We start from the raw sequence: 131,675 nt of genomic DNA, 5'->3' as shown, positions 1-131,675 counted from the left end.
ACCATCTCCCAGCTATCCAGTTCTCTTTTTTGAAGTAATAGTATTAGCAGTTTCTTGCTTGTCAGAAGATTGTGTTTTATTTTTGTTAACCATTCTGAGAATCTTTGTTTTTGATAGGTGAATTTAATCCATTCAACTTTATTATAATTAGTCATAGACTTAGACTCGTTTCACCCATCTTTTTTTTTCTTTATCATATCCAACTTTCTATTGACTAGAGTAATTTTTTAAAAATTTTTTAACACGGGCCCCTCTCGGGGCGAACCCATTCCAGGGCGCCCTGCCCTTCACAAAGAAAAGAGAACTCTCCCCGGGGCTCCCGCCGGCTTCTCCGGGATCGGTTGCGTTACCGCACTATCTAGACTAATTTTTAATAAAATGTTTTGCTGCTCATTTGAAAGCTGTTCATTCTATGTTGATTATTCTAATGGTTGCTTCTTAATTATTAAGACCCAGATTTGTTTTTTCTCTGTCAAATCCTTAAGCATTTCAAAATTGATATTATCCTCATAACAAGGTAAATTCCTTAGTCTTAATTCCTCTAGTTACCACCGTCATGATGATATAATCTACAATTTTCTTTCTGGTTTATTATTGTATTAGTCAAGGTTCTCCAGAAAAACAGAACCAATAGGTTGTAGGGTGTGTGTGTGTGTGGGTATAAAATAAGGAATTGGCTCAAATGATTATGGAGGTTGGTGAGTCCAAAATCTGCAGTGTGAGGTGGTAGGCTGGAGACCCAGGAGATTCAATAGTGTACTTTCAGTCCAAAGGCAAGTCAATGGTGCTAATGAAGTCTGAAGGCAGTCTGTTGGAGAATTTCCTCTTATTTGGGGAAGAATCAGTCTTTTTGTTCTATTCAGGCCTTCAACTGATTGGATGAAGCCTACCCCCATTATGAAGAGCAATCCGCTTTACCCAAAGTTCACAGATTTAAATGTTAATCTCATCCAAAAACACACTCCAAGTTGACACATAAAATTCATCATCACAATTATGAATATGTTTTTTGTTTGTTTTGACTCTTGCTTTTTTAGACAAAAGTGAACTTAATTATCTTAGAATTTTTTCTTTATTTGTGTCTGATCTTTTAAGTTCTTATTTTTAGTTATTGTACTTTTCAACTTGAGAGTATCCAAGTGAGTCTTTATTGTATAGTTTCTAGTTCTCTGCTTGTCACTTGATTTCTTGGACATACTAATCACAGTTATTTTTAAGTCTGTGTTTGATAATTCCACTATCTGTATCCTCTCTGGATATATATCTATTTGATACTTTTTTCCTTATGGTCCCTTAAATCTTGTCCTTGTCAATGCCTGTTTGTTTTTTTATTGGTTGGTTCATTTTTGAGTGTCAAGCGTTGAGTATAAGGAATTGTGGAGATGATAAAAATACAAAAGGATGGGGTTTGGTGAGCTTCTGGGTTAGTGAATACATGAAGATTTGTGTAGAGTGACATGCCTGGAGAGCGCATGGAAGCTCCAAGCCCTTTGCCCCTGTCCTATGCATCTCTTCCATCTGGCTGTTCCTCAGTTATATCCTTTTATAATAAATTGGTAATCTAGGAACAAAACTAATTATAGAGATAATTTGAGGTTTTAGATGATGTTATCTTCCTTCAGAGAGACATAACTTTTGTTTATGGTAGGCAGTTAGTGTAAGGAAAAATCATCTTTAAAAAAATGTTCCCCTGGTTTCATTGAAGTGTGATTGACAAATACAATTGTAATATATTTAAAGTGTACAAAGTGATGGTTTGATATACATATACATTGTGAAATGATCCCACAGTCAAGTTAATTAACACTTCTATCACCTCACAGTTGCCTTTTTTTGTGTGTATGAGAAGAAGATCTACTGTCTTAGCAAATTTCGAGTATACAATATATTATTATTAACTATGGTCATCATGCTGTACATCATTAGATCCTCAGAACTTATTCGTCTTATAACTGAAAGTTTGTATCATTTGACCAACCTCCTCCTGTTTCCCCTACACCCAAGACCCTGACAACCACCTTTCTACTCTCCGTTAATATGAGTTTGGCTTTTGTTTTAGATTCCACATATAACTGATACCGTACAGTATTTGTCTTTCTCTGTCTGGCATATTTCACTTAGCATAATGCCCTCAGGGTCAAACCATGTTATCACAAATAGTAGAATTTTCTTCTTTTTTATGGCTAAACATTATACCAGTAAAGAAAACGTGATTTATTTAGATATAAAAAATCACATTTTCTTTATCCATTATCTGTCAGTCGACACTTAGTTTATTTCTTGGCTATTGTGAATAATTCTGCAATGTACATGAGAGTACAGATATCTCTTCAAGATAGTGATTTTGTTTCTTTTGGATAAATACCCAGAAGTGGGATTGATCGATCACATGGTTGTTCTATTTTTAAATTTTTTGAGGAAACTCCATACTGTTTTCCATAATGTCTGTACAGATTTACATTCTCACTGTCAGTGTACAAGCATTTCCTTTGCTCCACATCTTCACCAATACTTGTTATTTCTTCTTTTTGATAAGACATCCTAAGAGGTGTGAGGTGCTAACTCATTGTGGTTTTGATTTGCATTTCCCTAATAGTTAGTGATGTTGAACATCTTTTAATATACACCTTAGTCATTTGTAGGTTTTCTTTGGAAAAATGTCTAGTCAGATCCTTTGCCTATTTTAAAAATTGGGTTATTTGTCTTTTGGGATTTTGTTTATTTGTTTTTTGCTATGGAGTTGTATAAATTCCTTATGTATTTTGGATATTACCTCCTTATCAGATATGTGGATATGTGGTTTGCAAGTATTTTCTCTCCCATTCTGTACATTGCCTTTCTTTCTTTCTTTCTTTCTTTCTTTCTTTCTTTCTTTCTTTCTTTCTTTCTTTCTTTCTTTCTTTCTTTCTTTCTTCCTTCCTTCCTTCCTTCCTTCCTTCCTTCCTTCCTTCCTTCCTTCCTTCCTTCCTTCCTTCCTTTCTTTTCTCTCTCTCTCTCTCTGTCTCTCTCTTTCTCTCTCTTTCTTTCTTTTCTCTCTCTCTCTGTCTCTCTCTCTCTGTCTCTCTCTCTGTCTCTCTCTGTCTCTCTCTCTCTCTCTCTCTCTCTTTCTTTCTTTTCTCTCTCTCTCTGTCTCTCTCTCTCTCTCTCTGTCTCTGTCTCTCTCTCTGTCTCCCTCTCTCTCTCTCTCTGTCTCTGTCTCTCTCCCTCTCCCTCTCTCTCTCTCTCTTTCAGGAGGGCGCAGCTCACAGTGACCCTTGCGGGGATTGAACCTTGGTATTATCAGCACCATGTTCTAACCAACTGAGCTAACTGACCACCCAGAGTACATTGCCTTTTAATTTTGTTGCTTATTTCCTTTGCTGTGCAGGAACTTTTTAGTTTGATGCAGTCCCACGTGTTTGTTTTTGCTTTTGTTGCCTGTGCTTTTGGTGTCAAATCCAAAAAATTATTTCCAAAGCTAATGCCAAGCCAATGTTTTCTTCTAGGAGTTTTACAGTTTCAGGCCTTACATTTAAGTCTTTAATCCATTTTTTTCCCTGGTATAGAGCTGTCCTTCATTCTGAAGTCCTTAATCCATTTTGAGTTGATTTTTGTGTATAGTGTATAACATAGGAGTCCAATTTTTTTTTTAATTTTATTTTTTTTATTGGGGAAGGGGAACAGGAGTTTATTGGGGAACAGTGTGTACTTCCAGGACTCTTTCCAAGTCAAGTTGTTGTCCTTTCAATCTTAATTGTGGAGGGTGCTGTTCAGCTTCAAGTTGTCCTTTCAGTCTTATTTGTGGAGGGCGCAGCTCAGCTCCAGGTCCAGTTGCCGTTGCTAGTTGCAGGGGGCGCAGCCCACCATCCCTTGTGGGAGTCAAACCGGCAACCTTGTGGTTGAGAGGATGTGCTCCAACCACCTGAGTCATCTGGGAGCTCAGCAGCAGCTCAGTTCCAGGTGCCGTGTTCAATCTTAGTTGCAGGGGGCGGAGCCCACCATCCCTTGTGGGACTCGAGGAATTGAACTGGCAACCTTGTGGTTGAGAGCCCACTGGCCCATGTGGATATCCTGTTTTCTCAACACTATTTATTGAAGAGAATTTTCCCATTGAGTATTCCTGTTACCTTCCTTGAAAATGAGTTGGCTATGTATGCGTGCGTTTATGATTCTGGACTCTATTCTGTTCCACTGATCTCTGTGTCCATTTTTATGCCAATACCACACTGTTTTTATTATTAGAGCTTTGAAATATAGATTGAAATCAGAAAGTGTGATGCCTCCAACTTTGCTCTTCTTGCTCAAGATTGCTTTAGCTGTTTGGGTTTTTTGTGCTTCCATGTGAATTTTAGGATTTTTTTTTTCTATTTCTGTTTAAAAGTGCCACTGGAATTTTGATAGAACTTGCATTGAATCTGTAGATAGCTTTGGGTAATACGGACATTTTAACAATATTAATTCTTCCAGTCCATAAACACAGAATATCTTTCCATTTACTGGTGTCTTCCTCAATTTCTTTCATCAATGTTTTAGAGTTTTCAGTGCACAAATCTTTTACTTACTTGATTAAATTTATTCCAAAGTATTGTATTATTTTTCATGCTGTTGTAAAAGGCATTATTTGGCTAATTTCTTTTTTCAGAGCCCATCTGGTGGTCCTGGTAGATCTGTCTCTTACTTCAACAGCGTTTGGACAGGAAAGACCAGGGGACTCCCCATTTTCCAACCTCCTCTCCAGTTGCAACCTCCAGGACCATTTTATCAGCTTTTGCCTGCCTCTGGGACCAGACAACACCATGTTTTATGGTTAGCTCCATCCATGAGCTCCCAGATTCGTCAGAATTATTCCACCAAGATGGAGGCCACTGCCAACTGCCTGGTCTACTTGCATCTGCCAGCTTCCAATGCCTACTTCCCTGTTGGCTTCTATTTCCATGGCATCATGGAGGGTGTGGGCCACTTCTGTGAGTTGACCAAAGAGAAATGAAAGGGCTCTGAGTATCTCTCTTTTTTAAAAAATTTTTATTGGGGAATATTGGAGAACAGTGTGTTTTTCCAGGATCCATTAGCTCCATGTCAAGTCGTTGTTTTCAATCTAGTTGTGAAGGGCGCAGCTCACTGGCCCATATGGGAATCAAACCGGCGACCTTGGTGTTATGAGCACTGAGCTCTAACCACTGAGTAACCAGCCGCCCTTTGAGTATCTCTTAAAGATGCAAAACCTGCCCAGCTGCCGCACCCTCCAGGACTTGGAGAAGCTGTCCCAAGATGAATGGGGTAAAATCCATCATGCCAGGGAAGCTGCCATGGCTCTGCAGGAAAATCTGAACCAGCCCTTTTGGATCTGCATGTCCTGGATTCTGCCCCCACAGACCCCCATCTCTGTGACTTGCTGGAAAGCCACTTTCTAGATGAGGAGGTGAAACCCATCAAGAAGATGGCAGCCACCTGACTAAACTCCTCAGGCTGGCCTACCCGCAGTCTGCACTGTGAGAGTATGTCTCACTCTCAAGCATGACTAGAAGCCTCCAGAGCCCAGCAGCCTTTGAGGAGCTCCTCTGCACATCCCCCCACCCCACCCCCTGTGTCAGGGTTTCTGCCTGAGCCTCTTCCTGCAACCACTAGGCAGCTTTTGAACCACTCTGGAGTCCTCTCCCAAGCCGTGAACAGAAACAATAAAGCCTTTTGCAGAAAAAAAGAAAAACTTTTTTGGGTAGTTTGTGATTAATGTATAGGAACTGGTTTTTGAGTGTTGATTTTGTATCCTACTACTTTACTGGATTTGTTTATCAATTCTCACAGTTTTTTTGTGGAATCTTTAGGGTTTTCTATATATAAAATCATGTCATCTGAAAACAGACAATTTTAAGGGTAGGGGAAGATCATCATAATCTAGTGATCTCAGGGCCATTTTACTTTCTTAAAAATTATTGAAAATTCCAAACAGGTATTGTTTACGTGGGTTATATCTATCAATATTTTTCATATTGTAAGATTAAAACAGATACTTTAAAAATATTTATGAATACATTTTAAAGTAACACTAATAAACCTACTGCTACATGTCAATGTAAATAATATTTTTATAAAAAATAATTATGTTTTTAAAATTTGTGAGAACAGTGGGATTGTTTAACATTTATGCAAATTTCTATAATGTCTGGCTTAAAATATATTCTTATATCTGCTTCTGCATTCAACATCCTGCCTATGTTGTTTTTTGGTTGAAGTCTATGAAGAACCTCCAGGCTCACACAGACATGTAGTTGGAAAAGGGAAGAGTAGGTTAATAGTCTCTTCAGATATTTGCGAATACTTTTTTTGATACTACACTAAACTAGACAAGTGGTAGTTTCTTAAAGATCGATTGCATTGTAGAATCTGAAACCAATTCAATGACCTTTCCATATGCTGTTAAGTTAAAATCTATTGGTGTATTTTGCACTTTGAGTGGATCTCTTACTTATGCATGTATTTTTAACATCATGCATTGGTCATTTGGAAAATGCTCATTCATTGAATTATGCAGATCTTCTAAATGTTAACACTTCATTACACAATACCAAAAAAAAATGATTTTTGGTAATATCACCACTGACCTCATTGGAAACGTGTTAAAAGAGTGGAAAGGTGTCAATCTCAATTTTCAAATTTTTTAGCAACAAATACTGTCAATTACTGTCCTTGAAATGACAGGATTACTTTGTTCATTTTGGAGAAAATGACTGCCAAATAGCCATAGCTGGATAACCATAGCTTGTATCTGTTGTTCTTTCAAGTAAAAATGGTGTATCATGAAAGAAGAGGCTAGTTCAGCTCACAACTCAAACCATTGCATAGGTGCTTTTCCTCAGGACCACCACTGTACTTCCATAAGCAGCAGAAGTGCTTTAGGTATACTTCATATTTCATCACACAAAACATTATAAAGACGTGTACGCAAGAGTTCAAAATTAATAAAATTTATGATTTTTAAAACTTTTTTTGTGTGTAATCAAGGACAGTCTTAAGTGAAACTGGCTTTTCTCCTTTTCCTTTTTTTTTTTTTTTAAAACTTGGGGTGTGTACTGGTGAAGAAAACAATGATTACTAACATGGTTTGATGCCACTGCCTTGATTCCATTTGCTTGATTCCATTTCCACAGCTGAATCTTCCATTTGCTTTTACATCATCAGTACAGATATTAAAATGCTAGAAAATCCCACAAGTTGTATCTCAGTATTATCATAAAGATAGTTTTGACCTCTCTGATCCCCTAAAAAAACCTCAGGGGTCTGAAGACTATGCTTTGAGAACCACTGCCTTAATCCAACCAGGGTTTGAGTTGATTTGATTGGACTGAAATCTTTGTGAAGCTTCATTTATTTCATGTTTGCCCTTATTCCTAAAATACAGTCCCTTGGGGGTCCTCACTTAATGCCTGGGCTGTTTTTCAGTGGGCCTTCTCCTTGGTGGGCCTTGAACTCCAATTTTTGTTTCCACAGTCCTAGCAGACTTCTGAAAGCTATGCTGAACTTCCCTTCCTCCCATTTGCCAATTCTTTTGAATTGGCAAATGCCATGGTGATGCAAACAACAAAATATTAGGCTCACTTCTCTGGGCTTCTCTTCATTCTGGGATCTTGACATCTGTGGCATATTTATCATAAAAAAAAATGGCTGCAGTTCTTCATCTACAACTTTTGCAATGTGATTGTGCTGTTCCTCCCAACAGAAGTACAGTCTACTTCCCCATCCCTTGACTCTTGGGTGGTCTTATAGTTTGCTTTGGCCAATAGAAAATAGCAGAAGCACTTCTGGAACCAAGGCCTCAGGAGGCCTGCATGGTTCAATTCTGTCTCAGACCCTTGCCTTGGGAATTGCCATGAGAACAAACACAAGCTACTCTGCTGGAATATGCAAGACCACATGAAGCAGAGAGGGGTTGTTTCATCTGGGCCCATCTTAGATCAGCCAGCCATGAGCCAAACCACCTGCTGACTGCAGACCCATCCGTTGAGCCTGGCTTGGATCAGCAAAACTGTCCAGCTGACCCATGGCCTCATGAATCATAATAAAATGCTTCTTGGCGGACAACCAAGATGGCGCAGTAGGTAAACGCTGTGTTTACCTTCTCTCACAACCACACCAAAATGACAGCTAATCTGCAAAACAACCATTACTGAGAATCACCTAAAATCAAGCTTCACTGAGGCCTTTCAACTAAGGACGCATAGAAGAAGCCACCTCCAGACTGGCAGGAGGGGCAGAGCCGTGGAACGGGCTGGTCTTGCACCCGCATGTGAGGGGTATATCGGCCATGGGGATCCCCCTATCCCCCAGAGGAGCAAGAGATTGCAGCTCCACCCAGCCCTGGGTTTCAGTGCAGGGAAGAGAAGTCCCCATAATTTATGGTTGTGAAATCCAGCAGAGGGGCGGACGGGTGGCTCAGTTGGTTAGAGTGCGAGCTCTGGGCAACGGGGCTGTCGGTTCGATTCCCACATGAGCCAGCGAGCTGCGCCCTCCGCCACTAGAATGAAGACAATGAGCTGCCGCTCAGCTCCCAGGTGGCCAGATGGCTCAGTTGGTTGGAGCGCGGGCTCTGAAACACAAGGTTGCCGTTTGGACTCCTCGACTCCCACAAGGGATGGTGGGCTGCGCCCCCTGCAACTAACAACGGCAACTGGACCTGGAGCTGAGCTGCACCCTCCACAACTAAGATCGAAAGGACAACAACTTGACTTGGAAAAGTCCTGGAAGTACACACTATTCCCCAATAAAGTCCTGTTCCCCTTCTCCGATTAAAAAATAAAAACAAAGACCAAAAAAACAAAACAAAACAGCAGAGATGTGACTGAGACTGAGTGTGGCTGCACTCACAGGCACTCCTCTTAAAGAGACTGCACTCGGACTTTCCCACCAATGAAATCACATGCTCTGAGCTCCAGCTGGGACAGTAGCTGGAAAGATGGCAGGGACATATGGTCGGGAATTGGGTTGTCTGGCTTTGGATGAGGGCTGGAGAGGAGGCTTTCTCCTGGATGAGTGTCATGCAGAGTGTCACGTGGGGTCTCAGCTCCCACTCCCCACATAAGAATGCAGGATATGGTGAGGCCAAAAAGGAACACCCACAGAGCCATAGATAGGGGAGTCATACCAACACATTCTCGCTGGCGGCCGGGCAAGACAAAGTAGGATCCACACGATCTAGGATCCGTCATCCGTTTTTCTGCCTGCCAACCAACCAACCAACCAACCAACCAACTGCAGTCACGGCAGTTATATCAGTGGCCAATTGGCCAACCAGTTACAGCCGACAGCCAATGAGTCACAGCTGACGAGCATCCAATCACAGTTGACGGTCATTTACTACCTGAGCCAGCACCTTTCCATGTGAGGCCGAGAGCCTGGAAACTGCACTCCTGGCTCTGTCCCCACAACGGGGAAATTCTTCGTTGAACCCTCCCCCTTCCCTGTGTGCGGACACAATCCGCTGCCATATCTGCGTCTCCGCCATTTGTTCACCCTGCCCTGGCAATTCAAGACCCGGCCCCACCCAACTTTCAGGCACAGGCAGGCTGCTTTCAGTGGTTTTTTCATGCAAACTACCTGCTTTGGCTCAAGTTGCAGACTTCCCTAGGGTCTCTCAAAGGTTTGTGGAACCAGACTAGCAGCATCTGGCTTGAGTGTGTCCTGTACCTCTGGCTGAGCAGCCCTAAGCCGGCACTAGTGGCAGCCAGCCTTGGTCCATGGCTTGGTCTCTCAAGGTGCCTCCAAGCACAGCATGGACAGCAGCCATCTGCTGATTTCTCTGTGGCTCCTGCTGGGTGGCCCCGGGTGGAGCACAGGCTATGGCTGAACTTGACCTACAGCAGATCCCGTCCAAGGTGATACTGGGGCTGACGCCTCCAGTGGCCAGCTTCAAAATGAGTTGGAGTATCACCCAGCCACCTCCAAGTACGACACACCTAAGGGGCAGATTGGGCCGGCACCAGAGCCCTGCTGAGGCAGATCCTGCTCTGTAGGATCAGACCCTGCACAACAACTCATCCACGGTAGTCAAGGCCAGTCCTCACAACCAGTGAGCCCAAGGGTCAGACCCTCCCATTTATGTGCAATTATCAGCCAAAGCTCAACTATGAGAGGAGGGCACAAACAACCAACACAAGGGACATACCTGGAGTGCGTGGCTCAGGTGACCAGAAAGACTGTGCCACTGAACCCCACAGCACACCTACTACATAAGGCCACTCTACTAAGACCAGAAAACATAGCAGCCCTACCTAGTACATAGAAACAAACACAGGGAGGCAACCAAAATGGGGACACAAAGAAACATGTCCCAAATAAAAAAACAGAACAAAGTTTCAGAAAAAGAACTAAGCAAAATGGAGATAAGAAATCTATCAGACGCAGAGTTCCAAACACTGGTTATGAAAATGTTCAATGATCTCAGGGAGAACTTCAACAGAGAGACAGGAAGCATGAAAATGGAGATGGAAACTATGAAAAAGAACCAGTCAGAAATAAAGGATACAATAACGGAAATGAAGAATATATTCCAGAGAGTCAACAGTAGATTAGATGAAGCAGAGGATCCAACCAGTGATGTAGAAGATAAGGTAGCAGAAAACACCCAACCAGAACAGCAAAAAGAAAAAAGAATCCAAAAAATTGAGGAGAATTTAAGGGGCTTCTGGGACAATATCAAGCATACCAATATTCACATTGTAGGGGTACCAGAAGGAGAAGAGAGAGAGCAAGGAATTGAAAATTTATTTGAAGACATAATGACAGAAAACTTCCCTGACCTGGTGAAGAAAATAGACATATAAACCCAGATAGCACAAGGAGTCCCAAACAAGATAAACCCAAGAGGCCAACACCAAGACACATCACAATTAAAATGCCAAAGATTAAATACAAAGAGAGAATCTTAAAAGCAGCAAGAGAGAAGTAGTTAGCTACCTACAAGGGAGCCCCCATAAGACTGTCAGCTGATTTCTCAACAGAAACGTTGCAGGCAAGAAGGGAGTGGCAGGAAATATTCCAAATGATGAAAAACAACGACGTACAATCAAGATCGCTCTACCCAGCAAGGCTGCCATTTAGAATTGAAGGACAGATAAGGAGCTTCCCAGACAAGGAAAAGCTGAAGGAGTTCATCACCACCAAACCAGTACTACAAGGAATCTTAGAGGGACTTCTTTAAGATGGGAGGGGGGTTAAGGAGGGGTGAAAGGGGAAGGGATTAAGAAGTACAAGTTGGTTGTCATACAGTAGTCATGGGGATGTAGGTTATAGCATAAGGAACATAGTCAACAATATTGTAATAACTCGGTATGGTGCCAGATAGGTACTAGATCTGTCAGGGTGATAGATGGGAATGGGGTTGTGGACTGGGGGAAAAAGGTGAAGGCATTAAGAAATACAAATTGGTAGTTAATACAGTATGGGGAATATAATCAACAATGTTGTAAAGATCATGTAAGGTGCCAGACGGGCACTGGACTTATTGGGGGATCACGTCATAGACTGTAGATGCCTGATCAATGTGCTATACACCTGAAGCTGAAGTAGAATAATATTGAATGTCAACTATATCGAAATATATAGCTATATATAGTCACAGGATGTGGAGTACAACATAGGGAAGATAGTCAATGGTATTGTAACAGCTATATAAGATGTCAGAGGGGTAGTAGCTTGGGGGGTGGGTTGTCACTTAATGAGGGGTTTAAATGTCTAACTATTACATTGCTTTGAACACCTGAAACTAATAAAAAAAATTTTTTTTAAAGAACGTAAAAAAAATGCTTCTTGTTTTAAGCAGTTAAGTTTTGGGGTGATTTTGAAACTTGACACTAACCAAGTTTGTTTAAAGTATAATGCAGAAAACAGCAGGAAGCTGTTCCCGGGTCCCTCCACAGCTCTGGCCATAAGTGGCTATATCGGCTAAAACCAGTCTAACCAACCTGAATCTGTGCAGTTAGCAATTAGATATTCCCTATAGAGCCTCCAGAGCTCAGCCATACAGAAATTCACACTACAGCGGAACCAAGATGCAAAGACTTGGTCATTGCAGACCCATTTTTGAAGCGAGAGGTGCCTGAAACGGTTGCCCAGCTGAAAAGAAAACCAAACACTGTTAGGAATGCATGACTCCAACCAATCAAAATCAGAACTTATAAATATGTATAACCTCTTCTACCCTCACCTCTTAAAACTCATCTCAAGCCTTAGCTTGGGGGGCAGGGGAAGAGGAGACAGATCTGAGCTTTGTCTCCTGTCTCCTTGTCTGGCTGCCTTACAGTTAAATCCTTTTCTCTGCAAAAGACCATTGCATCGGAACTTGGTCTTTCTGTTGCATAGAGCGCAATGTGCCCACTTGCTTAGCTTGGTTACAATTTGTTAGTATATAATAGCTAACAGCAAAAGCCTGTTGATAACTGCTTTGGTTACTCTTTGATACCTTCAGATGCTTATTCATATTTTGACCAGCAATTCTCTTTGTTACTTACTGGCAGGAGGATTGGTTTGAAACAAGCTAGTCTGACATTACTAGAAGCGAAACATCCTTAATGACTTCCTGTTTTTCCTCATATTTTCATGAATCCTCTTTTATCTTTTTGAGGGTATTTAATATGACTATGTTGATTTTAACTCCTTTGTCCACCAATCTGCCATGTCTGTTATAGACCACTCAATTTGTTTAATTTATTCTTGTAATAATTTCTTTCCTAAGTTGTCTAGACTGTCCCTCCTGGAGCTCATATTCCCCTGGGGATATTTTATACCTTGGTTGGTGGACTCATGAGGAATGGCTAGTATTCAGCTTCTAGCATGTGACCCTCTTGATGAATCAGGCTTATGTCTGGAGGAATATATGAGATGTACAGCAGAGGTTTTTCCAATGTTAAAATCACCCAAGGTAGTACAACTCCCTTTTGGGGCACTTCCTTCCTCACTTAGAATCATTTTGCCTTTCAGGTTTTGAGGTGATAGAGTACTAGAATCCAGCCAGTCTGCCTGTACTTGTTGAAAGCTGACATCCAACCTGTTGACATTCAGTTGGCTGTTGATTTCTGCCCTTAAGTAGTAACAAGGACAAACAATGAACTGCCCAAGGTAATGCTGAGGGAGAGCCACTTGCAGACCTAAAAACTCTCCCGTACCCTATCTCCTATCCACAATTCACGATTCTCTGTCACTCTGTTCTCCTTCTACCACCCTCCTCCCATAATCCAAACACATACCAGGACTCCATCATCCATTTTCCAGGAATTTCTCTATGTTTCTGTGTTAAGTTGACAGGTCCACTACCCTCTCCCCTACATCTGACTCTGGGCTTGGGTTGATGCTGGGAGCCAGCAGGCTTTGATACTTATATCTTATCAGGAATATCTTCATTATTATTTTGTTTTTAAGATTTTTATTAAAATATAGCTAACACACAGTATTATATTAGTTTGAGATATACACCATAGTTCAACATTTAAATACCTAAAGAAGTGGTCAACATGATAAGTCCAACAACCATCTGACACCATAGCATGCTACCACAATATTATTGACTATATTCCCTATGCCTGTATGTTATATCCCATGACTTGTTTTATACCTGCAAATTTGGATCTCTTACTCCCCGTCACTCCCCCCGCTTTAAAATTTTTCAATTACAGTTGACATTCAATATTATTTTACATTAATTTCAGGTGTACAGCATAGTGGTTAGACATTTATGCAATTTAAGAAGTGATCCCCGAAGTGGCCAGTTGCTCAGTTGGTTAGAGCACGGTACTGTTAATAACAAGGTTGCTGGTTCAATCCTCACATGGGCCACTGTGAGCTGCTCCCGCCACAACTAGATTGAAACAACTACTTGACTTGGTGGGTCCTGGAAAAGCACACTTAAAATAAATAAAAGTTAAAAAAAAAGGTGATCCCCCTGACTAGCCTAGTACCCACCTGGCACTATATAGAGTTATTACCATATTATTGACTATATTCCCTGTGATTTACCTCCCCATGACTATTTTGTAGCTACCAATTTGTACTTTTTTAAAAAAAATTTTATTGGGAGATATTGGGGAACAGTATATTTCTCCAGGGCCCATCAGCTCCAAGTCGTTGTCCTTCAATCTAGTTGTGGAGGGCGCAGCTCAAATTCAAGTCCAGTTGCTGTTTTCAGTCTTAGTTGCACGGGTCGCAGTCCACCAACCCATGTGGGAATTGAACCGCGCTCGCGCTCTAACCAACTGAGCCATCCGGCTGACCTCAATTTTACTTCTTAATCTCTTCACCTTTTCACCCTGCTCCCCAACCCCTCTCCCATCTATCACCCAGATAAATCTAGTACCATACGTAGTTATTACAATATTATTGACTATATTCCTTATGCTATACCCCACATCCCCATAACTACTTTGTAACAACCAATTTATATTTCTTAATCCCTTTCCCTTTTTCACCCACCCCTTCAACTGCCCTTCCATCTGGCAACCATCAAAATGTTCTCTATATCTATGACTTCGTTTCTGTCTTTTTTTTTTTTAATTTTTGTTTTTTAGACTCCACAAATAAGCAAAATCACATTGCATCTGTCTTTCTCTGTCTGACATACTCCACTCAGCACAATACCTTCCAGATCCATCCATGTTGCCATAGATGGCAAGAACCCATTCCTTTCCATGGCTGAGCAATATTCCATTTTATTATGTACTACCTACTCTTTATCCATTCATCCATCGATGGACACCCAAGCTGCCTCCACATCTTGGCCATTGTAAACAACGAACATATGAATACACATGTCCCCTTGAAGTAGCGTTTTGTGTTTCTTCAGATAAATATCCAGAAGTGGGCTTACTGGGTCCTTCATTGTTTCTTACTATAATCTTTTCTTTTTTAAGTCTATTTTGTCTGGTATAAATATTGCTACCCTAGTTTGGTGTGTTTTTTTGTTGTTGTTGGTGTTGTTGTTCATTTCCATTTTCATGAAATATCTTTTTCCATCTTTTTAGTTTTAGTCTGTGTGTGTCTTTCAATCTGAAGTGAGTCTCTTATAGGCAGCATATGTAAGGGTTTTGTTCTTTTTATCCATTCAGTCACCTTGTCTTTTGATTGGAACATTTAATCCATTTACATTGAAAGTAATTGTTGATAGATATGTAGTTATTGCCATTTTATTATTCATATATATATGAATCTATATATATGAGTCTATATATATGAATCTGTGTGTGTAAAAAAATTTTTTTTCTTGTCAAAGAAGTCCCTCAACTTTCCTTGTAATACTGGTTTGGTGGTGATGAGCTCCTTTAGCTTTTTCTTGTCCAGGAAGGTCTTTATTTGTCCTTCAATTTTAAATGATATCCTTGTTTGGAAGAGTAATTGTGGTTGTAGGTTTTTGCTTTTCATCACTTTGAATGTTTCATGCCAGTCCCTTCTGGCCTGCAAAGTTTCTGTTGAAAAATCAGCTGACAATCTTATGGGAGCTCCCTTGTAAGTAACTAGCTGCCTTTCTGTTTTTGCTTTTAGGATTCTCTCTTTGTCTTTAACCTTTGCCATTTTAATTATAATGTGTCTTGGTTTGGGCCTGTTAGGGTTCATCCTGTTTGGAACTCTCTGTACTACCTGAGCTTGTGTGTCTATCTCCTTCACCGGGTTAGGAAAATTTTCAGTCATTATTTCTCCATATAGGTTCTCAATCCCTTACTTTTTCTCTTCTCCTTCTGGTTGCCCTATGATGTGAATATTGTTACTCTTGATGTTGTCCCAGAGGTCTCTTAAACTAACCTCATTTGTTCCGATTGGGTGTTTACTGCTTGTGTTCCAAACCTCTCATTCGAGCCTCTGTTTCATCTAATCTGCTGGTGATTCCGTCTAGTGTATTCTTCATTTCAGTTATTGTGTTCTTCACATCTGACTGGTTATTTTTTATGGTTTCTATGTCCTTTTTTATGCTTGCTACCCCTTTGTTGAAGTTCTCATTAAGTTCCTTGAGCATCTCTATATCCATTGCTTTGAACTCTGTATCTGATAGGTTGCTTGCCTCCATTTCGTTTAGTTCTTTTTCTGAAGTTTTCGCTTGTTCTTTCATTTGGAATATATTTCTTTGTTTTTTCATTTTGACCACCTCTCTGTGTTTGTTTCTATGTGTTAGGTAGATCTGCTATGTCTCCCAGTCTTGGTTAAGTGGCCTTATGCAGTAGGTGCCCTTTGTGTCCCAGTGGCACAGTCTCCCTGGTCACCTGTGCCAAGTGTCCCTTGTGTATGTTGTGTATGACCTCCTATTACTGTTGAGCCTTGATTGCTATTGGCACATCAGTCGGTGGGATTGACCCTCAGGCTGACTGGCTGTGAGGTTTGGCCACATCCACAGCTTATGGGCTGTTGTGGGGTGGGGGGTCTTGCCCCGCAGAGTGAGATTTGCCCTAGCAGACTCTGGGGGCTGCTGAGACTGCCCTTTGGGTGTGCTACTTGTGGGCTAATTGGGTGGTACTCTGCTGTGCTCTGAAGCCAACCTCCAAGTATGTTGGTTATGGGGCCTCTTGGGAGTCGTTCCAGTGCAGGCCCATGTCTCCCACTGCCTATGACAACACAGGGACTACCGGGTAAAAGCTACAAAGCAATTCGTCTTTGGTCACTCCTGTGTTAAGTGTGGAGGTGCATGGGAGAGGCCATGCTGTGAACAGAGGGTGGCTGCCACCAGTACCAAGCCTGGGGCAGCTTCACAAAAAGCCAGACACCCCAGGTCCTGCTGCCACATGCCAGGTCCTGTAAGGTTCAGCCACAGATAAAGCCTTCTGTGGTACACGAGTTGGATGAGGTGGGGTCTCAGGGAGTCACCATGGTGGGACAAGTTGTGTTCACCAGTTTAATGTAGATTCTGGTTTGGTGTCAGTGCTGAGCCTAGAGCTACTCAGCAAAAGTCTCAGAGGCCAGCCACCACCCACATGGGACCTGCAGACTCCCAAGAGTTGTCAAAGACAGAGTGCAATATGGGTGGGGCTGGCTGCAGGCTGAGAAAGTGTCTCCAGCGTTGGGTGAGGTGGGGGTCCAAGGCAGTCATGTGGGTGGAGGGAGTGGAGCTCACCACACCAGTGCAGATTCAGACTTGGCCATGGGTGTGGAGGGAGAGCTTAACATAGGAAAGATGGTGTCAGCCTGCCAGCTGCATGGGAGAATAACCTCACACAGGGAAAATGGTGACTGCCCCTCCAGTCCTCGCCCTACAGCCATACAACTTAGCTTCTCCCCATAAGTCTCTGATGTCCCCCGAGTCACTGTCCCTCCACCCACGCCCAGAGTGAGTGCCTGTGAGCAAGTGAGTCTGTGGACGAATCCTTAAAAAGGAATTGTGGGTTTCCTACAGGCTTCTGTCCCGCCCAGATGGTCAAAATCCCCATTGTTTTTCACAGCCAGATGTTGTGGGGGGCTCCTCTTCCTGGCTCTGGTACTCCGGGCTGGGAAGCCTGGTGTGGGGCTGGGGACCCTCGCTTCTCTGGGGGAACCTCTGTGGCAGAGATATCCCATCCAATTCTCTGCTGCCACACAGAGGTATGGGGCTGGCCCGTTGCATGTTTCTGCCCCTCCTAATAGTCTGGACGTGGCTTATTCTTGATATCTTTAGTTATAAAGTTTCTGTTCAGATAGACTTAAGATGTTCCCCAGGTTGATTGTTCTATAATTTAGTTGTAATTTTAATGTGATTGCAGGAGGAGGCAAGCACAGCATTTATCTATTCTGCCATCTTGGATCCTCTCTTATTATGTGTTTGTTTGTTTTTTTAAAGATTTTATTGGGGAGGGGAAACAGGACTTTATTGGGGAACAGTGTGTACTTCCAGGCCTTTTTTCCAAGTCAAGTTGTTGTCCTTTCAATGTTAGTTGTGGAAGGTGCCATTCAGCTTCAAGTTGTTGTCCTTTCAGTCTTAGTTGTGAAGGGTGCAGCTCAGTTCCAGGTCCAGTTGCCATTGCTAGTTTCAGGGGGCACAACCAACCATCCCTTGCAGGAGTCGAACCGGCAACCTTGTGGTTGAGAGGACGCATTCCAACCAACTGGGCCATCCGGGAGCTCAGCGGCAGCTCAGCTCAAGGTGCCATGTTCAATTTTAGTTGCAGGGGGCGCTGCCCACCATCCCTTGCTGGAGTTGAGGAATCAAACTGGCAACCCTGTGGTTGAGAGCTCACTGGCCCATGTGGGAATCGAACCGGCAGCTTTCGGAGTTAGGAGCATGGAGCTCTAACCGCCTGAGCCACTGGGCCGGCCCTCTTATTATGTTTTAATGTGGTCAAAGCTAATGTGATTTTCTTTGATGATTTCTTCAGTTGTTTTTAAGATTGGAAAGTACTTCCTTACCGAAAGATAAATTTAGTGGTTTTATTTTTTTGATAGCACTCTTTATCTGATATATTCTGTTGCGGGTGTGCAACATAGATCTAAAATGACTTTTTCTAAATACCTAAACAATTATCTTACACCATTTATCAATTAATCTACCTTCCCCCATTGACTTGGGATGTCTTCTTTATTATAGTTAAAATCACATATGCGAGGATCTGTTTCTAGTACGTCTTGTTCCTTTTAATGCCTGGCTATGCTCTACACCACACAATCACATAATCTGAGAATTGTTAATATTTGGGAGTGGAAACTCTCTGTTTTTTTATGTCAAGTTTCTTACTCTGATGCTTATTTTTTTCCCTCCAGATTATCTTTAAAAAATTTTGTCCAATTTTCAAGAAATCCTATTGAGATTTTGATTGGAATTGCTTTAAAACTCCAAATGAATTTGGAAAGGATTGACATTTTGACAGTATCAAAATCATAGTTTCTTTTTCAGGCATGTAGCATGATTTACATTTATTCACATTAGTTTTTATTATCCCTTAGTAAAGTCTGCCTTGCTTTTTTTTGGATGTCATCTTCTCATTTCCTTTCCTATTTCTCTATTTCTTGGGAAATAGAGAGTGAGAAAACTAGCACTTGAGTCCCTACTATGACCTGACCATAAGATGCTTTTACAATTTTTTTCCTTTTCTTCTTCTTCTTCTCCTCCTCCTCCTTCTCTTACTTCTTCTTCTCCTTCTCCCCCTTCTTCTTTTTCTTCTTCTTCTTCTTTTTAAATAATGTTTTCTCATTTCATTCTCATAGCTATGCTGAAGTGGGTTATACAATCCATATTTTATTTGAGGGAACTGAAATGGGAGAAGACTGGGAAATAACTTAGCATGAACTGTGGCTGAGAAGAGATCCAAGATGCTACCTAAGTAAATATTGCAGATGCTGAAGCCCTGTTAAGCTCTGTTTCTGTGCTGCTTTCAGGGCTCTTGTCAGGTGTCTCTGTCCTTACAAATGTGGCTGAGCAAGCTTCTCCATACTTTCTAGCTCTGGTTGACCTCTGAGACCTTCTAGTCAGCTAGTAGCATCAGCAGTTGGCTGAGGTAAGATTTCTGACTCATTGTTCTCTCTCTAGTAGGAACTCTTAGTACTTCACATTATTCTGTCCAGTCTCTGTCCCTTCCATCTGTTGTTCCTCTATAGCAAACTAATTCTTAGCAAGCAGCTCTTTGAGTGTTTTACTTCTCTCAGGTCAAAGTCTTTAATTCTGTAATATATGTTTATGCAATAATAGAAAAAAAATCAAGAAATAAAATGTTTGGATGATGTGACTGATTGCTTATCTACTAACTTACAAAACATTTGTTCTGTACCAAACACTAGCTGGGTAGAGTGGTAAAGGGGCCGTAGTCCATATTTGGGGAATTTATGTAGTTGGGGCGGCTGACAAATAAACAGACAATTTCAACTCAATGGGAAAAATTGTATCTATGTCTTCTAAGATATATACGTATACATCTATGTATACAAAAAAGAATAAAAACAGAAATGCTCGATTTTAAGTGGCAATCTTCTGCTGGCTTTTAAAACTTCATTTTTGTCTTTTCCAAGTTTATGCTAATGATAACGTATAGCTTGAACAGTAGAAATAATTTAAAAGTTAAACATATATGGGGCTCCCACTGGACAAATGTGTGACAATTTGAGCATTAATATAGATAATAGTAGGCACAGATTATCATACATCAAATACAATGATACGAATCTTTTTAAAGTGGGGAGGGTAAGGGGGACAAGCTCTTTACAGAATACAAACTCATAAATACAGAAGGAATAATAGAATGAGAAAATCCTCATTTGCAACCACCATGTTAATAAATGATTCAGGCAAGAATTATCGATGGATGCTAAAACCATTGGGTGAAAGATTGTTGGAACAGGATATTTCCACAGTATCAAAGTATGGTCCCATAGATTGCTAAGTACAAAGAGGTACCTTTATACTATTGAAATCAAGTGGATACCATTTTAATTAAATGACCAAATTATTAAATGACATGCCTCCTGATGTGGTACACTGAGAAGGACACACCATCATCTATACAGTACTATTGCCACAATTGTTTAACGTGATCCCTATTGCAAAAAGTATCTAACAAGTCCATATTGAAGGACATTCTGCAAAACAACTGAGCTAGACTCTTGAAAGATATGAAAGTCATGAAATATTTTTTTCTCTTCTTTTTCTTTTTTACATGTGAAACTGCTTTCTCTTTATTTAGGGCTTAGGAAGAAAATCAACTTTAATCACATATTACCTTTGTTAAAAAATCTAGTTTTACATAGATAGAACCAAATGATCAGAGAAATAATTTCTTCTGTAAAAACTGGCTAAATTTTATTTAAAAAATCTAGCGTACGATGTAATTCAAATTATATAAAGACTGCTAGGGATCATAATATTTCAAATGTATGACAGTTGTAACTCCATTCTAACAGATGTGAAAGTATTTCATCCCATGTTGCTTCGGTCCAAAGAGTAGAGCTGAATTAGTAAATGTAAACTAAGTACCTAATCTTATGCCAACACTAATTTAGATTGTTGGCAGTAGAAATATCCACGATGAATAGCACTACTGTAACAAAGTATAATAAAACAATACTTTTCATGAACACATCACAGTATCAGATAAATTTATAAGAGAAAAATATAAAGGAACAAAAAAAGATGAAGCAGCTACCACAAACAAAAAATAGTGTCTCCTCCATAACTGTATTTGAAGGGGTGAAAATATGATATCAGAGATTTGATAATGCCAATACGAAAGGAAACTGAATATCGTGTTTATTTCTTATTTTATACAACTCTTACTCTTTATAAAACTGGTTATAGTCATACCCATAAAAGTGTAACCCATGGCATCTGAAAGCAAACATTCTTTGAAATTATTTAAAGCGGCCTTTTAAACAGTTATAATACAAAAATCTGTGCTCTATGAGCAGTCCTCCACAGTGCATTATAACAATAAGGCTTGCTTTTAGTACAAAGACTAAGTAAGTGGGAGTCATGAACCACTGGATTTAACAAACATCATTTTATAGTTGCTTTTGGCATCTTTTGTGTGTGTGTGTGTGTGTGTGTGTGAGGGGGATCTACCACTTCATCAGGGTGCTCAGTAGCTTGGAGTTCTTCAGCAGATTCTTCTTTCGCTGTCTGTAACTCACTTTCAGAGTCATCTGGACTTTCAAGATCAAGTGAATCTTTTTCTTCTTCTTCTCCTTCTCCTCCTCCTCCTCCTCCTCTTCTTCCTCCTCCTCCTCCTCCTCTTCCTCCTTCTCCTTCTCCCAGCACATCACCTTCTCCATCATGATCTTCTACCTCATTGAAGCCAGGTCTATAATGTCATGAATATCTTCCTGACAATTTACTACCCATACTTTGCTGATATTGAGACTCTAGTTCTTCATTAATTTTCTTGTCTTCTTCCCCTAAATCCACTGCCTCCCAATTGCTAGATCCAAGATTGTTATCTAGGAAGCTGAACACTTCACCCCTGTGTGGATGAGACCCCTTGGCAGCACTCATCCTCTCAGGGACCCCTATCAGAAATACTAAACCACTCCCCATTCTCCTCATCCTGCAATTGGCCACACCAGCCCAAGCAGCGCCACTCCAGAATGCCTCATGAAAGATCTTAAAATGGGATTATAAGAGAGTAAAGAATTATGATAACTTTATGCAATGTATAATCCTTGATTGGATTCTAGATTTTAAAAAAGCTCTAAAAGACATCTTTTGAAAAATTGGAGACATTTAAATATGAACTGTATATATATATATATTTTAAATCCATTATTATTTCAACATGAGTTGACTCCTACTAATCTGTGAGCACCTTGAAGTAGGAACTGTTTTATTTTTTTATTTTTTAAAGATTTTATTGGGGAAAGGGAATAGGACTTTATTGGGGAAGAGTGTGTTCAGGACTTTTTTCCAAGTCAAGTTGTTGTCCTTTCAGTCTTAGTTGTGGAGGGCGCAGCTCAGCTCCAGGTCCAGTTGCCATTGCTAGTTGCAGGGGGCGCAGCCCACCATTCCTTGCGGGAGTCGAACCGGCAACCTTGTGGTTGAGAGCCCACTGGCCCACGTGGGAATCAAACCGGCACCTTTGGGCGTTAGGATCATGGAGCTGCAACTGCCTGAGCCACCCTGTATATTAACAAATACATTTCTTGAGTGTGAGAATTATATTGTCATGTAGAAGAATATCCTTGTTTTTAGGGCAATACAGGCCAAAATACATAGGGGTGAAGTTTCACATCCGCAACTAACTTTCAAATGGTTCAACAACAAATAATGTGTATTTATGCGTATACAGGGATATTAGGAAAACATATCAAAATATTAACATTCCAGAGGTGAAGAGTATTCTTGCAACATTTTTATATGTTTGAAAATTTCCAAAATAAAATGATTGGAAAGTTAACTTAATCTGGGTGTTGGTTACAGAGGCATTAATATACACGTTAAAAAAATCATTTTGCTGTACGCTTAAGATTTGTGCGTTTTTTATATTTTACTCTAAATGTAAGTTAGAGAAAAAGTTACATGGCTGTCTATTAGATAAAGTAGGAACTCTTTGGTCTGGTTTGGTTTTAGAGAAACTCATTCGCCTGGTCCTCTGATCTACCGCCCTACCGCCGTGAAAATGCAGTGCCTAATACACTGTAGGCTCTGGCTCAGAAGATACATGTTGAATTGTGAAGTTCAGCCACAAATTGTCCCATTTTATCTCACCTTCATCTCTTCCCTTCCCTGACCACCTACCCAGTCTAAAAGATCTTCGCTCTCAACTTTGGAGCACTTAAAATGTTTTCAGCAATTCTTTTGCGGTTCTGTGAAAGTGATTAATCTAAATTTTCTGAACGCTCATCTAAATCTTGCATTGAATCCCGACAACGAACCTATGAGTCTGGTAAGAAACGGGAGCTCATGGAGATTACCCAAGGTCACACTCTTATAATGCAGTGGGTCTGGGATTAGAATTTAAGGTTTACTCCGGGCCAGGTGCTTTAAACGTTTATTTTGTTTTACCTCTGTCCCAAACAGTCTAACCACAGGTTAAATGTTCAAATTGTGCTTATTGAGAACTACATTAATTTCTTACAGAAAATACTGTGTTCTCTTACTAGACCTTTCCCAGACTGTAAAAACTCGGGGACAGTGATTGGTAGGGAGAAGCAGTCACTAAAAATTTTTTGAAGATGGGAAACACACGAGTCCAGACCCTAAGGGGCGCTGTCTTCGCCCCAGGAGCAGTGTGATCCGCTCGGTAAGTCTAAATTCTTAGGGGGTGGACTCGGCTCTCGGAGACGCGGAAACTCAGGCGGAGGCCCCGCCCAACCCACTGCGCATGCGCCCTCCGGCCCCGCCCAATCCTATTGCGGCCCCCGCTTCTGTTCAGGTAGGGGGAGGCGTCTCCTGAGAGTGGGACTGGGGGCGGATTCTCAGATCCTGGGGCTCCTTTGCTGGATCCCCAATAAAGGTTGCCCCAACTTTCGATACAACCCGGATCTATTCCTGCGGCTGCCCCTTCCGGGGTGGGGGAGCAATTCTTGGGTCTGGGGGCTGCCGAGGCACTGCCAGTGACCAGCACACACGCCTGCTCCTTTATGTCGCATTAGTTGTGTGTCTCCGCACTTCTTCAGCTCCTGCACCCGGGCCAGGATTCATTCCCAGCGCGGACTCTGGTGTCCTGGGTAGCTCGAGGACACGGAGCTGGGCAGATGCCGACAGCCCGCCGCCTCTCTCCTTCCTACCCATTCTTGCCGCCTGCCTCCACCCTGTCGGGCTGAGCCACTCAGCGCCTGAAGCGGTGCCTCCGGGAGACTACGTGTGGTCGATCTTCTGCTCGGCTTGCGCCTGTCTTCTGCTCCAGTTGCTTTCCCAGCCGAGCGGAAAAGCCGGGGGGCATGCTGCCCGGACCCTGGGAAGCTGGGCGGTTCGGCACTGCCCCCTGAAGTCTATGGGTGCGTTTTCCCGCTCACAGGCAGTCTATTCCCCCGCCCTGCAGCCCCCAGCCAGCCAGACGGAAGCCCGCACTAATATCGCAGAGTAAAGGGACCAGAGGCAGCTCAGTGACCCTACTACAATACAACCCCAGCCCCCTAGTAGGGTTTTAGATGTTACACTGAATTGGGAAGTTCCTGCTGGCTTACAACTCGGCAGTTATCAATAAAAAGTTACAGGAAGTTACAGGGCTTGAGGTCAGCTCTAGAAGACTTGGAAGTGGGGTTGTTGGGAGTATGTGTCCGACTGAATGTATGTGTTTAGAAACTAACCCAGCACTTGGTGCAGTGCCTGGTAACCAGTAAAACCCTCAATAAACCTTTGTTGAATAAATGAGAAGGTAGTGACGGAGGGAACAGGGATAGAAAGGTCTACTGTACCCATCCCACCCCTGCGTCCCCTGGGCTCAAGCAGACAAAAGTAATTAGGTTGAGCTTTTAATCACAGCTGATTTCACAGGTGAACAAGGAAGAGCAGGGAAAGGCAGAAATCGTGGGGACACAGGGTGCTGGCCTGGCTCACAGGCACTGCCTACCTCTGGGACCCCCTCTGAGCCCCCACAGCTTGGCTGTCAATAATTTGTTTTCTTGTCTTCCTCAGGACACTAGGTTCAGGAACCTCCCCAGGCTTAATGATTGTCCAGAAGGGGGCTATAAAGGGAGCCTGGGAGGCTGGGTGGAGGAGGGAGCAGAAAAAGCCTAACTCAGCAGATCTGGGCACTGAGATCTGACCACAAGCAGGAGCTGTGGTCAGAGGCTCCGTGTCCTAGCCAGTAGGGCCTGCTGGCTCCCACCATGGCAGCCCGAGGCTACGGCTATTATCGCATTGTGATCTTCTCGGCCATGTTCGGAGGCTACAGCCTGTACTACTTCAACCGCAAGACCTTCTCCTTTGTCATGCCCTCGCTGGTGGAGGAGGTCCCTCTGGACAAGGATGACTTGGGTGAGCCCGGGAGAGCAGGGTGGGGGCACAGGACCAGCGGGACGAGTGTTTGTGACAGCGTGCTGTGCACCGGCATGTATTGTGTGTGGAATGTTTGCACAGCAAAGGCTAGGGCACAGTTTCCATGTCCCAGATGAAGAGGCCCTGAGATCCGTGTACGGATGTGGGTGAAGGATCCTGAGTATGATCCACGTGTGTCAGGAGGACTGCTTATCTGATGTGTCTGTGATCCACATGTGCCCCCAGCACACTGTTTATGCTGAGTATGTTTAGAGTTCTGAATACACACATCTGTGTGGGTGCATGCTGGCCACTAACACTGTGAGCATCGGGAGCTGAGGAGTTGGCACAATGATTTCATGTGGCCCAGCAGGTTACCTTTCAGGAGGAGTAGGGTCCCTGCCTCCAATTCTAAGCCCTTTGCCCCATGTTCAAAGGTGGGGCAACAGAACTGCCAGAGGCCCTGGGTTGGCATCCATGGTGAGGGAGGAATCAGGCATATGCAAATCCCAGGGAGGGGAGCTGCCCTGTCCTGCCTCCTTCCTGCCCCCTGACAGCTGTAGGTGGAACTCTCCAAGAGGCTGAAAAGTCATGGGTCAGCCGGGGGCTAATGCTGATGGTGAGGCAAGAAGAGCAGCAGGGCTCCGTGAACAAGTGTCTGGATTCCAGCACAGTCTCCTCCTATTCCTGTTGGAAGTTGTCTCACCTTGTTGGGCACCTCTACCCACCTGACACCATGCTTCCTTAACCCCTTCTGTGCTTTTGCTCTGGCCTCTAACCCCCCAGGTGTCCTCTTCCCTGCTCCTTTTCCCTGCAGGGCTCATCACCAGCAGCCAGTCAGCAGCCTATGCCATCAGCAAGTTTGTGAGTGGGGTGCTGTCTGACCAGATGAGCGCTCGCTGGCTCTTCTCTTCTGGGCTGCTCCTGGTTGGCCTGGTCAACATAGTCTTTTCCTGGAGCTTCACAGTGCCTGTCTTCACTGCTCTCTGGTTCCTGAATGGCCTTGCACAGGGTCTGGGATGGCCCCCATGTGGGAAGGTCCTGCGGAAGGTGAGTGTCTACTCCCAAGAAACCTGTTTAGTTTCGCCTAGAGCAGGGGTGTCCAAACATTTTTCAACGTTTTTCACCAAGGGCCATATGTGGTAAAATACACCGACAGCCGGGCCACTCACTCGAGGTGAAGTACGTATTGCCTCACCTGGTTTATTTAAGTAAACTAAATATATTTTTGGAATTTGCTGCGGGCCAATTAACAATGGATCATGGGCCGCAGTTGGCCCGCGGGCCGCAGTTTGGACACCCCTGGCCTACAGGATACCTGAAGAGCATGTGGGAGCAGTGGCACCTCCACCCCCACCCAGAGCAGGTTCCTCAGGAGTTCCAGTCCAGCTCCTATTGCTTGTCAAGATATTTTAGGAGCCTGAACATGGTGAGATCAGGTGGCAAATGAGGGAAATGGCCCTGCCAAGTAGAAGCACCCTCTCCTTCCCCTGTAATGTGAGCTTCTGGGTCTGCCCCACTTGATCTCTCCTTCAACATGGACTGTAGGCTGGGCACCTACTCTGTCCCCCTCTGCCCCACAGTGGTTTGAGCCATCTCAGTTTGGCACTTGGTGGGCCATCCTGTCAACCAGCATGAACCTGGCTGGAGGGCTGGGCCCTATCCTGGCAACCATCCTCGCACAGAGTTATAGCTGGCGCAGCACGCTGGCCCTGTCTGGGGCACTATGTGTGGTTGTCTCCTTCCTCTGTCTGCTGCTCATCCACAATGAACCTGCTGATGTTGGACTCCGGAACCTGGACCCCACCCCCTCCAGGGGCAAGAAGGGTGAGCACCCACCCAAGCTGACCACTTGGCAGCTTTCATCATTCATTTGGCAGAGTTTAAGGACTGATGTATGCCTGGCCCTGTGCTAGCCAATGGATGTAGGGGGATGGATGGTAACGAAGAGTGGGTGGGAAGTAGGTAAAACTGCATCCCAAGAGGCAGTTAAGTACCAGACAAATGGCAGAGCCAACAAATGCCATGATTCATATTATATCCTAGTCTTTCCTCACAACAGAGCCAGACTTCCCTGTCCTGGACAGCATTAAGCTTAAGTGGCTTGGGTGCCTTCCTCCATCTGCACTGGTCCTCAGTGTCTTTCATTTCTTGAGTCTTGCAGTGGAGGGGAGAGGGCAGAGCAGTGGGTGAGCGGGTATTTTCCTGCTGATCCCTGGCTATGTGATGGACTCTGCTCCTGTGGCTGGTTAATGAGTGGTGGGGCCCAGTGGCGCAAGGGCAGCAGAAGCAGAGCCTGAGGCACGGCCTCCTCTTACCCTAGGCTCCCTGGAGGAGGAGAGTACCTTACAGGAGCTGCTGCTGTCCCCCTACCTGTGGGTACTCTCCACTGGCTACCTTGTGGTGTTTGGAGTAAAGACCTGCTGTACTGACTGGGGCCAGTTCTTCCTTATCCAGGAGAAAGGACAGTCAGCCCTCGTGGGTAAGATGAGTGTTGGGATAGTGGTGGGCATAGGGAGCAGGAACCAACACAGCGGATAGGAAATTCAGGCTCGGCTTCTCTTTATCCCCTTTTGTCCCTAAGGCTGGGCACTACTCAGGCAGCTATGGCCAGTCACCCTTGGGGACCCTTTACCTCTCTGGGTTTAAGCCAATCTGGGATAACCCCACTGTGTAACACCCTTCCTTTCCCTCTTCCCACCACAACTCCCACTGCAGGTAGCTCCTACATGAGTGCCCTGGAGGTTGGGGGCCTTGTAGGCAGTATCGCAGCTGGCTACCTGTCAGACCGGGCCATGGCAAAGGTGAGTGGGCAGAGGGGACAGGACGGAGGAGGATCTCTTTAAATCTTCCCAGCATGACCAGAGAGGTGGGAGTCCTAGGGCACAGGCAGGTTGGCATATGCTTGTTTAGGCTGGGTAAGGTGGGAATGAGTCCAGGCTACTCTTCTTTGCTAGGGATATAGAGATAAGGCTCTTGGGGAAAAGGTTTTAATTGATGTCAAGGAGAGCCAGAACTTCTCTCAGCCTAGCAGTGGGCTTCTTCACAGCCTCAGGGAAACGGGGGCTAGGAAGGGACTGAGTGCAGCTTGCCAGCACATGTCTCAAGCCTGCCCCAAGTGGAGGAAGGGATATTGTGGAGTTTGGCCTCAGAACGTAATGAGCAGGTCCCAGGGCCTCCCAGAGCTTCCCCGGGCCAAGAACTGGTGGGATTGCCAAAGACCTGTCGACAGAGGCCTGCTGTGTCAGAGTCCATGGGTGGGGGTTCTCTGCTGCTCTTAGGGCCTGACGTTGCTGGGACTATCTCCACAGGCAGGGCTGTCCATCTATGGGAACCCTCGCCACGGCCTGTTGCTGTTCATGATGGCTGGTATGACAGTGTCAATGTACCTCTTCCGAGTAACTGTGACCAGTGACTCCCCCAAGGTAAATAAGGAGGGCCCGGCCTAGGGAAGGCATAAGGATGAGAAAGCAAGGGTCACTGACTCAGTCTCCTCCCTGGTTCCAGTCTGGCCCAGAACTTTCTTTGCCTCTCAGATTTCAGTTGTTTGTAACCTCAGTTACTCTTTTGTACTTTGGTGACCCTCAACTTTGGGCCTGGTTTTCTTCTCTTCCCTATGGTCCTTTAGGATTTTACTTTCTGGACTCCAGCTCTTCACCCTCTCGCTGAGCTCACAGGCTTTAAGGAACATGAGGTGCCTTATCTTTATCTCTGGTTTCTCTCACCTTTGTCCTACCCACTCTGCCTTGGCCCTTTCTAATTGAGCTTGCATACATTCTGAGAAGAGACAGCATCTAACTTGGAGGGATAGTTTCTGTACCGTCTTCACCTACCCACACAGGCACCTGGGTTGGCTCAGTGTGGCACCCACTCCTCCAGCTATGCACTATGAATTGTATTGGGAAGTGGGGTGAGGGAGGTCACTGTCTCCTTACCAGTATTGGTTCCTGGGGACCAAGCATTCCTCTTTCTGGCAGGTTTAGGTAGGTAGGCTTTCTCAGACTCTAAATACTATCGTGCACTGCTCTTGCAGCTCTGGATCCTGTTGTTGGGAGCTGTGTTTGGTTTCTCCTGTTATGGTCCCATTGCCTTGTTCGGAGTTATAGCCAACGAGAGTGCCCCTCCCAACTTGTGTGGCACTTCCCATGCCATTGTGGGACTCATGGCCAATGGTAAGTGGTACCCTCTAGAGTCTCTACCTAGCCTCCGCATAGAACAGGTAGAGGCTGGGGAAGGCCCCACTGGCTCTAGCTTCACAAATGACTTGGGCTCTTCCCCTTCTCCCTGGCAGTGGGCGGCTTTCTGGCTGGGTTGCCCTTCAGCACCATCGCGAAGCACTACAGCTGGAGCACAGCCTTCTGGGTGGCTGAAGTGATCTGTGCAGCCAGTACAGCTGCCTTCTTCCTCCTACGAAACATCCGCACCAAGATGGGCCGAGTGCCCAAGAAGGCTGAGTGAAGAAAAGTGCAGGTTCCAGAGCATCTTCTCTCACCTGTGACCTTTCACCTGCATGGGGTGGGAAGACGGAGGGGGCTAAGCTGGCTAGCACTGAACCTGTGACTTCCCTTTTCTGTTCCTTTTCCCTAGCCCAGGTGGTGCAGAATTTATTAGTGGCTAATGAGGTCCCAGCTCCCCATTCTATGCTCTATTTAAAAGACAATCTTTGTCCTTAGACTCCATTAGCTCCTATTTTCTGCCTACACGCAGGAAACCCCTGCAGTCAAGGAGTCTCCTATACCCTTCTTCTCTCCTGGGCCCTGCCCTACCCCCTTCCACACCTCCCCACCTGACATGAGGCTCCTCCTGCAGCTGCAGGGCACCAATGGCTCCGGCCTTCTGTCCTAAGGCCTTTCCGCAGGGGGAAACTGCTACTGCCAATAACTCAGGCTCCAAGTGTAGAGAGGAACACTCTTATCATAATAACCCTGGGTACAATAGGGGGGTATGGGTGGGAGGGTGGGAAGACTTGTTATAGAAGATTAAAACTAGATTTGATACTCAAATCTGTCAGTGAGTCATTTTTTTCGAAAGGGGTAGTATCAGGCGGAAACAGCTTTCTTTGGAAAATACTTTCTCTGTGCCCGCTTTCCACCCCCAAAGGGAGAGACTTCATTTCCCTGGAACGCGAAGCTGATGTGGACTCCTTTAAGTTCACTGTCTCCTCTGCCTTCAACTTAACACTGTATAATTCAAAGATGAATTCCTGGAGAGGGGCCAGGAATGGTTACCAAAGGATAGAGAATGCAGCAAATAATGTCATCCTGTGTTTGCAGTTGCATCCTGTGTTTCAATTTTGCAAAGCACTTTCATAATTTCAGTGATGAAGTTTTTGGATTTTAGGCAGATGAAGTAACTTGATGGAGTGAGGCAGTATAACAGTGGCTAAAAATGTAGTCAAAAAGCCTGGGTTCAAACTCAGACCGTGATTAGCTTTGAGATTTGGAGGCACAGAATTACCTTGCTAAATCTCATCTGTAACAGAATGTACCCCCTGAGGTTTGGATGAGGATTGAGATAAAGCAGTAAAGCCTGGCTGTAAACACTTGATAAATGGTCCATTGTCATCGTCACCACCACTACCACCCTAGGAAATCAGTAGCAATTCTGAACTAGACTCAAGGCTCCTGATTCAAGGTCCCATGTTCATTTCACGAATACATTTGTTCTCTACCAGAATATCTCATCTTCCCAGAATTCCCTTATCATTCCTATCTCCACTCCTGGGCCTTTCCCCTAAAACCACCAATTAGGACAGCAAACACTGAGATCAAAGGAATGTTTATTACAGCACATTTATGGGCCTACCTCCTCCATAAATAAAACTACTGAGTTGGGAAGTAGGACCATGATAGATACAGGAGGGAAGAAAGCATGGTCTTAAGGCTTGGGGATCAGTACACGTCATCAGGCTCAACATCCTCCCATTCTCAAGTGCACTAACAAGGCTTCTGGGCTCTCCACTGGAGTGGAAACAGCAGGACCTCTGCTGCAGGATCTCTCAGAATTTGTGGGGAGGGGTGTCCATTGCAGGCTCAGCCTATGACCCAGGTCCAAAAGTCCCAGCCTTCTCCGCCACCTCCAGGGCTAACTTCAGGTTCTGGTCAAACAGCTCACACCTGTGCCAGGTCCAGGAGGCACAAATAAGGACAAAGTGAGGCTCTCTCCCCACTTTGGGTACAGAGGCAGAGCCTGCTTGAAGGATATAAACACCAAGAAGTCTCTGGTTTCTTAAAATAAGAAGTAAAAGGCTACTCACTTTTACTTAAAAATAACTCTATTACACTTCAAAATGACTTTGGGGAAGAGCACACAGGGAGGGGCAAGGAGGCTTTGATCTGGGGAGTGAGACCACCTACCTACCTGATGGGCATTTCCAGGGAGTAGAATGGATTCTTGAGGGCAAAGTCTGAATAAATCTCATAAATCTTTCGGAGAAGAGAATCTATTCCAGCTTGCCTAGGGTCTGCCAGCACCACAAACTTGATCCCTGGAGAGGGGCCAGGAATGGTTACCAAAGGGTAGAGAATGCAGCAAATAACGCCATCCCGCGTTTGTACCGCACTTTCAGTTTTGCAAAGCACTTTCATAATCCCATTATTATTTTGTCCTTATTGCTCCACAAAGCAGGAAAGGCAAGATTTTACATCTATAGGTGAGACCAGAGAATTGAAGTGACTTTATCACATCACCCAGCTGATTGAGACCAGGCTTTGAGTTCTAGCTCTGTCACTTCTGGTTTTGGTGTCCCTCAGCAGAAAGTGCCAGGGAGGGGACAAACTCCGGCAATTTTCAATTATCTGTATTAAAGGAGTGAAGAGATGACACTCGTGATTCAAAGGTCATTTCCATTTAGCATTCAAATTTCATTTTGGAACAACACACCTTCCAAAATGTGTGCAACATGAGACAACACTAAGGTGAGTTGTATTTGCGCACAGGATAACTAGGGCTGAGCATACTGGGTGATGTGGATAAAATCAGCGTCAGGTTAAATATTGGCTTTGGATTCACAAAACAAATAGGTATGTCTGTGCAATTGTCCCAGGAAAAGCTACCCCCACCCCTCACTGCTTACCAAAGCTGTCTTTGGTTAATCAATCCCTTCCCCCAACCTGCCCCACTGCATCCCTTTGGCCTATCTGGAGACTCATACCTGTCAGTGTCTGGAAGCAGTGTAGTTTGAATGTGTCTGTCTCCAGCATCTCAATGCCTGAGCTGCCCTGTTCAGGAGACAGCTGGGAGCCGATTGCGAACAGCCTATTTGCAAAGGAGGCAAAGCTGGGAATGCACCCCTCTGCTGTAAGGACGGAGTGCTTCCCACACTTTTCCACTGAAGTGGTCCTATCTGCTGAGTTGACATTATGGCCTGAGTCAGTCAGAAGAGACCGTGGGAACTGCCTAGAAGCAGTATCAAAATTTCTTTAAAATTCATTTGAATTCGGCATGGATTTTACAGCAGGTCCTCGATTAACATCGTCTTATTTTAACATTGATGAGCTGCCATAGGAACTCTTGTTCATATCAGTTAGCCTATGGTAAAATTGGTTGTTACACAGCTGACACTTGAACATGGGTTGGAACTGCACAGGTCCACTTATATGAAATTTTTTTCCAATAAATATACAGTCAGCCCTCTCTATCCCTGGGTTTTGCATCCGAAGATTCAACCAACCCTGGATCAAATACAGTATTTTTGACCCTCGACTGCGGCTTGGTAGATATGGAGGGCCGAATGTATGCATTGTTCTACGTCATTTTATAAAAGGGACTTGAGCATCCACAGGTGTTGGTATCTGCAGGGATCCTGGAATCAATTCCCTGCAGATACCAAGGGATGACTAGTTGTTTTGGGAGAGTCAAAAGTTACGTGTGGGAGTCACATCCCTAGTCCATCTTGTAAGTACCAACTGTACTTCCTTTCATTTTGTCGCAGAACCTATGGAGGAGGTTAAGTGAGGACTTACTGTACATCCACACTTTGATATAAAACATTTTACATTGAAGACGTTAGGTAAAATTAACACTGGGAATATGTGCCATGGTTCCTTACCTTGAGGCTATGCATACCCAGCACATCTTATTCCACAGCTCAAAGCAGAAAAAAATGTTAAAAGTTCATTTAGTTCAATTACATTACTATAAAGATGAAGAAACTAAGGATAAGAGACGAGAAGCTGACTTAAGCAAGATCACACCACTACCAGTATTACCTAAAACCTATTCATACTGAATGAGTTTTTTCTTTTCTTAACACAAAAACTGACGATTTGAAAGGAGGCAGAGAAAGGTAAGCATTGACGCTCAGGAGACTGCCCCCAGAACCACACTCACCCGGCCAGCTTAAGAGCCAAGTGCAGGAATACAGGCAGCGTTGGGGAACTTACGAGTGGAACATAGAGGCCAGCATGAGCTTCTCATTGGAGGTAAGGCGGGGTCGGCCGAACCGAATGGACACCGGGTAGTTAGAAGGGTTGGCCAGGTACTCCAGCACCTCTTTCCCATCAGCCGTGTATTTGCCGTTCACGTCCATGCCATTGATGGCCAGCACTGCGTGCCCCACTGAAGAGGTGAGGCAAGGGTCAACGAAGTCCCCATCCAGCGGATTCCTCTGCCGAAACTAGGGACCTGGCCCCGCTCCCTCGCCCCCCTCCCACGAGAAACCAGCCTACTTCCGCAGTACCGGGCCCGCCCCCCCGGGCCCGAGCCTAGCCCACCCCGGATTCCGTCGCGTTGGCCGAAGGCAACCAGCACACGTTCGTCATGTAGCTTGAGCAGCAGATCAAGCGGGTAACTGAAAGTTTTTTCAGCCTCGGCCCGTGGCGCGTAGCTGTCCAGTTGGTAAATCAGGCCGCCTGCTTTGTTCACCACATACACACTGAAAATCGCCATTGCTGCTGTCCCGGCTCTGACTCTGGAAGTCGGCCCGGCCCCGCGCCGGAAGTGCAGTCATAGGATCTGCCCCTCGCCCCCCACCTTCCCCACGCAGCCCCGGTCCGCTGCGGGCTGCGGCGCTTGCGCAGTTGAGGCAATACGCATTGGTGTAACGGCGAAAGTCAGTTGCCGAGGCCTGATAAGTCGTTTTCCGTCTCTTTCTCGGTCCCTAATGCCAGAGAATAGCAACGTGTGAGGGCTTCACAACTAGCGGCAAAGCCCAACAAAGCGGAGACAGTGTTCAGGATGTGCGGCTGGAGAACCGGAACACCCAAGTCCTCCCCACGGCTTACAGCATCAGCGAGAGGGTGGAGCTCAGAACGTCCTTCGCGGGGCTCCGCCCCTTGCCCCGGAAGCACTCGCCCCGGGTGGAAGTTTCTGAGCCTGTTCGTAAGCGGTGCTTCCTTTTTGTCCGACATCTTAGCGAAGCGGCAGTCGTAGCGTCTGCTGTCCGCACTTTGCCATGGTGAGTGAGCTCTGGTGTGAAACCTGCGGTTCTGAGATCCAGGCGGTGCTAGAGTGTAGTTGAGGCTTCATTGGAAGGGGAGCTCCCAGAACTGCCAGGCTGCAACTCAAGGCGGGCCGCGGTATCGCTTTACCCATGTGGTCCGCTAGAGAAGTTTGGGAGGAGTGAGGGGCGCAATGGGGGGCATGGGGTTGCCAAAGGAGCTAGCGGCATTCCCACTTTTCTTCAACAGCCGCCCAAAGACGACAAGAAGAAGAAAGATGCTGGAAAGTCGGCCAAGAAAGACAAAGACCCAGTGAACAAATCTGGAGGCAAGGCCAAAAAGAAGGTAGGCACGAGCCCTTTTAAGAGCGGGTGGAAACGGGGCTCCCGGCGCAGATTGTTATAGTAGTAAGTGACGTATATAGCTTCTAACGTCGCGTCTGGAGTCAGGTTATTAAAGCGTGTTAGGGTTACCACTTTTCTCACTTTTTCTCATTTGAAGAATGGGATGTTACGTGCTACTTGGAAATATGGAACAAGAGTATTTGTTCCTGATGCTTAATACACAACATTTTAATTAATCTCGTGGGTTCGGCCCATATCCAAAAGTCTCAAAGATTTTTTTTTCAAGTTATTTGAAGCTTAATTTGCAGAGTTTCTGCAGATTCTGAATTTCATAGGTTTCTGCAAGCCAAGGAACAGCCAACCTCTCGGTATTGCCCTACAAACACGGGAGAGATTTCTCTGACACAGGTTGTTTGGGAGGGAAAGAGTGATTCTTCCAGGAGGACTGACTTTTTCCATTTTCTTTTTGTGAGTAGAAGTGGTCCAAAGGCAAAGTTCGGGACAAGCTCAATAACCTAGTCTTGTTTGACAAAGCGACATATGACAAACTCTGTAAGGAAGTTCCCAACTATAAGCTTATAACCCCAGCTGTTGTCTCTGAGAGACTGAAGATCCGCGGTTCCTTGGCCAGGGCAGCCCTTCAGGAGCTCCTTAGTAAAGGTGAGAGCGCTGTATTGTACTGGTACGGTTTTGCACATTAAATTGGCTTGACCATGTTAGCGATCTTCAATGTTTTCATTGGAATTTTAAAAAGTAGTTTTAGTTTGTCCAGTGGTTGTTAGTAATAAAATTCTAATGTCATCCTTAGGGTAGACCCTGAAGCAGCCATTTTGTGCTATGGGCCCCTATGGTAGTAATGTCTAATACAGACAGTAGTGGTTTTTAAGTTCAAGTAAGGGTGACCATCCCAAGAGCAGGTTAATGGGCCCCTCGTTTAGAAAGAAATGGAGCCATGTCTGTTATAAACTCTCATGCCCAAATTCAGCATTTGTTTTGGGAATGGATATAAAACTCAGAAAAACTTGTTTTCTTTTTTATTTTACAATACTCTATTTGATTAAAAAAATTGCCTTTGTGTACACAACTTACTCTTTTTCTTTAGGACTTATTAAATTAGTTTCAAAGCACCGAGCTCAAGTAATTTACACCAGAAACACCAAGGGTGGGGATGCCCCAGCTGCTGGTGAAGATGCATGAAAAACAGGTGAGAACCCAGGGGCTCATGGTGTAGGAAGTATGGATGGGTCCCCTTTACAAAGCTTTATACTGATTGTTTTTAATTTTTTTTTTTTTACAGGTTCCACCAACTGTATGTTTTGAAAAATAAATCTTTATTAAATCAAATCAAATAAGTGGGTATATGTCTGTTTCTTTAAAAAGGCAGTTTACAAATAGGTATGGGTTTGTTGACTCGCGGTGGTGGAAAAGTATCAGGAAACCATTAGCTTTTTTTCTTTATGTGACTGCTGTTTGTTCCTTGCTGCAGCTTCAGTTTTGAATTGATGCCTGAAGAGAAATGAAGGATTAACAGGATGAAGGGCGAGATCTCCAAAGGGGTGGCGTTGGGGACCTGGCACTTGGGCGGCCCATACCTGGATTGCCAGCGGCGTCCATTATTCCAGACACGGCCAAAAGAGGGCAGCCAGCCTGCACTGGTGCTGGAGCTATGATCAAAGTTGGCCCCAACTCTGTCTGGAGGGAGTTTCTTCAATTTCTGTTTTTCCTCTACAATGATAAGTAAATGGTTTCATTTGAGTAGGACGATTTAAAGAACCCACTGCCATTCTTGGAATTAGTTTACTTACTTTCTTTAAGAAATTCTTCATAGGAAGGTCCTATTTGTTGATTCCCAGAGCTGTATTCCTCATCTTGAACCATCCAGGGAGGTGTGGCACCTGGAAACGGAAGACCCATTAAGCAGAAATTAAGGCACTTTAAAAAACTTGAGAACTGGAAATGTTTAAAAGTCCAGGAATTCTGGGTCATGGGAAGTTGAGGGACCGAGGCTAATTTAAAGCAACATACCTTACTTATAGTATGCTGATAATTAATAGAGGCATAATTGACATAAACTGTACACATTTAAACTTCACAATTTGAAATGTTTTTAAGTGAAATCACAATCAAAATACTGAATATTACCCTATGTATCCTTGTGCTCTTTTAAAATACTTTATTCCTGTACCTCCTTCTACCCCTTTCCCAGCGCCAGGCAACTACTGTTTTCTGTTGCTATAGTTTGCATTTTCTATTTTATATAAATGTGCTTCTAGCTTTTAGCATAGTTATTTTGAGATTTATCTGTGTTGCATGTATCAGTAGTTCCTTCTTTGTTCAGCACTATCCCATTGTTAATTTGTTGAGGCACATTTGGATTATTTTCAATAGTTTTGGGCTACTACAAATAAACATGCTATGAAATTTTCTATATAAGCCTTTGTGAAGATAAACGATTCTTTTGGAATGGCTGGATCATAATGTATGATTAACATTTTAAGAAACCGCTGAATTATTTTCCAAAAGTGGTTATGTCATTTTACATTGCCACCAGCAGTGAATGAGTTTTTCCACATACATAGCCATTCTGATGAGCATCTTTTTATATGTTTTTACTGGGTTTTCAGAGTTTTTCATATAGTCAGGATACAAGTCCTTTCTCAGACAGTGCTTTTTTTCCATTCCCACCCCCCCCCCCATCCTTTGGCAACCATTAGCTTGGTTTTTATATCCATGGTCTGTGTCTATGCATTTTTTTAATTGGTTTCAGGTGTACAAAGCAACATACTAGACATTTACACCACTCTCAAAGTGCAAATCCCCCTCCCCTTCACTTGTTTTTTTAGATTCCACATATAAGTGAGATGGACTTCACTTAGCATAATACCCTCTAGGTCCATGTCACAAATGGCAAGATGTCATTCCTTTTTTTCAATTGCTGAATATTCCATTGTGTGCACGCATGCGTGCCACATCCTTACACATTTATTGGCTGATGAACATCTAGGTTACAGTTAGTGCTTTATCTAGTCAACTTTACTTTAAAAAAGAACTGCCTCTTACAGTTTGAGAAACACTGCCCTGGGCCTTACCTGAGTGGATGTTACCAACTCCTGCTGTATCCTGTTAGAAATAGGGAAAAAAAATCCTAAGTAAGAAAGCCAAGAGATGATAGAGAAAGGGCAAACTTACAGGAGGTGGATGGAACCACTTGGTTGATGTTAAATCTTTTTTTTTCTTTTTTAAGTGTGTTTTCACAGGACCCATCAGCTCCAAGTCAAGTACCCTGTTTCCCTGAAAATAAGACCTAGCCCCACAATCAGCTCTAATAAAATAAGAGGCAGTCTTGTATAGGACCGGGTCTTGTATTAATTTTTGCTCCAAAAGACGCATTAGAGCTGATTGTCCGGCTAGGTCTTATATTCGGGGAAACAGTAGTAGTTTCAATCTAGCGGAGGGTGCAGCTCACAGTGGCCCATGCAGGGATCGAACCAGCAACCTTGTTAAGAGCACTGCCCTCTAACTGAGCTAACAGACCACCCTGATGTTAAATCTTAAGAGCACAGTAAATCATTGCAAATTTGATTTGCACATGGTCTTCATAGTAGAGATGAGCCTACTAGGTGCCAGGTAAACAAAACCCTTTCCTCACAGCATACATATCACGGGGAGAGAATTAAGTACAAATTATTAGGTTGGTGCAAAAGTGACTGCAGTTATTGCAATTATTTTCAACTTTTTAAACCGCAATTACTTCACCAACCTAATAAATCCATAGCTTTTTACATGGTACTACATCCATTTATAACACAAATGACCTTAGATGAGCCTTCCATGAAAATGACATTTCAGCTGAAGGAAGGTAAGCATTAACTAGGTGATGAAGGAAGGAAAGCACTATTAAGGCAATGGCAACTACATGTGAAGGGAGAAGCACAGTACGGCTGGAGTATAGAATATAAGAGAGCAGGTGATGCAGTTGTGTTTGGGACAGGATTGCAGCGGGGAGTCGGAATTTTTCTAAGGTAGAATAGAGGCTAACTGTATTCAGGAGGTAAAGTAAACCTAGACTTACTGATAGGATGTGGGAGATGCAGAGTGTATGTACCTGCATCTACAATTGCTGGAAATACATGGGGGGGGGTTCCGGTACCTGTGAGTTATCTATAAATGTATTGAGCTGGAACTGGGGGTTCTGCAGAGGACAAAACTGAGGAGTTGGCACTCCTAAGTGGCAGTGGGGGCAACAGGTGTTGATGGAGGGTGAGGAAAGAGGTCTGTGAACACTATATGGAACAGTGCAGCAAGAGAGAAAAGTCTGCAGACAACAGGAATGGTCAGAATAGATAGAAAACCTAGGAGAAATGGGTGTCCTGGGAACTGAGGGGGCACTGGCTCTTTCCTGGCTTAGCCACTGTACCTGATGGCCAGTGAATGTCAGAGGTTGTCCTGTGTCCATCCAATCAAGCTCTGTGGCAGATGGCAGGTCCAAGTATGAGGGCTGCCGTGAAGTGGAGGCTATTTGGCTAAAAAAGACAAACGAGCTAGCCGGGCAGACAAGACAAGGTCCTTCAGCCATGAGGATTTGTTCCATCTCCCAGCCAAGATGTTACAGAGGCTCTAACGTGTCAAACTCGAAGGAGGGATTCCCTAACAATCTTACCTGTTTGTCCCTTTCCAGCTTCCAGGTGCTGAAGATCCCTCTTCTGGGTCTGGCACTGCCTGAGGCTGAGTTTGATTCAGGAAAAATAAATGTCTAGGATGCTTAAGGGTTGGCCTAGGCCATTCTCCCATCCTCCAGAAGGAAACAAATTGGCATATAGAGGGTACTGCCCATCTTGCAAACTCTTACATCCCTCCCAGACCTGCCTTTATCTCCACTGACAAGGCCTGCCCCCTGGCGGACAGGTAAGGGAATTCAAGCAGAGTAGATGAAGCATGGAGTCTTATGAGTTCTCTCTGAGCTGGTAGGTGAAATGCTGGACCTGGGAGAACCAGGGATTAGTGGATTTGGATACTGCTCTGGCTCCTCCGAGGGAAACCAACCTCTAAGACAGACCGAACCACCTCCTGCCGGCTGTGCTCCACCTCACGGATCTGAGCTGCCATCTGTGGGGGAGAGGCTGCTTAGATAGGTACAAGATTATGGGAGATGGATCCTTTAGAGGCCTTTCCTTTAACTTACCTCTTTGATCACTTCATCCTCTTTTTCCTCATAGGAATCCAAGCCTTTCACCATGGATTTCTTGAATCTAAAAAAAAATGGGCAAGTCAGCTCAGAACCCCAGGCCCTGCCAGTTACGAAAAGATAATTTTTTCTTTAAATGTTGAGTAATTTTAAACTCAGAAACAAAATAGTACAGTGAACCTGTGTACCTCTCATCTAGATTCACTGTTAACATTTTGCCATCTGGCTTCACTTTTTTATAACATTTTGCCAAAGTGGCTTCATGTCTCTCATACATACATTTCCCTTTTGCCAAAATAAAATTGGTTTGAGACACCATGAAACTTAACTGTAAATATTTCAGCATGCATCTCCTGAGGACAGGAACAGTCTGAAACCATGAAACCATTACCACATTTAAGACAGTTAGTCTCTGATGTTCAAATTATCCTGTATGTGGCTAGTGAGAATCCTTTCAAACCAGCTCCTTTGTCCTCTGGACCATTCCATCAATATGAGCATTTCCAGCACAAGACATTCCAGGCTCACCATGTACTTTCCCCTGCTCCAAACCTGAAATCAATCATTTCTCCAATGAGATCTGCTTCCTTTTAGTAGAAAGTAATACGTACTTAGAAACAAAGAGCTGAGTGTTAGTAAAGTTCTCATTGCTCCACAGGTGTCATGCTTCTAGCTCTTTCAGAAGACAGCTTTGATTTTCTTAAAATTCATACTGATACCTCCCCGATTAAATCCCTCCATTTCTTACTGTTATCTTCCTTCTGCCATACTGAAAACCCTGCCTCCCAATAACAGCAATATAGCTGACCACTGAACAGCATGGGAGTTAGGGGCACTGACATACACAGTTGGAAATCCATGTATCATCGGCCCTCAGCACACAGATTCCCAAACCGGAGTTGACCCTAAAACAGGTTTGAACTGCGTGGGTCAATTGAAAATAAATCTGTATAGGTGGACCCATGCAGTTCAAACCTGTTGTTCAAGGGTCAACTACTTAACAGTTGTTTAATCCTACAACACACACAAAAGGGTATCAGGACACCATTAAACTACTAAGCAAAGCTCAAGATTTCTTCGCAGTTCTTTAGTCCTTAGAAAATATTCTCAGGATGTACAGTTAGAATTTTGTGTTCAAAAGTTACTTGTATTCTTATTCTTTTGTTTTTGATTGTTATCAATTTGATAACAAGAAAATTCATCTTTGCAATCAATTTAAGGATTTGTTTTCTGACCCAATTTTAATATGTGTAACATTTACCATGTTTCCCCAAAATAAGTCCTAGCCAGACAATCAGCTCTAATGCGTCATTTGGAGCAAGAATTAATATAAGACCCAGTATTATATCATATCATATGATATTATATTATAATCCCAGTCTTATATTAAAATAAGACCGGGTCTCATATTAATTTTTGCTCCAAAGATGGACTATAGCTGATGGTCCGGCTAGGTCTTATTTTCGGGGAAACACGCTAAGTAGGAGAACAGCTCTACCATGGTGTCCTGGCAGCCTTGCATATACCCATACAGGCAAAGCCTTGAACAGCAGCTTTTCAGTCTTGGCTGACTGAAACACAGAACACAAGAGGACGGGAGGCCTGAAAGGAGCTGCTATGAGACCATCTCCCACTTGTCTTCCTATCTCCCCTGGGAAGCCGTCATGAGACAGCTTCTCATGAACTCCCGGGTTCTGATGAGGTATGGGGCTTTCTGCCTCATCCCTCTCAGAGTAGAGCTGCAGACTTTAAAACCACGTAGCTGCAATTTACATTTGGCTCCCCAGCAATTCCCCACAACTCACGCTGAGATCATCCAGCCCTTTTTGGTGTGTGGGACAAGGACCTGGGAAGCTGGCACTTGAGGCTTACTCCTTTTGTTGTCTATATAAGTAATAAACTGTGTAAAGCTAAAAGTGGGTCATTTTTATCATTACCTGGTCAAATCATTCAGGCTTGGCCTTGTCTGGTCTTGTGTGTGTGAGCTTGAAATTTATAAGGTTAAAAGTCAAAACTATATTTAAATAAAAAGTTCCAAGAGTCCATCCTCATGATTCTCAATAATCATCTTTTCTGAGCAATTATACTTATTCACCCACCAAAAATCATATGTAACTGGGTCAAGGTGTGAGGAGGGCTTTTTGTCCTCAGATTCCCATCTCCCAGTCTAAACCACAGATTTGAATGCAAGGTAGTGGGATTTAGGCATTTCTTGTCTGAGTAGAAAGGAATAATAATACCATGAGTTCTTCTGTAACTTGAGTCAGATGTCACTTTGCTCTGAGATCCCCTTGGGTTCCACATCCCATAATCTCAATATAGTTCCAATAAAAGTGGTGTTGTGAGGCTGCCTGTGTCCTCTTCCTGAGGCAGTCAGGGCTCACACCTCCTCTGTGCTGACCTGCACTCCAGTTTTTAAGGTCCTCCTGAGGCCAGTTAAAGTAGTCTAAAATTGTTAAAAGTGGCTACTGGGTGAGCAATAGTTTTGTTTTTTTGTTTTGTTTTTGGTGGGGTTTTTTTTGGCACACTATAAACAATCTGTTCTATTTGTAAAAAAGCAGAGTGTTCTCTGTGCCACACATTTAGGTAGTTGATTAGAGTCAACTTTTACCATATACCGTTCTCTGTTTGCTAAATGCATTCTCATCCCCAACGAGATCATAAACCTTTCAAAGACTATCATACTTCCTTTGTGCCCAACATAGTGCCTAGAACAGTGAGTGCTATGAAGACAATATTTTTTCCTTACCAAACTTTCCAATTAATCGAAGAAGCTCCTGTACTTGACACAGATCTGGAGAATTCACACTCTATTTCAATCTTTCATAAGCAGTGACTTACCGTGCATAATCTTGAGGAGAGATGAGAAACTTCTCCTTCATATGTACCTCAGCCTTGTTCTCCCACCAGAATCTGTTGGTTGCTTTCTTGTGCTCTGGGCTGAGAATGGAGAGGATGAGTAATTTCAATGACTGTCATGCGGGGTGTCCCGCGGGGTCTCCGCTCCCGCTCCCCACACAAGAACGCAAGACATGGTGAGGCCAAAAAGGAACACCCACGGAGCCATAGGTAGGGGAGTCATACCACTATACTCTCACTGGCGGCTGGGTTGGAGACACAGGAACCAGGAGCAACACAATTCTCAACCCTCACTGTGCCGCTTGCAGACTCAGCCACCATCTTCTTGCTAGCTCCCCCTTTTGCTGCTAGCCTAGCCACAGCAGTTATATTAGTGCCCAATGGCTCACTGGTTACAGCTGACGGCCAACTAGCCACAGCTGATGGCCATTTGATCACAGTCGATGGCCATTTACTACCTGAGCCAGCACTTTTCTATGTGAGGCCGAGAGCCTGGAAACTGCTTTTTGGGGCTCTGTCCCCACAATGACAGATTACAGATTATTACTTAGGTATCTAGCCACTAGATAATACAAACTGACATCTGGATTTCTGCTTCTGGGCAAGGCTGAGAGAGTTATTAGTCTGTTCCAGATTTCCAGTCTCCCTCTTCCCATAAACGTATGAGAATCTGAGAGAAGGTGATGGGAGGTAAACTTGAACCAGGTGCTGCCGAGCTGGCTTTTCCAGTTAGACCACCAACGCCACTGGGACCATGGCAGCCATAAGCCCTCTCCCCTTTAAGGCTGGCATCTATCCTGATCAAATCACAAAAGAGTTCACTCTAAATCCACCCACCCACGTATGTATGCCAACGTGTTGAATGAGGCTCCCAGCCCGGACCTCACCTCGCTAGATGCTCCAGCAGCCCCCCGTGCAGCACGGTCAGATTTCCATGGCTCAGGTGTTTCCGCACCTCACAGCTGCAGCACAGACACCAGCAGCACCGCTCGTGCTCGGGCACGTAACGCTCTACCTGAGCTGTGCGAATGGCCTTGCGGGCGGCCTCCACCTGCGGCGGAGAGGGTGTAACCGGGAAGACGCCAAGTGGGAACCCGAGTGGGACACCCAAATCCCACCCGCTTGGGCCCCCAGGCCTTCCCCTTCAGCCTCCCGTCCGTACCTGTAGCAGGAGCCGATCCAAAGCCATCTTCAACTGCCGCTGGTGCTTGCGACTGTAGACGTGTCCGCGACCACAGAAGAAGGTCTGACGGCAGAGCGGGCAACGCTGCGCTGGCGCCATCGGCCCAGGGCTGAGCAACCGCGACGTGCAGCAGATTCTGCGCTATCCCTGACCCCTAACCCCTCGGGGGCGGGGCGAGCCCAGCGGCTCCCCTGCTGCCCCCAGCGATGGGCAGGCGCCACTGCAAGCCCTTCTGCGGCTGCGCAGACCTTTTCCGCGGCTCCGTCTCTACACGCAAATACATCCGTTCTGCAAAACCTCCAAAGCTGTCTAGCCAGAAAAAGTAATCAGCCCTGCAGATGCGCAGGAAAGAGAGAACGCAACAGTTATGTGAAACTGCAGAACTAAACACCATACACACGTCGGGACATTGACAAGGTCCCGTACTGGATAATGTTAACAAATCACTGGTATTTATAACGTGCTTATTGTGTGTCCATAGCTGTACATTAACTACTTCACTTAATCCTCACGATAACCCTACGTGGTGTAGTATTATCGGCGTTTTACAAGCGGGAAAACTGAGGCATGGGGGAAGAAGTAACTTCGTGGAAGGTTGCACAGTAGAGGCACCACACTACCTTCGGCCCCCAGTGCTCTTCAGCACCAGCAGACTAAGGAACACATGTTGGATGTGGCCATAATCTAAGACCTAATCCTGTAAAGCTGTAAAGGGGAAGCTATAATGGGTACAAAGTCATTGCTGAGGGTTAGCAGACATTTTTTTTAAAAAGTGCTAATATAGTGGAATTTTTATTATTTTAAGCCACTTCTCTTAGAATCATCAAGCTCCTGTCCGTCCTGCTCTCCTAAACCCTAAGCCCTAAGCCTTAAACCCTAACGTGAATTGCTTCTTCACAGGGCTGAAATCCTCAGGTTGTGATCTCTACTCTACAGTCCCTCTACTCTACTAGGCCCCTCAACAGAAGCCTGGGGCCTAGTCCAGACCTAACTTAAATGATAAGCAGACAGAGCTGGCACAGAGTCCCAGATTCCCCTTACATTTGTTACCAGTACCGGTGCGTTAACCTGGATGGGCTACAATGTCTGTAGGTATAAACAGTCACTACATAATTCAGGCCCAGAAAGTAGCCCGACTCCACTTCAGATCTTGACTTCCTGTTATAGCTTCTTTTAAACTCAAGCCTCTGCCAGATGTGGCCCATTTTGATGACTCTTGCAACACTCAAATCCTTGACCTTTCATCATTCCCCTCAGAGTTAATCCTGGGCCTTGTTCACCCAAAAGTGTTCCATCTCTGTTCCAAACTCTGAAGTTCTACTCTGACCACCATCTTCCATCCTCCCATAAAACCTTACCTTCCATCTGATGTTTAACTACAGGAAGACGTCCATTGCATTACTCTTGTCCATTCACTAGAGAATTATTCGGCATCTGCCAGCAGCCAAATGCTTTGCTCTAGGCCGGTGGTTTTCAAATTGTGGCCTCCAGATCAGCAGCATCAGCATCTGGGCGCTTGTTAGAAATGCAGATTCTTGGGCCCCACGCCAGACCTACTGAATCAGAAACTCTGGTGTGGGGCCGTAGCTGTTTGTGGCTTAATGAGCCCTCCAGGTCGTACTAATGCTCAATCAAGTTTAAGAATCACTGGTCTAGGCCTCACGTTCTCTTGGCTTCGTTTTACCCATTGGATCCTAAGAATATTTCCACATTCTCATGGCGAACTATTACTTCACTTGACTTTCTAAGACCTCTCATTTTGTCAAACTACAACCATGGATCAACACAGCCATCTGTTTCCCACATTTGTTCCAAACCTGCTTAGAATAGACTACACTATCTGCTTCAGCTTCTACTAACTTCTTAGCCCTCTGCAATTTTGCTTTTGAAACTGTTTCCCTAAAGTTCTCCACCACCAAATATTCATTCAGCTACCATGACTTGTGTGAAATGGAACTGCACATCCTTCTCTTCAGAACATCCCCTACTTTCATCCTCCCGGTGAATGATATCACCAAACAAAAGCCTGGAGTTTAGGGGTGAATTATCTTTGATACTTCCTTGTACTAAGTCCCCATATCCACCTGTACAAATTGTTTTATTGGATTTCTGAAATGTTTAAAGTCTGTTCTCCATTTTTTATACCCATAGAACATACATTATTTTAATTCCCTTCCTTTCTTGCTTGGATTCATGTAAAATCTTTATAACTGGTTTCCGAGTGTCTGGTCTATTTCAGCTCCATTTATCTTCCAGAGTCTGGTCTTAAAATGGTCTCTAAAATGACTATCCTGATTAATGCCTCTTAATTGCCTTCAGGAAAAATCTAAACTTCCCAGCATAACTTTCAAAATTTTTTACAATGATTCCCAAGTTCCTTTCCAGTCTGGTCTCCTGCCACTCCCCTCCCCCTTCCCTGACCTCTTCATCCCTTCCTCCAGGCAATACAGACAGTCCCTGACTTAACAATGGTTTGATGTAGGATTTTTTTTTTTTTAATTTCTTTGTTTCTTTTTTGGTGGGGGGAAGGGGAACAGGACTTTATTGGGGAACAGTGTGTACTTCCAGGACATTTTTCCAAGTCAAGTTGTTGTCCTTTCAATCTTAGTTGTGGAGGGTGCAGCTCAGCTCCAGGTCCAGTTGCCATTGTTAGTTGCAGGGGGCGCAGCCCACCCACCATCCCTTGCGGGAGTCGCAGGGGGCGTAGTCCGTCATCCCTTGCTGGAGTTCAACTGGTAACCTTGTGGTTGAGAGCTGGGGCTCCAACCAACTGAGCCATCTGGCACTGGCCCATGTGGGAATCCAACCAGCACCACGTGGGAATCGAACTGGCAACCTTCGGCGTTAGGAGCGTGGAGTTCCAACTGCCTGAGCCACCGGGCCTTCCCTGACTTAGGATTTTTTGATTTTATGATTTTACCATGGTGCAAAAGTGATACATATTTAATAGAAACTGTACTTGGATTTTTTTTTTTAATTTATTGGGGTGACGATTGTTAGTAAAGTTACATGAATTTCAGGTATACAATTTTGTATGACAGCATCTATAAATGCCATTGTGTGTTCACCACCCAGAGTCAGTTCTCCTTCCATCACCACATGTTTGATCCCCGTACCCTCGGCTCCCACCCCCACCCAGTACTTGGATGTTTGAATGTAGATCTTTCCCAGGGCTAGCGACAGCAGCACAATACACTTGTGAGGCGAGGCAGTGGCGGTGACCCGCAGCTGCCGGTCAGCCACGTGGTCACAAGTATAAACAACCAGTATTCTATAGTGTAGCGTTACGTAAATGCATTTTCCAGCATATATTTTCAACTCCTCAGAAGTAGAGGAGCATCTGAATTCTAGCAGTCCTATTGCTCCTATGCACTTTAGCATCTCCAACCTTTGGATCCTCTGTCTAATAAATTCTATTATACAGGGTTCTGAAATATGAACTAGAATGGAATTTCCATGAGGCTGGTGACTTTCCCTGGCACATGGCAAGCTCTCAATCCATTCATAAGCGCTCATATCAATTCATTATTGAATGAAATGTCACCCCTTTTGTGAAGACTTCCAGAGTTGTCCCTGCAGAATTAATTTCTCAATTCCAATGTCCTTTGCTCATCCTGTCATCATTTTGGTTTCATAGTCAGTTGAAACCCAATAGTTGAAAAGTTCTTCAAGTGTAGGGAATGTCTTGTTTATGCCTGAATCCCTAGAACTAGACTAGTGGTCTTCCACACATGTTTGTCAAATTAATTTAAAACCATCAAAACTCCAGGCACCCAGGGTTAAGATGCCCTTGGGGTGGGAATTTGTGCAAGGAAGGAGCATAAGAAGTATGTGGCTAACAGCCTGTGAATTAATAGTATCAAACTACAAAACAGGCTAACGGGTAGTTTTATTTATTTAAAAATTGTAAAAAGTCATTTCTTGCTCAAAAAAATGTACAGAAGCTATAAATAAAAAGTGATTGTTCTCCATATTTCTTGCTACCCCCAATCCTAAAAGATAACTATTGATATTTGATACCTATATTCTTCAAGACAATTTCCATGCTTAGATAACATTTATATATATGAACAATAATTTCTGTCATATTTGGAATCATATCGAATGTACTGTTCTGCTGTTTTACCCCCAAAAAATGTATTGTGGATATCTTTCCATGTCAGTACATACAAGGTGTGATCAAACAATATGGTGAATGTTTAAATAAAAAAAATTTATTACAGTAAAAAGACACATTGCCCCTTAAAATACTCCCTCTCGCTTCGAACACACTTATCCCATCGTTCTTGCCACTTTCTGAAGCAGTTCTGGAAGTCCTCTTTCGTCTTTAGTTGCGCTGTCCTGACTGCCTCGATGTCCTGAATCACTTTGACTTTGGGGAAGAGCCAGAAGTCGCACCGTGCCAGATCCGGTGAATAAAGTGGATGAGGACACAACATGTTTTTATTTGACAGAAATTGCCATCTACCAGAAGCGATGTGTGACACGGAGCGTTATCATGATGGAGGATGATTTACTGCACACTTTAAACACACCTTCTCTCAACCATGGCTCACACTTGACTGACTGCCCTGAAGAAGTTGAAACTTGTCACTCACTGTTACTAAAGTTTGATTCATTGAGGACCGCTTCCTACATCGAAGATCCCTGCCTTTATGTCAGATGGCACTCGGCAGCAGCATTCACTGTATTTTGTGATCACAACAGAAAGGCTCCATGTCACACATCGCTTCTGGCAATTTTTATCAAATGAAAACATTATGGTGTGTCCTCATCCACCTTATTCATCGGATCTGGCACCGTGCGACTTCTGGTTCTTCCCCAAAGTCAAAATGGCCATGAAAGGTAAACATTTTGAATCGATTCAGGACATTGAGGCAGCCAGTGCAGGGCAACTAAATACACAAAAGAGGACTTCCAGAACTGCTTCAGAAAGTGGCAAGAATGATGGGATAAATGTGTTCGAAGTGAGGGGGAGTATTTTGAGGGGGATTAAAGGCAATGTGTCTTTTACTGTAATAAATTTAATTTAAACATTCACCATATTTTTTTAATCACATCTCATCATATATCCCAATGACTCTTAAATGTATTTACATTTTCAGCTCAGATTTATCAACTTCGGACTTATCACAATTATCTACTTGGCATAACCACTTTGATAGATTCCAAAAGAACTGCTGAAACCTGCTGCTCCTACAGGCTTCCTCTCATCATTCACCAAACCACTCAAAGCAAAAACCTCGGAGTAATTTTTTTCTCCTCCTATTGACTTCTTGATTCTACCTCCAAGATATATCATCAAATTAGGCTGCTTCTCTCTATTTCTACTGCCACTGCCACTACCCCAGTCCACCTGGACTACTGCAATTACCTCCTAACAGGTCTTCTTGCTTCCATGTTTGCCCCCCTACAAGCCCCTTTCAATGAGCTAAGCATGATTTAAAAATGAAATCAGGTTATGTCAGTTACTTCAATCACTTTCCACTGTACTTGGGAAAAGAAATCCCTCAATATAGCCCTAGAAAGGCCTACATGGTCTAGTCCCTGCTTCCCACCCTAACTTCACCTTGGATCTTTCTCCCCTTGTTTACTATGTTCTGTGCGCCATGACCTTATCCTTATTCTCAGTAGGCCACCTTGAGGAGGTCCCCACCTCCTGGGCTTTGTCTACCATTTTCTCTACTAGAACACTTTTCCTTCCCATTCTTCAGCCTGGATACTCATTATATAGATCTCAGTTAAAATGTCTTTCTTGGAAAGGCTTTCTCTAACCTCCTATCCAATCTAAGTACCTATATTGTTTTCTCTCACAATAACCAACCTATCTTATTAATATTGTCATTTTCCATTATTATTGTCTGTTTAATATCTGTTTTTCCATCTAGACTGAAAACTCTGTGAGGGAGGGCCCATTCTGGGTTTCACTGTATTCCCTAGCACCTGGCACAGAGCCTGGCATATTGAAAACAAATTGTTGAATGAGCAAAGAAAGGTGAGGGTAGGTGTATAATATCCTATTAGAGGGCAAAATGAGTAAAGGCAGATTTTTTTTCAGGGTCACTTTTCCCACAAAGGCTATTTTGTTTTGTTCTTTCCTTCTGACCTTTTGGGATCCACTTGCAACTTAATCCAGACACGGACAAGAATGTGGACAGAGATAAGGATGAGGTGGACAAGTTGAGGCCAAATCAGATGAAGCCCTCTCCCTCCTCCTGGGAACTGGATAGACCAGGGGGGCGGGAGAGGGTACTTTGGCTGCCGAGTGCTGAGTGGGCCCAGAGCAAATGACACTAATGACTTGGTCCCTCCACTCACTCCTCCAGTGTACATCACATAAAAATTAGCATCCAGACAGTCCAGGAGGAAATCAACACAAAGCACCTCGTTAGATTAGGGAAAGGCAGTTTTCCTTGCTCCAACCAGGCATCTGCATGTCTGTCCTGTCTTTTCCTTGGTATTAGTCACCTTTTCTTCTAATCCCATCCCTGCTATTCCCCACCTGCCTGATGTCTGCCTCTGCCTGTCTCCTAGGAGTATCATCATGAGCCCTGCCCTCGCCGTCCCCACCTGCCCTCCCCACAGGGCAGGGCAGGGCTGGCTTTGAGCACTTCCGGAGAAGAACTAGCTGTTGTTTTCTAGACTTGGGGAAAAGACCCAGTGCTAAGCTCCTGTGAGAAGCCTTCCAGCTCCTCCACTCAGACCTAATTGCTCTCTTCTCTGTGCTTCCGGAGAATATGAAATCTACCTATTAGAGAGGTTACTAGTGACAATTCATAGCAAAGAGTGCATTCTTCTTTTTGAAGAAAATCACTTTATTCTAATTGATTCACAAACAATAGCACAAAAGCTTGTATAAGGAGGCCACAAAAACATTTGCTCAGCCCCAAACTCAGTACCATCTCAATTAACTTCTGTACAGTTACAAACACCTTGTCCACTGCAATTCTGTGGCAAGGAAGCTATTAATACTGGAGGAGAGGTTTAACTGGTGGTTTTATACTTTACACTTTCACTAGCAATTATATTTTTATACTAAATTAACGTGGTCATGAGAGATGAGTTTCCATATCTTCAATTTGAACTTCATTAGGCTAATCCATTTGCAAATCTGCACTGTTTCAGCACCTCGATGAAACCCTCACAAAGTTTCAGGCCACCCAGGTTCTGGGCACACTCCAAAAATTGTTTCATCTCGTAGTGGCATGGGCCAAACTGCTGCTGCTGCTGCTGGTATGCCGGCTGGGTTCCCTGAGGCTCCTGGTAAGTGATGTCAGGCCTTGCGGGCTCAGCATTACTTCCTCCACTGCAGCCCCCACTGACGGCATGACCTAACGTGTGGCCAACAGCAGAGCCCACAGCCACACCAGCTGCAGTGGTTGCCATTTGGGCCATCAGACCTGGCTGCCAGGGTGCCGGAGCAGGTGAGCCAACAGCAGATGGTGGAGCTGCTGCTGGCGGCTGAGCTGCTGGCGCTGGCCTGGGCACAGGTTTCATCTGAGGTGCCCGGCTGGCCGGAGGGGCTATGCGGGAGGTCCGGCTTCGGCGTCCACGCAGCATCACAGCTGTGCGATGGCTCGGCGTCTACACGGTAGAGACTCAGAGGAGAACCCGGCGGCTTCTAAAACAGTGCATTCTTATTAACAGACCTCATGCTAGGCTCTAGGTGTTTGGACATGAATATGACTTATTCCATTGTACTGTCCTCACTGCTTGCCACTGTCACTGTGGGTGAGTGCCTCTGGGACAGGGATTATATCCTATATACTGCTTAGTTTTGGATCTCTCCCCCATCAGCCTTAACACCCTAGGAATAGAGCAAATATTTTGTAAGACTGTCTTTACCACCCGGAAATAAATCTTACTGATAAAATAATCTACCTGCACATATAATTTTTAAAATATCAAAATAATATTCCAATTGTAATATAACAGAAAAATAAAGGAAGATAAATTTATAATAAAATATTTCAGTGGATAAACTATATTTGAAAACATGACAATTGGAAATTTGTACATACTTGTAGTGAACAGCTTAGATTTAAGAAATCATACTCATGTGACTATTGAAAATACTTTTTCTTTATATTGGCTATTTTGAAATAATAGCTAAACGTGTTTACACTAGAATCCCTGTATTACAGAAAATAAACAGACTGATACAGGCATGTGGTATTGATGACTTGAATACCAGAGCAGCTTTGTTATCAGTGATTTTCCAAAATAGCAGACAACTCTTAGTAAACTTCCAAACCAAAGAATACAGTCTTCCTTTATTTTGTATAATAGTTGCAGTCCTGGAAAATTCAATGTATATTAAAATGATGCAACAAATACTTTCTGCTTAGGTGTAAAACCAAGTTAGGTTCTTGGCTCAGGCCTGAGGTATGAGGGTCAATTCTTCAGGGTGAAAGACTGCCTCTTGCACTGATACTCCTGAGTCTGACTTCCAATGCCCACAATACCCCCAAATCCTTGCGGCAAGCAAAGTACCCCTGAGGTCAGTGAGAGGCCCTGGCCTAGCACTAGTACATTTCTGGGGCATGTTCGGGAATGAATGCACAAGCTGGAGCCTTTAAAGCAGAGATGGTCGTGGTGATGAAGAGGTGACTAGGGTGGGATTTTGTATGTTACTGAAATGCACAAATCAAGCAAACGAACAGGGGCCTTTCTTCAAAGATAGAGGGTTTGGTCTGGTAGGGCATGGGTTGTGTTTTTCAGGAATGTGACATTTCAAAGACCAGGGAAAAGGCAGTTGGATTTCATAGTGAGACAGACTGCAAGGAACTAAGGGGTGAATAAGTAGACAGGAAATGAAGGCTACTCCTCAAATATAATAGCCATCACAAAGACATGAGAATAATAGTGTCTACTCCTTAAGGTGGCTGTATGGATTAAATCTGCAAATGTACGTAGAATGATGTCTGGTCCAACTGTAAGCACTCGATGTTAATACACCAGACACAGGACTAGGCACTTTCCATTGTCCTATTTAGTTCTCAGATCAAATCTGCGTATTTTTATTATCTCTATTTTGCATACAAAAGAAACTGAAGTTTAGAAATGTTAAGAAAACTTGTGAAGAAGATACAATATAGGAGGACTCGTTATTTGCTGAGGGAGCAGAGCTGGAAGTCAAAGATGAAAAATAAACATGTTGGTAGCAACAATAAGGTCCAGGCTACTTCTAAGAGATGTTAAGTGCTAAAAGTAGATCCATGCCATTATTAGCCCACCAGTATCTGGGAGGAGATTCCTAACTAGATATCACAATGAACAATAAAATAGCTACCATTTATTTATTTAGTTTCTACTATGAACCAGGTTTTGGAAGAGGCACTCTACTCCATCCCACTTGTTTTCTACTCTAAGACTAACAAAGAGGCATCATTAACTCATTTTCCTGATAAGGACACTCAAGCTCAAAGAGGAGTGCCTGCCTGAGGCAGGTTCTTCTGGAACAAAGATGCAGGAGCAGTGGCAAGCAGCTACCACAGAGCTGATAGCCAGCAAGCAGGGCAGGGAAGAAAGGTGAATGAAAGACTACCTCAACCCCAACTGCAGATTCCTGGACAAGGGGAGCTATCTTCAAGACTCAAGCACCACCCACTACCACCTCTGGAGAGGAGAGATGCCCAGTCTCCTAGAGGGGGGTATCTGAGGGTAGAGCCATGCTTCTGTGCAGGCCTGTTGGCTGTGAGTGAATGAGAACAGTCATCTCAGCCCTGTGGGAAATTCAGTATTATCTTAAAGCATTGTCTGAATGTCTGTGGAATCCTGACACAGCTTTGTACCTCATTCCCTTCCTCCTTGTCCCCCAGGCTTCTCCCTTTTCTCCTCAGACCTGAGGCTGGCAGCTGGCATTGCCCTGAACATGGTCTCCCACAACCAGGAAAGCCACAAGCCAGCTAGAATCTGCAGCCTCTAAGGACTCTTAACCCACAAGTGTTCTGGCTTCTGCTGGGGTACGGTGGAGGCAAGTGGCACAGGGAGGGACCATGCACCTCAGGTGAGTTCCCAGCCCAATGGTTAAATGAGGGGAATGAGACTAGAGCCCAACTACTCCCCTTTTTAATAAGTTCTTTCCTCTCACTTTTCTCACTGCTCCTTCATGGCCTATGAGGGTCTGTCTTTCCTTCAACTGCTCCATAACTGTTGTGTTTCCCCAGGCTTCTCTTCACTGGCCCCAGCTGATTACATCCACTCCTGTGAGAGGGTGGTACTTCTTTGGGCCTTTCACAGGGCTGGCTGCTACAAGCTAGCATTTCCCAAGACTATGCTCATAACCCAGAAAAGTGTTTGGAATTGCCAGGTTCCTAAAGAAAGTTGAGTCTTTTCTTCCTTTGAGGAAAGAAGAGTGTGGGGTTCCCATTGCCTCTGGAGCACCCATCAGCTCAGGGCATCCCATTTCCAACCTCAGAGCTGACTTCTACCTCCACCCCTCCACCCCCTCAGAAAACACACACACCACACCACACCACACCACACCACACACACACACACCAGACTGCTGCAGGTAACTTTAATAAGGCATGGGCTGACTCTTACTTCTTGAACTTAAAGGTCAAAGAGGAAGGGCATCACATCTGTAAGAAAAGAGAGTCAAAGGAATCTATCTGCCCTTTGCAGCTGCTGTACCCTAAGCCTGGAATGCTCTCTCATAGCAGATGATCTCCTCTCTCAAGGCCCAAATCCCAGCTGGTGTCCAGGAAAAGAAAAAGCCCTTTTGCACATAACCTCTCATACCATGCTTCTGACTTTGTGCGGTCACCATTTCCCTAGGCTGCTGGGCTGTGACTAGGACCTTAGTTGCTTTTCTATCAACTCCCTGTACCTCAAGTCCCATGCTTGTGTATGGGGTCCCACCTCCAGCAGACACCACCCCAGTCTCAGATCACTGCTATTCTCTCCCCTTTCTACAGAAGGTGCCTCCCATCGTGTGGCCCAGGCTGCTTCCTTGCACATTCAGTCTTAGGTCAGGATCTTCAGGTCCCTTCCCCTCACTCCCCCCAACCCCCACCACGTGACAGGGCCTCACACCTGGCTGGCTCATGCACTGTTGGATATTTTCCAGCTGTGTGGAGGCCAAAGCTCGGACCTCCTCCTCAAAGCGGCGGTGACCCTCCTCAGTCAACTTCCAGAGGCAAGATCGAGGCCATGTGCTAGCCCCACCCTGCAGGCTGACCGGCACTTTCTCAAAGCTGTCTCGGAAACAGAGATTGTGACGAATGGTATTCTTCCAACCCTCTGGAGCCGTCCGGAAAAAGGGAAAATGTTGTCTGTGGACAAGGAGGAATGGTCAGGAAAGCTATGGTTTCTTTGGGAGATGCCCTACCCTTGAGCATGTTCTCCCAAGGGGCCAGGAACCTCAGCCTTTCTCTCAAGGTGGAGAATGACAGGCTGGCCTAGACTGCTTTTTGCTGGTTGAGCATGTGGCAAAACCTCCACCGGACGCGTTGCTTGTGCAAACCCTCATCTTTTAAATCCAGTTTACTGTTTCTATTCCCAGGCTCATTTTCTTCCCTCCGAGGACTCGGGGCTTTGAGATGCAATAGGAACCAAGCAGAAGTCAGGTCAACCAACTCCTATAAGAGGAATCCTGGTCAAGGAGGGATACCACTTGAGGATTAATATTCTGAGACTCTTCTGATATAGGGAAAAGGTCTGAGAAACTCCTCCCTCTCATGTGTACATGACCATCAAAGCTAAATGTATATCCCTTCTCAACTGGGTCCCCGCGGGGGTACAGGGAGCTGTGCCAGGCAGTATAGCACAAAGGGAAAACATGTAAGAAACTGTTGGGGAAGCCAGATTTGGTACTCAATAATCTGGAGAGGGAAGGTGGGACAATTTATGACCCAGGAAATGTGTTTTAAAGATCTGAGATTTAAAAAGGTTAGTTTTCTAGATGTGAAAGGGGGTGGGTGGATATCTTCCTGTACATGTGATGTGTGCTCACACATTCGAGAACAATTAAAAACCAATGCTTGGGAAAGGAGAACTGGGAATACACTTATCCTCTCAGACTCAGCCGGTAGAACCAAGGCAGCCCAGGGCCAGGGCAGATTGGAAGTGTTCAGACCAAGGGCCTTGGCTCCCTCCCTCCCCCCTCCTCCCAGGGCCCAGCACGTACCGCGTGAAACTGTAGATCTGTTGCACGTTGAGGCCACAGGGGGCGCTGTTTCTTAATGCCAGTGCAATCAGGTGGAAGTAATTGAGAGGGGGCCGGGACCACAGCCTCCCCTCCTGGATGTTGGCTTGCTGAAGCCTCCCATTCTGGAGGGGGGTTGTTTTGTGAGGGGACGGGAGAGCCACAGAGGAGCTGCCATTCTGATCCTCAGCCTCCTCTTCTGTGAGCTAGAGGAACAGAGTAGGAACTAGTCCTAACTCCACAGCCTCTACTCCAGGGTTGCAATGGCAGGAAGGGGTAGTGGTCTAGGGCCACCTGCTGGACTTTTCCCCAACCCAAGGGCACAGATAATTTCTGAACCCATTAACCCTTTGTTATCCCTAAGAAAACAAAACTCTCTGATGTATCATCTTTATGCCCACCCAGTCTACACCAAAGTCTGGTCCGCAACCCCAGAAATCCCTACCTCCCAGTTGCTGGGAGAAGAGGCAAACCGCTTCCGAGGAGGAGACTGCTCGCTGGAGGAAGGCAGCAGCAACTCCACTGCTGCGGCCTCTGAGCAGGTGGCAAAGTCTTCCTCTTTTGGGGGCAGCTGAGGAGAGGGGAGTATGCTTGTCAGATCCTCCCACTTACTAGGTTCTGGGACCTCCAGCTCTCCAGGAGGAAACACGATGTTGGGGTTTACCCACATCCACAGGTTGGGTTCAAAATCTGGACCTGTGCAGAGAAAAAGGAGATTGTGTGCCATAACTCACGGGCTTGGGGTGCCCAGCCCAAGACACAGGGCCACGTCAGAGAACTCCCTCCCCGCTACTTACCATCTTTACCGGGGTTGGGCTTTTTTTCCATAGGAAGTTTTGGTGGCTCAACTATACGGAGTCTATATCTGGCAACTGGCAAAAAGAAAGACAGAAGAGGGTCAAACTGTCCTGGGATTTCCACTGTGGCCCCATGATCCTGGGCCTTGAAGCTTCTCTGAAAGAGGGCTGTAAGCCCTGTCTGGGGTGTAATGACACCATATTCTGCTAGTTTTCCCCTTACTTCTCTGACCTTATTCTCCTCTGCATCCTTCTCTTCACATACCACATCACAGATACTGTCCCTAAACAATTTCATGAATGCCTGTGGCTTCAGTCATCATCTATAAATTTAGGGTTTTCAAATCTTTATCTCTAACCCAGACTTCTCTGCTAGCACTTAAGTAGCGCTCTGTACAGGATGTCTTTGTTTGGATAACCCACAGGCACTTCCAACATTTCTAAAACTAACCTCCATCTTCCTGCTCTTTCTCCTGTATTTCTTTTCTTTCTTTTTTTTTTTAAAAACATATTTTTGGGGAAGGGGTACAGGACTTTATTAGGGAACAGTGTGTATCTCCAGGACTTTTTCCAAGTCAAGTTGTTGTCCTTTCAATCTTAGTTGTGGAGGGTACAGATCAGCTCCAGGTCCAGTTGCTGTTGTTAGTTGCAGGGGGCACAGCCCACTATCCCTTGCGGGAGTCGAACCGGCAACCTTGTGGTTGAGAGGACGCGCTCCAACCAACTGAGCCATCAGGGAGGCAGCTCAGCTCAAGGTGCCCTGTTCAATCTTAGTTGCGGGGGGCGCAGCCCACCATCCCTTGTGGGAGTCGAACCGGCAACCTTGTGGTTGACAGCCCACTGGCCCATGTGGGAATCGGACTGGCAGCCTTCAGTGTTAGGAGCACAAACCGGGCTGGCCCACCTCCTGTATTTCTTATTTCAGCAAATGGCACCACAGTCTGACCAGTCTTTTAGGCCAGAGACTTGGAAATCCTTCTTGACTCTTCTCCTTCCTATACAGCCACACCCAATCAATCAAAGTCCCACTATCCTAGTCCAAGCCATAACCTAAATGGTCTGTTTATCCTCTTTTCTTTAACTGATCATAATGCAGTTTGAGTGATTTTCCTAAAATGTTAATCCAATCTTGTCAGCCTGTTGTGTAAAACTTTCCATTGCCCTTGGGCCAAATCTAAAGATAGTCTTCCTTGAGACAGTCTAAAAGGCCCCGTTCCTCCTCAGTGTTGAGTCATTGCTCCCAGGCTCTCCACCCATCTCTCCAACAGACCACACTCTAGATCCCAAGCCTTCCCAGGAGCTGTTTCCTTTGCCAGAAACACTGTTCCTTCTTCCTGCTTGCCTAGTTAATTGCTACTCACCCATCATGTCTCTGTTTAAGCATCTTTCTAAAGCAGGCCTTCTCTGACCACCTGTCTAAACCCTCCCACAGCATATTTTATTGTAATTACTTGCTTAGAGTCTATCTCCAGGTCTGTCTTGTTTACTGCCTGGCACATGGGAGGAGCTCAACTTAACTGGATGAATGAATGCATGGTGGGCTAAGAGTAAATCAAGTACAGTGTGTATATTAGAGCTATCTGCTTGGCACTATGTTGGCTCCTTGGGGCTCGGGGGAACTATTTGTGTCTCCCTCACTGTCTCCATGAGTGCTATCATATTACAGATGAATCTAGGCTTTTGTCTGGAAAATGATGATATACTTATTGGAGAGTTCAGTAATTAGAAAGGATGCCCATTACATCACTAATGTTCAACATACTATTCAAAAAAGGAAAACGTCGCAAGAGATATAAAACTGGAGAGAAAAAGGCAAAACTATCATAATTTACAGAAAAAAATGATTAATGTAGAAAACCATACAAAATCAATATACAATTAGAACGAATAAGAGTCCAGGGAATTTGCTGGATATAAGAACAATACACTAATCAATACTGTTCCTCTATGCCAGCGTTAAGAAACTGGAAAAAAGTATATATACACATATATGTAAAAGAATTTTTTAAAAGGTACTGTTCACTATAGCAACCAAAGTTATAAAGTATCTAGGGATTACTCCATCAAAGAATGGAGTAAGAATGAAGACATTTATAGGAAAAAGGTGCAATCACTATTTAAGGACATAAAAGACCTGAATAAACAAAAACATATAATACATATTAAAAGGTGCCAATTAATCTCAAAGTAATCTGTACATTTTACGCAGGTATTATAATACATAAAATTAAAAGGTTCTGCATAGTAAAAATCACAAGGAAAAAAATCAAATCAAATAAATTAGAAAAAAATATTCAATTCATAGACAGCTTCTACAACTCAATAAGTGAAAAAGCTAACACAAACCTACAATGGGCAAAAGGTACAAATCAGTGTTCAGAGGAGGGGATACCTAAATGACTAAAGATGCTTAGCCTTCCTAGTAATAAGAAAATAAAAGAAAGAGATAACACTTTACATCAAACTGACAAGAATTATAAAAACAGATAATACCAACTGTTGGCAAAGGTGCAGAAAAATAGAATCCTTTATTACACTGCAGACCTGATAGCAACTGGTGTTGCCATTGTGAAGAATAATCAGGGAGGACTATAATGTATTATACTGTCTACTCCTGGGTATGTATATTCAAGTTAATATAGGAATTTACGTACTAATCTTACTGTCATCTATCAAACTCTCGGTCACTCTCCCTCATTCAGAGGCTCACTGGCTCACTGTTACTAAAACTTCGCCTGCCTTAAGTCTTGGCTATTTCAATAGATAGATGATTCTCTTAATAAACTGGCTTCTTAAACTCTTCTACGAAGATTTTGCCTTGCATTCTACTTTAGACGGTCTCTGTCACTGTCATAACCTGAACGAATAACTGCAACCTCTCCAAAACCTCACTTTTGTACCACATAAAAATATATCACCTCCTATTTTTCCAGCTATCTCACTCTCAACTCCAACTATCCTTTGATACAACTGATATCACTAATCCATTGATCTATGGGTTTGGAGCACTTGTTTGGTAGACTTGGATTTGATCAGGGTTGTGGCTTGGCCCAGCAAGTGCTCCAAAGCCATACAGGGCCAAAGGAATTGAAAGGGTGTATGCAAGAGAGCGAGCATGTTTGACCATGGGATTACAGGTTAAAGAAGAGTGATGGGCAGCAGTAAAAGGGTGACAGGACCAACAGATTGCTGATCTCAGTGGGATCAAAGGATACAATGCCTGTCTGTCTGCCTGTCAGTCTGACTGTCTTCCTCCCTCCCTCTCTCTGGCACAGATATCCTCATGCCTTCTGAAGGACAATGTTCCAACAATCCTCTCTTCTCTTTCCTATTATTAATTTTTTTTGGTCTCTATTGGATCATTATCATCAGCATTTAAATATGCTGTAAATTCTCTCATCATATGAAAAACAATAACTTCTCTGGTCCTCACGTTCTGTGCCAGGCCACTATTCCTCATTTTTGCTTTCTTTTGAGGCAGAACTCCTTAAAAGAACTGCCTATACTTTCTGTCTCTACTTCCCCTCCTTCCACTCTTAAACCCTTGCCAATCAGGCTTTCTCCACTATTCCACCAAAACCACATCATCAAGGCTCTGCTTTGCAAAGTCCAATTGTCAACCAACCTCTTACCAGATCTCTCAGCTGCATTCCTCCCAAATGACCACTCCTTCCTTGAGACACTTTCTTCACTTGGTTTCCACAAGAACACAATGTCAGTTTTGATTCTCAGTGATCATTTCCTTAGTTTTTGGTTATCTCTCTTCTCTCCAATCTCTTGGAAGGCCCCCCAGAGATCATTTTTATTCCTTCTCTCTCTCACTACTTAAATGCACCTCTATACCAAAGACTCTCAAAATTTATATCTGCAGTCCACACCTCTCTCCAGAACTCCAGACTTATATATTCCCTTGTTTACTCAACATTTCTAATTGGATATCTAAAAAGTATTTCAAACTCATTATGCCCAGAACTGAATTCCTGATTTTCTTCCAGAAACCTCTCCTACCAGAAGCTTCCTCCATCTCAGTAGAAGGCAACTCAATCCTTCCACTTAATCAGCCAAAAACTTAGAAGTCATCCTCTAATTTTTCTTATACCACACATCCTATCTATCAGCAAATCTAGCTGGTTCTACCTTCTCACCACATACTGCTGGTGGTCAGTCTAGCACCATCTCTTGTCTGGATTACTATAGAAAACTCCTAACCAGTCTCCTGACTTCTAGGCTCCTAGTTTCTTTATATCTCCAATGCACCCTCAACACAGCAGCCACAGTGATCTTTTCAGAATATAAATCATGCAGGGTTGACTACATAATTTGCCCAGTGCAAAATAAAAATGTGGAGCTCCTTGTTCAAAAATTATTAAAAATCTCAAGATAGTGACAGCAGAGCATTAAACCAAGTATAGCTACCCTATGCAACTGTGCAGGTCACATACTCATGAAGCTGGCGATTGTGCCTCTCCTCTACTCAAGACCTTTCAATCATGCCACGTCTTACTCAAAGTCAAGGCCGATGTCCTTAAAGTAGAAGGTAGCTCTTCCTGATCTCTGCTGCACACCCTGTGAGCACTCCTCTTTATTTACCTTGATCCAGCCTCACTGGTCTCCTTACTGTTCCTCAATGGCTCCAAGCATACTCCTTCCTTAGGGCTTTTGCACTGGCTGTTTCTGCTGCCTGGGGAGCTTTTCTTCCAAATATCCTCTTGGCTCACCATGTCACCTCTTTTAACTCACTACTCAAAATATTATGTTCTCAATGAAGCCCAACCTAATGACCCTGTTTAAAAATGTAGCTGCCACCACTTTCCCTGCTTCCCCCCCTCCATTCCTGAACCCTCATACTGTGTCCTTCTTTCCCCACGTCAGTTATCACCTTATAACATACTAGTATGTAACATTTTTGTGTGGATTGCCTGTCTGTCCCCAGGAGAATGTAAGCTTCATGAAGACTTGTCTCCTTTTGTTTTGTTCATTATGTATCACAAGTGTCTAGAACAGTGCCTGGCAAATTGGAGGTGCTCAATAAATATTTCGCAAACCAGTGAAGAAACAGGAATGTTCCTCAGCATTACTTCGGTGTCAGAGTTGGAGGCAATCTAGGTCTCCATTAGTACAGAGAATTAAATGCAAAAGGCTGAGCATATGCATGCGAGATGGATGGACCTAGAGGGTATTTTGCTGACTGAAATCAGACAGAGAGACAGATACTATAAGGATCTCACTTATGTGTGGAATCTAAAAAACAAACTAAATAAACAAAGTCATAGATACAGAGAACAAACTGATGGTTAACAAATGGGAAGGGGGTTGGGGGTAGTGGCGGTGAAAAAGATGAAAGGATTAAGCACAAACTGGTAGTTACAAAATAGTCACGGGGATATAAAAAGCACAGCGTTAGGAATAGAGTCAATAATATTGTAATAACTATGTATATTGCCAAGTGAATACTAGACTTATTGGGGGATCACTTCCTAAATTATGTAATTGTCTAACCACTATGTGGAACACTTGAAGTAATATAATATTGAATAGCAACTATAATTGAAAAATAAAAAAATAAAAAAGGTAGCATATGCAGATGATAGACTTCTACACAACAGTCAAAAATGATGAACCAGATCTATATTTAGCAACCTAAATCCCTCTCAAAAACAATGAGTAGGGGTTAAAAAGCAATGAGCATTATGTAAATTAGTCACAAAATAATACTAAACAGTTTTCAAAGATACAGCTCTCTAAAGAGGATAAATAGGGTAGAGTAAATACATGGGAGTGTGGGAGGTGATAGAAGTGGGTGGAAAGGGGGAAAATGAATTAATCTAAGTACTTTGTCGAACAGATGACATAACCTACCAAGCATGTAGGAGGTGATTACATCAACTCTCCGCACTTGAACTGAAATTTTTTTTTTAAATGACCCCGACAGCCAGCTACCCATTCAGCAAATAGTGAACACCTCTGGGTGTCAGACGTATCAAGAGGCGGGGATACAGCTGCGAACACAACTGATAAATTGCAGTTTTTTTAAAAACAGAAAAATGAGTAAAATATGTAGTGCGCCAAATGGCGACAGGCGCCATGGAGAAAAGGCCGCGAAGAGGCCTAGAAGGTTCTGGGAAGGAGCTGGGCGGGTCGGGTATAGTTGAAAACGTCGTGTCCAGCAGGACCGCTGCCCTCCGTGGGCTTGCAGTCGGGGCGGCCCGATCGCTGCTGGGCAAGTGGCGTGGGGGAGGGGGCCGCGGCACTCAGCAGGGAGCACGCGGGCCCGACACTGTGCCCTCGCCGGGGCTCGCCCCAGGCGGGGTGCGAGGTCGAAAGCTGGGGAGCCCACTCGCCCCGGTCCCACGAGACCCCCACCCGGGCCACCCAGCACGCCCATCCCCCACCGCCCCCCTCTTGGGCACTCACGGTTCTGCTGAGTTAAGGGCAGGTGCGTTGTCGTGAAGGCCAGAAAACACTCGTTCCCCATGTCCCAGTCCAGCAACCCTGGGACCTGGCCATGGAGGCTGGCCCAGAAGTCAAGGTGTTGGAGTTTCAGGTCCACCTTCAGGGAGAGGAGAGAGAGCCGGGCAGGGGGTGGGAGAGTCGGACAGACTGAGGCCGAGGTCTCTGAGCTACTTGCTCAAATACCCAGGCTCTGATTGAGTTAGTTTTGCCGGCTCTGATGGAGTTAGCGTTGACGCCTTTAATCCCCTCTGGCCTCAACTGAGTACTTTCTGCCACGTCTTTCCTCAAACCTCTATGCTTTCGAATTGGGCCTGGGGACACTTGGGGACTCAGAAGAGAGCTATTCCAGGTCCTGTTCCCCTACTACATTTGCACAAAGCTCTTATTTTATTTAATGAATTCGTCTACCGGTTCAGAATGATCCCGTGATAGTATTAACTTTCTAGAAGTTCTGATTGATTTTATGGCTTACCCAAGATCGCATCTGTAGTACATTGTGGAGATAGGATTAAATGGTGGTTTCTTAAATTTTATTTTTAATAATTTGAAATTTACAGAAAAATCCTAAGAATACTATTAAAAAATTCCCATTTACCTAAATCTTGTAATTTACCAATTACACCAATTATTAACATTTTATTACGTTTTAATTTTCTTTCCATATACACATAAGACATATGTATACTATTATTTTTTCTGAACTGTTTAAGAGTAATTTGCAGACATCATGCCTCTTTACCCATAGATACTGCACCGTGTATTTCCTAAAAACAAGGAGATTGGCGTACATAACCAGGAAATCAGAAATAAACTGATCAAAATCAGATTATTTAACATTAATTCAACATTATATTTAATGTACAGATCCTATTCAAATTTTACCAATTGTCCCAATAATATTCTTTATATGAATTTGTTTTCTGGTCTAGGATCCAACTCAGGATTATGCAGTACATTTAATTTTCATGTTTCTTTAGTCTCCTTTAATCTGGAGCACTTTCTCAGCCTTTTTAATCTTTTGTAATACTGATATTTTTAACGATTACAGGCCATTTATTCTGTTTGATGTTTCCTCATAATTAGACTTAGGCATTTTTGACAGGAATACCACAGAGGTGATGTTGCCTTCTTAGCACATCATATCAGGAGGCACATTATGTTAGTTTGTCCCATTATTAGTGGTGCTAATTTCAATCACTTGGTTCAATGGCCTCCACCAGGTTTTTCTACTGTAAAATGATTTCCCTCACCCTTTGTAATTGGAAAGTAATTTGTGGGGAGATACTTTGATCTAAAATCCTGTTCCTCACCAAATTTGGGCCCACTAATTCTGGCATCCATTTATGATTCTTACTTTGATGGGTGTAAATTGATCTTTTTTCTAACTCCGTCGTTCCTTTTCCATTTATTTAGCTGGCATTCTATTGTAAGGAAGAGCTTTTCCCTATCCCATATCTATATGTTTATTAGTATGGATTCAAAGGATTCTTATTTTATTGAGTGGATTATAAGTCATTACTATCATTATTTATTTTAAACCTTTGTCCCAGATTTGGCTAGTGGGTGAGCTAGCTCCCTCTGGTTCTTTTGCTCATCCTGGGTTCCCCAGTAGAGCCCATGCTGTGTTGTCTGTTGCTTGTCTACCAGAGCAGAAACTGTGAGAGTACAAGGCACAGAGGAGACCCTCAATAAATGTTTTAACTACAGTGAAAATAACAGCTTCCTTTTTAAAGTTTGTTAGGATTCTACCTTTAATACTACTAATAATAATTTTAATGATAATACTATTTCTCTAACTATAAAAATACCTATGTTTGATGCAGAAAACTTGGAAGTATAGAATGCACAAAGGGAAAAACAATAAAACAAAAATTATCCTTTGTGTTAATCAGAGATAATTGATTAAAAATTTTTTTTTGAAGGGGAACAGGACTTTATTGGGGAACAGTGTGTATTTCCAGGTCCTTTTTTCCAAGTCAAGTTGTTGTCCTTTCAACCTTAGTTGTGGAGGTTGAACCTTAGTTGTGGAGCAGCTCAGCTCCAGATCCAGTTGCCCTAGTTGCAGGGGGCACAGCCCACCGTCCCTTACGGGAGTCGAACCGGCAATCTTGTGGTTGAGAGGACGCGCTCCAACCAACTGAGCCATCTGGCCACCCAGGAGCGCAGCTCGCTGGCCCATGTGGGAATCCAACCGGCAGGCAGCCCCGTTGCCCAGAGCTCGCTCTCTAACCAACTGAGCCACCCATCTGCCCCATAGTCTTTATTTTAAGAGCAATGCAAAGATTACTAATCCTTATAAGGAATGCATATTGGAGAGGACAAAAGGAATAAGGGTGACGACTCCTGCTCTTTTCCCTCGGTTACCAAACTGTACCACTCTTGTCTCTATTCCCAGGGTTCTTCCACTTCTGCTCTCTGCTCTTAAAGCCCCTTTAGCCTAGTCTCCATTCCCCACAGGCCTCAATAACCTGTCTTTTGGTCTCACCCTGGTGGCCCTCTGTCTTTCCCATCAGAGACTCATCTTTTCGCCAGCATTTCTTCTTGTTCTGCCAGCAGCCCCCCACCCAAAGGCCCTCAGGCCTCTAGCTCCCTCCCCCACGATGGTGCTCCGTCTCCTAGTTGGGTGACCTGCTATGGAGGGTGCAAAATTCACAGCCTAGATGTGGGTCTGAGAACTCTGACTCCTGAGTTCTTATCTCATCTGGCCCCTTCCTGCCTCCTGGGGCCATGGGAGCACCTGCAGCCTAGACATGGATTCTATAGGTTTGTGCCAAAGTGGAGCCCACAGAAAGGAAACACACACCACAGAGGTGACATCCAACTTTATTGTATGGGTTTAGTTCACTGAGGAGGGGTGAATTGTTGGGCGTAATTAAAGAGGTGAGATGGAAGGAAAACTAATTCTGACAGGGGTGGGGTGAAAGGAATAATAGGAAGAGTTGGGCGAAGGTGAGTAATTAGGGGACAAGGGGCAGGGGGAGTAAAAGGAATAGAGGTAAAGGCACTGAAGTGCAGGCACAGCCAAAGACTGGTGATTGAGGACTGGGAGCAGGCAGTCTGTTCAGGAGACGAGGCAGGAGCAAGCGGCAAAGCTCTGGGCTGGAGAGATGGACAGCGCCCTGGACCTCCTGGAGGAGCCCACTGCCCCGTGCAGGCCTCCTCACTTCCTGGTACCCAGTGCCAGGGTGATGATGAAGCCCAGGACCAGCAGGAACATGGCGACAGAGAGCAGCACTGTGATGACCACCATGCCCCCTGTCCGGGCCATTCCCAGCCCAATGTATTCCATGTTCCTTCCTGTCAGAAGAGAGAGCGGAGTGGGCTTTGTGGGCAGGAGGAGCCCCTATCCTACATGAGGCACTCAACCTAGCCCCTCATCCAGCTATCTAGCTCGTATCCCTTCATCTATTTATTCATCCACCATCCAACTGATCAAGTGATTCAGACATCCATCAAATACACATTTATGAAGCATCTCCTACGTCACTCACTGAAGATACATAAATTGATCAGACACAATCCCTACCCACAAAGAATCTTTAGTTTAGCAGTGCAGGAAGATGAGTCAACAGGCAGTTAAAATGCCAAGGGCTCAATGTTACGATAGAGGAAAGCCAAGGAGCTAAGGGAGCATACTGAGGGGCAACTGGGGTGCGGCGGGAAGGGGACAGGGAAGATTTGGGGGCCTTGATATGTGAGAGGGAGCACGTGTTACTTACGAGGAAGTGTGGACATTGGGATCTCTCTGCTGGACTCAGTGGATGTCCCCTTCATCACTAGGTAAGAAATGCTTTTGTAATGGGGTTTGGAAGAGAGAGAGGAGAGAATCCTCAGTGAGTATCTGGGACTTGGGGAAAGAGGGAGACCAGGCCTCCCTCTTCACAGTTGTGCTTCCCATTGTGCCCTCCTTTAGGAGAGGCCCATTCTTGACCCTTTTAGCTGTGCCCTCACCCTCTCCCCCATGCTGACCACATCCCCCCCCACCACCACCACCAAATGTCAGGACCCAACTTCTCCTCCTGCAGTTGTTCCAGGCCTGGATCTGGTACCTACTAGTATTTGGTTCCTGGCACGAGGTTTGTCACCAGGTAAGCACTGAGCCGGGTGACAGTGAAACCAGCCCCAGTGTCCACCACATTCACCAGTTCCCTTCGCCCACGGCATGGAGGCACCATGAAGCTAGATTTCACCACTGGGCAGGAAATTGGGGATGAAAAGCAGGGTCAAGTTTCTGGAGGCCCCAAGGAGAAGGGGTAGCATTTAGAGTGTGGGTGCAGGAAGGCACGCGTGGGAGAAGGGACGTTGGGGATGAATTGGGAAAGGGCTAGGGGGATGCCCTGGGACAGGGTAGCAGACCTTTGCTGTCATTGGCTCTCCGCACCATCAGTGTGGCATTGCCCCCTGTGAGGTGACAGGGGGGCAAAGCAACTAGCAGGCTCTCCGTTAGCGCCGGGGACAGCAGACCAGAGAGGCTTGAGATGTTGAAGTCTGCTGGAGGGCCAGGAGGAAGTTACGTGCGTGTGTGGGGGAGAAATTCAATTCCTCTCCCCCACCTTCAGATCTGGCCCAGCTTCCACAGGCTTTTTTTAAGGATGCAGAATCCTCCCTCCACCTTCCACTCTGTAGTCTGTTGACAGAACACAGGCCTTTGTGCATCTGACCACCAGGTGGCAGGCTTGGGCTGCAGAAGCGTAATACTCTACCAAGTCTCCAAACTCTGGGTGCCAGGAGTGGGTTGTGCCCAACCTCATCCCTTCCCGCAGCCTTGGGCCCCTCCCTTCACCTCTCTGCCTTCTGGGTCTGGAAGAGAACCAGGAGTGTGCCCTTAGCTCAGTGACTGATGCCTGGTCACTGCCATCACCAGGCCCCCACCTCCAACTGTCCAGAAGAGCTCCTCTTTCACAGCCCTGGAATGCACAGTGCCTATCCAGGCCCCAGCCCCTCCCCACAACCCCGCCAGAAGTGGCAGAGACCTGCAGCTCCTGGGGCCAGAACAGCCAGCAGAATCAGGACAAAGGACGAGGTTCTGATGGGTAGTGGGGATGCCATAGCTGGGTTGGAAGCTGGAACAAGCGCTGGCAGGCTGTGGCTTCCTGAGGCAAATGAGGCCCTGCCTCTGGGGTGACTGGTTTTGTCCTGGGGGAGGGAGGGGCTAGAGGGGAATCTTGTCCGACCAGCCCCTCGGCCCTACAGCCTGCGGGGGGGGCTGGGGGGCAGACAGGTTTTTCAGGATGGGGAGCTAGCCCTCAGGCCAGGAGTAGGGATCTTGACTGGATCTTGGTGGCTTAGTCAGCTGCGGAGGGGCAGGGCAACTAAGGTGGGGGGGTGGAAATCACCCCTTCTTCTGGGACTTCTGGGACTCCCACCAGTGCTCTCCTGCCTGCACAAGCATGTGGAGCCAAGCCTGTAGAAAATAACTTCCCCCAGGTGGTGGGAGGTTTCCCCAGGAGGGCAGGAAGTTGTGAGTTGCCCTGGTGTGCAGGAAGAGGAAAGTAACCCCAGGGGCTCCTGAAAGGGCCTTGGCTGGGCCAGAATGGGAGGGAAATGGAAACTGGTAGTAGGGGCAGCAGAGCCAGCGGTTCTAATTCTTGGTGTCCACTGAGGCCCAGGTATTGCTACTGTGAGAGAGGAGAGTGGGGTCAAGAGTGCCAAGTAAGACTTCTGGAGAGACCAGAGAGGTTGGCACTGACCCAGTCCAAGGGTGTGGGTGGGCACAGTCAGCCTTGAGTCAGCAACCTTTGTTGAACTGTTTGAGAATAAAGAAAAGAAAGAGACCTGGTAAGAAAAATCGAAAAAGAGACACAACTTCTCTGACTGCATCCCCTGCCCATGTGCTCAAGTAGACAGAGGTGAAGAAGGAATTGTGAACAGAGGGAGAGGAGAGATTAGGAGGAAACACTGGGTCTTGCACGCTCTAACATACTTACCCTCGCAGACATCCTGGGCAGTAGATGTTATTCGCTCCCTTCTGTAGATGTGGAAACTGAGACTCAGACAGGTGAAGTCACTTGTGGAAAGTGGACACGTTGTCAAGAGAGGTTGCAGAGACCTGAGAGCTCCACAGACTGTTATGTATGTCTTTTTGCTCCATGAACCACTCTATCTTCCCCAGTTCCAGAGAAGGATCCAGGTCCAGATAGGGAAATGAAGGACTGGTGGAGTTGTGTCCTTATCCCCATTGTGGGAAGGTTAGGCTCAAAGCGTGGGGTGCACGCAGGGATGCAAGTGAAGACAGAACTCACGGACCCAAGCAGAGGATTGGACGGTCTTAGATCAGTGCTTCTCCAGATTCAAGGTGCACATGAATCACCAGGGATCTTGTTAATATGCAGTTTGATTCAGTGGGTCTGAGATGAAGCCTGAAATTCTGCATTGCCTGTAAGCTGCTGGGTAACACTAAGTGATACTAGTCTGAGAGGCCCATATTCTGAGTTTCCAGATGCTCTGTATTGCACCTCTGCACGCATACACACCCTGGATCCTCTTTGATGAAGATCAGGGGCAAGTGTTTTCTCCACCCTGTCTCCCAGGACAGGCTGCCTTTGGGTAAAGAATTAAATTGTTTTACCTGCACTTTGGCTTTTGTCCTCTTTTAGATCAGATTCTACTATCACTCTACAAACTAAAAGAGAATCTTTTGTACATTGAGAATTTTGGCGGGAATGGACTAACAGGTGGAATTCCAGGGGTGAGGGGATTTTCCTGGTGTTCTTCAAATCCCCTAGTCACTAACCCAGGAGGATGTTTACACTAGGGCCTGGGAGGTATCTTTTTCCATTTCAGTCACAAACCAGGAAGCAGAAAGGGGAAGAGGTTGGATTTATTGCAAAGTGGGTTGTGTTGGGTCCAATCCTAAGCCCCATTCCTATCTGAAATTATGAGTGGGACAGAGTGGGATAGAAGAGGGCAGACCAGATTTTAAAGGGATAAGAGGGTCCTGTGCCTTTAAATCCTCTCTTCTCCCTCCAACCTCCCTCCCCGCCACTGGCCCTCCCCATATTTCTGGAGGAGCTGAAGTTGCTGTCTTCTCCTTGCCCTGACAAGCTGCTCACTGGCCGCTCTAGAGGCTGTGCTTTGCGGTCTCCATGGAAACCATTAGTTGCTAAGCAACTGGAGCATCATCTGTGCTGAGCTCTCGCATCTAATTATCCCATCACAGTAGCTGAGAAGGGTTTGGGGAGCTGAGAGGAGGGGGAGGCCAAGCAGAAGAGCAAGAGGATAACTCTTTTAGCAGAGCCCATTCATTGACAACACTGAAGTCATTTAAAGCCACAGCACCCTGTTCCTCTGGAGAATTTTCTCATGTCTTGGAGTAAAGGAACCAGAACCACAAATGCCTGGTGTCTCTCTCTTGGACCCACTCTTTCTAGCTGTCCCCCGCTTGGAGTCTTGATTCTAAACGCTATCAAGTGCCCTCCCTTGCCTGTTTCCTTACAAATCCAATATTCACATTAACAAACATGTATTAAGTACCAGATACATTCCTGGAACTGGCTAGGCACAAGAGATATAAAGATAAGTTTCTGCCCTCAAAGAGCTCCTAATCTCCCCATTCTGCCTGGATTAGAGGATTAGCTCCTAAATCAGATCTACTCTTGCTGAACTACGATACTTTTTTTCCCCCTTGAACTATGGTAGTTTTGCAATCAGAGGACCTCAGATCAGAACCCAGGTATGTTTGATATATTGGCGGTTCTCTTCCACAGTGCCACTCTTCTGCTTCCCATGAATTAGAAAAATGTGTCTCCTTGGCTCTATGGACATGTCAGCTTCTAATAGGAACTATTGTCCTCTTGTTGATGAGTGATACCATATAACTTTAGGTGAGTCACTTTGAACCTCAATTTTCTCACCTATAAAATGGGGAGACTCATTCCTTCTGATTCATCTGGTAACATATAACAGGTGTAAAAATGCTTTAAAATAAAGGTGCAGAAGGAATGCAGGAGAGCATTGTCATAATGTGTATGACAAACTGGGGGAAACCCGAGGGAGTTGAACCTAGAGGTAAGATGCAATGCTCACCAGATGTTGGTATGACGGGAGATGGCAGAGCCTGTATCCTTGAGATCTGAGGCTGGAAAAAGCTGTGAGAATAAAAGAATCTCAGTCATTCAGCTGGAAAAGACCTGGATGCTCCTTGTTTTTCCTTCTAATGTTGCTTATGATAAAACCATTTACCCAAATCTGCTGCTAGCTTTGTGACTTTGGCCAAGTTACCTACCTAACTACTCTGAGCTTCAGTTTCCTCTTCTGAAGAAAGGGTATAAAATCTGTCTCACTGGATATTGTAACTATCAGTCAAGCTGATTTATTTAAGAGTGTCTAGGACAGTATCTAGTTGAATAAATCATCTTATCCTCTCTTTTTTATTAACCCTTAGTACAGGTGAAGACTAGAGACTCAGAGGCAATAAATGACTTTCCCAAGGTCATTGAGTGAGTAGAGATTAAGGTGGCAGAGAATTTTTTTTAATTGATTTTTTTAATTGAGGAATATTGGGGAACAGTGTGTTTTTCCAGGGCCCATCAGCTCCAAGTCAACTTGTTGTCCTTCAGTCTAGCTGTGGAGGGTGCAGCTCAGCTCCAAGTCCAGTCGCCATTTTCAATCTTTAGTTGCAGGGGGCACAGCCCACCATCCCCTGAGGGAATTGAACTGGAAACCTTGTCGTTAACAGCTTGTGCTCTAACCAACTGAGCCATCCGGCTGCCCCTCCAGAAGCTCGGCAGCAACTCCTTGTCTTCAATCTGATTGTGGAGGGTGCAGCTCACTGGCCCATGTGGGAATCGAACCGGCAATCCTGCTGTTCAGAGCTCAACTCTAGCCAACTGAGCCATCCAGCTGCCCCGAGGTGGCAGAGAATTTAGAATTTGCTTTTCCAGCTGTGTCATTGATGCAAAGGGGGATGGATGGGCAGAAAAGGCAGTCTGAGAGGCAAAAGTGACTGAGATTGGACCAGCTTTTTCCTTGTATAGCAAGCATGCCACAGGGGTACCAGGCACACAATAAACACTTCATTCAGTAAACAGTTGTTGAACAACTCTTCTCTGGGTACCATGCTAGCTGTTAAAGTACAGAGATGATAACACACAATTCCTGCTCTCAAGTTGCTGAGTCTTGAAGAATGAACCAGAGTTAGCCTGACTGAAATATGGAAGGGAATATTCCAAAAAGAGGGAGTAGCAAATGAAAAGACTCAGAGGGGGGCCGGCCCGATGGCTCAGGTGGTTGGAGCTCCATGCTCCTAACTCCAAAGGCTGCCGGTTCAATTCCCACATGGGCCAATGGGCTCTCAACCACAAGGTTGCCGGTTCAACTCCTTGACTCCCGCAAGGGATGGTGGGCTCTGCCCCCTGCAACTAAGATTGAACACGGCACCGTGAGCTGAGCTGCCTCCCGGATGGCTCAGTTGTTTGGAGCGCAGGCTCTCAACCACAAGGTTGCTGGTTCGACTCCCATAAGGGATGGTGGGTTGCGCCCCCTCCAACTAACAACAGCAACTGGACCTGGAGCTGAGCTGTGCCCTCCACAACTAAGACCGAAAGGACAACAACTTGAAGCTGAACGGCACCCTCCACAACTAGGATTGGAAGGACAAAACCTTGACTTGGAAAAAACAGTCCTGGAAGTACATACTGTTCCCCAATAAAGTCCTGTTCCCCTTTCCCAATAAAATCTTAAAAAAAAAAAAAAAAGAAAGAAAAGACTCCGAGATGTGAATTGTTTTGACACCATCTGAGAACTACGAACTGTACATCTTGACTAGAAAGATGTATTTGAAGATGGGTGTGATGAGAGCTCTAGCCACCGTCAGGGTCACCAGTGACTTAGTAGGCTATGCTAAGGAGCTTGCTTCTTACCCTGAAGAAAACAGAAAGCTATTGAGGAGTTTTAATTGTGTAAAAATCATTCTGGAAACATTGTGGAGAATGGAATGGTAGCAAGTAATGGATTGGCACATTGTGTCAGGGTTGGTCTGTGTGGCCAATAGAATATAGCACAAGTAATGGTATGTCACTTCTGAGGCTAGGTCATAAAAGGCATTGCATTTTCCTCCTTGTTCTCACTTGGATTGTTCTCTGGAGGACATGGGAACAACTCCACGGGGAGGTCCACATGGCAAGGGATTGAGGTCTCCTGCCAATATCCGCTGAGGAACTGAGACCTCCAGCCTACAGCTATGTGAATGGGCAAGCTTGGAGGCATATCCCCCAGGCCCAGTCAAGCCTTCAGATGACTGTGATGCAGGTTGACAGCTTTGCTGCAACTTCATGAGACACCCTGAACCAGAAACACCCAGCTAAGACTCTCCCGATTCCTGATTCTCAGAATAAAGGTCTGTTTTTATAAATGAGTAGTTTGGGGGTGAGTTTTTATGTCCTCTGGATGTTTTCATAATTGAGTATGTGAGTCTGGAGCAGAGGAGAGGTATGGGATAAAGAGAGGAAAGGTGAGCAATGGTTAAAATCATGAATGTGGAAGAGTCCTTGAAGAAAGTAACAGAAGGGAAGAAGAAGACAGCAAGGGCAAGATACTGGGAAAGACAGCATTTAAAGGACAGATGGAGGGAGAGGAGGTGATGAAGAAGGAATGAAAATTAGAAGGAAAACCAGGAGGGAGTGGATGGAGTTTCAAAAAGGAGGTGTTGAATGATTTGAGGGTAAGGACTGAAAAAGGTCCAGCAAGCTTAGCATCTTGAGGGTTATGCATATCTTTAGAAGCAGCTTCCTGCAGACTAGGAAAGCAGAAGCTAGACTGCAAGAGTCCAGAGGTACCTAAGAGGAAGTAGAGGTAGAACTCTGTGGATGGTTTTTTGAAGAAGTTTGGCTGGGGAATGAAGGAGACATAATGAGGGGAATTTGGGGTACAGAAAAGGCATATCCATTTTGTTGTTAAAGTTAAAGATACCAAAAGGGGTATAATTGATGGAGAGGCTTCTGGAGGAAGAAAATGGGGTTCAGATCAGAGGTGGAGGCATTACCCTTTGGCCATAGAAACACTTTCCAGCAGACAGAATGGGGTGATGATGCAGAGAAAAGTTATACTTTTTGGGGGGTGACGTGGGATGGGAAAGGCTGGGTAATAAAGGATGGAAGGCCCTCCTGAAGGCCTCTGCATTCTCTGGGAAGTAGGAAACTCAAGGGGAAGAGCGTTTGGGGCCTGGAAAAGGAGGAGAGTTTGAAATCGCTGTTGTGGGGAGAGGAGGACTCAGCTACAAAGAGCCTTGAGGAGGTGTGTTTTTGGTGGTGATGGCCCCGATAAGCTTGAGGTCCACTGGTCTTCAGGGGGCACCGACTGTATTAATCATGGTTTTTCAGAGAAACAGAACCAACAGGATATATAGAGATATTTGTTTTAAGGAATTGGCTTATGTGATTGTGGAGGCTTGGCAAGTCCAAAATCTGATGGGGGCGGCCGACAGGCCGGAGATGTAGGCAAAGAGCTGCAGTTCAAGCCTAGGTCTCGGCGAGGAGAGGGCGGAGGGCAGTCTTTCTTCCATTAGGGCCTTCAACGGCTTGGATGAGGCCCACACATATTTTGAGGTAACTTGATTTACTCAAAGTCCACTGATTTAAATGTTAATCTGATCCAAAACACACCTTCACAGAAACATTTAGAATAATGTTTGACCAAACATCTGGGCACGATGGGCCAGTCAAGCTGACACATAAAATTAACCATCATATGGAGCCTAGAATTTTGGGAGTTTTTGGAATTACTCAACAGTTTGAGTGTATAAATGATAAAATTGTCAGGTTGTACTGACTCAGGGTTAGGATTTTCGAGGCATGAAATGTCGAGGGTATTGGCAAGAGTGAAGGCATGGAAAATAAGATGTAGGCTAGTTCTACACAGTGATGCGGCTGGGTAGTTCACTGAGGGGGTGCTCAGTAAGTCAAGGTGGTACGAAGGTGTGAGAGAAGTGGGAGGGCAGCGGAGTGTGGATGGGGCAGGCCGTCTGGATGGCTGTTGAGGAGAGAAAGCCAAGGTCTTCATTGCAGCCAGATGGATCAAAATGCTGTGAGGCCAGACAGGGGCTGCAGACACCCCAGTACCCCCAAGGGGCTGGGCAGGTGACAAACGAAGCAAAACGAAACGGGTGAAAACCAGCTTGAGAGAGCGTCTAAAGGGACCACCCCACGCAGCTTTGGAGGAATTGCCCTGCAGGAAAGGAGACTTAGGACGGCCATGCCTTCTTGCTTTTTCAAGAGAAGCCAAAAATCTGAATTTATAGGAAAAAATGTTCTTTTATTCAAATTTAAACTAATATACATTATAAAAATGCACTTTCTGAGCCAAACAACATATGTCTTTGGGGCCAGCTTTGCCACTGGGGCTCCCAAGTTGTGCCATCTGGGACAGGGTGTTGGAAGTGCACTAGGTATTTGCTAGATGAGCAAAGAGGAAGGCTATTTGAGGCTGAGGGGATACAGGCTGGAGGGTTGTAGAAGCAGCAAGGGGTTCAGTGGGCAGAGCCCTGGGAAGGAGGGATTGCAATGAAAGGGGTGGGATATGGAAAAGAAGGAGACCTGGCCCACCATACTTTCCACAGACATGAGGAGACTTTGACAGGGTTTAAGCAGGGAAGTGGCATCACGCAGTTTAGCTGTAGGAAGATGACTGTAAGAATAGGTGGGGGCTGGATTGTGGGATCATTATGCCTCTTCTTAGTCCTGAAGGAGAGCCAATCCATACAAGAAATAATGATGGCCAGAATTAACTTGACTTAATTTATTCTATAAATGTTTATTAAATACCTTTGCACCAGTCACTGTGCTAAGTGCTGGACATTCAGAAGTGAATAAGACATTGCTCTCCCTGGAATTATGGTCTAGTGGGAAATACTGAAGAGGCCACTGCTACACTGCATCAGGACTTGAGTAGAATAACAGCTATAATTTATTGAGTGCTAACCACATGTCAGGGACTGTGCTAAGTCCTTTATGTATTTCAGACACTGTGTTAAGTCCTTTATGTATTTTCTTTTTCTTTAAAAATATTTTATGCCTTTTTTTTTTTTAATTTTACTGGGGAATATTGAGGAACAGTGTGTTTCTCCAGGGCCCATCAGCTCCAAGTCGTTGTCCTTCAATCTGGTTGTGGAGGGCACAGCTCAGTTCTAAGTCCAGTCACCGTTTTCAATCTTTAGTTGCAGCGGGCACAGCCCACCATCCCATGTGGGAATTGAACCGGCAACCTTATTATTGAGAGCTTGTGCTCTTAACAACTGAGCCATCAGGCAGCCCCTGTATTTTCTTGTTTAATCCTCATAACAACCTCTGTAAGATGGATACTGTTATTATCCTCATTTTATTCATGAGGAAACTAGGTCAAAGATGTTAAATGACTTGCCAAAAAGGCTCCTTAGCAAAGGGGCAACTTACATAAGCTTGGGCAGTCCTGAAAGGCTTCCTGAAGGAAGAGGTGAATTAGTGAAAATCTGAATGTTAAGTCGGAATTAGCAGGGTGAAGGTCTGAGAGAGGAGTGGAGACTGTTCTAGGCTGAGAGAACTGCAAAGACTCAAGGTTAGAGAGTAGACCTATTGGAGGTTTGGAGTGGGATTTGGGGAAGACACTAGAGAAGCAGCTGGGACCAGATAAAGAGCTTTGTAAGCCCCTTTAAGGAATTTTAATTTTTATCCTAAGGATAAAAGGAAGCCCTTGAAGAGTTTTAAACTGGAGAGTGTCATGATCAAATTTATGTCTCATAAATATGATTTTTGCTGCAATGTGCTGAGAGACATTTTAGACATTTTAGATGACATGCTGTTGAGATAAGAATCTAGGCAAAAGATGATAAAGGAAGAGATTTTGGGGTGATGGTTTGACTGGGACAGCTATGGAAGGGGTGAAGAGTGGACTTAAGCATGCCTCCCAGGTCCTGGCTTGGGCAACTGGGTGGCTGCTGGTAATCACTGCTGTGGGGGTGGGAGGAGCAGATTTGTGGGGAGAGGGTGGAGATCTTTCAGTACTGAACTTGCTGAATTGAGTGCCTGAAGAACACTCAGGTGGAGGTGTGGAAGGTGGTTAGATGCCTGCACTGGAGCTCAGGAAGGTTGTCAGAACAAGTGTGATAGCTGCGACCTTGGAGAGGAGTGCCTGCCAGATGAGAAGACAGGTCAAGGACAGAGCCTGGGACACCAACATTATGGGCAAAGGAAAAGAGGAGCCTGCAAAGGAGACCTAGAAGCTTCCCTAAAAAAATAAATAAAAATAAAATAAATAAATAAATAAATAATAATAATAGAAAAGAGCCAGCAGGGAGTAGCACCCCAGGTACGGGAAGAAAAACACTTCCAGGAGCATGTTCTGCAGCAGACTGGTCCGCAGGGAGGAGATTTCAAATGTGCTTCTTGAATTTGGCCAGGAGTCATAAAATTGCTTCAATCTGGGAGGGAAGATGTGGGAAAGAGGGACTGGGCTGGGTGAGAGGGTTGAAGGACTGAAGGTCTGGGTGGAGTGGGGGCTGGGATACAGCAAAGGGCTAAGAGACCAGATAGCCTAGGGAAAGCAGGTGCAATGGAGGAGGGGAGGAAAGAGCCTGTTCTCTCCCTCCTCGCAGTTCTTTAGACCATTCTGGCTGGGGCTGGGTCCCCTTCTGAGTTGTCTGTGGGGACTAATGACAGGCACAAGGCAGGAGGGTCAGGAAGGACTTCCTGGGATATTGTTGGGGTGTAGAGGAGGAGATGTGAACTGAAGCAACAGAAGTGAGTTAATCTGGATCAGTCTTCCCTTCAGGCCTGAGGAGGAAAGCGAAAGAGCTCCATCCCCCTTTACAGGGGGTGTGAGACAGAGACCTGGGATCCCTTGAACTCAGTGGACAAGGGACGCAACAGAATTGTGACTATTAGTCTGGGGGTCCAGTCATTTCTGGCCCCCACCCCCCACCCCGGGACTTCCAGGTTAGTGTGTGGTTCAAGCCAGTCCCCAGAGAGAACAGGGAGATGTTTCAAGGTCACCACTAGGAGGACCTGCAAGGCTTGATGAGAAGGGGCCAGGCCCTTAAGAATCACACCTCGCCCTCTGGGTTGGGAGGGGTGGTCTTGGCACAGCCACCCAAGGCCACACACAGTCCTGAACTCTGCCTTCTCCCACCTCCTCAGACCCTGTTTAATATGCACATCAGATATTGTGCCCTTTACAAAACTGCTATTTGTACAGAAGCCCGAGGGAGGGGGAGGGAAGCTGCTTCCCCCTCCAGATACTTCCACTTGCAGGGACCTGCAATCAAACACCAACCCCCACTCACTCTACTCACCAGCTCAGAGATTTGCAAAGCATGAGTGCTGATGGTTTCCCAGCTCCCCATGTGGCCTTGCTGGAAGTTTCTCCTCAGCTCTGCCGGAAATGGCCAGGCCTCTAAGCTTCCTCCACCCTCCACCGTCCTCTCCACCTCAGCCCTTCCTCACCACAACACCAGCCCTGAGCTCAGAGCTCCCCTGAGCCTCGCCCTTAACCCAGTCTCATTATCTGTGGCGTATTTGCCGCCAAGTTTTCCCAGTTCTCTCAGAGTGGAGTAAGAGCCTTGAACTAGTCCATCCCCCAGCAGCTCCCATCCCACCCATCCTGTTCTAAGGATGCCGGAGAAGCCAGGGAATAGGAAACAGGCTCTGCAAGGTAGGCAGAGGCCTTGGAGGAGAGTAAATGGCTTTGGAGCAGATGAGCCAGGGCAACACCCCAGCTCTGACTGTTTCTTTCCAGCTTGGGGCCTTGATCTGTTTCCTGTTTATAAATGGAGGTGGTAAACATACCTTGCAGGGCTGTGGTAAGGTGAAATAAAACAAGGCATGAGGTACCCAACACAGTGTTTGACACATAGTAGGTGTTTAAAACAAGCACCCTCCCCTCTCTTCACTTTGGGGCTCTCATGAAGAGGCAGAAGGAGAGAAGAAAGCAAGGTTGATGGAATCAGAGCCAATGAGGCATGTTGGGGGTGGGGAAACATATCTGTTCTGTTTCACCCCTGGTGTGGAAGGGAGGGAGTACCAGAGCCCTGGGCCCCTCCAATGCTTCTTTTCCCACTGCACTCCTTGGTCTGGCCTTGGGGAGACCGGAGGAGATCTGGTCTGGGAGGGCCTGGTGTGGGGGCATTGACTCTGGGTCTCCAACAACCCCTTCCCCTCTCCCCCAACTCATAATCCAATTTCTATTCCTACTCCCTCCTCTGAACCCATCACCATGGCAACAGTTTTCTCAGTTGCACTTCAATTTCTCCTGAAAATCTTTTTTTCTGCCCCTTCCTTCAATCTCTCTTTTTCTCCTTTATCAGTCTCCATTCCTGCATTCGCTTTGTTCAGCTTTCTCTTTATCTCTTGGCTTCTCTGTTTCTTGCTCTCCATGTGTCCCTGCCTGCTTCTGTTCAGATCTGTCTCTCTACAGCTTCCCTCCTGTCTCTCCCTTTTCAAGTCCGCAATAAGTGGAGACCGCTCGGAGATAGGATTCGGCTCAAAGGAAGGAAAAACAGACGTTCATAAATGGAATGGGCTGCCTTGAGAGGTGGAAGCGCCCCATTACTGGAGGTGTTCAAGAAGATGCTGGTACAGGGCTTGCCAGCGATGTTGGCAGGGACTTGAGCATCAGAGAGAATTTGAACTAGGAAGTTGGTCTTTCAGACCCTTTCCCACCAAAATCTGTGATTCCTCCTGCTTTTGCTCTTTGTGTGTCCCTCACCAAGCCCTCTGTGCTCCCTGTAACTGAGGTCAGTTTCCTCTTTCTCCACCTGGTCTGCCTGAGGATGCAATCCATGTCTTTTAATTATTTATCACCTTTTATTGTTCTTAAATTGTCCCCATCTTATGAACTCCTTTAGGGCAGGTGCCTTGTTGTTACAGGATAAAAACTTATTAATCATTTACTGTTCTCAGCCTCCCTCTGTCCCGCCTCCTCTCAACCCCAAGATAATTTTATCTTTCACCTGTTGTTGGCACTCTTGTCTTGGGTTGTTCAGTTCCAGGGCTTCTGTAATACAGAACTGGGAGAATAGGAGGTGAGAGATAATACTAGAGAGGCAGGAAATGGGCAACTTTCTTGTGTGTTAGGGAGAATCTGGATAATGGGTGAAGGAAAAAGGAAAATGAAACTTGAAAGGCTAAGACAATCCACATAATAAGATGACAGTGGGCAAAGAGAGAAAGAAAAGCTCTGTTGACTACAGAGGACAGACAAGCAGAGAGTGACTCAACTGCTGCAGTGTAGCAGAATAGAAGAGAAAGAGAATTTTAATAAGAGGCACTGCAGGTTATGAATTGGGTCACCCTCAAGAGATACAAGTAAAAATCGGGATTCCTTTTTTTTTTTTGAAAGTTTTTTTTTTGTTGTTGTTTAATTAGGGAAAGGGAACAGGACTTTATTGGGGAACAATTTGTATTTCCAGGACTTTATTGGGGGAACAGTGTGTTTTTTCCCAGAACCCATCAGCTCCAAGTCAAGTTGTTGTCCTTTCAATCTTAGTTGCGGAGGGTACAGCTCAGCTCCAAGTCCAGTTGCTGTTTTTCAATCTAGTTGCAGCCCACCATCCCTTGTGGGAGTCCAACCAGCAATCTCGTTGTTGAGAGGACGCACTCTAACCAACTGCGCCATCCAGCCACCCAGGAGCTCAGGGGCAGCTCAGCAGCAGCTCCTTGTCTTCACTCTAGTTGCAGACGGTGCAGCTCACTGGCACATCTGGGAATCGAACCTGCAACCCTGTTGCTCAGAGCTTGTGCTCTAACCAACTGAGCTATCCGGCTGCCCCAGGATTCCTTTTTGAAATTATTTTTTTGATATTTGGTATTTGGGTTGTGGGACCCCAGAATATATTCAGGTTACATATCCTGTAACTTTCACAGGATATGGTGCCAGCATATAGGTGCCCCATTAAGCAACACCCCAGTCCCTGCTGACAGAGCAGATGTGGTTCTCAGGCTGCTGGGACCCTGCAAAAAGCCAGAAATATTAAGTTTTTCCCCTTACCTCAGAGTTGTATCTCTTAAAAACACTTCAAGTTACAAATGCCATAGGAGTGAGAATTGGTTAAGGGTCTTGACAGATGGAAAAAATGAAGCCCAGGGAAGTTAATCAACTTGCTCAAAGTCACAGAGCAGGTTTTAGGACTGGCTGGGACTAGGAATCTGTCTGACCCAGGGTTTTGTCCACAGTCCAGGGATGCCTTTTTAGATTGGGCCAGATAGCCACGTGCATATAAATAGGGTTATGATGAGAGAGAACAGGGGCGCCTGGAAGACGGGGGAATCTGACCATCCCTTCCTCTGTTCAGAGCTGTACCAGATGAGGAGGCCAAGCCTGCCTTCCCAGACCTTACGGCTTCATAAGGAAGTGAGCCAGATACAGGAAGAAGTCCAACGGAAAGTTGGAAGCAAGTGAGGCAATGGTGTGGTGGAAAGAGTCTGGACTGGGAATTAGGAGACCTGGGCACCTCTTGCAACTGTCGCTCACCAGCCATATAATTTTAGGCAATTTCCTTTCACCACTATGGGTCTCCGTTTCCTCACCAATGAACATTCTATCTCTTAAAAATAAAAGCTCTATATGTAGTGTTACATATCAGAGCAAATTAATGCAGTAACTAAGTCTATTCTGTGAGTGCTGTCCAATGCTTGCCCCTCCCAGCACAATCTCAGAAAGGCTCTTGACTTCAGTTGATGGCAAGAGTTAAATATTCCCAAGACTCAGAACTGCCAGGTAACTTGGGCACTGAAGAGAAGGAGGTGACTTTTGCCTCTTTCTCTGGAGCCTTGCCTCTGATAGCCTCTCCCGGGCTAGTGAACTCTGCCCTCCTTCCCCAAGAAAACCAGAGCTAAGTGAATATTTTTCTCTTAACAAAACAAGCCTGCTATTTAATCTATCTAATATCTTCCTGATAAAGAAGAGCCTGGAGATAAACTCACCAAACCCTCTTGTTTTACATTTGAAGTCACTAAGGCCCAGAGAGAGCGTGACTAGGCCAAGGTCACATTTTCTTGACGCAGGCCAGTCTACTTTCTTTTGGAATTTGGAGAGTTTGTTAGAAATGGGTTGTTCAAGAATGCAGCCTTAAAGCCCTTTCATAACATCTGGTCAAGATCCCTATCTGGGATCCTGTTCTATCTTTAGAGCTCCAGTGAGATGTACAGTGCTTGGATAGAACCACACCTTAGGCTGGAATAAGTCTCAGCTCAGATGTTGTTCCCTGCAGGAAACTTTCTTAGACTCCCAAGCCCAGGATAGATGTCTCTCCAAAGTGCTCCCCAAGCCCTCATGACAGTGAATTGAAATTGCCCATTCACTTGTCTGTGCCCCAACTAGACTGTAGGTTCTGTGATGGCTTCAGATCTGTCTTGTTTACCGACATATATCTTTTGTCTAATCCAGTGCACAGCATATAGTAGGTCCTCGATAAATAGTTATTGAATGAATAAGTAGGTGGGGTTGATCAGAGAAAGAGTCCTGGAGGAAAAGGCAAGTGTTAATTCTGACATCACAGCCGACAAGGAGGACAGGATTGTCCCTGGTTGGGTGAACTGCCTGTGCCAAAGGAAGTCTTAGAGGAAAAAAAGGAAATGGGGAGACGGAGGGAAGTCACTGGAGAGAGAGAGAGAGAGAGAGAGAGAGAGAGAGAGAGAGAGAGAGAGAGAGAAAGAGAGAGAGAGAGAGATGAACCCTTCAAGATTGTGGCCTTTGCTAACCTAGGAGGGCTTCTGGGTAGAGGGGAGAAATAGTCTCAGCCCTGCTGGGGTTAAGAGAAAGTGGTTGTGAGCATCTAAAATCCTTCAAGTGCCTTTTTATGGAGAGAAACCCAGAGGGCAGCTTGGGTGGAGGGGAAGGAAGCTGACAGAATAGCTGGTAGGAGCTTTGAAGCCTGGCTAGAGATTTGAATTTCGCTGGGGTCTGGAGGAAATGGGAGTTCTGGGAAGGCCTGGGGCACAGAAAGAAAAGGTGAGGGGCAGCTTCTTCTACTGACCCACCATTAGGTTGAGACCTTGGGAGGACAGGGCCAAAGTGTACTGTTTTTCCTTTTCCTCTTCCAGGTTTCTGAGCACCTGGGACCCACTAGTAGAGTCCCCTAGGGCAAGGATCTGGAAGTGGCTGAGGCAGCCTGCTGAGTGGGGATAACATGGCAGGGATTGTGGGAGTTCCCTCATTCCATCAGCCTATCCAGAGGAGCCTCTTTCCCACCGAAGATGCAGTTCCTGTAGGAGTACTCAAGCTGTTTCCAAAGTCCTTTACCAATCTCCACCTGAGCTCGCTTTTGCCAGACTGCTAAGCCAGCTCTGGCCACCAGGGGGCAAAAAGGCAGCCGGTCGGGCAATCTCCCTCCGACGCAAACCTGAGGGCCTAGATGGGCGGTGCCTCACCTGGCTCTAGAGCCTGGTAGCTCAGTTAACTCTATCCTGCCCGGTCTGAGGTACTTCCTTCAGGCAGTCATTCAAAGTATAATTGGGGAGCAAATCTGATGGAGGGGGTGTTGCAGAGGAGAGGGGCTAGCGTGGAGGTGAAGTTAGGGTTTCCAATCACTCAGGCCCATGTTCTAGCTGGAGCTGGGGGAGAATAACGTTACCTGCCTCCGTCGGGTAGCACCCCCCACCATGGGTGAAGGAGGCCTCTGGTGGCAAGAGAGGCAAGGGTTGTGGTTACCTCAGCTGGACCTCACAGGCTGGACGCTGAGAATGCTGAAGCAGCCACAGAACCCAGACTTCCGGGTTCCCTGCAGCCTTCTATCATTCTGGACCCTTTGCAACAAACTAGTAATTCGGGTGGTGGTGGGAGGGTGTCCACAGAGTGAAGGGAGACACAGAAGGTTGGGAAGGGGGAATGGTAGACAGTTACGATTTGGCAAGAGAGTGGACTGGATTACGCAGCTCTCGGGTGCCGGGTTTTGTGTGTCGCTCCTCGAGTACTAGGCAGCCTTCCAGAGAGCTCCCACCAGCCCAACTTCCGAGATTGCGTTCCGGGTCACAAGGTGTTAAACTGTGGGTGGGAGTGGGGTCGAGAATCCCTCCCTTTTTCCCTCCCTCACAGCGTCACCACCTCGGCGCCCACCAGACTGGCACTTAAGGAGTTAAGTCTGCCCGCAATCTTCAAGACTAGTGCCGGGGAGGGGGTGGAGGAGGAGGGAGCGGGGGTCGAAAAGGAGAAGGGGAAAGCAGACTGCAGGGAGACAGCGCCAGGAACCCTCTCCCCAGGGACCTGGCCCCGGGTCCCCAGCCCCAAAAGAGGCCCTGCCCTCCCCAGGGTCGTGCTCTCTTCCCCAGCCCTGCCCCCGCCCTCCAGCTTCGCGTCCCTAGGAGGGTGGGCTGCAAGATTTCCAGCCAAGCCTTGGCTGCCTGCTCAGTTTTTCCAAACCCTCCAGTCTGGGAAGGCGGGAGCCCTGTCAGGATAAGAGTCCCTCCCCCACTGACCCTGCCGGCCCTCTCTCCCAGCCTCCTCTTTCCAGATCCCGCATCTTTTCCAAACTTCTTTCCGTTTCCGACCCTGGCCCCTGCGCCCCCTATCCCCATCTCTATTAGCTCCCAAGTTCCAAGTTCAGGTTGGAGGGGCCAGGTGGGTCCCACAATCCTGGAGAGGTGCTGGTAAAACCATTCGCTGGGCGACCCTGCGACTTGCTGGGCGCCAGTCCGACTCCCAGCCAGGCGCCTACTCCATCCCGGGACGTGACCCCGCGGCCACCAGGAAAGGTAGCTCAGGATTCTCCTGCCCCGGGATGGAGGCGGTGCAGGAGGCACCAATGGAGCTGGGTAGCAGGCTCTGTGCAGCTGGTGCCAGGGCCAGGGCAGGCTTCAAGGAGGAGCAAAGCGTTCCGAGCGCTGGCACGGTTCTGTCCAGCAGGTCTATTATATAATAATCACCATCTATCAGGAAGCCAGGCAACTGGAGTAAGTGGGGAAGCCAGGATGCCCGGAAGGTCCTCCTCCAGGCCCTGGAGGGTGTTTTCCCAAGCTGGGGCTGTGGGAGCAGCCCAGAAGTGAAATGTTGTGGGGGTCGAGGGGCTAGGAAGGGGCGTCTGGCAGTCCCGCGGGCGATCCCGCAAATCCCGCCCCCAGAACTCGGACTGACAGTGCCCGCAGCCAACGATTGAAGTCACTGTGGAGCTCAAAGTTAACCCTTTCTTGGGTCCTTAGTTGCTTTAGTGGATAGAGTCCTTTTCCAGGAACCGAATATCTTCCAGTCCTGAATCCCTCCCCCCTTCACGAGGTCAGTGGGGACTACCAGCTAGAGAATCCTTTCTTCCTAGTCACTGCAGGAACTAATCTCAAATAATCAGCAGTCCTAGCGCCCCCGCCCAGCCCCCCACAGTCCAAAAGTAGATTGTATCACAATATGTGGTTGTGTGTACACCCTGTGATTTTAGGCCCGGGTGGCGTTGGCACACTCATACTGCGCTATAAACAGACACCCTCATACATCTGTACCCATGCCAGCACTTTCACCGACACTCGCTGACACACCTGTGACACACACACAGAACACACGGTGGTTCCCCGGGTTCGCCAGTAGAGGGAGCCGCTGATTCCATCAACCAGCCGTCGGCCTCTCTCTGCCTCTCCTCGCTCAGTCCAGGGTTCCACCCTGAACTCTTGGCTGCCGGACGTTCAGCTCTGCATCCCGACCTGGAACCTGCGCTGGGGGAATGAGTCACAGCCCCACCCAGGGGAGGGCTGTACACTGCTGCTCCACAGGACTTGCCGAATATTACTTGAACTTACTGTGTACCACATTTAAGAGACCCCTTGCAACACAGTCATCACTCACCCCCACAAACATTGTGTTCTGGACCTAGTAGGAACTGGGCATTGTGCCAAATGGGTCATAACAAGCTCATATGGCTTATCATGTATGTAGTGGGAGACTGATCCACGTAAATCCACCCTTCCTTATAACAAGCATCCTGTTTGAGAAATGGCCCTCTTGCCTTGTAGCTCTCATATTATACCTACAGGGCCCTGGAGAGGGGAGAGAAAATTAAACCCTACTTCGATGGGTTAGGTACTATCCTAGGCCCTGGGATCTTTCACTCACCCTCTCTGGGCTTCAGTTTTCTTTTCCTTTAAGTGGGAATAATATCTAGCTTTCGTAGGATTATGATGAGTGAAACCCTTAACACAGCTCAGTGTTTGGCATAGCAGTTAGTAGGTACTTAGGGAAGTTTCATTGAGTGGAATAAAGCATGATCAAGAAATAATGTGTACTGTGAGAAATAAACGTATGTTGTATAAAAATAATAATAATAAAAAAAGAAATAATGTGTATGGGGGCAGCCGGATGGCTCAGTTGGTTGGAGCTTTAGCTCTTAACAAGGTTGCCAGTTCAGTTACTGCATAGGATGGTGGGCTGCGCCCCTTGCCACTCGGATTGAGGACAGCTGCTGGACTTGGGGCTGAGCTGCGCCCTCCACAACTGGATTGAAGGACAATGACTTGGAGCTGATGGGCCCTGGAGAAACACACTGTTCTCCAATACCCCCCAATTCAAGAAAAAAAAAAGAAATAATGTGTATGAAAATGCTTTGCAAATTGTGATGCTAGGCACCCATGGGGATTATTATGTTATCTTCTTTCAGAGTTTGTCCCCCTTTTCCTGTGCCTCCCCAGACCTGGCCCAGTGCCCAGCTGCTGGCATCATCTGCCCATCAAGTGAATATTTATTGTAAGCCCTACTATGACCCCAGCACTTGAGTGCTGTGGGGAATAGAAGGGCATGGTCTGGGTCCACAAGGATCTTTTGGAGATTATATGTATATATTCTCAGACACATATATGTGTATATATATATGTGTGTGTGTGTGAAAAACAAGAGAAAACATATAAGTAGGTACCCAGTTGGATGCATAGATGTAATAGGTGGTCATAAGAGAAGGACACACATGGAGGTAGATGGGGGCTGGAGCTCTCTGGGGACCATCTGTGAGGAGGGATGGGAAGCGAGCAGAGGAATCAAATAATAGCAGGAGCAAACAGGCTTGCCAATCCTCTTGCCTTCTGAAACAGTCAATACTTATTGCTTGTTGGTATTAATTCTGGGTGGATGGGGACAGTGGGATACAGGGAATGTGCCTCAGGATAAGGATAATCAAATTCTAGTCCTGAGCTCACCACTTTTTGGTTGTGTAGCCCTGAATAACTCCTTAATTAGTGTAAATCCCAGTTTCCTCACTAGTGTAATGGGGCCATAGCATCTTTCTCAGGAGTTTGTGGTAAACATTGAAATAACATGTGATATGTTTTAAAAAGTGCTTTACAATTTCTTTTTCATTGCATCTACTCCCATGTAGGGTCTTGTGTGTGAGAGTTCTTTGGAGAAGACAAAGATTTCACTTCCACAAACATTTTCTTAGCATCCACTTTGTGCTGAGAATTGAGATGGAAAAAATCACTCTATGTCCTCAAGAACTTCATGGTCTACTAGGAAAGAGAGATCAATAAAGGAGATGCTCAGTGCAAAATGAATGTGGGTGGGTACAATGAAGAGGGGACCCAGGTGTGTGTGTGTGTGTGTGTGTGTGTGTGTGTGTGTGTGTGTGTGCGCGCGCTGGGGGTTGAGGGAGCCGAGGGAAGCCGCTCCTTCCAATCAGTGTAGACAGGAGCGTAGGGTAGGTTGTCAAACCACACCCTAGCCTTGGAAGTTGTAGGCGCGTTTCCTCCCCAGTTGGGAATGGGGAGGAGAGAAGGGTAGGAGCCCTCTCCCTACCTCTAGGCCAACCTGCCTCCCCGCTAGCCCGCCGGGCGCCTTACCGAGTCAGACCGCTGGGAGGCTGGGGGAGCCGGGTTGGGCGAGGAGGAGAGAGAGATGGGGGAGCTCTTATTTTGACAGGGGCCTCTCCGGGCTCTGGTATGAAGGCAGAAGGAGGCTGCCAGAGAGCCCCGATGCTTTTTCAGGCTGGGGAGAGGAGCCCAGTCGAGAGGCGAGCAAGGCTCCGGCAGCGCAGGGGAGCCCAGGGAGGCGGTGGCGTACGGCGGAGCCAGTGGCCGGACATGCCCCGGACTCGGGGCTGCTTCACCACCGCCGCCGCCCGGAGCCAGCCGGCCCGACGCCCGCACGCCTGGGTCCCTCGGCGCCGCGCCACCCGGGGGCTGCGACCCGGACCCTCCGCGTCCGACCAACAATAAGCGCCCAGACAGCCCCCTCCCCTCCCCGCGCCCGCCGTCCCTGCGGGCCTCGGGGAAAGTGAAAGGAGGAGGCGAAGCAAGGAAGGAAGGAAGGAAGGGAGGAGGAGCAGGAGCCCGAGCCTTGAGGTTCGGGGCTGAGACCCCAGCCCCGAGCCCGGGGCCGGGAGGGTGTGAGCGCTCTTCCGCCGCTGCCCGGCGTCCACGACCATGCTCCGCGTTTGGGAGGCAGGAACCTAGGCGCCCAGCGATCCCCGGATACTCTCTCCCCGGCCGGGCTGATTGAGATCAAGGCGTCCAGGATCAAAAGATCACCGCCTGCCCGCCCCGCTCCGTACCACCAACTGGCGAGCAGGAGGACCCTAATCCACCCACCGACCCTGACCTGGTCATGGCGTCCACCTCCGGCCTGGCTTGAGGACCCCCGACCCCCGCGAGGTGAGGGGTGAGCTGGGGCTAGAGGCGAAAGTCATGCCAAGCCAGCAGAGTCGCGAGGAGGGAGATCCAGTTCGAATTGGGGAGGAGAAACATTAGTCTGATTGTCTCTTGCCCTCTGTTACGTACCCCGAGCTGTTTAAGGGGTGGGGGCGCTCCCAGGGTTAGGGAGGTTACTTTTGGGCCCCCAAACAGATTAGCAGCCCCAGAGCACAGTGGGGAGGGCTTAGGGGCAGACGGGGGACCCTGCCACCCTAGCGCAGAGAACAAGGCCGGCCTTGGGCCAGCTGGAGCAGCAACCCTGCCCTGGGGGCTTCTGGGAGATGTAGTCCCCCTCCCAGGCTCACCAACCCGTTGGGTCTCAGCACCCCAGCACCCCTCCCCTAGCTGATGGGAGACTCCAGAGGAGGTGCATTGGGATTGGGGATTGCTGGGTCACCCTCTGACCCCAAGTACTGCCTAGGAGCAGCAGGGCTGTAACTGGAAGAGTCTCCCCAGCCAAGGATTCTTAGTGGTGTGGGTTTGGCTTGGGGGGTGGAGGGGTGGGGCAGTCACACAGTTCCTTAGAGGTGTACCTGCTCTGCTAAGGAAAGGTGGCCCCTGCCTTGGTTCTAAGGAGCCCTTGTGGGAAGGTTATAGGGGAAGAGAAGTGAGGCTTAGGGCTTCTTGCTTGGCTGGGGTATGTTCTATCTCAGGGCTGCGGAATTTGGTTTCAGCAGAGACTGAGGTCTACTCTCCTCTTCTCCCTCCTGGGGGCTGAGAAGGAGAGTGTCCCTCACAGTCTGGGAATCTGGAGAGTGTCTCTATGGAACAGTAAAGCCAGGATCAGCTTCTGTCTGTCTGTCCAGCTTCCTTCCTTCCGGGTTTTCTGACACCCCCGTACCCTCTTCTTTCTGTGTGTCTGCTGCTTGGGGTGTGTGTCTGTGTCTGGGGTGGGGGAGCCTTTGCTGCAGGGAAGAAAAGTGTTGCTCTGGGAGAGGTGAGCTGGGCATATGATTGAGCCCTGGGATAGGGGCTTGGAGGCCCCTTGATCTTTGGCCTTGTTTTCCTGTCTTACCTAGGAAAGCTGTCTTCCCACTACCTGCTGTAACCCTGATGATGCCTCTAGGCAGCTCTCCAAAGGAGACCTCCAGGGTGGATGGGCTTTCATTCCACTCCCCTTGTTCTCCCTTCTCCTCAGCCTTTCCAGGGAGCAGCCACTTCTGTGCCAGGGCTGCCTGGCTCCTCTGTTGCCCCCCAGCACAGGCTTGTCTGCCTTCTCTGGGTCAGGACTGTGATTTCATGGCTCTAAGGGAAGAGCATGTTTAGGCCCTATCTTTCCGGTGTCAGCTCTGAGGTGCCTGCTGATAGAAGCCTCAGGACAGAGTGAGGATGGCAAGGAAGATGAGTGGTTGGCAGAATCTGGTGCCAGGAAGGAAGTTGCTGCCTCCCCCAGGTGATCAGACTCCTTGGCCTTGGAGAAGAACCAGGCTTGAAGGCCAGCCTTCTGACCACCTCCCTTCAGTTTTCTGCTTACCTGTGCTGCTCCTAAGTGGGGTGGGGTAGGGGTTAATGTTGTAAAGTGTGCTGTTGAGGGGTAACTGATCCAGCGTAACTCTTGTGCTTGGGGTAGCAGGGGGCCCATGGCTAGAGATGGATTCTGGAGGTCCATATGGAGGCTTTAATCCTGGGGTTGAGAGTCAAGGTGGGAAGAGATTATAGAGTCCTGGAGAAGGATCCGTGGTCCACAGAAGTCTGGGACTAGCACAACAGTGGTAATGTGGGACCTAGTGAACTTGCTTACTGAATCTGTGTTGCGCACCCATGACTGTTTGGGTAGTTCCCGCCTCCCATCTTCTGGGTACTTGGGTTAAGCAGGAGCCCTGGGCTAGGGACTCAATTTCCATGAACAGGCAGGGGTAGCCTTCTGGGCAGAGGCCTAGTGGGTGGCAATGTCGATTCAGCAAGGGCTGGAATGTCTGAGCACCTGCTTTAGATTAAAGGAGATGCCTGAAAAGGGGGGCTGCCTGCCTGTGGGGGGAGTCGCTGGGATGGGGCTCCATGGAGCCCAGGAGTGGGGTAGAACGAAAGGACCAGGGTTGCAGGCAGCAGCAGCTCTAGCAGGAGTGTAGGGGGCCAGCAGTCACCCAGTTCTGCAGCCCTTCCTCCAGGGAGTCTGAGACGACGGGAGCTGGGGGTACCCCTACACTGCTTCTGGCACCACAGGCTGAAATTTTGTTCCAGTGGCTGGGGGCTGTGGGGAGGTAGGGCATCTGAGTGTCCCAAGTCCTGCAGGACTGTAAGAGGCCTGAAAGAGGTGGGGGGCACTTTGAGGTTCTTGTTACCCTGATGCCATGTTTACTCTGCCCGAGCCTTCTTGGTTGCTCATAGTGAGGTACCACAAGAACCTGGGCACCCAAAGGTGACAGGAGCCCTGGGCACTGCCCAGGTGCTGACCTAGGGGGAAGGGGCAGAGAGGGGTGGCAGCGTGGGAAAGTGGGCAGCCATGGGAGCCAAGCGGGTACAGGCTGGGTGCCGCGGGCAGGGAGCCTCTGCCAGGCCCGCTCTCCCTGGGTGGGGCTGGCTGTTCCAGGGACTGGCTCGACCTGTTGAGCACCTGGCTGCTGTAGCTTGGCATCTGTGCCCCTGCCTGCCAGCCCCACCAGCTGCCCACCCATAGGCTGTACCCCAGGGATCTGAGGAAAGGAGGCCCTGCCTGGCCACGGGGCCAGGAGGGGGCTGGTAGAGGCTCATCCTGGGGGTGCTGAGCTTCCCCACGTCCTGTCCTCTAACTACCAGATTTGGGGCTGGAGCCAGTTGGAGGACCAAGTAGCCAAGTAGCTAGGAGTTGTAGAGGCCAGGGAAAGAAGGCCACAGCACTAGAGCTCCTGAGGTGCTGCATGTCACTTGGATGGGAGGCTCTGAAGGCAGTAGCGTGGAGTTACAGCCTGGAGTTTCCTCTGCTGGGTGCCAGGGCCAGGCCTCCAGAGCCCCACCCCCAGCCTGGCCTGAACTCCCCTCCCTGGGAGAGAACTGCCACTGCCAACTTTCCCGGGAGGCTGGGGGAGGGGCAGTCAGGGCATTCTGCTGCTCTGGGAGTAGAGGGGTAACTTCCTGGGTGTGGGGGTATTTTGCATCACCTCAGTTTTTCCAAGGCCTCCCCTCATGGAGAAGAGGGAAGTTCTGGGGTTCTCAGGTAGCTCTCCCTCACCCTGTGGAAAATCCCTGACCCCTGCGGGCCCTTGCTCACCCCGTTCCCATGACCTCTAACCCCCTAGTTTTAGGCCCACCTTGGGGCCCTGCTAGCCGGTGGGTGAGGGGAGCCAGGGTGCCACTCTCTAGGGGAGAAGGTAGTCACCATGGCCTATGACTGGGGATAGGGGCTGGCCTCCCCTGCCTTCTTTGCCAGTCAGTGGCAAAAGCGGAGAGCTTTCCTTTGCCTCCTTCCTACCCCAGGCGCTCCCTGCTTGGCCCTGGGAGCCTACACTCCTAACTTTGGTGTCTCTTCTACTCTCCCCTTCCCCAGGGGTGGGACTCCCTCTGTCTAAACCCCTCCTCCAATGGGCTGGTGGCTCTGCGCTGGCTTGTCTTCCCCCCCTCATTCTCCACCCACCAGCCTCTACTGGGAATGGCCCTGGATCCAGCATTTCGAAACCAGGATTGTTTTGAAATCCCTGAGTATTTCTCCACCCCCTCTGACTGCCTTGCTCCTCACTAGCCCATAACTTAGTCCTCTAACCTGACTTCACACTGCGCGTTGCCTGGGTGTGTGAGCACAGGGCCATGTGCTTACTACTGTGTGTGTGCATGTGTATCCCAGTGTACGCGTATTGTCTATCAGCAATTCTGTGTATTGACTTATGCCTTTTATTTCCTGAGCTCTCCTAGGCCTTTTCTATGAGTATGAAAGCTTCTAAGTCCTGAAGGAGCCATTCTTGGGGAGTTTGGGATAATTTTTAGGAGGTATCTTCTTGGATGTGTGTCTTTGGGAGTTGATTCTGTTGATCTCTTACTTGCACGTGTCTGGGAGTATCTGAGGAGTATGTGTGCCTGGGGTTGTGTCTCTTTGATGAATGTATGTGCACACACATGCTTGTGCTCTGCTTCTGTTCCGGCCTCTCTCTTCCCTGGGAACATGTCTAGGGTGTGTAGTCACACGTCTTTTTGAAGCTCCCTGGGACATGGAGTCCTCTGTCCTTTGATAGGGAGCTTTCTGGAGTGGGGCCAAGCCTTCTGGCAGTTCTGTGGTCCTTACAGCAAAAGTGGTAGAGTGGGGAGACTTTGGGAAAAAGTGTCCCCAGGGCTGGGCTGTCTTCCTCTGCCTCTCCCAGACACCCAGCACCTTGAGGGATCCCAATACCACCCTCTTGTCCTGATGATACAGTGGTGGCTGTCATAGGGAAGCCCAGTGCTCTAAAGGAAAGGGCTGGGGAAAGTTAACCTTCCACCCCTGGGGTTACTTGCTTCACTGGGTATAAGAAACAGCCAGCCACATCGGACTTGGAAGCTTGGTGGCTAATTTAAGTTTCAGATATTTGACTTTTCTAGCTAGGGGCAGACAGTAAAACAAGAATTAGATACTCATATTTTCAGCCTGAGCAGAAAAACAGAGGGGTCAAATCCTAAGGGGCTGGTGTGCCACCCCAGAAATGTGAAGCGTTTGGGATGGGGCCAGCTGCCATTATAGCCTTGATCCTGGGAAGTCGGTTTTTGATGTTTAATCTCATTCCTTCCTTCTGCAGTTAGACAGTGTTCTCCAGGAGGGGAAGTTGCCAGGTGTCCCCCCCCACCCCACCCCAAGCAAGGGTGGTGATGACAGCAGAGTTATGTCTGCATGGGACGTGGGCAATGGGACCCCCGATACCTCACCATGACTCAATTTGCCGTCCTGGGATCTCAAGCTATAATTGAATGCTTTTCTCTAGAAGCACTTGTGGCAAATCAGTGAGGAAGAAGAAGGCTGGGGCAGGGGCTGTTTGTAAAAGTCATGGGCCTGTGGAGATAGCAGCAGGAGGTGGGCCAAAGTATAAGCTGTCCCTTTTACTGCTGCCTTCCCCGTGGCCTCTGGTCCTAGGATGAAGTGGGAGGAAGGGTGGGGTAGAGGCACAGGTTGGTACAGTGCTCAGTGACCCGGCATGGGAAGGGCCTTGGCAAGGAATTTTCAGTTTGTTTCTCAATCTCTGTCTCTGAGACACGTACACACACGTCACTGCAGACACCTTCAGGAGATGAGCCCAGAAAAGTCACTGAGGGGTAGGACAGGGCAGTACCAGATGGGGCAATGTGGAACCAGCCTTATTCTGGCAGACATCCTGTGATTGCCCCCTAGAACTAGAGGTTGAGCCCAGCCAAGGTCCTCTCCCCAACTCCCCCATCCTGGGCCTCTGAGCAACACAGGCTGGAGAGGGTTAAGTCTGGTTGGCAGGGCCACCCCCCCCCCCACCAGGGCTGTGAGAGAGAGAGGGAGGGGTGGTTAGCAGCTTGCTCTAGTTGGCTTCTCTCCCAGAATTCTTTGGAAAAGAACTCCCCTTTGACCCCCAGTACAAACTGAGCCCAGCCACCAGCCACCCTCCTGCCTGCCTGTGGGAGCTTCACCCAGCCCCCTCCTATTGAACTGCTACGCCTGATTCTCTTAACCCGGGCCCTCCGAACCAGTTCTGGTCCCCTTTGCAGCTTTTTCCGGGGACAAGGATTGTAGCCAAGGAGACTACACAGGGACATGGGATCCACACAATTCTTTTCCCTGACATAGGATTACCCTGGGGGTGATTGGTGCTGGAAGCTAGGGTCCTCAGGCCTCCGCATCCATACCTCGCCCCAGGTCCTCAGGCCAGGGAGTCCTCTGTCTGCCCCATCCCGCTCCCTGTGAGGCATCTTCCAGTGCTCCTTTCCTGCTTCCAGGATGGGGAGGGGGAGAGGTGTGTGTGGTGTGGCAGCTGGTCTGGCCTGGCTCCTAGCCAATCCACTGAAGTCCTGGAGGGGGCGGGGTGTCCCAGTAGCTCAGAGACTTCCTGGAGTTGCAGGCTGAGTGTATGTGTGTACATGTTTATTTGGTGTGCGTGTTGGGGGTGGGACTGGGGTTATGGGAGGAGCAGGAGCACAGATTCCTGGCCTGGGGCTTCTAGCTCTGATCCTCTCTCCACAGGGAGCCCCCATCCCAGACCACACCCTTGAGCCTGAGCCCAGACACACACTATCCCTGAGGTGAGAGGTCATCTGCTGGTGTGTGTGTCCTCGCAGCCTCCTTGTTGATGTCTGTCTGCCATGGCCTCCTGCTTCGCTTTTTTTCTTGGGCTCCCTCCTCCTGGCTTTCTGCCCGCACTTCTCCTTCAATTCTCCTCCCCCCAGAGGAGCGGGGGCCAACAGTCTTGCAACCTGGGACCTGGTAGGGAGTGGGGCGAAGTCAGGGTGGGAAGGGTTAAAGCAGCCACTCCGGCAAAAGTCCCAGCCATCTTGTTAGCTGGATCCTTTTCCTGGGGTGAGAGGTGGGGAGCTCCAGCCCAATCACCCCTGGAGGACAAGGTATGATTTCCTGGTCGTCCCAAGTCCTTGCTCCTTCTTGTTGCTGGCTTTGGCTTCGGCTGGCTGAGTCAAAACCAGGGTGGCTACCAGCCACCATAATGTGGTTTCTGCCCTGGACCCTAGAGAGATACACGTTCTCTCCCTAGAGAGATACACATTCCACCCCCCCCCTTTTCCTCCCTCTCTCCCCTCCTCCCTTACTTAGCAACAACTCCCTGAATTCACAACAAACAGGCCTGTAGGCTCCTGGTCTGACTAGGAAAAGCTGGAGAAAGCTGCAGACGAAGAGGAGGGACTTCTGGAGTGTTCTCAGGAGGGAGGGGCTTCTAATCCCCTAACCCTTGCTGCCAGAGGCTACTACCTCTCAGGGACCCGGAGGAAGTGGTACTGCTTCCAACTCAGGCAATGAAAAAAGTGGGGAGCAATGACAGGTGTGGCGGAGCAGGTGGTGGGGCAGGGCTTGGAGTCCACCCCACTTGACCTTTGACCTCCACCTGTGAGTGGGACGGGCAGCAGACTCCTTTCCTGCCTCTGGTCCTCCCTGAGTCGGGACTCTGTGCTGTTGTCATGGTAATTTGCCTAGCTTGTTCCCCTGATTCTCAGGGACCAGGATGGGTGAGGATCTAATGGATTGCGGGTAGGCAGGGCTGGGGGCAGTCCCAGAACTTTGCTCTTAGAGCCCCAGCCAGGCTGGGCACCTGCATTGAGAGGGTATGGACTGGTGCCCTCTCTTTCATCTCTTACCTGGGTAGGAACTGTGGCCTCTAGCTAGGACCTGGTATTCACGGTGCGTGGAGGGAGTGTGTCTGTGGAATGAGTGAATGAGACACCCATTCTTTCCTCATAGCACAGAGGGCTGCTACCAGGGTGCATCTGTATTGTGAAATGGTTTAGAGCCCAATTGCTGGAGGGTCTGGATTCAAATCCTGACTCTTCTAACTCTGGACTGTGTACCTTAAGCAAGTTACTTAACTTCCCCTTGCCTTATCTGTAAAGTAGGAATAATAGAAGTACTTCCGCATAGAGTTGTTCTGAGGATTAAATTAGATAATGCATGTGAAGCATTCAGGACAGCTTGATGTTTCAGAGTAAATGCTCAATAACGCTAGAGATCTCCTCATTATTATCGTGTTTCCCCAAAAATAAGACCTAGCCGGACAATCAGCTCTAATGCATCTTTTGGAGCAAAAATTAATAAGACCCGGTCTTATTTTACTATAATGTAAGACCCGGTATAATATAATATAATATAATATAATATAATATATATAATATAATATATATAATATAATACCGGGTATAATATAATATAATACCGCATTAGAGTTGATGATCCGGCTAGGTCTTATTTTTGGGGAAACACGATATTAGTCATAGCTCTTCACAGGAACTCTTGACCCTCCCAGGAGCTTTAGCAGGGGAAGAATTGAGGGGGGTGGGAGGAGTGTGGAGGGTTAGGAAGAGATAACCTTGCCAGCACTTCAGACTCCTAGATTCTAATAACCTTCCAGACCCACCTTCTTGCTGCCTCAGTTTCCCCAGTGTTGGTGCTGGCTGACATCTTGATTGCAAGTTTGCCAAATAGCCATGGGCCTAGAGAGGAGCCTGGGGGACTTAGGACATGTCTTCCTCCCTATGTCCCAGCACTTCTCAGAGCTGAGCCCTTCCTGCCCCAAGCTGTTAATTCAGATTAGCTTCAGCACCCTGCCCACCATCTCATCTCTTGCTGCTCTGTTCTTTCACCAGGCTGAACAAGACATTCTGCCCTTAAATGACTTAAATGGCTGCCTCCTCTCCTGGCTAAGAGGTCAGGGACCTTCCTTGGGGAGGAAAAAAATGGCAGCGTGGAGCTGTGACATGGATGGCAGCTGTTAGGCCTGCCTCAGGGCCCAGGGTCCCTTGGATTCCCTGTACCCCACCTGGGCATTTTCCCTGAGTGTGGTAGGGCAGTGCCTAGGCCTGTGATATGTATAGAAGCCCAAATGGGCATGCCTGGCACTTGCTGCACACAGATGGGCAGGGAGGAGGCATCCTGAAGTCCAGAAGAGGGGTGGGATTATATCAGCATCTGTGGTATCCAGAGGACACCCCTAGAATCCTTTCCTGGGCTGATGGGTGAGTGTGGGCAGTCTGAAAAAAGTCTGCTTCAGCCCTGTGTGCCCTGGGGAAATAGAAGAGTACTGATGACGCTCGGTGAGCAGGTCTCCTAAAGGCCCTAGGATGGGAATGTGATGGTGGAGGCGCTGAGGCTTCGGGACTTCTGGGTGAGGAGCTTGGGACTGGGCAGCGGGGATGGGATGCCCACAAGGAGGGGAGCTCTGTAGACAGGTGGTTTAAATCTTCTGGGATGTGAGTGTCCAAATTCCTGGAGAAAATTGATTAAAATGTGGCAGTGTGCCTGGGATCCCCGGGCTCCTGGGTCTGAGGCCTGGGCTTGGCTAGCGGGTACCTTCTCTGGCCTGGTACCAAGAGGAGTGGGCTGGAGCCCCTGGCTCTACTCACTGCCTCCTTCTGGGACCAGAGGGGATACCTCCCTTCCATCGGCCTGGGGTTGAGGGCTCAGAGTTGGCTTGGACCATGCCTCACTGCTGGGCTGGCCTTACTGCCTGTGCCCGGCCCCTGGGGCCTATTCCTTGGGCAGGCTGGGGCTATTTTTGGGATCGGGCTGGGGCTCTGGGCTGGTTTCAGATGTTCCAATGTGAACAGGAGAAAATGGGAACAGATGGCTGGAGGGTTCCAATCAGCGGGTCCTGCTGGGAGCATGTTATTTTTAGGGCCTTTTTAACCCTTTGGGGGCTGTGGAGCCACTTTGAGAAGGACATCCTTCTCTAGTTGAGAAAAAAACAGGTCTTCTGCTTGGACCCCTAATTTCCAGAACTGCGTGTCCCAGTTTATCTTCTTTCCCTCTTCGACCCTCCACTCTTTAAAGAGGTCCGTGGGAAGAAAGTAGGCTCCAGCTTCCTTCTAGCTCACACCCTGCAGGGAGACTGCCAAAGGGTCAGGCAGGGAGAGGGTTGCCTGGCGGACGGGATACAGGCCACTGGTGAAGGGAAATCTCCCTTTGCTTGCCTCTTTGGATTTTGAGACACAGACCTGAGGCTAAGAGAGTGGACAAAGCTCTCCGCGTTCATGCTGTGGGTGTGAGTGTTTGTCATTAAACCCAGAGATGCTCAGGGGAGTGCTAGCCAAGGGAGCTGGCCTCTGTGAGGAAGGCAGAGGGAGAGCCAAATCTTTGTACTTAGTACCATGAATGTGATGACCATGGGTCCCGTTCCCTTGGACTCCCCCAGGGCAAATATCTGGACAATGCCCACCTTTACCAAATACTATATATATGGGTTCCTGCCATTCAGGGCATAAAGAAGGGGACATCATGGCCAGAGGTGCTTTGTTGAGGATTGAATATGTCATAGGTATTCCGTCAGATAATCTCATTAATAGTATTTCCCTCTATAAATTTATCCTCATTTTGCAGAAGAGAAAACTGAGGATCAGAGGCCTGAAAGGGTGCACAAGATCCTGTAGCTCAGAAGGGGTGGGATGTGATTGGCACCCTGTCTGCCTGACTGCAAACCTAGTTCTCATTCTACTGCATCGCTCACACTGTCTGCCAGTGTTCCAACCCCAGAGGGCGGGACTGCTGGGACAGGGGCACCAGACCTCCTCAGGGAGCAAGGTTATGGAATGAGTGTGAGAAAGGAGGCTGGGGGGCAGGGGACCCTGCCTGTCATTGCTCTCACAATCCCCTAAACCCTTCTTGCCTGAGGGTGCCAGGACTGACACCAGAAACCCCATTTGGCCTTCCTGTCTTCCCTGCAGGAGGATCACAGGCATACATCCTGTCTCATCAGCCCCCACCCCCACCCTGTCCTGGCCCACATGCCCCTGCTTCCTGTAGGGTCATGGCAGTCTGAATGTCAACGTGGGCAGAGCTTGAGGGCCCTCCAGGTGCTGCTGGTGCCAAGAGTTTGGGCTAGGCAGGCGAGGTGAGGGGGCTGGGAGGGTTTCTCTGCTGCTGGCGGTACCTGGGGGAGAGAGCAGAGTAGCCAGCAGGCAGCATTGGGTGAGGTCCCGGCCCGTGGTGCACTCTGGCTGGGCTGTGCCAGCAGTCTGCCCGCACTCCACTCCCACAATGGCCCCATTGTTCCCAGCCTGCCTGGCAGTTTAAAGGAGGTTCCTAGGCCACCCTTAACCCCCATCCCCCAAACAGGGGCCAGATTAACCCCTTGAAAGACAGAGGCCAGGTAAAGGCCCACAGGTTGCTACTGTGCCCATTCCTCCCTTCTGGGAATCCAGGCTTGGGAAGTCACCTTCTACCCGTGTGTACCCAGCTGCAGGGCACCTCTAGAGACTGGGGTCTCCCACAGGGTAGGGAGTAGCACCTAGACCCTCTCTCACTCCCACTGTGATGCAGGTGCCAGGGGGCAGGAAGTGCCAATGGGATGGCAGGCGGAGACCAGATATATTTGGGCTGGTGGGGCTAATTCCAGCCACCACCGCCTGCCCTGCTGGCTCCTGAGCTCCTTTCCTTCCTGTGAAACCAGAGCTGGGTTGGGCCTAACTCAGGATTTCGGTGGATTTAAAGAGGCAACACCATCCCTGCCAGTCTGGCTTCCTCTCCCCCTCCCCAGGTAAGGTCTGGGGCAGAGAGAGGACTGGAGTGCTTCTTGCTCCTCCCTTGCCCTGGGCTAACTCCTGGCCTTTGCTCCTGTTGGGGTACCAGGCTTTTGGCACTCCTCTCTCCCAGAGCTTTGGGCGGGTGGGGTGGGCGGGGGTGGGCTGTGGTTTCCTGTGCTGGCTGTTTGTGCCTGGCCCAGAGTGCCAGCCGCCTGCCTGGGCTTCCTGCCCTGTCTTGTTTCCTTGTGCCCCCCCCACTCCCCTCCCCCCCACCCCTGTGGGAGGGAGCAGCCAGGGATTGGGCAGCGGACTGACTTTGGGGGCACCTCATTGCCAGGGCATGACTACTTCCCAAGGCCACACTGGCATGGCTGAAGGAGCCAAGTGAGGTGACTTCAGCCTTATCTAGGCAATGCCACTTGTCCCCATAACCTCCAGAGGTACAGTGGGAACCAGAATGGGTAGAATCCCCTGCAGAAACATCCTGTTCAAAGACCCCTGACTAGAAAGGTCCGGGGCCAGGAGTTTCCATGTCCCTGCAGGGCTGGGGGTTGCCTGACATTACCCTGGGGCTGCAGGTGGGGTTGGGCTGGAAACTCCCAGACAAAAATGGTTGATTTGCATGGTCTCCTTTGGCAGGAGGTGGGGGGAAGTGGGGAGAGCTGCTAGGAACCAGGGCAAGGGGAAGGCCCCCTGAGCCTGGAAGTCCCCACGTAGAGGGTCCCAGAGCAATACCTTGGTCCTTGAGCAGACTTCCTGCTAGGCTGTGAATCCTTGACCTCTTCACCTGCCTGAATCACTACCTCAGGAAGAAGTGACCTGGGTGGTAGAGGAGTTTCTAGGGACCAAGGAGTCCTGACACTCAGAAAAAGGGGGACTAGGACCTTGTTGTCTTAGGAGCTGCATCTCACTAAGCCAAAGGCCAAGGATCCCATCCTGTTGCTCCCTGCAGGGCCCTGTCCTTTCAACCATCACAGGGTGTCCTAGCAGCCCATTTCCTCTCTGAAGGTGTCTGCCCACTCCATGTGAGAGCATGGCCCCTCTAAACGGTTTTCTCACTGACTCTTGTGGGCGTGCTGGAGAACCAGAGGCTCCCAAGAGGGTGGGGTGGGGAGCTGGAAACAGGTTGTCACAGGTGTGTGAATGTCCTCTGTACTTGTGGCAGTTGTGTTGAGCAAGGAGCTGGAGGCCCTGGGCATCCATGGAAGCTTTCCTGGTATCCTGCCCCAGCCAGGGTCAGGCCCTGCTCCCCCGCCCATCCAAGTTGCACAGGAAGGGCAAAAGATCTGCTCTTTGTCTGAGCAGCCTCCTGGGTTCCATTCTCATGGGTATGCTCTTGGTCTTTCACTCAGGTGATTTGCACCTGCTGCATATTTGTGATCATGGCTCCACTCCCCACCCTATCCCTTAAGAGGGAGCCACAGCAGTGTGTTCCCAGAGCCCCATCCCTTTCCTTTCACCCATCTCAAGGGCGCCTGGACTGGTGCTGGGAAGCCCACTTCACTCATTGTTTATTTAAAAACTGCACCCACCAGGACCAGCCCTCCTGCCTTCCATCCCCTGAGGCCTCCCAGGCCTTTTCTGGGACAGTTTGTAAGGAGGAGGGGTCCCTGGGAGCTGGGCAGACTCCAGAGGGGTAAAAGGGGGGAGGTGTGAGATGGGAAAGTCCTGACTCATCCGCGCTTGACTCAGCTCGCCCAGTGGTTGGGTGGGAGCAAGGGGTGGAGCCCTAGAGGAGGGCAACTCCGGGATTCTTCTGGGGTGGAGTCTTGGCTGACTGGGGACTTTGGAGAGGACTAGTTTTCTAAACAGCGCCTTCCCAAATTATTACCGGTCCCAATATTTGAAGCTGTAAACATAGGAGGTAGTAGTGGCCCTTGCCCTGCTCCTGCACCCCACAGCTGGCTGGCCCAGTGCTTGGCATGGGGGAAGCCCACCTATCTGGTACAGGCTCAGATGAGCAGTCATGACTCAGAGGTGGAGGACACTGCAGTGTAGGGGAAACACCGCAGGAACAGGGTCTTGGTGCTGCCCGGTACTGGTCATGTGACTCAGGGACGTGTCTCTTCCTTTTTCCAGACCTGTTTCCTCATAGTGAAATGGAGATAATAAAACTACCTATCTCCTGGTAGGTGCTAGATAGTTTTGACGATTAGTGAGGTGAAGGTGGAAGCCTGAGACCTGTGTCAGCCATAGGCCTGCCCCTTAGCCCAGTGCCACCTCCAGCCCTTCTCTGCCATCTCGAAAGCCCCTGTAATGATGCAGTAGACGGGGGCTAGCAGCTTCCCAGCCAGGCCCTGGACTTTGAAACCTTCCCCTGAGGCACCTCCCTCCCGAGACCGTGCTGGAGTTAGGGAGGCCAATGTGCCCTGGGGTTAAGTTAGGGTTAGACTTACAGGGTCACAGGTGGGGCCCCTTCACCCTGAGGTCCCAGCCCAGCCTCCAGCAGCCAGGCAGGAAGCTGCGGGAGTGTGCCCCTGTGTCTGTCTGGGCCTGTCACCTGGACAAAGCTCCAGTCCCAAGACTCCTCCCCTCCCCCATCCCTTACCGGGATCGCCTGGGGGAGGTGGGGGCAGGGCAGGGGAGGGGGCGGTAGGATGAGGCTTCTGTATTTCTTTACGTCTTGTTTGTTGGTGCTGTAGCTATGGCTTTGTGTATGTTTCTCTGACTACTAGGCTCAACTTTCTATGGCTGTCTTGTGGCCGGGCCTCAGTCTTTTCATCTGTTCAATGAGTCGGCACGCGTGCTCACTCGCTGCGCTCCGGCAGCCCGTGTGTCTGCGGGCCGCAGGCTGTTTCCGTGGCTCCTGGCTTGGGCCGGCGCCTCCCGCGCCCTCCAGCACACCTCCGCCGGGTCGGCGTGGGCGCGCCTGTCGCTTCCTGGGCTCCGTGCGTGTCTTTGTTTCCCGGTCCACGTGTGAGCTGTGAGTGTGTGTGAGTCAGAGTTCGGGTACTGGTGGCTCTCGGAGACCCTGCCTGGCAGCTCCCCGCGCTAAGCCGAACCCGGGCCCCGTCGCGGGGCGCCCAGCCCTCGCGGCCCTGGACAGTGTGTCTGTCCGTGCGGCGCGTGCGGGGCCCGGAGGGGAGCTGCAGTCCTGTCCGCCTCCCGCTCTCTCGCCTGCTGGCTCGCTGGCTCGCTTGCTCTGCCTCTCTGCTCTGGCTCAGCCGAGGGGGGCGGGGTGGGGTGCTGGGGAGGGGGGCGGGGAGGGGAGGCTCCTGCATTCTTGCGGTCGGGGAGGAATCTGAGCCAGCGTTACTGGTCTCCAGAAGAGCCCAGCTGCAGCCCCGGGGCCCCGCCAGGCCTCTCGCTGCCGGTCCGGGCCTGCTGGGATGGGCACGGGCTAGGCCTCGAGCTGGGGGCGGAGCAGGGCCCCCATCCCCGGCCCCCTCCACGCAGGGGGTGCCCGGGGCGGGGTGCAGCGCGTGGGGTGGTGGTGTCGGGTGTGAGGGGTTCCCCACCCGGGGTGAGGGGCGTGCCTGGGAGCGGGAGTCCCCTAGGGAGCCAGGACAGACCTCATGGCCGCCCCACATGGGCACCTTTGCAACCTATCCTTTTAGTGCATTCTGCCTTTGCGGCCCGGGGGTGGGGGTGGGTACTTGCTAGAGACTGCAAGCTCCCTGAGGGTAAAGTGCAGGAGGACTGGGACAGGACCGGCCTCTAGAATCGAGACCCCACCTAGCAGTCCATTCTTTCCGGCCCCACCCCACCCTGTCCAGTTCCACAGTCCCAGGGCTCCTGGGTCCTCCCTTCTCCCCTCCCCTTCTTACACCCCCTCCCCAAGTCACAAGTTTTCTCTTTGGGGCTTGTTGCTGCAGTCCGTGCTCCAGTACCGAGTACCTGGCTGGGCCCTGGGCACGCACAGGGGCCGTAGCCCCACTGTGTGTGGGAGCCATGAGGATCCTGGCTAACAAGACAAGGTGTGTGGGTGTCGTGGAGGGTGGGATGTGTGTGTGGAGTGCGGGAAGGGAAGGGCCCAGTGGTGATGGGACTGAGCTGTATTGGCTTGGAGAGTGAGCTTCCCTGGGCACCTGGCTTCCAGGTCACCAGTGGGCCCAAGGGGGGTCAGAATGGGAAGGCCTGCCCAGAGGCAGGAGCCCAAAGCCTTAGTGCCAGGGCCCTGGGGACAGAGGGGAATGTCAATCAGCTAAGTCTGCTGTTCTAGTCCCTTCTAGCCCTTTCCTCTTAAAAAAGGTTTGAGCAGAACCCTTACCCCCTACCCCACTGTAGGGTCCAGTGGTGCCCTCTGGCCTTAGTCTAGCTGGGGGTGGGAGCTAGAGGGAAGGGGCTGTGCCTTCCTTCCTCCCCTTTCCCAGGAGAAGCCTGCAGACAGGGCCAGGCGGCAGCAGCAGGACAGCAGAGCTGAAATAAATCTGAGCTGGTATGGAATGAGGGGGGATAAATATCCTCTCCCGTGATGTGATCTTTCCAGCGGCTATTAATAGGTCTCCGGGGAGGGGGAGGTGGTGTGGGGAGCGGGCTGGATCTTAAAGGGCCCGCAGCTTAGGCTGCAGAAATCCTTGTCTTCGAGCTGCACTCCAGTCTGTTCCACACACCACTCCCCTCCCCCTTTCCTCCTGCTTGTGCCTGCCGGCCAGGCCTGCCTGCCAACCTTCTTCAGGCTTTCCCCCTCCTGCTCTGGGGAGCTGTCTGGACCAGTGGGTACCACTCTGGTGTGCTTTTCTCCACTTCCCCAGGGGAATGGGATTGGGGCATGAGCAGTGACCCTCAGGTCCAGTGTCCCTTCCTTGCTGGTGTTGGGACACATGGAAGTTGAGGTTTGAGACCTTGGCATATGAAGACAGCAAATCCTAGAAGAGAGGATGCTTAGGTGTTGGTCAGGTGCTAGTGGAAGTCGGGGCATTGCCATGGAGGCTTGCAGCTTGATGGATGCTGGGGCTGGGGCTGTGGGTGGATTCTGCCAATGAAAGGCCCTGGATTTTCATTTGAATTGTGGGGCTGGGGGTGGAGGGGTTTGCCCATCTTCACTCGCCAACGTGAAGGGTATCTGCCCTTGTCTGAGAAGCCATGGAAGGAGGTAGGGAATAGCTGGTGGTCTTAAGATGCTCAGCCCCTACTTCCCCTACCATTAGGTGAGGCAGGATGGGGCAATTTAAAATCAAGGCATGTTAAAAGTCCCTAGCAAGATTTAACTTTTTATGTCTCTCCCACCTTCTCCCAGGTTACCCCACCCCAGGAGGAGAGAAGCTCCAGGGAGCCCTCCACTGTCCCCCCGTGGCCACTGCCCCCCTGCCCCAGCCAAGCCAATGCACCCAGAAAATAAGTTGACCAATCATGGCAAGACAGGGAATGGTGGGGCCCAATCCCAGCACCAGAATGTGAACCAAGGACCCACCTGCAACCTGGGCTCGAAGGGCGTGGGGGCGGGGAACCATGGGGCCAAGGCCAACCAGATCTCACCCAGCAACTCAAATCTGAAGAACACCCAGGCAGGGGTGCCCCCTTTCAGCTCACTCAAAGGCAAAGTGAAGAGGGAGCGGAGCGTGTCTGTTGACTCCGGAGAGCAGCGAGAGTCTGGGACCCCATCCTTGGATTCAGAGGCCAAAGGTACCCCATTTCCTGATTCCCAAGATCCCACCATATTCCATAGTCCAACGCCCAGACTTGCTGGGAGACCATCTTTCTGTCTCCCTTGCCTAATCCTCATCCCTTGCTCCTCTCCTGCATTTATGCAGGGGCACCTTTCTCTTACCCCTGTTATACTCACCAACCTGGTTGTTCTCTCAGGATTGGTGTTGGCCAGGGTGGAGATTTATCATCCTTAGGTGCCACCCATGGAGGGGCCACACAAAGTGATGGGTTTCTGGTCAGTCTCATTCTTCTCCTGCTTTCCCACCAGAGCCCCCAGAGGGGAAGAGGGAGGTGCTCTGGGTGAGGAGCAGACCCACACATCTCAGGAACCTCCTGGTATCTGGGCTGGTGGGAGCTGCCGAGCAGGCACTGGCCTGGAAGAGTAGCAGCAGCCCCCCCCAGTCCTAATTAGAACCAGTTGTGGTTGGGGATTATGCTGTGCTTGGTGCTGGGTGGGGGAGGGGAGACGGCCGGGCGGTAGAGAAATCAGAACCAAATGGTGGTGTGGTGGGGGCCAAGGGCTGGCTAAGTGCCCACCATATCCTGGGCAGTACCCTCTGGGGTGGGGCATCTGGGAGAATGGGCCTGGATGTGGGAGGACAGGTACTCTGGACACTCACTCTGACCCTTGCCTTCCTCTGTCCTGCCTGGGCAGAGGTGGCACCCCGGAGTAAGCGACGGTGTGTGCTGGAGCGGAAGCAGCCATACAGCGGGGATGAATGGTGCTCAGGACCAGACAGCGAGGAGGAGGACAAGCCCATTGGGGCCGCCCACAGTGAGTGCTTATCAATGCCAGGGTGCTGTGGTCCATGGCTGCCCTGAGGGAGCCTCCCTCTCTTCACCTAGGGCTTTAGAAGACAACCTGAGCAAAGAGCAAGGGTCAGGTGCCCAGGCTCCTTCTCTCCTATCCCACCTCGCAGACTCTGTCCTGCTCTGCACTGTGACAGCTCTTCCCCTGCCTCCCAGGTGCTCAGTGGCCCCCTCTTCCTAGCGGTGAGTGAACCTTGGGTGGCCTCTCTTGGCTTTGCCACCTTTACCTCCTTCCATGAATTCCCGGCCTATGCTGCCACCTACTGGTCAGTGGAGAGAGGGCATCGAGAGTCTAGCATCACTGGGAGCAGGACAGGTGGTGCTAAGCCTGGGTGTGAGCTGACACTGGCTGTGCCTCTGGTGTCCTTCCCTAACCTCTAATTGAATCCTGGCAAGTACCTAGAGTGCTTCACCAGTACGAAGTGTGGGTGTGAGTGGATGCCCACTCATTCTTTTATTGTTCAGAATTTATTTGGGCCTGATGGGGCCCCCTGCCTTGGAGACACCCATGCAAATTTATTTGGTGCTTTCCCTCAAAGCTTACAGCTGATTGGTGGGGAGAAACAGCTTAATGCATAAGAAGCTAGCCAGAGAATGTTAAATTGTTAACTTGAAGGCCAGGGCTTAGAAGGAAGAAAAAAAAAATATGCTGGCTACTTTGCTACTTTGTGGTATTTAAGCCTTACAACAGCCCTGTGAGGTAGGTGTTATTATGATGCCTATTGTAGAGGAGGAAACAGACTTAACAAATGTTTGTAAAATAAGCAGACCATGTCTATGGAGGTAGTACATGGGATCAAATACTGAAGCTACTGCAGCTGGCTGCGATTTTAAAGGTCATCTGGTCCTAGGTTCCCCCCAGGGGACTGACTGGCAGTTCGTGAGCCCCTGGCTGAACCCATCACTGACAGATGGGAGTGGTCACTATCTCTAAGAACCGACCCCACCCGACCCCATTCACTTTTTTGATGTTAGACTGCACCATTGTAGAAACATTGGAAGACACATGGAAATACAAAGGAGATATTGGTAACATATTATGCCCAATACCAAGGCAACCACTTTTACTATTTTAGTTGTACTGCCATTAGATTCTTTTTTTTTTTTTTCATTTTTATTGAGGAATATTGGGGAACAGTGTGTTTTTCCAGGACCCATCAGCTCCATGTCAAGTCATTGTTTTCAATCTAGTTGTTGGGGGGGGGGGGCGCAGCTCAGCTCCAAGTCAAGTTGTTGTTTTTAGTCTAGTTGTGGAGGACACAGCTCCCTGGCCCATGTGGGAATCGAACTGACGACCCTGGTGTTATGAGCACTCTGCTCTGACCACTGAGCAAACTGGCCGTCCTGCCATTAGATTCTTGAAGAGTTCTTAATGGGCAGGCAATGTAATGTAGAGGTTAACAGCACAGACCCTTCAATCAGACCACGTTGGTTTATATCCCATGTTTCCATGAATTATTTGTGTAAATTGGGAAAAGGGCCTCAGTTTCTTCATGTGTAAAAATATTTACCTCAGGGTTAGTATAAGGAATAAATGAGGAATACATATAACATATTTAGAACAGTGTTAGTTTTTATTATTGTTATTAATGTACTAGAAAGTTCCTTATTGAAATAAATCCTGCCTCCCTCCCCATAACTTGTATCCCCGAGTCCTAGTTCAGTATTCTGAGTACACCTCTCCCTCTTCCCCAGGATAGTCTTCACCCATGGAATTTGGTTCTCAAGTCCTACTCTCCACAAACTTTTGGCTCTGTTATTCTATATAAAGTTGGAGAGACAGGGTCCAGACCAGGGCCCTATGAGGTAGGACTGTTAGAGAAGGTTTATCCAAAGGAGAGGAACTTAACTCTGGGCCTGTGGGAAAGTGGCTGGTGCCCTGGTTCAAGGGAGGCAACTTCATGCAGTTGGCCTTGTACAAACTGAGAGTGCTGTGATTTCCCGTGTGCAGGCTGGGCACTTCGACTTGTTTTTCCTGGCATGGGAATGGGTCCACTCACTCACCTAGACTCATTAATGACCAATTGTAGATCTTTTCTAGGCTGGGACTTAAAATCAAGTTTGTGACTGTGGAACAAAGCTTCTCTTGGTGGCTAGTCCACCCGGGGAGTGCACCTACGATGTCTTCCTTTTCTCTGATTTCCCAGTGATTTTTCAGTTTGTGATTTGGTTCTAAACTCCTATAAAAATATAGAAGTTCTTTGACCTGCCCCCTGTGCAGGGTGGGAGTTAAAAGTGTTTCCATTTTATAGATGAAGAAACTGAGGCTTAGTGGAATGAAGTGTCTTGCTCATAAGGTCACACAGTTAGTGGTGGGGCTAGCATGAAAAACCATTCATTGTTTGAATCATCAATGGGTGCAACCTTTTTGCTTTTTCCTCTCACCTGTCAGTGTGTGTGCACATGTATGCAGACGGTAGCATGAGGGGGCAGAGCTGGGTTAAGAGCAGGCTTGACACTCACTGTCTGTGTCACCCTGGGAGAGTAACTTCATCCCTCTGAGGCTGTTTCCTCATTGGTAAAGTAAAGAGTATGACAGCTTCCTCCTAGGGATGTGGTGGTTACATGGAATCACAGCCGTAATTATCCATCAGAATCCCAGGCACATGGGAGCCTGTTTGTAAGGGTCACACTTTCCCTCTCTCTCTGCTCCACATGGTCCCCACAATTTCCATCCTGGCTAAAGACTCGTCTAGGGTAAGTTAAGTATGGGAACCATGCTAGTGAAAACACCAGATTGTGGCAACAAATGACCCTGTGGGCACCAGCTGTAAAGCAGTGAGCCTCTGTCTCTGGACATCTCTGGTATGGGGCAATGAGGGTGCCAGCTGGTTCTTCCTTCTAAATCTGGGCCGCTTACCCTCTTTCCTTCTCTTCTCTCATGCAGATTGTAATGTAGCAGATCCAGCCATGGCGGCCCCACAGCTGGGTCCTGGCCAAGCCGCCCAACTCCCCCTCAGTGAGAGCAGCGCACCAGGCCCTCCGCATGGGCCCCAGCCAGGCCTTCGGCCTGATGCCCCCGGGGGCGGGGGCGGGGGTGTTCCTGGAAAGACTTCCTCACAGTTCGTGTATGTCTTCACCACCCACCTGGCCAACACGTAAGTGCCTCAGGGCAGACCAATCCTCTCCATTTACCCAGCACCCCTTAGCCTGGAGACCTGAGTGAGTGCCTACAGGGGTCCAAGGTTGGTCAAGTGGAGGGTATGACACCTTCCTCCTAGGGATGTGGTGGTTAGATGGAATCACATTTATAATTTATCCCTCAGAATGCCAGGCACATGGGAGCCTGTTTGTAAGGGTGAGGGCAAGGGCTCACTCCTGCCTACCTCTCTGAGCTATTTGTGCTTGACCCCTCTGCAGGGCTGCAGAGGCGGTGCTGCAGGGTCGGGCCGACTCCATCCTCGCCTACCACCAGCAGAATGTGCCCCGGGCCAAGCTTGACCAGGTGAGTGTGGTACCTGGCCCTGGCTTGGCATATCCATGAAGAGCCAGATTGGCTGGTGGCGTCCCCTTACCTATCTCATGCTCTGCCTTTATCCTCTTGCAGGCCCCCAAAATGCCGCCCACCCCAGAACCACTACCTCTGAGCACACCATCAGCAGGCACCCCACAGGCCCAGCCACCTTCACTGCCGCCACCGCCACCCCCAGCCCCTGGCAGTGTTCCTCCTGCTCTGCCTTCTGAGGGGCCTCCTGAGGACACCAATCAGGACCTGACACCCAACTCAGTGGGAGCTGCCAGCACGGGTGGTGGGACTGGGGGTACCCACCCTAACACCCCTACAGCTGCTACCAACAACAACCCACTGCCTCCTGGAGGAGACCCCAGCAGTGCCCCTGGCCCTGCCCTGCTAGGGGAGGCCGCGCCCACAGGAAATGGGCAGCGGAGCCTGTTGGGCTCAGAGGGCCTGTCCAAGGAGCAGCTGGAGCATCGGGAGCGTTCCCTCCAGACACTTCGAGACATTGAGCGGCTGTTGCTCCGCAGCGGGGAGACTGAGCCCTTCCTCAAGGGACCCCCGGGAGGAGCAGGTGAGGGGGGACCACCAGCACAAGCCCCTTCTGCCCCCCAGCAGCCACCCACGGCCCCTCCCAGTGGGCTGAAGAAGTATGAGGAGCCCTTACAGTCCATGATTTCGCAGACACAGAGCCTAGGGGGCCCCCCGCTGGAGCATGAAGTGCCTGGGCACCCCCCGGGTGGGGACATGGGGCAGCAGATGAACATGATGATGCAGAGGCTGGGCCAGGATAGCCTGACGCCTGAGCAGGTGGCCTGGCGCAAGCTGCAGGAAGAGTACTACGAGGAGAAACGACGGAAAGAGGAGCAGATTGGGCTGCATGGGGGCCGCCCTCTGCAGGACATGATGGGCATGGGGGGCATGATGGTGAGGGGGCCCCCACCTCCCTACCACAGCAAGCCAGGGGATCAGTGGCCACCTGGAATGGGTGCACAGCTGCGGGGGCCCATGGATGTCCAAGATCCCATGCAGCTCCGGGGTGGACCACCTTTCCCCGGCCCCCGTTTCCCAGGCAACCAGATGCAACGGGTGCCTGGGTTTGGGGGCATGCAAGGCATGCCCATGGAGGTGCCCGTGAATGCCATGCAGAGGCCTGTGAGGCCGGGTATGGGCTGGACCGAAGACTTGCCCCCCATTGGGGGACCCAGCAATTTTGCCCAGAACGCTGTGCCCTACCCAGGTGGGCAGAGTGAAGCTGAAAGATTCATGACCCCTCGGGTTCGTGAGGAGCTGCTGCGGCACCAGCTGCTGGAAAAGCGGTCTCTGGGCATGCAGCGCCCCCTGGGCATGGCTGGTGGCAGTGGCCTGGGGCAGGGAGTGGAGATGGAGCGGATGATGCAGGCGCACCGGCAGATGGATCCAGCCATGTTCCCCGGACAGATGGCTGGTGGCGAGGGCCTGGCCGGCACGCCCATGGGCTTGGAGTTTGGCGGAGGCCGGGGCCTCCTGAGCCCCACCATGGGGCAGTCTGCGCTGAGGGAGGTGGACGCCCCCCTGGGGCCCGGCAACCTCAACATGAACATGAATGTGAACATGAACATGAACATGAACCTGAATGTGCAGATGACCCCGCAGCAGCAGATGCTGATGTCGCAGAAGATGCGGAGCCCCGGGGACATGATGGGGCCACAGGGCCTCGGTCCTGAGGACATGGCCCGCGTGCGGGCTCAGAACAGCAGTGGCATGATGAGCGGCCCACAGAAGATGCTGATGCCTTCGCAGTTTCCCACCCAGGGCCAGCAGGGGTTCTCTGGGGGCCAGGGACCCTACCAAGCCCTGCCCCAGGACATGGGCAATACCCAAGACATGTTCAGCCCTGACCAGAGCTCAATGCCCTTAGGCAATGTGGGCACCACTCGACTCAGTCACATGCCTCTGCCCGCTGCATCCAATCCTCCCGGGTCTGTGCATTCAGCCCCAAATCGGGGGCTGGGCAGACGGCCTTCGGACCTCACCATCAGTATTAATCAGATGGCCTCGCCTGGCATGGGGCACCTGAAGTCGCCCACCCTTAGCCAAGTGCACTCACCCCTGGTCACATCGCCCACCGCCAACCTGAAGTCACCCCAGACTCCCTCACAGATGGTGCCCTTGCCTTCGGCCAACCCGTCAGGACCTCTCAAGTCACCCCAGGTCCTCAGCTCCTCTCTCAGTGTCCGTTCGCCCACTGGCTCTCCCAGCAGGCTGAAGTCTCCTTCCATGGCGGTGCCTTCTCCAGGCTGGGTTGCCTCTCCCAAGACAGCCATGCCCAGCCCTGGGGTCCCCCAGAACAAGCAGCCGCCTCTCAACATGAATTCTTCCACTACCTTGGGCAACATGGAGCAAGGTGAGTCAGCTGGGCCAGGCAAGTGGGCACTGGATTCTGAAACTGGGAGTCTCTCAGGTGGTGTGTTCATGCTGGGGCAGGGGAGTGATTTAAGGCACCTACTGGGGCCTAGAGGTGGATGGCTCTGCTTGAGGGGCAGACGTTAGCAGCTGTGTATGGCCTTTCCCAGGAGCACATGTTAATCTCCCAGGCATTTTGAGGGATCTTCCCCACTGCCCAGGGCCCTGAGGCTGCAGAAACTGAAGAAAGATGGACTGTAGTGGTAATGGGGGGCAGGGGGCAGGTCTGTGTTCAGTGAGACATCTCAATAGAGGTAGATGTGCCTGGAGGAGGCAGGTGGAGATTTGGGAGCTGACCTCTCCTGAACCCTCAGTGTGAACAGCCAGATTCATTTCCCCTCCCCAGTCACCCCCTGGTCTTTCTATCTCCCCACTTCTGTAGGTGCCCTCCCGCCCAGCGGTCCCCGGAGCAGCTCCTCAGCGCCTCCCGCCAACCCCCCCAGCGGCCTCATGAACCCCAGCCTGCCCTTCACTTCCTCCCCAGACCCCACGCCCTCCCAGAACCCTCTGTCACTGATGATGTCCCAGATGTCTAAGTACGCCATGCCCAGCTCCACCCCGCTCTACCACAATGCCATCAAGACCATCGCCACCTCAGAGGACGAGCTGCTGCCCGACCGGCCCCTGCTTCCCCCGCCACCACCTCCGCAGGGCTCCGGGCCAGGTGCGGGAACAGGAAGGGGGCCACAGGGAGAAGAGCTGGTGTTGGCGCTGGGGGTGGGGAGAGAGGGCATGGCCAGCAATGGCCCCTGTGGTCATGCTGGCTTTTATGTGCTTTCAGAGGGCCCTGGGAGTGGGGGTGTGATGTCCTGGCACACAGTTCCCACTCGAGTAGTCATTTAGTGAAACCAAGCCCAGAGCACTTGAGTGGTCTTTCCAGCATCCAGTGGTGAGTCCGTGGCAAACTGGGCCAGAACCTGGGTCTCTTGGCTTTTAACCTAAATGCCTCAAGTCCCTTCCCGCCCAGCCAGGGCAGGCCAATGTTGAAAGTCCTCACCCCTGGCACCAGTCTGACTGGGGTGTGGGGGAGGACTGAGTTCAGCACCCTCCCCCAGCTGGGTGCACATAGTTCCTCACCCCCTTTTCTCTTTCCCTATAGGGATCAGCAATAACCAGCCCAACCAGATGCACCTGAACTCAGCTGCTGCCCAGAGCCCCATGGGCATGAACCTGCCAGGCCAACAGCCCCTGTCCCATGAGCCTCCACCTACCATGTTGCCCTCCCCCACCCCTCTGGGTTCCAACATTCCACTACACCCTAATGCTCAGGGGACAGGAGGACCCCCGCAAAACTCCATGATGATGGCTCCAGGGGGCCCAGACTCTCTGAATGCCCCCTGTGGCGCTGTGCCTAGCTCATCCCAGATGATGCCCTTCCCCCCTCGGCTGCAGCAGCCCCATGGTGCCATGGCCCCCAGTGGGGGTGGGGGTGGGGGGCCTGGCCTGCAGCCGCACTACCCTTCAGGCATGCCCCTGCCCCCAGAGGACCTACCCAGCCAGCCACCCGGCCCCATGCCCCCACAGCAGCACCTGATGGGCAAAGGCATGGCTGGGCGTATGGGCGACGCATACCCCCCAGGTGTGCTCCCGGGGGTGGCATCAGTGCTGAACGACCCTGAGCTGAGTGAGGTGATCCGGCCCACCCCGACGGGGATCCCTGAGTTCGACTTGTCAAGGATCATCCCCTCTGAGAAGCCAAGCAGCACCCTCCAGTACTTCCCCAAGAGTGAGAACCAGCCCCCCAAAGCCCAGCCCCCCAATCTGCATCTCATGAACCTGCAGAACATGATGGCGGAACAGACCCCCTCACGGCCCTCCAACCTCCCAGGCCAGCAGGGCATCCAGCGGGGGCTCAACATGTCCATGTGCCACCCCGGACAGATGTCCTTGCTGGGCAGGACAGGTGCGCCCCCACAGCAGGGCATGGTGCCCCACGGCCTGCACCAGGGGGTCATGTCCCCTCCACAAGGCCTCATGACCCAGCAGAATTTCATGCTGATGAAGCAACGGGGTGTGGGGGGTGAGGTCTACAGCCAGCCCCCCCACATGCTCTCTCCACAGGGTCCCCTCATGGGCCCTCCACCCCAGCAGAACCTCATGGTGTCCCACCCCCTGCGGCAGCGCAGTGTGTCTCTGGACAGCCAGATGGGCTACCTCCCTGCACCGGGCAGCATGGCCAACCTGCCCTTCTAGCACTCCCTGTTGAGGGGGCTGGAGCTGGGGCAATATTGCAAATATGATAACCTGAAAAAAGTTTCTTCCCCTCCAGTGTTGGGATGGCCTGGGTCAAAGGGTGGGGTGGAGGGCATGGGCGGGGGCTTGTGTGAGGAGTGGCATTTGTGCAAACCAGATGTGCTGGCAGTGGGGAGTGGCAGAGTGGGGTGGGGGACATCGGATTGGGGTTTGTTCCATTTCGGCCACCAGGGCTTCCCCTTCCCCACTTCTCTCAAGTTCTGTGGAGCCTGTTTTCTCTCTGTCTCTACCCACCCTTGTTCAGCTATGCTGTAGGAGTCCTTTATCAAATCCTTGGGGAGAGAGGAGAGGTGAACTGTCCCCTCTCTATCTCTTTCTGCTGCTATCTTCATTGCTCCAGCTTCACTTGCCTCCTCTTGGTTTCTCTGCTCCCACCCAGTTCTGTCTTCCTGCCTCTTTTCCTCTCCCTGCTGATGTGGCTGATCCCCTTTCCCACCTCTCCCTGCAGGCAGCTGGCCAGGTGGGCAGGTGCCAGCCGTAGCTGTAAATAGAGCGCTGCACTTTTGTGCCCGTTTGTGTGTGTGCTGTATTTCTGTGTTTTGATAGAAGTCACACAACAACAAAAAGGATAAAAGAAACCCTTCCCCCCTTCAAATCATTGCCCCTTCCATTCCCCTGGACCCAGGGACGTGCAGTCTGACACACCTATCCACTGTTTGTAGTGTCTCTGTGTCCATAAAGGATACCATTCCTGTCCTCTCCCCAAATGGTGAAATCACATAGATACGCCCACCTAAACTGAGGTCAGACCACCTAGGATTCCACCTGGTGAGCCCTGGCAGGGCTGAGACCCACCCCAGGGTGGCAGCCTGACTGCCGCTGAGTGATCCAGGAGAACCTGTGTTCGTGCATCCATGTTTGCCCCACGCAGTGACATGGGCTCCTGGCTTCCAGGTTGTGGATGTCTGGTGTCCTCTGCTGCTACATCTTAGCCAGAACTTGAAGCCCTTGGTTCTCAGCCTGGGATGAAGGAAAGGAGAAAGGCGGAGGCTGTGTGCCCTTGAGTGGAGCCTTGGAGGGGGGCGTGGTTGCCCAGATGGTCTTGTGCCAGCTGCAGTCGCCCCGGGCCAGGTAAATGCCAGGGCCCTCCCTGACTCTTCCAGAGGCTGTCACCTACTTCTGTCCCCAAAGGAGGAGGGAAAAGGGTTTGGCCCAGCCTGCCTTCCTCCAGCCTCCGTGCCCTGAGGATGGATTAGAGAAAAAGTGTTGGACAGGGAGTAGGGGAGCATTCTGCTGCTTTCTCTTGCCCATTTACCGGCAAGGCCTCTCTGCCCAGGGCTTGGGGCTCTGTGCCCACCCAGGCACAGTCACTGCCTTCCCCTCAGTCCCAAAGACCTCCCCCCCCACCTCTGGTCAGAGCTGAAGCCATACATGACTGGGTGTTTTGCCCCTCTTGGCCCCAGGAGTAAAACACTTCTCCTTTTCTCACTTCCTTTCCAGCCTTGTGAGGTGGCAAGGCAGTTCCCTGGCTGAGGCTTATTTGTACCGTGTCCCCAGGGCCAGAGGCCATTTCTAGATAAGGTGTCTTCTGCCATGGCCCCCCGTCTCCAGCCTTCCTGACCTGCAGGGCCTAGTTTCGCATTGGCAGCTGTGACACAAAAGGAATTTGCCCTCACTTCTCCCAGACTGGTGCTGTCCTCAGTCCACCGTCAGCCAGGTCAAGCGCTTCCTCGGGCTGGCTACAGGCTCCTGCCTCCCCCAGCACTTCCCAGGGGCCAGAGCCCAGGCCTTTGTGTCCAGGGGCCACTTACGCTTCAGCCAGGCACTTTGCCAGCCCTGCCTCAACCTGGGCCCTGTTCCCGTGAGCCCCCTTCCTTGACCCAAGACTCCTCAAACTGATTCCTGCCTGGAGGGAGAGGGGTCAGACTGCAAAGGGCCCAGTGCTCTCCCCGTTCTCCTCCCACTTCCCCCATCAGATTAGCTTTTCAAGGTGAACCACACAGGCCAGCCTACTTCCCTCCATCCATGGCCATACCCCAGCCATTTTGTACCATTATATAAATATACATATATAAATATATAAATACAATATGTGAAGACATCCTCTTGGTTTTTATTTTGAAACAATTTTTAGGCTTGTTCCGGGGGTCTCTGTGCTGCCTGTACTGTATTGACCTGTTTTATAGGTGCCTTTTTATTAAAAAGAAAATTAAAAATCCAACCTTTTGCCTTTTTGCTTCTGTCTCTGGCTCCTCCACTGCCCAGCTTCTTGTTGGATGCTAGGAGAAAAAAAGGGGACCCCAGGGTTCTGTGAAGACAGTGCCCTGGGTCAACAGCTCTGACTTCCCTCCTGGGAGCCTCCTAGGGAGAGTGGCTGATTGGCTTGAGTGGCAGTGGGCAACCCAGATTTGCCCTCAACAAGTGCAGGGGTCCCTGCTGTTCCACTCCAACCAGACCAAAGTCTGGGCAGAGGGAAGGAGAACCTCCCCCCAGGGCAGGCTGGCCCGTGGGTGGGTGGGGAGCTAGCGTGGAGCAGCTTCCCCTGGTTCCATCTGAGTAGTATCCTCTCTAGGGCAGGGCTCCGCTTCCTGAGGCCTGGGGACTTCCCTGCCCAGGCCTGCTTCTCACACTGTCCAGCCTAAGGGGATGCTGCAGGTAGCTCTTGTTGAGGCCCAGAGAGACAGTGTGCCCTGGGCTTCGCCTCCAGGCAGGGGCTGGATGAGATGGTCCCCAGAGGCCCCTTTCTGTCTTGCTCCTTAGGGGGTCTACATATTTGTTCTGACTCTTAGCTAAGTGCTTCCTCTGTTGTGGTTGGGACCCCTCTGCTGCCTGAGGAGTTTCCCCTGGCTGTGTAGCTTATGGGGAGGCGACAGGGAAGAACAAGTCTGCCTCCTAACCCATCAGTGCCCAGAACCACCAGGGTCCTGGATCCAGCCACCCCTGGCCAGCCCTGGGAGCTCTCCACTCTGGGCAGAGAAGATGGCTGGCTTTGGTTTGTACTTAAACCTCCTCTTTTATTTCCCTGGTTGAGTTCCTCTCTTCTTGCTCAGCCTTAGTTTTTCCCTAGGACACTGGCTGGTCTCTGAGGGTGCATGGAGTCCACCCTCCGTCTGCAGACCTTCCAGGGCCCCATGACACAGAGCTGGCCCAGCACCATTTTGTTCAGAGCCGGGCAGCTACCTGGACTGGGTCAGTCTGAGCTTCCTGCTTGGTCAAGATGCTGCAGGGCTGGTGGCCTGGCAGAATCTCTGTGTTGGTTAGGGATTGAAACCTGTTAAGGCCATTCTCTGCTGCCAGCTGGCCTTTCTTCAGCCTTGATCTCCATCCATCCCCTGGTGTTCAGCTTCTAGCTTTTTTGGCAGGTGGGGTAGGAGGAGAGGTGGGTAGTTGTGGAAGACAGTGGCCCATAAGATGATGGAGTGTGAGTTCTGAGAGGGGAATGGCTTTCCATATTGGCAAGGACGGAAATAGTTTCTTCAGCTTTGGATGGTTAAGATGAGAGAAAGTGTGGTCCTCTCAGCCCAGGGTGATGCAGATGGGCATGGGTATCGTTTGCTTTCCTGTGGGCTGCTTTCGCCTCCCTGGGCTCTATCTAGCCTAGCCCTGAGGGTGGGAGGAGAAGAGCTGGCAGGGATGTCCCGGAGAGAAAGCTTGGTTCATCTTGCTGTCCCATTTGAGGACACGAACCACAGTAAGCTCTTAGGATCCCAGCTCCTATTGGAAGGGGTTCCAGCATCAGTGTATCCCCCAAGGAAGGCAGAAACAAAGGGAGGCTGGGACCTAGAAGGTGGTGAGGGAAGTGGCATTCTCTGACTCAGAGAGACTGTTCTTGCGCCAACTAGGGAAGAACTGGCAAAGGGAAGCAGGGCCGGCACAGCCCAGCTTGGTCAGAATCCGTGACAGGTCACTACGGAACTTCACTCCGGCGAAAGTGTAGAGCATGGGATTGAGGCAGCAGTGGGCCAGGCCCAGGAATTCACTCAGGGTGATGGCCACAGAGAGATAGCCATTCAGCTCACAGCTATTGCCAATGGCTTTCAGCCTGGACAGTGTGTCCAGGAAAATGACGATGTGGTAGGGTGACCAGCAGAGAAAGAAGACACTCGTCACCAGGATGGCCACCCTGACTGCCTTCTGCCGCTGAGGGCGCCTCTGGGCCTGGCACAGCCTGTGCACCACCCCTACGTAGCAGCAGCCCATCACCAGCATTGGCAGCAGGAATCCTCCGAAATGGTAGAGGAAGCGGGAGGTAAACCAGGCATTGGTTTCGGCTTGGTTTTCTTGGGAAAAGGTGCAGCGTGGCAGAGAGTCATTGTGATGGGGTTGGCTGACTTTGGCGAAGAGGATCTCTGGCAAGGCGAAGAAGAAGCCTGCCAGCCAGATGACCGCACAGGTAATGTGGATGGAGAGCAGGCGGCGGTGTCGGTAGGCGTGGACAGCGTGGACTATGGCCAGGTAGCGGTCCACAGCGATGCAGGCCAGGAGTAGGCTGCTGCAGTAGAAGTTGATCTTGTGCAGAGTAATCACAGTTTTGCAGAGGAAGGTGCCTAGGACCCAGCCCACAGAGCCCTCAGCCACAGCAAAGGGCAGGATGAAGACCAATAGGAGGTCAGCCACCGCCAGGTGGAACAGGAAGGTCTCCGTGGAGCTGCGTGTCTGCCGGTGCCGCTCCAGGATGACCAGCACCAGGATGTTGCCCATCATGCCCAGGAGGAAGATGAGGCCATAGGCCACGGGCATGAACACGGCCTTGAAGGAGGTGAGGAGGGGTCCTTCGACTGTGGAGCAGATGTGGTTTTCCACCGGGGAGGTCTCCGTGCTGTCGCTGTAGTTACCCAACTCCTTGTAGGGCAGGGCAAAAAGACAGGGGGTCAGAGAACTGAGGACTCATCTTTCTTCTCGGGGAGGGACCCTGATTCCCTTGTAGATTTTTCCTGTCCCTCAGGCTAATTGATTTTGTCCCTGCACTCCCTATATGTCTCACTGACCAAATCCCAATTCCCAAATCACTTTGCCTTTTCCAAGTTCAATTTTCGTCTAAAAGGGACTAATTCCTCACAAGAAAGTGATGAAGATAAAAGAAGATATATGGTGTGGACATGCTTCACAAACTCTGAAGGGCTGTGCACCTGTAAGTTACTCTGTGTTTATATGTCCTCAAGTATGGAAGGCTGTAGGCTCAGGGGCTGGACTCAGGACCTCAGTTTGGGAATGGCTCTAGTTGCGACAAGGAGACATCTGTTCCAATTCTAAACAGAACAGTGGATACTAAAACCTAGGATCCCGCTGATGGGGTGGGTGCTGATGTGTCCTGTTGGCTTCCTCTTTATTTGTCCCCCATTCCTGTCTGTCTTCATTATAAACGAAATTGTAGTAATGGCCTCCTGTTTCATTTCATCCGCACAACAGGCTCAAGGTATGTAATATCCCTATTTTACCAATGTGTCTCGCTAAAGACCAGCTCTATTTGAATCCGCTTGATCCCACTGCAGAGTGAATCCTTCCCCCACGAGGCAGCAGTGCCTGCCCTTCACTAGCACAGTCCCTGCTCTGCTCCCTTCTCTGCTGACGGCAAGAAGAGCTTCAGAAGCAGAAAGCCCAGAGGCACAGGAGAGAGGCAGAAGGAAGGCACAGTGGGGAGGGAGGGAGCCTGTTCCAAGTGAAGGGGATGTGCCCACCCTGCCTCCGGAAACTCCCTTCTCCCCCTCTACCTCCTCCCCCCAGCACTCAGGTTGTTTACCCAGCTAACCACAAAGGAAGACATGCTGCATGTTTTCATACCTTTCACTCACAGCTGTTGCCCTGCACCTGCTCTTCCTCACTTCCCAGCTCTGTTCTTCCCACCCCTCCCTAACCAGGCCCCTCCCTTAACCAGACCCTTCCCCACGGCATCTCAAAACCAATTATAACCAACTAATGTGGGTTCAAAAAGACATTTCTATAACCCATGAGCCCAGGGAGGGAAGAATGGGAGAGGGTACTCTGCACCATGGCTCTGGGTCGTCTCATGCTTCCCTCCTTCCATGACAGTGCGGGTCCCACACAAGCAGGGGTGGTTGCACTGGCACTCAGGACCCTCAGCTGTGAGTCCATACACTCACTGTCAGTGGCAGACAGACCCATTCCCCAACTTGGTTTTTCCTTCTGGTCCCTGGGGTATGTGAAGGGGGTGATGGGACACATTAGTACAATGGCAGAGACATCTGCCAACCCTCCACCCCAGCAGCCCTCTGCCATCACCTCAGTCCAGCCCTTCTTCACTAATGCTCGAGACTACCACCTCTCCGTGGGTCTCCACTCTTGTCCGTCTCCTATGCAGAGAGGACAGATGAGCTTTCCAACCCACAAATCCATCACGTTGGTGTCCCTGCAGAAAGTCCTTTATCGGTTCCCGATTTACCTCCAAACAATGGTTTTTCTTTTCTTTTGTCTTTATCTTTCCCCCCCAATTTCACATTGACTAGCAATGCCAATTATAAGAAAAAGTCACATTTGTGAGAAAGTTCATCAGTAGAAGACTGGGGTGAGCCAACTTCAGCGCATTCACAAGATAGAATACAAGGCAGTGCTCAGAAGGAAATGAGGGTCACCTACATGTTCTCTCAGGGAAGGAGGTGTAACCCACATTGCTCAATTTTGGAACCAAGTGCAGGGCATCCCTGCAGCATGATTCTATGGATTTCTTTCACTAGGGCTGGGGCAGGAGAGGGCTAGTCAGGCTCCAGTCTCCCATCTTTGCCTTTAAACCAGAGATCTCTACTCTCCGTCTTACGTGGTATTTCACACAAAAGCTTTTGCTTAAGAAAATGATTCTACTTTGTTTTGAAAACCCTGGACTTGCAGGGTGAGGTCTAAATGCCCCCAAAATGCCTTTAAATCTCTACAAAATGTATATTCCTCCGACCTTTCAAACGTCATCCCTATTTTACCTACTTTATGGCTTCAGGCACCCTATCTTTCAGGCTCATCATTCCACTGGCTGCCCACCCCCATCACCCTAGCACATTCGGGTCTCAAAAAACTTTGCTCAAACTCTTCCTTTTGCAGAGCAGTCTTTCCTAAATTTGCTTACCTAATTCCTATGCTTCCTTCAAGGCCCCACTCAGTAACACCCGCCTACATACTTCCTAGCTCTTCAACTTGGAATCACATTCTCTCTTTTTGCATTACGTGTGCCTTTATTACAGCACTCAGAGTTGGGATGTCTATTTCCTCACTAGATGGCAAGTTCCTGGAGGCAGGCCTTCTGCGTCCTCCTTCAATGCCATGTGTTTTACACACAACGGACATGCAACAGATGTGTGCTGGTTTGCTCTCAGAGCAGTTTCCCAGAGAAGGCCAGGCAGGGGCCCTTGTATTCTAGGACTTTAGGCAAGTCTCTCTTTGTGCCTCAGTGGACACTCAGACACTCCTTTTTACCCTTCTTCAGTTCCTCCCAATGCCCTTGATAGCTTAGCACCTATTTTGGGTTCTCTCTCTGTATTGGGAGCTATTTCCATTATCATCACTGAGTATAACCATTTGACTCATACTGGAATTCAGCAGGAGTTAAAGGGGAAAACAGTGAGATGAGCAGTCTTCATGCAGAACAAAGCAATTCCGAAGGAGGAGAGATGCAGGGCTTGGGGTAGTCAGTGGGGCCGGGCTCCACCTACCTTGGCAGTGGTGGGAAACTGGCTGTGCCAGGAGGGCTTAGCCTGTCTGGCCAGAGGCCCTTAATGAGAAACACTCAAGTCTTTACTCTCTAAAGCATCCAGGTTGATTGGCTTATTTCTCATTTAAAGTCCATACAGCTCGATATGTCCCCAGGACCTGAGCCCTCATCTCCTGAAAACCCAGGTTTAGAGGAGGGTTGGGAGAAGGGGTGCTGTGTCTTCCTCCTTGTCAAGAGGTATTTGTTTGGCAAAGTGCAGAGAGGGGAAGAAGAGAGAAAGCTGTTCTGAGGGGTGCTGGGAGTTGGCAGTACATCTCGGTAGGAGGTGTCAAACAGACATTTTGGGGGCTTGGGAGTGGCACGTGTTAAAGCCACTTCCCATACCCAGGGGATCAGGCTCCCCTACCCTTCTCCAAACCAAGCAAGGTTGGCTGTGGCCTGGTGGGAGGTGAAGAATCAGGAGTTCTGAATACCATAAGGAGTTGGGTACAGAAGGGCGCTCTCCAAGCTTCATGTCCAGAGGGAACACAATGCGGGCAGTGTGGCTGAACGGTAACCGAAAGCTGTGCGCTCACGCACACGCACACTCTGACAGCAGCATGTACTCTGTATAGACACAGATGTGCCCAGTCGAGGCCATGACAGTGTGTGGCACAGGCAGGTCCCAGTAGACCACAGCCTACACAGAGGCCAAGGACCCATGCACCAAAGAAGGCAAGAAAACATGATGACCAGGATGAAGCTGAGTACAGAGCCAGGAATATAGGTGGGAAATTGCTGTGAGCACTGAGGATGGGGCAGAAAAGGGGCTAGAACAGTGTGTGTTCTGGTTTTGAGGGGCCAGGAGAAGGGAGGGTGGGGGGAAGAGATGGAAGTGCTGGTGTGGTGGGATTACAGATGGTACTGTTCTCCGTCCTTCCAATCCTCCCGCTGCCCTTCCCTTCTTTCTTTCCTCGGGAGCCACTGTAGGACCCAGGCCCCTCCCTGTATAATTAAAGTCTCCAAGCCTCATCTGATTCCAAATAATAAGATGGCCTCACTGCCCCGCACTGGCCAGTGTGAAGCTCAGCAAACATTTCTGACTGGGATTATGTGTCAGCAAGGTGGGGCGGGGGTTTCTGTCCTAGGTCCTTTCCTCTTACACTCTCTGCCCTGTCCTGGATGACATGGCTGGAGGACACTTTTGGATAATGCAGAGTTCTCTGCAATCTGGAACTATGAGCTCAAACTGGCCAGTTGGAATTGATAGGAGAAAATATAGAGAGCTAGACTCAGGTTTAAAGCTTCAACTGTCCAGGGACGAGTTAGGGAAGATCTGGCTTGACAACAGACAGTTGATGAGAAAAAGACCTGACAGTTTTTTGACTGCAAGCTTAAGATGAGTCAACTGGGTCATGTGGCTACCAGATGTGCTACTGTTATCTTACTCTAGGTGAACAGAAGCCCATGGGTGGGCATCTGGCACCAACCCCGTTTGTTTGGTCTGGACAAGGCTGATCAGTTTGCTGAGGGGCCTGGGAATTCCAGCCTGATAGGACGTTTCCAGGTACCAAGGTAGAGAGTCTGGGGAAGAGAAGACTTGAGTCCTGGAAAACTGTCTTCTTTAAGGATTGGCAAGAGCCCCCATAGGCAAGAGGGATGGCTGGGCTTATTGTGTATGGTTCTAGAGGGTAGACCAGAAGAAATGAGCAGAGGTTAGGGTTGCGGGTGTTTCAGTTGGAGGAGAAAGAAACTTCTAACAGGCAGAACTGTCCAACAATGGGTTGGGGCCCGTGGGAGGAAGAGGAATGTTTGAGCCCCAATGTGTGGGAAGGGAGTCCTACCCTAGAAAGGAGGGTGGGCCATGCTCTCAAACTCCCCCCACTCTCAGTTCCCAGATGCTCAGGTTCTCTGGCTGCCCTCAGCATGAGCTTCATGTAGCTCAACACCTGGGTGGGAGCCATTTACTTCTTTCACCTGTCTGTCCTGCAGCCAGTGAATGCCCTAGCCTGACTTTGCTACTCATCCCTGAGGAGAGAGGCAGGGCTGCTGAGTGCATGGTTCATCCAGGCTGAACCCCAAGACTCCCGGAACCTGAGTCATACTGGCTGCAAGAGGCATCTGCACACAGATGCAGCTCATCACTCTGGCCATAGGGAGCACATAAGGGCTCCAGCTCCTTTCATGTCCCTGTCTGGATATTCCCAGCCAAGGGTCAAGAGCTGTGAGTTGGACCAGCTTGGACATCTCTCTCATTCTGCCCTTCAGTGGTTTAAGGGGTTCAGGGTTCTAGAGGAATGAGACTGGGCTAAGGGTGAGGGTAAAATTCTGTATCCCTTAGCTCACTCTTCCTTTGGAGGACCACACTCCCAAAAGACCATCTGAGACTCTGGTTTGCCATTTGTCAAATTTTCCCTTTTCCCTGCCCCTTCCCTTCGGGAGTGAGTGTGCCAAGCTCCTCTTCCATTTCTACCCAAGGGTTTTAGCTATTAGAAATATGGTACTACTTTGGATGTGGTTCTGGGGGGAAACTTTAAACTACCGCAACCCCTGCACTGAGTGTTTAGGATTAAGGGGGTACTCCTTGGCGCTCCAAGTCAGTTTGCACTGTGGGGACAGAGTCACACGGTCGGAAGGACAGGTAGATGTCTCCTAGGTGTGTACAGTGATCTCTTGAAACCATCACTTGGGTCACTGCTGATTGAGATATTTTGTCCCATGATTTCTGAAAGAATGTTCATTCTTGTGTTCTGATTCTCAGTGTCAAATCCATGGCCACTTTTTATGTCACTGTGCCAGAGTGGACCAGCCAGTCTGTGTCCTCAAGGAAGGCAAGAGTTCCTGATGGAGACTATGGTGCGCCTGGGCCCAGATTTGCCCCAATGCCGGCCCCTCCCCAGGCTGGCCCTGGGGGGATCTTCCTCATTTCTGATACCTCCAATCACATCCAGGTGGTGCCTACTCCACCAGGGTTCTTCTGGGACTTTTGGCCTGGTTGGGGGGCATCCTACCCTCCCCCAAGATAAAGCCCAGAAGTGCCTGGGCTGGTTTTGGTTCCTCTTCTTCACACCAGCTTGATGAAATGAGATGACACATGTGGATTGGCTTTGTAGCCTGTGATTCTCTTATCACACTGAAGTCATAATTTAGGGAGGCCATGACCAGGGAGGGATCAGGGGAAGCCAGGCCCTGGGGCTGGACCCTTTATAGCAGCTTCCCCTCTTGGCTGGTATGCAGTGTCGGGCTGGAGTTTATGACTGGCCCTTCCCCATATGTGCCCCAACCCCTGGTTCTACCCAGAGGAGGCTCCACGCTCTCAGATCAAGGTTCCTATGGACAGAGGCTTTTCTAGGTCTGCCTGCATATGCATTTTCAGCAGGATGGGTCCCTGGCATGCACACCCCAGGGACCTGGCTCCTTGTTTCTTATACTTAGTCATCTAGTTGTTTTTCTGTTTGGATCCTTCACTCATGGGAATTGTAGTACACCTTAAGAAAATGGACATTTTGAACAGCTAGAATTGGTTTTAGAATTCAAGAGGAGAAAGCAAAAACAGGATGACTAACATTTGACTTATGGCCAAGAGCCCCCAGTTCTTAACCCAACACTAGAGTATAGAACCCAGTGTTCCAGGAAAGTGAACAAATACATGGTTTGTACAAGGACAGGGAGGGGACTAGGAAGCAAAAAGAAGAGAAGCTAGATTAACTGCAGAGAGAAATGGGGAACTAAGACCTTTAATGCACCACAAATCAGTAACTACAGGCTGAGAAACTACACGCAAGACGCTTCTGCTGCTCTGCTGCCCCAGCCCAGGCCCTGTCAGGGAGAACATCAAAACTGCTCAAGGCCCTGCTGTGAGTGGCTGGGGGTGGAAGGAAAGGGTCTGTGCTTGTGAGGGGCAACGACCTTAGGTAGAGAGTGTATAGGAGGTAAGTAAAGGTGGGACGAGGCACTGAGAGCTGGTTGAAGAAGAGCCCCAGAGCCCAGATGGTCCCAGGACTCTTGGACTCCAGGATAGACCCTGATTGAGGGAGTTCAGGCCCAGTGGGATGCCTGGTCCAAGACCACTCATTTGAGGTATGACTTGAAGAAAGTCACCAGGTCTTTCTCCCTGGGCTGTAGGTTTTCTTTGATATATGGGACATATCCTGCTGTCTCCCTGCCCCCAGCCACACCTGTCTCTAGTAGGTCACGCAGTGGAGTGAGACGCGCAGTTAGGGGAAACTCTTGAGGTTTCTCAGAAGCCAGGACCAGCCAGGTCTGGGGTAGGTTACTATGGTATCCAACTGGGTCAGGGCTCGTGGTCAGCTTGAAGCTGCTGGCAGAAGAAGACACCCAATATCCTAAACAGGCAAGCCCAGGGGCCAGGAGTGGGGGCCAAGGTGGGAGCACATTGCCTTGTCAGGGAAGTGGGGTTTTAGTTTGATCTGGGGTATTACCCAGACTCTGTTATTAGACTCATGGCCAGCTTCATGGGCGTTCAACCTGCGCAGTCACAAAGGGCCCTGTACTTGGAAGAGCCCCACGCTTGGTTTAGTGCTCAGCTGTTGCGATCATGAAATTCTTAATAACTTTTAAACAAGACACCCTGAATTTTCATTTTGCATTGGGCCTCACAAATTATGCAGCAGGTCTGATTAGATTGATGGTTATGGCTCTGCTTTTATCTGGGGATTGGATATAAGAGGTCAGACTTTGGGTAATTAGCCCTTCTCCTCACCTTCTTCTCCCCATGTTCTACTTATACTTCCAGGCCTTAAGATCTGGGAAAGTGAGAGGCAGACTTTTCCAGGCAAGTCTGGGAACACAGTTAATGGAGTTACAGTATAGACTCCAGCCTGGGGAGCTAGAGGGAGTCGGAGAACATCTCAGGGTGAGTTGAAAGTCAGGTGATCTGGTGGCTATAGGAGGAAGGGTTTGGATCCTTCATGATCCAGCCCAGAGTGCAGCTCAGAGACTGGTCCTTTCTCTAGAAGTACCATTGGCCACAGGAGAAAGGGAGAAAGGGAGAAAAGGCCACAAAGAAGTTTCTGGAATAGCCTTAAAAGAGTCCTCTTCTGCCTACCAACAGGAGCCCTTGTTGAGCTGCTCCCCACACACATCCTTTGGGAGCCCAGGGACAACTGAACCAACTGAACCACTCTACTTCATGGGAGAGACTTGGGTGGGGGGCAGAGTGTTGCTGGGGACCATTTTCTAAGCCCACCCAAGAATACCTTTTCTTTAGAAATTCCAGGCATTTGAGGGAGGCTACAACATGTTCTAATACATCCTTAGGTTTAACACAGAGTTCACTCACCGACTTGGCATCCGTTGCCCCCTGACTCTGGCCTACTGGGGTCCCCTCCCGTGCTGATCACTTGGTCTCACACTTTCTCAGTTTAGCATATAATCATTATCTGTTGGCTTCTGGTGAGTGATTTTTTTTTTTCTTCTTGGCTAGACCATGAGCCAAATTTGACGGCCAAGACCCGTTCCTCAACTTCTCCATCGAGCACAGAGTACAGTGTCCCGATGATATAACGATAGAGCAAGAGATGAATAAGTATACATTGATGGGCCGACTAGTAATGACAGCCTCCTGACATTAAGAAAAACTCCAAAGGACTTTCCCGTGTAGCCCCTTAGTCCAGCCCTAAGAGATAAGGAGAGAATGTAGAGGCTAAGTGACTGGTTTCAGGTCACATATCAAGTCAGGGAGGGTGCAGGGCCTGAACCCGTACTTCCAATCCCCTCTAAAGGATGTCTATTTAAGGCAGCAGTTCTGTTTATCTGCTTCCTCCATGGAATGGGAAATAAAATCTTAAAAGGCAGGTGCCAATGGGTCTGTCTGGATTCTGCCGATCCAGCTATTCCCTCTTCCTCGGGCCCTGGGCACAAGATATTTAGCATTCCAAGTATCACTAAGTATCCTGGGTGATCATACGCTATGTCCCTACTTACCAGGTCCTCCAGGTTGTCGTTTATGAAGTCCATGTCCAGGGCTAAGGGGTAGTTCATAGCTGTAGCTGTGTGTCCCCAGGTCACTCACTGTCTGATGTTTAGAGACTCGCCTGGTACCTATAGAGAGGTGGCAGCCGTCAGCTGCAAATTTAAACAAATGAGCTGCGCGCTGTCTCCTGGGGCTGCGTAGGATTCGCTGCCTTCCTCACAACTCATCACTTTTTTTTTTTCCACTGGGTCTTTTCTGTTTTTTTGAAGAAAAAGGGAAAATCCCCATAGCCTCAGTGCTAGTCAAGCATTTCAGCTTCTTTCCTGGCAATAGTTGTCTCTTTGGGGGCTTGTGACTGGTTTAAAGGCTGTCCTCCACTTCTCCTCCCTATACCTCCATCAGCCTTCCAATAAGGGAGTAGTACCTTATAATGAAAACCACAGCAGTCAGTGGGGGTGATGAGGGAAACTCCACATAGAAAGGGAACAGAAGGAGAGACCTTCCAGGACCATTCCTCCAAGCCATCTCCAAACCTTCATATTTCTCTCCAGTAGGGTGACCAATCATCCATTTTGCCTAGGACAAGAGGGCCCTTGTCCCAGGAAACCCCTCAGTCCCAGCCAAACTGGGACACTACTTACTACCATCTTTTTGCCCTGGCTGGGGCAAAATCCCTTCCCTTTTTAGCTCAAGTTCAGAAGAAATAGGTTAGAAATTTTCAAAGGGAACAACACTAAAACATTACTGGAAGACAAAAATGAAATTACCCAAATTACCAAGTCTCATAACATAAACAGTTGCAGTCATTTTCTGACTCAAAAATAATGATGTTCTAGCTACAAATTAACTTGGTTAGCATGTACATTATTAGCATCATAGACTGACTACTCAGCTAGAGTAGATTTTTACATAGGAGGGCCCTGAGGCCCAGAGAGGGAGAATAACATCTCCAGGATGCACACAGCTAACCAGTGGCAGAGCGGGGACTTGAACCCAGGTCAGGAAAGACTCCATATTCAGTGTTTTCTCTATACACTAGGCTGCCAGTCTTACAGGCTCATGTAACCCCTTTCCTTTCCCTCAACTCTGCTTTATCTGAGGTTCCTTCAAGAAGCCCCTTTGTAGACATTGATCAGTTTCCCCTTAAGTCTCATCTTTGTGTCTTTTCTTCCAGGAGAGGGCATTTTCTCTTCTGGTCCACAATGATTTAAAAACAGTGACTAAACACACAGAGGTGCCCACACATGTTCTACTGTTTCATTGCCCCACCTCACTCAACCTTTGTAATCATCCTCTGCTTCCAGCCAGATGACCGTTTGCTAGGACTCTATCCTTTCTCGTGCCCGCCCTCACCTTTTCCTCCAAATTCATCTTCTCCCTTTCTCTCCTGTACACCTTGCTTATGACCCCCAACAGATACATCTTTCTTGAGTTTCAACAACTTGAGAAGTTTTCCATCTCTATTTGTGCTCTTGTGGTTTTTCTTTCCTCTCTTCATTCACTACCTTCAGCAATTGCTTTCAAGGAGGAAGACTTCCAGGACAAGGGTGGGAGATCCCCTTCTGCACTTCCCGTCCCGAAACCTGAGGGAGAAAGTGGCTCCAATGTCTCCAGTGCCCCAAGCTTGCTGTGCATTCTCCATTCTTTCAATACCCCCAAAAGCCCCAGCATCCCTGCCTCTGTCATCCACTGACATATTTTTGCTACTCTAAGGACATTGATCAGGAAATCATATAGGAATTGGAAGGGAATTTGGAAGATAAACCAATCTATCCTCATACCCCCTCTCTTGCCCCCAGCAAATGCAAGATTCTTGTCACTACATTCTTATTAGATGGTGGCCCAGTATTGGACATACAGCACCAAGGGTGAGAAACTTATTCCTTTCAAGAGATTGTGTTTTCACATAGGGTGATTTAATTATTAGAAACTTATCCCTCATTCTGAGTCAAAAATATGTCGCCCTGTAACTCATCTCCAGAGGACCTGGCTCTGCCTTCTGTCTAGGCTGTCTAGCTTCTCTTCCAAAATCACCCTCTGAAGACAGATATCACATCCTTATTAGTCTTCTCTTCTCCAAAATACACATTCCCGATGTCGTAAGCCATTCTTCAAAGGACATGGCTCCTGGGTCTCTTGTCATCCTGTTCTTTGACCTTTGGGTGATTTCTGGTTAATGGTCTAAATATTATCTGACTGGGACAAAATATAGGAAGATAAGAGTTTCCTGTTCAAGACTCCATACTTATATAACTGCAATTAAAATGGTTTTTCCCACGGGCTCCCACTTTCCTTCATAACATGCCTAGCAAACTTCATTTCGGTGGTTCTAGTCCATCATCTCAGCTTATAAAAGGAAACTTTGGAAATCCTAAGTCAGTCATCTGGTGGTGTGATGACAACTTAGATAAGCGTGCCATCCTTGGGTCTATCCAGTGGAAAATATTGACAGAACAATGCCAAAAACAGAACCCTGCTCATGCCATTAGAGACCTACTATTCTCAAAGGTCGGGGAAGACATCATGGAAGAAGTAGGATATGAGCTGGACATTGAAGGTTTGGATAGAGTGAAGACCTGAGGTGTCTGGAGGGGAAGGTGCATAGTAGGGGGCATGGGAGATGATGAGGACTGTGAGAAAAAGTGTGGAAAGAATACTCAAGACGTGGGGGGTGTGGTTATGGTATTGATGATGATGCTGCTGGGGGGGCAGCAGGAGGAGCTTGGTGTGTGTTCTGGCCAGGCAGGGATTGCTCTTGTGGCTTTCTCCTCTCCTATTCTCCCCACAGTTGTCCACTGCCCTTATTGTGTTGCAGATACAGAAGAGGGTTTGGGAGGAGGCTCAGGACTACTTCTCCGTGCAGCAGCCGCGATGACAGTCGTTTCAGCTACGATGGTGTGGGGCAGCGAGGCGTCTACTGCTTCTCAGTGGCTGCCTTGGGTTTTATGAAGCAAAAACCCCTGTGACTGCCACCTGAACTGCTCCCCAGTCCTTTGACTTCTGGGTGCGTCTCGTACCATGGACATATTCAGATATTCCTTCCTGTCTCTCTAAATGCTGGGACATGCTATAGGTTCCCAAGACCCACTTGGCCCAGGCACTGACCTTAGATGGTTAAGTCAGTTTGCCCTAAGTGGATAAATATCTTTTGACCATGAATTCTAATGTTGCCTTAGAAGGTTCAGAGAATAATTGCCTCTGTACCCACCATACTGTACACCTGAAAGTAATATAATATTGAATGTCAACTGTAAATGAAAAATAAAAATAAAAAAAGGAAAGATGTTTTATGATTGTCAAACCCAAAAGCCAGACTAGCC

General features: G+C 48.5%; 9 protein-coding genes and 2 pseudogenes across 23 annotated transcripts; 3 read left to right on the top strand and 8 right to left on the bottom strand.

Moving 5' to 3' along the window:
- Positions 1-21,368: 21,368 nt before the first annotated feature.
- LOC117031272 (small acidic protein-like) lies at positions 21,369-21,889 on the bottom strand (annotated as a pseudogene).
- Positions 21,890-23,684: 1,795 nt separating this feature from the next.
- Positions 23,685-30,857, top strand: SLC37A4 (solute carrier family 37 member 4). Of its 6 annotated transcripts, none has more exons than XM_033118835.1 (11): positions 23,685-23,765; positions 24,010-24,330; positions 25,144-25,312; positions 26,130-26,362; positions 26,896-27,139; positions 27,636-27,794; positions 28,031-28,116; positions 28,624-28,737; positions 28,941-29,006; positions 29,346-29,484; positions 29,604-30,857. In XM_033118835.1, the coding sequence occupies exons 3-11, from the start codon at positions 25,165-25,167 to the stop codon at positions 29,768-29,770; spliced, it is 1,356 nt and encodes a 451-aa protein (XP_032974726.1). In that variant the 5' UTR covers positions 23,685-23,765; positions 24,010-24,330; positions 25,144-25,164; the 3' UTR covers positions 29,771-30,857. The 6 variants fall into 6 exon arrangements, with proteins under 6 accessions (XP_032974726.1, XP_032974725.1, XP_032974724.1 ...); XM_033118834.1 differs by having other exon boundaries at positions 24,971-25,312; XM_033118833.1 differs by having other exon boundaries at positions 24,010-25,312.
- A 209-nt stretch (positions 30,858-31,066) lies between these two features.
- On the bottom strand, positions 31,067-34,518 carry TRAPPC4 (trafficking protein particle complex subunit 4). Of its 3 annotated transcripts, none has more exons than XM_033118843.1 (5): positions 34,027-34,230; positions 33,697-33,871; positions 32,466-32,569; positions 31,673-31,799; positions 31,067-31,428 (listed from the first exon to the last, which is right to left on the bottom strand). In XM_033118843.1, exons 1-5 carry the CDS (start codon positions 34,199-34,201, stop codon positions 31,350-31,352), a joined length of 660 nt encoding a protein of 219 aa, XP_032974734.1. In that variant the 5' UTR covers positions 34,202-34,230; the 3' UTR covers positions 31,067-31,349. The 3 variants fall into 3 exon arrangements, with proteins under 3 accessions (XP_032974734.1, XP_032974733.1, XP_032974732.1); XM_033118842.1 differs by having other exon boundaries at positions 31,075-31,428; positions 31,669-31,799; positions 32,466-32,710; positions 34,027-34,518; XM_033118841.1 differs by having other exon boundaries at positions 31,075-31,428; positions 32,466-32,710; positions 34,027-34,513.
- A 43-nt stretch (positions 34,519-34,561) lies between these two features.
- On the top strand, positions 34,562-36,354 carry RPS25 (ribosomal protein S25). Its single transcript, XM_033118844.1, has 5 exons — positions 34,562-34,709; positions 34,942-35,037; positions 35,513-35,696; positions 36,139-36,240; positions 36,334-36,354. Exons 1-4 carry the CDS (start codon positions 34,707-34,709, stop codon positions 36,231-36,233), a joined length of 378 nt encoding a protein of 125 aa, XP_032974735.1. The 5' UTR covers positions 34,562-34,706; the 3' UTR covers positions 36,234-36,240; positions 36,334-36,354.
- Positions 36,355-36,402: 48 nt separating this feature from the next.
- CENATAC (centrosomal AT-AC splicing factor) lies at positions 36,403-44,429 on the bottom strand. Of its 2 annotated transcripts, XM_033118840.1 has the most exons (11): positions 44,243-44,429; positions 43,968-44,131; positions 43,063-43,161; positions 40,219-40,285; positions 40,080-40,142; positions 39,697-39,761; positions 39,454-39,559; positions 38,126-38,156; positions 36,842-36,931; positions 36,629-36,761; positions 36,403-36,542 (listed from the first exon to the last, which is right to left on the bottom strand). In XM_033118840.1, the coding sequence occupies exons 1-11, from the start codon at positions 44,360-44,362 to the stop codon at positions 36,467-36,469; spliced, it is 1,014 nt and encodes a 337-aa protein (XP_032974731.1). In that variant the 5' UTR covers positions 44,363-44,429; the 3' UTR covers positions 36,403-36,466. The 2 variants fall into 2 exon arrangements, with proteins under 2 accessions (XP_032974731.1, XP_032974730.1); XM_033118839.1 differs by having other exon boundaries at positions 36,434-36,761.
- Positions 44,430-51,249: 6,820 nt separating this feature from the next.
- On the bottom strand, positions 51,250-51,823 carry LOC117031073 (coiled-coil-helix-coiled-coil-helix domain-containing protein 2-like). The gene has a single exon (XM_033121394.1). The coding sequence runs from the start codon at positions 51,821-51,823 to the stop codon at positions 51,353-51,355; it is 471 nt and encodes a 156-aa protein (XP_032977285.1). The 3' UTR covers positions 51,250-51,352.
- A 2,955-nt stretch (positions 51,824-54,778) lies between these two features.
- Positions 54,779-63,768, bottom strand: FOXR1 (forkhead box R1). The gene is made up of 6 exons (XM_033120883.1): positions 63,626-63,768; positions 57,212-57,286; positions 56,860-57,110; positions 56,397-56,620; positions 55,304-55,542; positions 54,779-54,849 (listed from the first exon to the last, which is right to left on the bottom strand). Exons 1-6 carry the CDS (start codon positions 63,684-63,686, stop codon positions 54,821-54,823), a joined length of 879 nt encoding a protein of 292 aa, XP_032976774.1. The 5' UTR covers positions 63,687-63,768; the 3' UTR covers positions 54,779-54,820.
- A 2,768-nt stretch (positions 63,769-66,536) lies between these two features.
- UPK2 (uroplakin 2) lies at positions 66,537-78,974 on the bottom strand. The gene is made up of 9 exons (XM_033120884.1): positions 78,924-78,974; positions 71,690-71,751; positions 69,592-69,632; positions 69,355-69,410; positions 68,638-68,870; positions 68,021-68,152; positions 67,718-67,856; positions 67,384-67,454; positions 66,537-66,961 (listed from the first exon to the last, which is right to left on the bottom strand). The coding sequence occupies exons 5-9, from the start codon at positions 68,711-68,713 to the stop codon at positions 66,825-66,827; spliced, it is 555 nt and encodes a 184-aa protein (XP_032976775.1). The 5' UTR covers positions 68,714-68,870; positions 69,355-69,410; positions 69,592-69,632; positions 71,690-71,751; positions 78,924-78,974; the 3' UTR covers positions 66,537-66,824.
- A 9,509-nt stretch (positions 78,975-88,483) lies between these two features.
- Positions 88,484-117,015, top strand: BCL9L (BCL9 like). Of its 7 annotated transcripts, none has more exons than XM_033118973.1 (10): positions 88,484-89,181; positions 102,972-103,219; positions 104,112-104,213; positions 105,476-105,861; positions 106,541-106,660; positions 109,583-109,793; positions 110,056-110,140; positions 110,243-112,535; positions 112,977-113,258; positions 113,694-117,015. In XM_033118973.1, the coding sequence occupies exons 2-10, from the start codon at positions 102,984-102,986 to the stop codon at positions 114,785-114,787; spliced, it is 4,809 nt and encodes a 1,602-aa protein (XP_032974864.1). In that variant the 5' UTR covers positions 88,484-89,181; positions 102,972-102,983; the 3' UTR covers positions 114,788-117,015. The 7 variants fall into 7 exon arrangements, with proteins under 7 accessions (XP_032974864.1, XP_032974866.1, XP_032974867.1 ...); XM_033118975.1 differs by lacking the exon at positions 102,972-103,219 and adding an exon at positions 95,303-95,361; XM_033118976.1 differs by lacking the exon at positions 102,972-103,219.
- Positions 89,209-91,479, bottom strand: LOC117029792 (uncharacterized; annotated as a pseudogene).
- Positions 117,016-117,119: 104 nt separating the features above from the next.
- Positions 117,120-128,477, bottom strand: CXCR5 (C-X-C motif chemokine receptor 5). The gene is made up of 2 exons (XM_033118981.1): positions 128,367-128,477; positions 117,120-119,629 (listed from the first exon to the last, which is right to left on the bottom strand). The coding sequence occupies exons 1-2, from the start codon at positions 128,421-128,423 to the stop codon at positions 118,568-118,570; spliced, it is 1,119 nt and encodes a 372-aa protein (XP_032974872.1). The 5' UTR covers positions 128,424-128,477; the 3' UTR covers positions 117,120-118,567.
- Between the last annotated feature and the right edge of the window lie 3,198 nt (positions 128,478-131,675).

This window comes from Rhinolophus ferrumequinum, chromosome 11, assembly GCF_004115265.2.
Source record: "Rhinolophus ferrumequinum isolate MPI-CBG mRhiFer1 chromosome 11, mRhiFer1_v1.p, whole genome shotgun sequence".
Taxonomy (NCBI): domain Eukaryota; kingdom Metazoa; phylum Chordata; class Mammalia; order Chiroptera; family Rhinolophidae; genus Rhinolophus; species Rhinolophus ferrumequinum.
This window is presented reverse-complemented; position numbering and strand designations above follow the sequence as displayed.

Coding starts and splice junctions, on each gene's coding strand:
- SLC37A4 (XM_033118835.1), top strand. CDS start 25,165: ATGGCAGCCCGAGGCTACGGCTATTATCGCATTGTGATCTTCTCGGCC. Junction 26,363..26,895: donor GTGGGAAGGTCCTGCGGAAG/GTGAGTGTCTAC, acceptor TCTGCCCCACAG/TGGTTTGAGCCATCTCAGTT. Junction 29,485..29,603: donor TGTGGGACTCATGGCCAATG/GTAAGTGGTACC, acceptor TCTCCCTGGCAG/TGGGCGGCTTTCTGGCTGGG.
- CENATAC (XM_033118839.1), bottom strand. CDS start 44,362: ATGGCGCCAGCGCAGCGTTGCCCGCTCTGCCGTCAGACCTTCTTCTGT. Junction 44,132..44,242: donor TGGATCGGCTCCTGCTACAG/GTACGGACGGGA, acceptor TCTCCGCCGCAG/GTGGAGGCCGCCCGCAAGGC. Junction 40,143..40,218: donor AGGATGAAGTGATCAAAGAG/GTAAGTTAAAGG, acceptor TCTCCCCCACAG/ATGGCAGCTCAGATCCGTGA.
- FOXR1 (XM_033120883.1), bottom strand. CDS start 63,686: ATGGGGAACGAGTGTTTTCTGGCCTTCACGACAACGCACCTGCCCTTA. Junction 56,621..56,859: donor CTTCTCCCAGCAACTGGGAG/GTAGGGATTTCT, acceptor CTGTTCCTCTAG/CTCACAGAAGAGGAGGCTGA. Junction 54,850..55,303: donor ACAGTGCATGAGCCAGCCAG/GTGTGAGGCCCT, acceptor CTTTTCTTACAG/ATGTGATGCCCTTCCTCTTT.
- UPK2 (XM_033120884.1), bottom strand. CDS start 68,713: ATGGCATCCCCACTACCCATCAGAACCTCGTCCTTTGTCCTGATTCTG. Junction 68,153..68,637: donor TCTGGCCCCAGGAGCTGCAG/GTCTCTGCCACT, acceptor GCCCTCCAGCAG/ACTTCAACATCTCAAGCCTC. Junction 66,962..67,383: donor CCCAATGTCCACACTTCCTC/GTAAGTAACACG, acceptor CTCTTCTGACAG/GAAGGAACATGGAATACATT.
- RPS25 (XM_033118844.1), top strand. Junction 35,038..35,512: donor GAGGCAAGGCCAAAAAGAAG/GTAGGCACGAGC, acceptor TTTTGTGAGTAG/AAGTGGTCCAAAGGCAAAGT. Junction 35,697..36,138: donor TCAGGAGCTCCTTAGTAAAG/GTGAGAGCGCTG, acceptor CTTTTTCTTTAG/GACTTATTAAATTAGTTTCA.
- LOC117031073 (XM_033121394.1), bottom strand. CDS start 51,823: ATGCTGCGTGGACGCCGAAGCCGGACCTCCCGCATAGCCCCTCCGGCC.
- TRAPPC4 (XM_033118841.1), bottom strand. CDS start 34,201: ATGGCGATTTTCAGTGTGTATGTGGTGAACAAAGCAGGCGGCCTGATT. Junction 31,800..32,465: donor CTGCTTCCAGACACTGACAG/GTATGAGTCTCC, acceptor GCCCCTCTCCAG/GGATCAAGTTTGTGGTGCTG. Junction 31,429..31,672: donor TCCCTGGAAATGCCCATCAG/GTAGGTAGGTGG, acceptor GACCTGGCACAG/GTGTGAGCTGTTTGACCAGA.
- BCL9L (XM_033118973.1), top strand. CDS start 102,984: ATGGCTGTCTTGTGGCCGGGCCTCAGTCTTTTCATCTGTTCAATGAGT. Junction 112,536..112,976: donor CTTGGGCAACATGGAGCAAG/GTGAGTCAGCTG, acceptor CCACTTCTGTAG/GTGCCCTCCCGCCCAGCGGT. Junction 113,259..113,693: donor TCCGCAGGGCTCCGGGCCAG/GTGCGGGAACAG, acceptor CTTTCCCTATAG/GGATCAGCAATAACCAGCCC.
- CXCR5 (XM_033118981.1), bottom strand. CDS start 128,423: ATGAACTACCCCTTAGCCCTGGACATGGACTTCATAAACGACAACCTG. Junction 119,630..128,366: donor ACGACAACCTGGAGGACCTG/GTAAGTAGGGAC, acceptor CTGCCCTACAAG/GAGTTGGGTAACTACAGCGA.